This window comes from Microchirus variegatus (assembly GCF_963457635.1).
Source record: "Microchirus variegatus genome assembly, chromosome: 14".
NCBI lineage: Eukaryota > Metazoa > Chordata > Actinopteri > Pleuronectiformes > Soleidae > Microchirus > Microchirus variegatus.
Window position 1 is genome coordinate 19,720,439 of NC_139815.1, and position 144,179 is coordinate 19,864,617.

General features: G+C 41.3%; 2 protein-coding genes across 6 annotated transcripts in view; both read left to right on the forward strand.

Moving 5' to 3' along the window:
- Positions 1–51,889: 51,889 nt before the first annotated feature.
- esrrga (estrogen-related receptor gamma a) lies at positions 51,890–118,412 on the forward strand (the record flags this gene model as incomplete). Of its 5 annotated transcripts, XM_083900431.1 has the most annotated exons (8): positions 51,890–51,945; positions 75,236–75,660; positions 81,657–81,773; positions 90,388–90,498; positions 94,080–94,262; positions 113,565–113,671; positions 113,778–113,940; positions 118,168–118,412. In XM_083900431.1, the coding sequence occupies 8 exons, from the start codon at positions 51,890–51,892 to the stop codon at positions 118,410–118,412; spliced, it is 1,407 nt and encodes a 468-aa protein (XP_083756557.1). The 5 variants fall into 5 exon arrangements, with proteins under 5 accessions (XP_083756557.1, XP_083756556.1, XP_083756558.1 ...); XM_083900430.1 differs by lacking the exon at positions 51,890–51,945 and having other exon boundaries at positions 81,657–81,785; XM_083900432.1 differs by lacking the exon at positions 51,890–51,945 and having other exon boundaries at positions 75,249–75,660; positions 94,101–94,262.
- Positions 118,413–136,730: 18,318 nt separating this feature from the next.
- Positions 136,731–144,179, forward strand: part of ush2a (Usher syndrome 2A (autosomal recessive, mild)) — a gene marked incomplete at both ends in the record, with an annotated part of 202,896 nt that continues 195,447 nt past the window's right edge. The window contains 4 exons of the mRNA XM_083900586.1: positions 136,731–137,132; positions 138,477–138,691; positions 138,798–139,016; positions 143,210–143,378. Of these exons, the coding sequence (XP_083756712.1) occupies positions 136,731–137,132; positions 138,477–138,691; positions 138,798–139,016; positions 143,210–143,378 (1,005 nt within the window). The remainder of the gene's footprint in view (positions 137,133–138,476; positions 138,692–138,797; positions 139,017–143,209; positions 143,379–144,179) is intronic.

Genomic DNA, 144,179 nt, shown 5'->3' on the forward strand with positions numbered 1-144,179 from the left:
CCGTGAATTTCTTATCTTCCGTGTTGTTCCACCACAGAATTCGTACATAGTTCGCCAAAACCTTGCATGAAAAAAATCGTCTCCAGGTCTGGAAAGTAAAGCCAATGTGGAAGTGTGGAGAAGGTGTGTGTCTTGAATGGCCATCGTGAGGCGACAGTTTCTCGGTTATACTGTGACAGATCTTGAATATAATTCCTGCGGATGTAAGTCATGTCCCAAAGAAGATAGAATTTGACTTTTGTGTTCATCCAGTTATAGATCCAGAGCGAGTGTTCAACCTTGCACGATAGGGGTGTGTTACCACAGTGGGAAACTGAGCTGCCTTGGTGCAGGTAGTGCTTTCTCCAGTTGCAGAAAAGAAGTCTCTTCTATGTAAGTCTGTTAGGAAAAATTAGCCTCAGTAAGCACTTCAACATCAGTCAACATTTTTCCTGAGGTTTTAATGGTCTTAATCATTAAGGGCTTCCCAAGAGCAGTTAATAATTGGCCCCATTTAGAGTCAAATTGACAATAAAGCACAGTTGTGCTTTAAGGCGTGGCTGTGGTGTGATTGACAGCACAATGTCATGCATGGTTTTCACACTCTCATAAGGTTCTACCCTTGAGAATGAGATGTCATTGTAAAAAAACTGGAGACTTCAAAAACTAGTGTATTACCTAGTCATCTTAAGGGCCGGTCCACACGGAAAATGGGTTTAGGTGAATACGCATACATTTTTTTTGCTGGTGAGGCGTTCCGTCCACATGGAGACGGTGTTTGAGGAGACCTGAAACTGTATTTTTTGGGAAAATGTCAAAGCGCCAGCCTCGTGTTTCCGTGTAGACTGCGAATGCGCAACTTTAGGAAAAGCGTTTGGAGTCATCCTGAAACGATGCTGTCTTTACGTGGGAACTTTTTGAAAATGGTGAAGAAAAAGATAATTTACGTTTCATGACGTTTTCCTTAGTCATTTACTCTTTAGGGCCAACAGTTTTCAGGGTGGAACTATACAGTGGCTGTTTTATTAAATTGTATTATAGTCATTTAGTATGTTTGACATTATGATATGTTGCTCTTGTGTACATGCTGCGGTCATTTGACAGCAGTGTTCACCACTGGTCTTATACCCTTCAATATTAGTTCTAATTATTCCTCAATACCCGGACACCATTCTACACCAAGCCTCTATAGATGCTGCTTTACCTCAGAAACTGCTTCATGTTCTCCCAAAGAATTTACAAGCATGACTTTCAGCTTTATACTACATTGCAAAATGAGGATTGAATTGTTCGTATATATATATATATATGTACAGAAAAAAGCAAAACTTTATAATAACCTTTGGATACGTTTTTTCTCTCTGTTTTTCCTCGAAGGAAAACTGATTTCTTGGGTTTCCCCCGGAGAGTCGCCCTGTCTGCTGCACATCTTTCCTTCTATTTTCAGACTTATCTGTCTTCATGTTTTTTTTTCTTCTATCACTTGAGAAGATGAAGAATGGTTTTATGTCAAATCATCATGCTGGTTACCCCGCTCGTGATTTGATTAATGCAAAAAAAAATGTCTGTGGTTATGTAATTCGTGGGCAGTCTCCAAAATGTTATTACAACAAAAATTAGAGCCTCACTTTTCTGATTTCTAACTCGAGAACTTTTTCTGAACTGTCCAAGATAATAAGGTTGATATATTAAAATTCAGTTTTATACAAATTAATTTAATGTCAGACTATAGGCACTCTGCATATCCAGCCGCTCGGTTAGATAACAACAAACTTTAAATGAGTTGGAAAGGAGGGCAGCTAGGCTTTTGTGTGTGTGTGTGTGTGTGCGCACACGGTTGTGTGTTTATACACAGTGTATTTGTGTCTTGTGAATGAACGACCACAGCTTTGTGCCGTCTGCATCATTAGTGTGTTGGTTTTTTTATCTACAGAGTGAGAAAGAAGTGTTCCCCTGAGGTTTCTCTCCCTCACTGCCTTGTTCATAAGGGAAGGAACGGTGGAGGAAACATTTGTCTGGTGCAGTTGTTTCGCAGCAGTAACACGAGTCAAGCATGTCACCTGCGTGTAGCGCTTTGCTTCATGCATATTCATAACCCGCTCCCCATCTCACAAACACAGGCAGCATACATACCTAATCTCCAGTCTTCCCGCCTCTCCTGCTCTCCACTCTAAATACTTGGCTTAAGATGTGTGTTTGAACTTTACAGAAAGTAGGAAAGGATGATATTTTTTTTTGCTTCTACAGTGAAGTTTGCTTTTCTTTTGCATGGCCATAATGGTTTGACCTTATTGTTAAAATAATGATCATTGTTGCATATACTTTTTCTCATTAAAACATAGCTGCCTTTCACAATTCTAACATCATTATGTAGCATTATGTCACACTGCACGGTGTAGTGTCTTTGTTGGCTTTCCACATTTGAATTTCTTTCCAGCAAAAGTTGCAGTACAGTGTTGGGTAGCGAATAGAGCTGAAACAATTACTTGAATAATCGATTATGAATCGATTTCTAAATGAATTGTCAACTACTTTGATAATCGATTTATTGGTTTGAGAGGTTTTTCATTATTAAAACAACATTTCTGATAGTTTTAGCTTCTTAAATGTGAATATTTCCTTGTTTCTTTGCTCCATATAACAAATAAATCATTAACACTTAATCATTTAATTTTGTGGACAAAACCAAATCATTCCCAGGTTTGACTAAAGGCCACATTATACTTCTCCGACTGCGTATGCGTTATCCGTCTGCGTCACCACGGAGACGCCTCGAGCATTTATACTTCTGCGTCGTGGTGACGGACACTCGCTGCAATTTCCCGCCCGATCAGTAGGGGTCGCTGCGCAAGGTTGTTGTGCTTCAGGCTACAGTGAGCAATGGCGTCCGAGAAAGAAAGAGAGAGAAAGGCTGTTGTTGTTGAAACAGTGGCCGTTTCTCACTTTTCTGTGTGACGGAACGCAGTTTTAAGTTAATTTGAGGCGAGAAATTGGCCATTTAGGGTCTAAACATATGCTGTGTGTGTATAGATATGACGTATTTATAGTTCGGCAGCGGCGTTATCGGCGGGGATCAGCTCCGCCTCTGTCAGGACGCCCGGAGCGCACTGAGAGCCGGCACAGAGCAGCTTCGCTCAGCCTGTCCTGAGGACCAATCGCAGCTCTTGCCGTCTCCGTTGTCCCTTGACGGAGTGACGGACACTTAAAAAATATTTCGTGCAGACGGAGACGACGCAGAGGCTCTTCGACAGTCTCTGCGTCGACGCAGAGTCTCTACGTAGCCTACGCAGAGCACTTTACGCAGAAGTATAAATTGGGCTTAACGCTGATCAATGTTTCTACGTTTTCTGACATTTTATGGAGCAAACGATTACTCGATGAATCGATTATGATCTGGGATGATACAGATGGAAGACGATGTGGCCACAAACTAATTTATTTGTCTTTGCCATAACATAAAATGAATCTAATTGTGTATATTTGTTCACTGGGTCTATCTTTTCAGTATAAGAAACAGAAAAAAGTGAATAATGTATATAACATCGTTAAGATTCCCACTTTCTACTACGACTACTTCCACTTCCATTCCATATGTTGTGTGGTTATGCAACAACCTTCATATAGTTTACTGTATCACCCCACTTGCCTCTAGTAAGCATGCACTATATTGTGTGTTTTTACGAGAGAGGGAGACAGAAGGAGTATGGTAAGGTCAGGTTTAAGGGTGAGATTTTCTAGCTGTGTGTTTGATTCAGTTCGGCTTACAACAGATGGGCCTACTGTGACCCACAGGCAAATGCATGTAGCACACCTCAACACACACACACACACACACCAACACACAGACAGACTGGTCTTTCTGTTCACAGAATCTTGCTCGGGAACATTGTTGGTAGGATGTACACAGAGATACAGTAGATATACACATTCATTGTATAAGTACCTATAAAACACAAAGTCCAGTCTCTTAATTTACAAGAAATTTAATTATCAACACTAATAGCAGAATCCATTCACTCTGGGTTGCCTTACATTTGTTGTTATTACACCAACCTCACACAAAGTTCTTCAAGGAAGTTGACAGCAGAAAATATATAGGCTCAGGCAGTGAACATGAATCTAATGTGACAGTAATGAGGTGCTTTAAAAGAGCATTTTACTTTCCTAAGTGAAAACCTCCTTACAGGTTTTTTAGCAGCCAATTCCACCAGTTTAACACCATTAGCCCTGGTCTTTACTTCAGAGACAAAGGAGAAGGTTGGAGTGGGTGTCGTGTTGGGGCCAATTTGAGTGGACCACAGACACCAGTGGTCCCACAGGGGGGGAGGGGGGGGGGGGGATATATAGTTTGAACAGTTACCGTGATTATTAACACTAAGGGTCGACAGAGGTCATTTACCAGAGGTGTGGGGGATATTAGGAGTTGAAAACAAAGTGAAGATTAGGAAATAAGTATAGGAAAGACAATCTCACAACAGAAGACAATTAAAGGATAGGGAAACTGAAGAGGGTGGTGGAAGAGAAGAGGGTTAAAAGAGAAGCATATGAGGAAATGAGTGGAAAAGAAAGGGAGATCTGAGCAGAGAGGAACATTTTCCTTTTCATTTTTCTTTTCTCTAATTCGTCGCTGCCTGAAATTAGGTTATGGATCTGAGTTTATGTTGAGGACTCTCCCTCTGGCTTTAGTGACCTGCTTCCGCTCTCGCGTCCTGCAGATTTTAACAGGACAGCAAATGTTCTTGCTGATGCTCCTCAGGAACATGTCATTCAGGACGTAAAAAAAATAAAAATCCCATTTATTCTCTGAATAGAAACTTTGATCCATCAAACTTCCTGTTCAATGAAGAGAAGCAACAGGCTCACCATTTCATAGCAGTTTAATGACACCCAGAGCTGGTGGAGCTTTCTTTCCCTTTTGCTCTCTATTCCTGGTCCTCACAGCAGGAGTCTGCTCTTCTTTCTGTTCTTCTTCTCTACTTCATTTGCTCATTTTTAGGACATTTAACTAAAGTGGTGTGTTTTTGCATGCTGGCTGGAGGTTTGTTATATCGTTACAGGCAGCGTTTGTGGAGGAGTTATACTAACTATAGCTCAAGAGGAGAATCTCTGTATTTGCTTTATTTTACTTCACTTAAACTCAATTAAACACAGATGATAACACAGAGTTGCTTTCAAGATTACAAAGGAATCATCCACTTGGGTCCAAAAATGATTTCATAAAGTTGAAATCCAGTTTTACTTCTACAGCTGCAGTTGTCAAATTTTATTCACGAAAAGGGAACATGGACAGGAAGAATTTGCAATCTTGCTCTGGGACTCACTGTTGTCTTTCTCGCTGTGTTTTCTCTGCGAGTATTTGCCTTCGCTCCTCTTTCATCTGCACCGCCTCGTCTTCCCTCAGCAGCAAAACTGGGCTTATTAGAGAGAGAAACAGAGGCTGATGAAGAGTGAAGGTAAAAAAAAAAAATGGAAAGAGGTTGAACAGAAAGAAATAGAAAGCAAATTTAGCTTGTCAGGATTTCTGAGTGTATGTGTGTCTGTGTGTGTGAGAGAGAGAGAAAGAGAGAGAGAGGAAGAAAGAGATGGAGAGATTTTTGCTTATCGGACAGGAAGTGGATCTCTTACAATAGCAGTCTGACGTTTCCCCTTCTCTAATGTGGAAAACTGTTAAGATTTACACACACACACACACACACACACACACACACGCAGAGAGAGAGTGGTGCAGATAAGATGCAACTGCTGTGATGGAGAGAGAATCACTGACTCAGCCATATGTATTCACAGACTTAAGACAATCACCAATTTACACAAAATCACACACTCACACACACACACACACACGCCGGGATACGCAAACATACACAATGCTGCATGAGGTTTACATAGTACATCGCATATACGTTTATATTCGGTATTCAACTGAGGCTCTGAATGCAGTAAAACAGAAAGACAGAGGGAATAAACAGGCAGGTAAGAAAAGGAGCAAAGACGATTGTGTTACTGACAGATTTGACGTAAAAGATGGCAATAAATGAGTCTCAGCCACTGTGGCTGTCGCGGAGAGGCCAGTCAAAGTAAAGCCAAGATTTAATGTTGAATTTATGAACCAAACACAACACAGTCGTGTTTGAATGAATACGAAACTCACCCAGAAGTAATAATCAATTAACAACTGGCAGCATTTTAGGCTTGTCATTATGTTGATTGCACAGTGTGGTAAACACTATTATACTTATATTAGCGCCCTCAGTGAGTCCTTGGTTTCACTGCCATAGGACAGCTTGACAACTTGATTTTTGTCGCTCTGTCACAAACAGTGAAGAGAGGAGAGTTTGCCTGGTAAATGGTTGATGTTCTCTCCAGAGCTGTGTTTCTCAGGAGCCGATGTTGCGCTGTATGAAGCAGCATATGGAGCAGGTCAGAGTGACAGTGAGTTTTCTTCATGCAAATGTTGTTGTACGATGCTGCATTTAAAATATTCACACATTTCAGTCCCGGTGTATGTGAGAGTTCTTTGCATTTGGGCGCTTATGTTGTTTGGGATCTCATTCGTTTAGACAATCAGTGAAGTTTTTTTTTTTTAGAGCTCAGTGATTTAGTAGAATTAAGACAGCAGGCGCTTTTCTTCAAGTGCACTCTTTAAAATCCCTGCCTCAGCAATTCAGCAGCGTTTACTCAATCCATGGAAGAGTAATACATCACACAGTTAATTGACAAAAAGGACGATTTTGGCAATTCATGCTTCTTTTGAGTTTTTTTCCGAGTGGAGACACTTGGCCGTGGTGTGAATCATCCACGTGATGTAACAGCGGAGAGAGAGAGAGAAGGATGATGTAAGAGTAGATCTGTGACTGGAAGCAGCCTCTCTGCAATGAGGGCCAGACGTTTCTGCACAATTGCAGAAAAGAGCTTAATGTGGGAATGCAGATGTTGTATTTTTGCGAAAATCTCAGTGATATTCACATATTATTTGTTATGTGGAGCAAAGAAACAAAAATATTCACATTTAACAATCTAAAACAATCAGAAATCTTGTTTTAGCGCTTGCCGATATCAAATAATACATTTTAAAGCCAAAATCTGCTGATACCTGATATTGTGCCGATAATATGGTTCATCCCATGATCAATGTATCTATTTTTAGATGGTTTAGGCCTTAAAGTGATTGCCGAAACTGTTAGAGAGTGATTGTTCATTAAAAAATAATAATATTATTGATCAATAATACATTTATAATTGCATTTGTCAACTGGGACAAAGCTCCACAAATATTACTTTGACAACAATACTTTCAATATCTTCATTCAGTGAAAACAGTGCATATAATTTGTGAATCAGTGTGAGGATGAAATCCCAGAGAGGCTTGAATGGAGTGGTTTTCACCTTTACTCACGTAGAGAGAGAGATCAGATTTTTATATGTACCACAGTGGGGTTGGCTATTGTCTGACTGATGAACAAACAGTTGGGCCATCCCCTAATCCCAGGTGGAGTTTACACACACACCCACACACACACACACACACACACACGCGCATGCATACAGACGCACACACACACGCTCAAAAAATCCCACTGTGTGTGTGAACAAACAGAGGATGAAAGGCAAGACAGCGAGGGGAAGAGCACATATAAAGAGCTGCTGTTTTATTAATGAACCTGGAAACAGGCTTGGGATTCTCAGGATCGTGTGTGTGTGTGTGTGTGAGAATGCAGTCCAGGCATCTACCTTCACTGTGTGGCTGGATAGCCCAAACACACACACACACACACACACACACACACACACACACACACACGTTCTCTAATAAATTCACCCTAATTCATTCTCTCTTTTCTCTGGGGAAGAGCCAGCAGTTTGCCTGATCCAAGGAAGCTTCACGTTACCTTCACTAAATAATTGATGCTCTCTCTCTCTCTCTCTGCCTCTCTCTCTGCCTCTCTCTCTCTCTCTCTCTCTCTCTCTCACACACACACTCACTCTCTGCCTCTCTCTCTCTCTCTCTCTCTCTCTCTCTCTCTCTCACACACACACTCACTTGCTCACTCTCGACTCTGTGTTTTTCTGTCAGATTTTCTTTTTCTCTCTGTCAGGTTCATTTTTCCATTTCTCTTTTTTCTGTCTCTATTTCTGCATCCATCCACTCTTCATCTCTGTCACTCTGTTGTAAATGTTTTAACTTTTAATTATTTAAAAAAAAATATATATATAACTTATTATTTTATTATTAATTAATTCATTAGTTTACTTTGTTGTTTTCTTGTGTGTGTGTGTGTGTGTGTGTGTGTGTGCTTGTGTCTGTGTGAGAGAGAGAGAGAGAGAGAGAGAGAGAGAGAGAGAGAAAGAGAAAGAAAGAAAAAGAAAGAGAGAGGACTGATAGGTTTTTAGGGTGAGAAAACTTGTCAGTAAAGGCGTCCCCCCTCAAGAATTCAAACTGTGTCCACATCTCGATGCACTGTGTGTGTGTGTGTGTGTGTGTGTGTGTGTGTGTGTGTGTGTGTGTGTGTGTGTGTGTGTGTGTGTGTGTGTGTGTGTGTGTGTGTGTGTGTGTGTGTGTGAGTGTGTGAGTGTGTGAGTGTGTGTGCACTGGGACCTTCTTCCCCCACTACCACAGGGACCTGCCCCCACTAACCAGGGGTTAAGTGCTCCTTTCCTCTTTCTCCAACATTCATCTTGTCTTCTCTCTCTCTCTTTCTCTCACTCTCCCTCTCCCTCTCACACACACACACACACACACACACACACACACACACACACACACACACACACACACACACACACACATTCTGACATGCTATTCCCAGTCCTATATTTCCTGGCATTGCATTTCTCTTTCTCTCATTTTTTATCTCTGCTGAGAATTTGTCCACTTGAATCTAAATGTGAACCATTTACATTCCGAGTTTCGCTGTCCATGAACTGAACTGCGTCGCCTGAGATGTGACGTCTGTTTGTTAAATGCTGTCATTAGTTTTCTGTTCGGATTACCGTCGAGATAACTGTTATGATGGAATTATATACTTTATACACACACTATGTAATTTCTGCAGCCAGGAGTCTCTCTCTTTCTCCCAAAGTCCCGTCACATTACGTCTTTTTTTCAAAATGCATATGCTGCACAGCAATCAGCTGTTTTTCAAATGTGTGACACAGATACCCTCCTCTCTTTCTTTGGAGCTGTCAATATGAATCTTGGTGAATCTGTAAGTTTTTGTTGCATCAGTGTTTCATCCCCACAGAAACAGTGGGAGCTGTGAAACGCTGCTGTTGAAAACAAAATCCTAGATTGGAAAAATCTGAATAGGCCACCCTTACTTTTTCATGTTAACAACCAATATGCTATTTTACTTTGGGAAAATGATGATGTCATAATCCCACCTCTCTCTTTGTGCTGGCAATTTTTCTGTGCCTTATGTTTGTCGCCGTTTTGTCTTTGGAGATTGTTTGTCTGTTCACTTAACTTTTCACCCTGGCTTTCTTCATTCTGTCTCTGTTTCTGCACACATACCGTATGCACATGCTCAGTGTCTTCTTCGGTACTGGTGTATTTCGGGGTCAAAAACAGGCCTGGCATATGTACTACGGCGTTTTGAGACATTTGGGGGGGAGGTTTTGTAGGGATCAATCAATCAATCACATTTTATTTATATAGCCCACAATTACAAAACACAGTTTGTCTCACGGGGCTTCACAGGATTGGTAACATCCTCTGTCCTTAGACCCTCAACCAGGGTAAGGGCAAAAACTAACAGGGAAAAAACCCTTATAATAGGGAAAGAGGTAGAAACCTTAGGGAGAACCACAGGTGAGGGATCCACTCCCTGGACGGACAGATGTGCAGTAGATGTTACCCAAAACATACAATACACAATTATAAAAAAATACAAATCCAAGGTCTTTAAAGCCAGGATCCATCTGGATTAATGGGATGAAGACATTTCCTGAAGCAATGCTGTGTTTTTACGGAAAATGTTTTCAAAGATAAAAGTCTCACTTCGGCTTTTGACTGCGGCTGAACCGCTGAACATACTTGTAAGTTGCAGCCCTGATGTATACACCTATCTACCTGATCACAGACAAATCATGGATGGATTGAACTGCATGTGCATTGAGTGCCTTGGAAGTTGTGCTGCGTACACAACTTAGATGGTTACAAGGTGTTTCACAATGAAGTCCCAGAACAAGAGGGTTTGAATCCCAGTTTGACCAGGCTCCGTCTGGGTGGAATTCATATGGATTCAGACGGCAGCATGCACGAGGGTGTGTGTGTGTTGAGCTGTGCATCTGTGTGTTTTGGGAGAATTACAGTGTCTGTTCTTTCAGCGCACCAGCGGGGGGCTAATGGAACGGCTTTGTTGGTTTAAAGGAATTACCATCCTTCTTCGCCAAAATCAACTCATAATCTGCTTTACTGGCACAACTAGGCTCTGTGCCACACCACTGACAATACCTACCAGCGCACCACAAACACACACACACACACACACACACACACACCAGCGGTAATCAGCCAAACACCATAACAAGATGCCAACTCTCCTGTGAGAACTCACTGAATAAAGAGCGCAGGAGAGGGAAAAAAGACGGGGAGGAGCGGAATACCAGCAAGCCAATAAGACGGGGAGAGAGGTGTGAGGTGAAGAGATGGAGAGGGAAGAGGCCAACAATGGAGGAGTGGGGGTTGCAACATAGGGAGAGAGACGGAGAGATGAGATGCTTCAGGGTTATCAGTGATTAACAGTTCCACCCTATAGAACATTGGGTCGCACTTCAAAGAAAAAGCTGCTTTTTGTTTAGAGGCCTTGAGTGTAACCCTATTAGGAGTGCAGTCTTTACACACACACACACACACACACACACACACACACACACACACACACACACACACACACACACATTTGCTCAGGCAACATCTATACTACTGTGTTTCCATTTAAAAACAACTCAATTCTGCTCTGGTTGTGCCTGCTGTCCACACCAACACTCTGTTTTTAAGCCCAACAAAAAAACACTGGCTTCGTTTGAGTTTGAAATCTCTCCCACGCTGCTTCTTAGTCTGCACTTTCTGCCTCTTATCAGCCACAACTCTGCTGTCAGCAGCTGCAAATGAAAAGCCACATTAAATATTATATAACGTTAATACTTGCTCCCAGTTCACCTCAGCCACCCACCTTTTAACAGCGTTGTTTCCTGATTTTAATACTTTCTGAAACTCAGCACACAAGGATAGAGAAGAGAAGCAGCTTCTTGTTTACACTTGCACATGAATGCTAGGTCGACCAAAAACATATATACATTTAGAAGGAAAGATTGAAGAGACTGAAACAACGGTGGGTGGTTGAGTTTTTGAGTCTCTGCAACTTAGTTTTCAGGCCTTAAAAGGTTTCCTGTCAACCAGTTTTTTTGTGTTTTCGAGAAAAGTCTTCCAACATATGAAAAACAAGGCAATCAGAGATGTCAGACTTCACCCCATTCACACAACAAGCCTCTGGCGACCTCTGTTGGTCATGTTGGCAAGTGCAAGCATGGAAGCACACAAACAAATAAGCTGTATTTTGGCCTTTATTTTAAACTCATTCTCATGTGTACAGGCCCTCAGTTTCACATTGTCACTGGTTTTACCATTGTAGTTTCTCTGTAGTCAAACTGCATGTCCAGTATACACATAGATGTAGGAAGAAGATGAAGGTAGAAGGATTTAAAGATTGAAAGAGAAAGACTTTACTGAACTGAAATACGGCGGAAGAGGTTGTGATTAAGCTCACGATCGCCAGCTTTCCTCAGTGCTGTTGCTAAATACACCACACTCCTCCGTTAAATATTGTGATTTTAGACATTTCCTTGCTAAATGTTGGAGATTAACGCATGTTTTCAAGATTTTCAAGTCTTTTAAACTGATCTACAGTTCGGCATTGTTCGGTTTGATTCTTGTGTCGGACTTCACGCTCTTGACTCTTCCAGTGTAGACTCTCTGCCAATCAGTGGCCTGCAGTCTGTCTACGTCACATTTTAACGTCTCAGTGCGTAACCTTACAATAGCAGGTACTCAAAAAAAGCAGCAGGTACCAGGTACTATCACTAATGAAATAACAAGAACTCCAAGAAGCAAGTCAAGCTAGACCTGTATAGTGAAAAAAGTGCCATTAGTTATACTGGAATTTTGAGGAATTGGCAGCATTTGACTCATGGCTCTGACATATCTATTTTTTTTTCAGTTTATTTGCACACAAAATGACAGGGAGCCATTTTTTATAGTCACCCTGCAACCATTGTATAAAAAAGAAAATCTTGGGACATTCAACTTTGATAGAATCTTCAACAACTGCAACAAGTGGAGCAATTCTGATTATTGTTTACACATTTAAACTAAACCACAAAGTCTCTCTCTCAAACACACATTGCCTTATATTCGACTTCACACTTTCTCTCTCTCTCCCTCACACACACACACACACACAACAGTAAAATGTTCCATCAAAGTGGAGCGAGAGACAGCGATGGAGAGAGAGAAAGGGAGAGGTGTCAGATCTGAGAGGAGAGGAGAACAATAGCTTTAAGTCTTGACAAACACTTAACTGAGGCCTTTAGACTAACACTTTGGAGCACACACGTCTGCCTGCATACCAATAGCAAACACTGTCATTCCCCATCTAACTCAGAGGCTTTTGATGTTCTATTCACAGAGATAGAAGAGAGAGGGCTGGTGGAGGTTTGTGAGCTCAGCGGAGGCAACAGGGAGAATCACGGAGGAATGGATAGAGGGAAAAAAAAGGAAATGCAGAAGGCAAAAAGGAAGGAATGAAGTTGGATGAATTAGAGAACAAAGTAGGGCCATGTTTCTTTTTCTCAATGCTTTTTTCCCTCTCTCAATTTCTTCACCATCTCTCCACAGTTCCAGCAATGGTCAGATAATGATATGACAATGAATTTCAGAACGATATATTAGGTATTGGTCTCTACGAGGTTTACTGGTCCTGACAAGGTCAGTGTTTGTGTGAGAAAATGCTCGAAAGAGATAACAAATACAAGTAAACACACAGAGCGAGAGAACCTCCTCTGCAAGTCGATAAGTATGTTAGGAGGCAGGGAGAAATTATTAATTATCAGGCTAATGGGCACCAGGCTGCTTCGTTAAGCTGAACTGTTTCCTAACCATATGTGTTTGTGTGTTTGTGCGTCTGAGGGTGGCACAAATATGGTGCTCATATAATAGTTTATACCCAAACACATGGGGACAGGGGACAAAAGTAATGTCATGTTCTTGAGTTGGTGGTAAATTCAGAATACTTTTTTAATACACCAACAAACTGCTGTAAGTACAGTATGTGTGCATGTTAATGTGCGGTTGTGTAGTGCTGTGTTTGCAGACTTGTGTTGACTGGCGATGCCGTTTGCTCCACTCTATCCCTTGCAGGGTTGTGCTGGCTACAGTATGATAAGTAAAACCATCGTTGACGTTAATCTGTCTCACTCCCACTAGGAAAGACAGATAAGGGGGTGGTGGAGGGAGCCAGAGGGAGAGGCAGAGCGAGGGTGAGACAGTGGAAGGAGTCAAACACAAGAAGTTGCCTTCAATTAGATTCAGAAATACACTTCAGTTCAACTTGTACAAGCGTTTTTTTTTTTTTATTGTTTAAATCTGTTTTCTGCATGAGTTAAGTGAGCATATAGGCAACAGACAGGGTGGGTTTCTGTCAATTTATTTAAACTCAAGCTCGTGAAGCACACAATTCATCATGGAAACATAAGAACACAGTGTGAACACGTCAAATGATGTCTCTGTGAGATGTCATACTTACATGAACAGCAGAGGCAGTGTAGATTCTCTGTTAAGACTGATATAAAGTCCTCACATAGAATATGATCCATGGATGTAGTAGAAGAACTGGATCGAGCACCGCCACCCTCTCTACCTTTAAGACATTTTTTCCCAGTGGCCATTCGTGGTACTGCAATAAAAAAAACTCATGTGGCCCAAAAAGCAATTTTGTAAAAAGAGACTTTGAGACTTGGACATCAGCTTCTTTATATTCTATATTTTTAATTAATGGAGTTTTATATATTTTAAAAAAATTCCTAAAGGCCATAAAAAGTTCCCAGTCAGGGAACCGTATGATATGAAGACTTTATGGGAAATGTGAATAAATTAAGATGATGGGGTGCTTTTCTTATTTTTTTTTTTTTAATATATATTACAACAAAGCAGGTTTCAGTCATTTATTCTTTGCCCTTTAGCATTTATTTTCAAAGTTATTATCGATGTATTAACGAGCTGCTGTGTCAGATTCATTGAAGAGAGAGTTCATTAGAGGAGACTGACATTGTGACACTGGGCAGATTAGAATAATATTAATATGCTAATAATAATAATAATAATAATAGTGAGTTTTATTTGTAACATTCACAATTATTATCCCCTGGAATTGTTTTTGTAACTTTTTTTTTTATTTTGCGTTCGGTCCTCGTCTCGCTGTCACAATTGTGTTACTTTGTGTCTTTTGTCTTAATGAATTGAGACGGAGTGGAAAGAGGAGAGTCAAACTCCCTTAATCACTGATATGTATGATTGCATAGCATTTTGTGATTTGTGTGTGTTGACATGTGTGTTTCCTCTATAAATAGCACCGGTGGTAACATAAGCAGGAGCCCCGGTTTCAGTGGTTTTTTCCCCCATTGATTAGCTGGCTGGCTAATGCACAATCATCCCCACCACTTGTGCGCGCACACACACTCACACACACACAGCACGACTGCACAAATGAGAGTTGGTTAAGACCCCCAAGGAGCAACCAACCACTACTTTACCCATGAGAGAAACAAGGGGGTGAGAGAAAGGAGGAGGAGGAGGAGGAGGAGGAGAGGGGGGTGAAACATGAAGAACAGTCCTACAGAGAAGAGAAACGTAGAGTGAATAGAGGTGGGGATAGAAAAGTGGAAGTGCTATTCGACTATAATTTGTGTGTGTGTGTGTGTGTTTAAGATGCCCCTGAGGGGTGTCCTCTTGCCATCGATGTGTGTATCCCCGTGTCTGGGTGTATGTGTGTGCTAGAATTACCCAGAATACTTTAGGGATTGACTGGCTGGCTAATGGTGGTCTCTGTTTTCCTCTGATGGTCATTGACTAGGCCTGCTCATCAATAACTGTTTTTACAGCTATCCCAGATCTCTCTCGCTCCCTCTGTGTGTGTGTGCGTGTGTGCGTGTGTGCGTGTGTGCGTGTGTGTGTGTGCATCCATTTTTTTTTTTTTTTTCAAATTCAGTTGATGTTTTTCTTAACTTTGTTTGTGTAAAAAACAGAAAGCATTCAACAATAAGCTTATCTAATACCTTAAAAAGTACAATTATTGAGTATAACATTGAGTGTATTGTATGCATTTATTCAGTTCTGCTGAGATATACTTGGGCTTTTATTTTTTTTTAAAGAGCATGCTATTGTCATTAAAATATGTGGAAATGTTTACATACAAAATAGACCTTCCTTAAATCATCAAACTGTCAGAGAGACATCCTACAGTCTGTCCTAGAGCAGTGACTTGAGGAGGTTCAAGCCCCTGAACCAGTAAAATAGTGATAATGATAATAGCACATATTGCTTTGATGAACCTGATATCACTGCAGGGGAAATTCCCACACAGACGGATCCTAGTGCAGATTATTGTCGTACTATAATGGATTCAGTCATTATAATAACTAGAAAAATAACTTTTTCCAGTGAAATTCCACAGCTAGTTTTGAAGTTGAATGAATCTGACGTTGACACCTTGATTCCACAGACTACGGTGACGTTGTACCGTGACATTTTTTGTCTTCCATCTTTTATTGTTTCAGATTTGTATCTGCACAGTTTTGTCCAAGTTGCTGATTTGGTCCTTTTTTTTAAAAATCCGCAGCCCAGCTCCATCTCCTCTTTGGATCTCTACGTGCAGCTTCTGACGGAAAAATATACGTCAGCTGTGTATTTTTAGCAGAGCGGAGAGACTCGTGAATAACTCTGCGTCATGCACTACAATGGAAATCACAAACACTTGTCAGTCAGTATCGGTGGTCACCAGTGGAATTCATGGGGCATCTTTTATAAAATATCAATATATTTCAAATGTATTATTTTATTTCAGTTAGATTCAGTTTGAGTGGGTTGTTGGGAAAAGTCTGCTTGAAGTTGAAAACTTCCAGCAACTTCCATAGCAGGGCTTTATACCATTGTTATCCCTCATCCTCCAACCTTCCATCTTTTTTCTCTTGTACCTCTCTTTACACTTCCCCTCTCTTTTCTCTTGTTGCTTCTACCCGTCTTGTTTCTTCTCCTCTTCTCTCTTCTTCATTCCACTACATTTCTCAGTCCCCATCAGTTTGGAAAGGATTTGGTCTCACAGACACTCAGCAAGCCTATCACTGCTCCACCCTGGAGACCACTCTTCTCTCCCTTCCCCTCTTTCCCACCCCCCCTTCTCCCGCTTTATCCATCCATCCATCTATCCATCCATTCATCGATTGCCACTATTCTTGGACTTCTGTTATCCCACTCCTGGTCCGTCTCAGGTTTCCCCTTCCTTTCCCACCACTCAGCTTTGCCTGCGTATTTGCCAACCTTCGTATTTCTTGGTGTCTTTTTGTGTTGCAATGTATTAATGATCATGTATCTACTGCAACATTTAAATCATATAATCCTTGTGTGTCTACGATCATAGCATGTTTACTTTTATTCTCACATATTTTTCCACTAAATGTGACTCAATTCCATGCTCATTAGTAGCAACAGTGTTCTTGCTGCAGAGTCACCTCTAAATGGCCTAAGTGGCCCAGGTATTGATAATCTATAAGAAATGGTAAATTCAATGAGAAAAGCCGAGTTGATCAATAGCCTGATTACTCTGGTAAGAGGGAGCTCTTTGCACGTTCGTTCTCCAACATCATCGTTGGTTTAATTGATACAGATTTTCAAATTGATACTTGTTGAGCATGAGTATTGTTTGTGACTTTTATGCTTTTATTATAGAGATAAAGGCCCGACTTGGTGATTCAGCGGATTATAAATCCACTGAAAATACAGAGAAGTTGAAAGCAACAGCAAGGATTGACGGTATTAAAGCAATGCTGCTGTTATTGGAATAAAATAAACAGATACTTGTAGAGAACCCCATGATATTGAGTCTCATTTGCAGAGACACATTGATCCATGCACGTCTCAGTTGCAGGGGTTTTTGGGACCCTGTAAAAATGAACTTTATAGCAGATTCGGATCAAAAAGTGGTAATACTCAAGACACTCAGTGAAACTTCCATGTTTTGACAGACACCCCGAACAGTAGTTTGTTTGAATTTGAACAATTCAGATTCCTTGTTTTGATTCCGGTTCCTAGCGATTCTCGATTCCTATTCTTTTAAGAGGCAGGGTCAAAATTGGCTAGCTAACCAGAGGTCTTTCTAGATGAAATAGCATGAATTTCTCCATCTTCTTTTTCCGGTTGGCATGAGTCGGTGGACTGGGTATCGAAATTAGGAATCGAAATTTAAAAAATGTGAAAGTTTACAGGAGAATCGGAAAGTTAGTCCCGGTTCCAGTCGATACTTGATCCTACCGAGAATTGAGAATTGGCTTGGTCGGGTTCAGACAGAAAAATGCAGCCCAAACCACACTCTAACCAACACCCATGAAGCTCTGTACCTCTGGACCTATTATCACCCATTATGTCCCCTATGTCACGTGGTTAAAGCAGTTGTTCTCTGTTTTTGCGCTGCTTTGGAGGAATAAAAACATTTTGAGCTGAGATCTGTACTTTAGGATGTGGTGAAGGGAAAGGAGATGGCCTGAGCTCTTCTTTGTGAGCAGACAATCCCTCTCCACAACAGTGCTGTAAACCTGCACCTCAATGTGGAGTCAGATCTAACCGATTGATGCGAACCATGATGCAAACACCCAAACCTCTGCTCTGAACACAAAGACTTGCAACACCTCTCCTCGATGTGTGAAACAGCAAAAAACTGTGCCAGCTTTCATCTCTTCACTGAGTTCAGATAACAGACCTGCTCTCGACTGACTCTCTGCAAACATGAATGACAGGGCTGTTGTCACAATATGCAGTAGGTTTCACATAATTACACTTTCCAAAGACATATCACTTCACGATATTTTACCCATTACATAACTTTTTTTGTGGTTTCCCAAACACATTTTCAATTGGACAATGCTGTGTAGAAACAAAATAAACTTTTCAGGGTAAGGTAATTACTACATTATATACCAAGTGAGTGGTCATTTTCTCATATATCAGCACACAAACTGGCTTTGTGGACATTCAAGAGAATACAGGATGATATTATATGGTTTAAAGCTCCCATAGAGTGGTCCTGTTGCACATATATGCGAGTTATGGAGGTCAACTTCAATACATTAACTTGTTTTTTATGGTCAAAATTCTCCTAGTTGCTGTAAATGAGCCGATAGAAATCTCTCCTCACTGAAGCTCTCGTCAGCCGCACTGTTTCAGACTGAGATCTACCCCCCCCAGGAAGACAGACTATGTTGTGATTAGCCAGCCAACGAGAGCTTTCTTGTGATTGGCCAGGTACCTGGAAGTGACGTAACTCTCAGAAGCGCAGCTCCCCCTCTGGAACGGTGGATGCACTGCTACTCATTATCAAAACCATGTTTAAAAATGGCTTTGTCACGACTCCCCGCCGCAGTCCCTTTTTACGCCTTTGACCCGGAGTCTGACCCAGAGTCGGAAGACACTGTCGCAAGTGAGACCTCCACAACAGCAGGAGGATCTGCTGTTCAGGAGACGGGATCCTTACATCCTGATTCCAGGCTTTTTCAGACTGCTTGTAGAGACCAAGAATACAATCTCAGCAGTGGCTGACCTGTTTGTTTCGAAACTTGAAGGCTTCATAAACGAGGTAATGGCGCAGCGTTAATTGGAACTTTAAAGAAGAGATATTCTATCCCTTTGTTATTCAGTTTTAAATTCAGTTCAGGTCATTTGGAAACTAAATTGACCCCTGCCACATGAGGGCAACATCCAGTGTCTTCCTTGTGCCAAAGGGCATCCAGTGTAAAACATCTCTGCCAAGTCAAATATGCAGATCATCTGCTGTGGCGCCCCCAAGAGAGGGAGAAGCTGAAATGAGGGTACGTTAAGTTTAAATTTTCTCCGTCTTCACTAAAACTTTATTTTTCTTACCGTTCCATTCTGTCCTTCACTCTCACCCTAACCTGAACCTGTTGCAACCCTTTGGAAGAAATGTCCTCCTTTACAAAATAGACAAGGACTGTTTGTCTTAGACACGGCAGTTAATAGACTATTTGCCTTCCTCACTGTACTGAATGTTCCATAACTGCATGCCTGGCTCTTTAATGCAAACAGCGAGTCACCTCAGTGAGGGGAATTTGTTTAAAAAGCCTGGTAATTGATGTGGGGCTGGGAACTAAGAGAGAGGTTGCCGCAGTTGATTAATGCACACCGAGTGTGCGCGGCTTTTTTTTTTTTTTCTTTCCCTGAGACAACTTTAACTGTGCCTCTAAAATGACCAGAGAGAAAGAAACAGAGTTGAGGTGAGATAGAGTGAGGGGGGGAAAAGCAATTCCCCTTTTGCTCTCATTTTATCATGTGCGTATGTATATGTATATGTATATGTATATGTATGTGTGCATTGCTGCCACTCTGCACCTATATTTAGGTGACGGCTGAATGAAACACCCACAATCTAATTGCTTTTGGAATACAAAAAGATATGCAAGTATGCAAAGACACATAGTCGCCCTGTGAAGGTGATGACGGCGTAAAAATAGAATCTGGGTTTGTGTGCACGGTCTGCCCCTCTGCGACTCTGTGGATGTTTCTGGACTTTGGATTTACAGTTCTACACTGACTTCCATTTTAGTATATTTCCTTGTTTCCCTTGTGTGTCGTTTATTTTCAAGTTTTTCCCCCGACTCCGCCCTTGATACCCACACCTGCTCCTAATTATTCCTCACCTGTGTCTCCTTTATTCTCCTCCCCTTAGGTAGTATTTTTGTTCCGCTTTGTACATTCTGTCATTACACTTCTTGGTAAGTGTCCAAACTTTCCTTTTGTGTGTATTACTATCTTGCATTGTGTTCCTTACCCAAATGACCAGTGTTAGACAACATTACATTACAAAATGACTAATAGGGCTGCAATTAACGATTATTGTCGTTGTCTATTAATCTGCTGATTATTTTTTCAATTCATTGATTCGTTTTTGGTCCATAAAATGTGAAAAAATTACGATTGTTTTTTTTCCCCCAAACTTCAAAAAAAGCAAAATAATTCTGTTTTTTAATTATTTCTTTATTATGGAGCAAAGAAACTGGAAAATATTCACACTTAAGAAGCTGTCAAAACACTCAAACCGATTAATCAAAATATTACCTGTAGCCCTAATACAATAAAAAAGTTAGTTGGTAGATTTTTTGCCTTACTAAAAATGGAGTTGCACCTGACACACAGCTTCTATGTACTGCAATTAGATGGGTCAGTTGAATGTGCTTTAGTGGTTGGCTGGCCACATTGAAAGCACTGAAACATACTTTTCTGTTTATTTTCCATGTCTTAGTTTTATCTAGGTGTTCGGCAACGTTCCGTTGTGCAATGGAAGTTGGAGACTCCAAAGTTAACAATGGTTGCATTTCCTCCACCGCAGAATCTGCACCAAACTTGCTAATCTCTCTGTAGAATGGCACCCTTCTGGTTCTTTGTACATACCCTTCCTACATAGAACTGGCTGAACTGCAGCACACACAGTGATCAGTCAGATGTCGGCCTGTCGAGCTGCCAAAAAAAAATATGAGGGAGGCAGACCCAGTGTGGATTCCTGGCACATTTTGTCTTGTGCCAAAAAGGTTTTGGAAAATGTAACAAAAACAGTGCTCCTCACCTGTGTACTAAATCTTCTTTTCTCAGTTTGTAGGCTATTAGAAATGCTCATCTAAACTAGTAAACCATTCAGTGACGATAAAGATTTTGACTAATTAATAATATTGTTTTATAAGGACAATAAATCCTTGGAAATTAGTATGGATTTCAGATATTTTCACAGTGAACAGTGTGTCACCACTCACCAGAGCTTTCTAGAGTATTAAATCAGGAAAAATATTCATAGGAAGTTGTCTGCTGAGGACCTGTTAATAACAATTTATCGCTCGAGATTTGTTTCATCCTTTGTCATCTACGGTGTAGAACTGAAAATCTTCCGCTCTGAAGGTAGGTTTAGCTCAATGTGTCCGTTAAAAGTGCATCGAAAGGCCAAACTACTCTCACAGCACCCTCTGCTTGACCATGTGGTGAATACTTCCAATGGTCTGTTGCACTACTAAAACTAAAATTCAAGGTACAGCTTTCCCCCCTTTCAAACAGATATTCGAACTTGGACAGCCCAACTCCATACTGCCGTTTGCACTTCCTCTCAGAACTCAAATAATCAGCTGAACCAGAAAAAAAAAATATCTGTCTAGTGGACAGGATTACGAGAGTGTGTCGCAGTGTGTCTAGATTGTGCCATGAAAGAGTTTGGTGTTGCAAAACCTTGTGCATGCATATTAGAAGAGTTCCCTGTGGAGAGAAGAAGTGGCAAGACTCATGTATTTGGCTTGTGTATACAGTTTGTTGTACACTTGCTTGGTCCAGTTTCTGAGAAACTGCTAGAGTGACGACCATGTGAGAACACAGCGGGAGAGAAAAGCTCCAGATAATTCACAGCTGGCAAGTGTCCGAGTGTCCGAGCGTCCGAGCGCCTTCTGCGTGTTCACATTTTGATTCTCCTGCTGTTTGTGAATCATCTGTCTCAGGCAATCCCACGCTGTGTTTTCACATGTAGATGATAATCTCAGGAGTTCATGTTTTAGAAATGTTTTCATTTGAATTGAGGCAGCGCATATTTGTGCCGTCCTCTCTCTGCGAAGAGAGCACACTAAGAGTGTGATTTATCCAACATTATTATCGACTAGTCGGGGAATAGAAGTAGGTAGTTCACAAGGAAACGTGGTGTGATTAACGTAGCAAATATTTCATCCCTGGAGGTGGTGAATGTAGGACAAACGCTACATCAAGATGCCACAAAGATGTAAAAACTAACAAACAGTTAATGATTTGAATATTCTGTCATTGAAACAAGTCCTCTGTGGCTGAATTAGAGTCTGTGTCTTTGCTCAAGAAGTAGATTGAATGCACTTCCACATACCTCTATGGAAATGAAGTGACACGCACACACACAATCGGGTCATTCCAAGGTAAAAGGACTTAGTTATCCTGAAATATTCATATATTACTCTCTCTCTGTGTGTGTGCGCATGTTTCTCCATGCATCTATGAGGCAGTATGTGTGTCAAGCTCATGACTAATACCAGCAGCTCGCTTCAATTCAGGTGCTGATGCCTCAAGCAAAATAAAACACAACATGACAATCAACGAAAGCAATAGTTTTGAGCCAGTTTGTGCTCATAAGATGCTGACCACTGCCAGTTCATCCACAACTACAACTAAGGTTAATGGTTTTGACCCTGTTTGTGTGTCTGTTAGCAGCATAACGCAAGTAAAGTATGGATTTTGATGGTCCATGGAAGAAATTATAAGATTTTGGTGTAGATTTGGTTTGAGGAGCCTTAGTGGATGTTTTCCTGTTAATTAAACTGGTATAGTTTCACGATTTGTATAAAACAAAGTGACAGTAAATGTTAAAAAGAAAGACACATTTTTTTTTATTAGAAGGTTACTATGTAAAGTGTCACAGCATAGTGCCAACTTAAAGCTGTACTGTGTAACTTTTATAAACGCATATATAACAAATGTCAGTGGCATTCAAGTGCTTTTTCACAATATAGAGCAGTTTTGTTTTTGTGTCTGTGGTGACACAATGTGATGCGTTTTACATCCCATCTGATGGAGGGAAGGCAGAACTATTATAGCTATGCTAGTATGGATAGATGGCAATGAGGTTTTAAAGATAAGCAATTATCACGTTCCCTGAAACACGAGTGAGGTGAAACGAACTTTAGCACACTGTAGCCAGAATTAGCTGCTGTCGGCAGTGTTAGCATTTGGCTAAATTTTAGCCAACTTTCTGTCCATTTCTGCCGCATACATTTGAATACAGTGGATCCCTTTTTCACACTGTGCAGATCGTAACCCTCTCTGATCTGCTCAGTTATGTTTTTAACACATCTAATAAGCTACATTCTGCTCACGGTTTAAATAAACTATCAGTACATTACTCATCCAAAATGTATCCAACCATGTGTGTTTGTACTTGCTGCCTATTGCACTAAAACCACAGGGCTGGTGGCATTTTATTTATATCAGCATTACAGATATTAGTGTTTTTTTTTTGTTTTTTTTTGAGATACCAAGACATATTTTTGTCCAGACTGCTCAAACTCCCCCTTTCTATTTCATATGCAAACACAGAACTCTTTCTGTGTGCATAAGATATAAGGTTAATGGTCCCTAAAAGCTTCTGTTCTTTTCTTGAGAGATACGAACATTTGCATTTACTAAATGGTTTGCTGTAGATAATAATTGTTGTTCGCACTGTGGCGGAGACTTCGTGATGCAGGACCGAATGCATATCAGGTGATGTTTACTTTTGTCTAAAGTGTATGTAAATGTAGAAAGTAGATACACTGTCGATAGCGTATCTGTAATTTACAGAGTTTGTGGGATACAGCTCTGATGATAGTAACTTGTCCAATCTCTGTGGTACTTATCCAAATCTTTACATTAAAATCTGTATTTTTAAAGGGTACATATGCAAAATCAACTTTTTAAATAATTGTAATACTTATATTTGGGACGCCCTATGAGTCGGCAAAGTGTGAAAAAAGATGGTTTACTCATGTTTTTGTGGTCCGCCTCAGTCCGCCGCTTTGTGCCCAAGGGGGAAAAAAAAATTTGAGCGTGCAGACGAGGGCAATAGTATCCGGAAAAGCGGAGGTCTGCAAAGTGTTCTATTCTTGGCTGCACAGTGCAGCACAGAGTTCTACACAAACTTCCAGCCTCAGAGGATGTATGTGTCCACTGGATACATGTTATATATGATGGCAATGTGCCGGGTAGAGTCGGGAAATTATGTTTTTTTTCCAAATGCTAACTGCTGTTAGCTGCCTGAGCCTCAGTGACGCTGATTTAGTTTCCTGTGTCTCATTTGCATTTAAAGAGACAGGCACTCAAAACGGACCGTTCTGAACAGGGCTGTTTTGGGAGGGTGATTGAACTGCTGTGGTGCTTCATCCTCCAAGGTATTTTGACCAAAGCATGTCACAGACATGTTCACTCAAATATACTAATATTTCCGGCATACGTGTTAAAGGTTGATTAGCTCAGATTAAAATGAAATCAGTTCTATTGTCAGTATGTTTCCATTCGTCTGTCCCATTCTTGGGTCTGGAAAAGCATACAGGAAAAAAAAAAAAACTGTGGAGACATTTGTATCTGGAAGTGCCACAATAATTCGTCAGGCCAATTGAGGGATATTGTAGAGCTCGGTTCTCGGCAAGAGAACGACAGCACCAAGGATGGAGAGAGCAAAGTGTTTCCCTCCCTCCCTACTTCCCACCCTCCTTCTAATCCCCTAAAAGCACTTAAAAGATTGGCGCCACCCGCCCGCCTCTGCCTGCTTGTCTACCCGTTGGTTGCCACAGCTGCTGATTGGAGGAGCGGAGGCTCCTAATTGGATCATGAGGGTGTGATGCAGGTAACGGCGGCCACATTATGGGAAGCTGACTTTGTGCGGCATAACCCTGCCAGGATGACCCTTGACCTCTCTGCGTGTGTGTGCGCGACCTCAATGTGACTAAGAGCCTCTGCTCATCAAGGTGGGGATGGCTGAAGCTGCAGGGAGAGGACAGATTGATGAAGAGGGGATGGCAAAGTAGAGTAGTGAGGAGGTAACTTAGTCAAAGAAGAAAGGAGGAGAGAAGGAGGTATTAGCACAGTATTAAGGGCACTGCGCTTCACTTTTTCCTCTTTTTTTTTTACAAAATTTCCTTCCTTTTCTGACAATTGGGGGTTAGAAAGGATTGATGACATGATGCAGTGAATTAATCCCTGTGAACTTTATGCCAGGCTCTCTGTGTGTGTGCGTGCGTGCTTGTGTGCGTGCTTGTGTGTGTGTGTGTGTGTGTGTTCCACTTTGGTGCAAAGTGACTCTCTCGTCCGTTATGGTGTAAACTGATAGCGTCACTGCTCTTTGCCGCATTACAGCGAGCATGGAGCTGTACATTCAGTTTCCTAACTGCATTCTATATCACACAATCATGCGCACCTGATCCCGCCGACCTGAAAGATACACCACCCCGGTTTATTTCCAAGCATTTAAACTTGAGACCTTGAGACCGGGTAACATGCAAAGACACACACACACACACACACACACACACACAGACACAGGCTTCCTGTATTTTAGGTACTTTTGTTTTATTTTAAAGCATCAAGGTGATTACTCAGTGTGGGAATCGCGGGCAACTCAGGATATTTTAATTATCATATAATGTCTGCCCTGACTGAATAATACTTAATGTTTTAATTATTGAAAAATAATAATAGTCATATCTCATACAGACTTAATACATATATTTTACATTTAGGCAGGTGTTGCGTAATGTCGACACCACATTTGATGCTGAATATTTTGTTATTTTTCAAGTAAAGAAATTGTTTTAAGTGAGGGGAAACCATGCAAGAGATGACAAACAAATATTATTATTTTCATCTGACAAATACCAGACATCATATTTTGCCATCTTGTCTTGTTTCAGTCATCTCTGATAGGTTTTTTTCCCCATTGGCTTTGCTGCAAAGTGTAGCAGTAACCCTGCAGGGTCCAGCCAGATGTTTTTCTGTTTCATTTTTTTCCCCTCTGCAACAGTAGGTTTTAATTTTGCTTTCGCCCATATGGTAACTTAGACTCTGATATCACAGATCGAGCAACAGTGTGTGTGTGTGTGTGTGTGTGTGGTCTTTTATTTGTGGATTTGTGAGGACCATGCTTAGGGAGGACATTTTGGCTGGTCTTCACATCTTTAAAGGGCTTTTTTGGGAGTTAAGACACAATTTAGGGTTAGGGCTAGGGTTAGAATTGGGTTTATATCAGGATTAGTGTAAAGGTTAGGGTTAGGCATTTAGTTGTGATGATTAACCGTTTAACACTTAAGCCTCAAAATGCCCGTCTGGACTTTCTTGCTTATTTTAACCATAAAAGGGCCAGTGCTTTTGCCTAGTTTTACATAATAACTTTCAATATCTGGCAGTTATTTACAGTTAACTGCGTGTTAAAATAGTGTATTATCAGCAAATTAGAATTTTTGTTTTATTGAGAAAAAACACCGTACTAGTACACTAGTAATTTGAAATTTGAACAGTATAAAACATATTCAAAATAACATTTTGTCTCATTGTCCAAAAAGATGCTGATTTGCAGGGCTTCCTCCGACAACACGAGTGAAATGACCATACGTAATAACTTCTTCTCTTTCAGAAACGGTTCCAGAAAATGTTTCTGATAGCACAAACAGTCGTATAATCATGTTAACGCGCTTGCGCAAATGTGGTCGTCTGTGAAACGCTCGGTGTTAGGGTAAGGGGCTAGGGACTGAATTATGTCTATGATTGTGTGTGTGTGTGTGTGGGGTGTGTGTGTGTGTGTGTGTGTGTGTGTGTGTGTGTGTGTGGTCAAGTGAGTGAGGAATTTGTGAGCACTCAGGGCGTGTGCCAGGGAATACTCAAATTATGGCACACGCACACATCGTATGTGTGCTATAATTTGTGTACACGGGCTTTAGGACTGGCCTCTGTGAGTTTGTGTATGTTTGTTTATGTGAGACGTGTGTGCGTGCGTGCGGGCGACTACACAGCCGGGGGCGTCTGATCCTTCCACCTTTTAAGAACATCAGAGGGTGTGAAAAGCACTGATTGCCCAACCCACTCTCATTGGGACTCAAACCCTCGGCTTAGTTGTGCTTGAGTGAGTTTGGCGAGACAAGAGGAGAAGCAAGAGACGTCTGTGCTGCGTGTGTGTGTGTGTGTGAGGGAGGATGAGGGAAAGGGGAACAAGCGAGAAACCGGAGGCAGGAGAGAGAAGGCAGGAGTGAATTAGTTTGGAGGAGTGATGAGGTAATCAGTGTTGGTAAATAACCACATTTGAGTGTGAAATGTGGAGGGGAGCATGTAAATGTAAATAATGAGGCAGTAAGTTTGGAGAGTAAATGACTTGGAATTTTTTGGCAACATGAGACACAAGTCATGAGCTGATTGTACATTACCTCTTCTTTAAACCATGAAATTCCATGCATAAGCTGCTTATTAGGATCAGTAACGTTTAAAACTCCCCTAATGAATCCATCACAGCTGCTGATCTGTCAACACAAACCAAAACCCTCCCCAACAATCCTCTCTTTCCAGGATAAAAAAAAAAAAAGTGTATGGATTACCGAGGGTCAGTGCTTCTGTACAACACCGCCTGTGTAGATTTACCCCCCGAGTCACATCTGAGGGGGGTGACCCTTATAAATGTCACCCACATAACGAAGGTCAAGTCTCAGGTTGGGGAAAAAGCCCGGCGTGTCTTTGGGGAATGCGGTGAATCCCTGCCCGGCTCCATGATTGTTTGTGCTTTAACCTGTGCTCTGATGCTTTAATGAGTGTATGCTCCCATGAAGGCCTCTCCATACTTTCCCTTTCAGCAGAGAGTTGTACGCATCCAAGTCGCACGTAGATGTCTGCGGGGTCCATTCATACTTAAAGTGTGGTTCCACGTCGTCGGTCTGGCATTTCAAATTTCACAGAACTGATTCCACATTCTGTTCTATTATAGAATAGAACTTTTTTTGTATTCGACTCACCAGCAGCAAATGGTGAAAAAGAAACACACAATCATTGAAAACAATAAACAATTAAAAAATATAAGGGAGTACAAATAAGCGACGATTCTAAAAGAAAGATAAAATACCACTAAGATTGAGACTGAAAGGGTTAAATTACATCCAAATCAGCTTCTTACTGCAGTAAATGGCGACGCACTGTTGTGTACATGGGTGAACGATGACATTTCAATTCACAGATTGAAGAGAAAAGGACTTATGGAAACGGAAGCATTATTGTTACATAAAGCTAAGGTCTGTGATCCAGGAAAAGCGAGCAATCAATAGGCAACACTTTGACAAAATGCAACAGATACAGATATTATCCACCCCCCCTCCCATTGGCTGTCTTGTCAATGCTCTACAGCCAAGACACTGGGAGCTGTTGTCTGGTGTGGGACTGTGAATCTTGGCTGCACTTTCTCTGTCATTTTATGTCTAACTTCTGGCTATTATCTCAGCAGAGTATGTTTCTCTGGCTTGTTATGAAGACTTTAGTCAACCAACTTGAGAATATGACATGGCGCACACCACACGTGTAGCAACCATGTTGCCAGCCAGTTATTTAATTGGAATGTGAATTAATGATTGCTTGCATTTCATACATCTAACCATTATCTACCGCTTTATCCTCCACTGGAGGGTGACAATCCCAGCTGACATAGGGCGAAAGGTGGGTCCACCCTTGGACAGATCCACAGTCCATCACAGGGCCACATAGAGACACACAACCATCCACTCTCACGCTCGAACCTACGGCCAATTTAGAGTTTCCTAATCCCCAAATCTGCATTTTGGACTGTGGGAGAAAACCCATGCACACACATGGTCACTAACCTGGGTCTTCTTGCTGCAAAGGCAGAAAGCACAAAAATGTTATTCATGTAAAATTTAAAAAAGACAAATTACTGCAATGAAAATATGACTAATCAATATAAATACTGATTTTTTTTTTTTGGGGGGGGGGGGCACTGTGATTTATATTTGCTATTTGGGATTTTTGTTGCCTCAAAGTGTGCTGCTATACAACTATACGCCCCTATTTGACAGAAATCATAGCTCTACTGTAGATCATTCAGTAGATATGATGTTAAAAGTGACCTCCTCTTATGTAACAGGCTATGTGTATTTGCAGTTCTGGCTCCACATTAGGGGGGAAAAGGGCTCTGAAGTGGAGACTTTGTGTCCATGTGTATTTCACAATGGTACGTACGTGTGAGCGCTCAGATGCTCAATGTCAGTGGGGTTAAACACATTGTTGACTGTGTCGAGCGGAGTGAAGCGCGAGCACCCGTCGACTGATATCCACTGACATTCAACACATTAAGCCCTACACATTATCTACTTGTGCTCTCTGTTCTCCTGCCAACTGCATCAAGATACAAGCAACAAACCTCCATTATACCCTTTTTTTTTTATCTTAAGTGACCTTCACAAGTAAATGTGAATGTGGTGTTTGGCAAATGTAAGAAATGCATTGACCTTATTATGATTTCAATTCAATGAAAACAAACGTTAACAGTATTATTTCATATACTGTTTTTTCAAAATAATAATAATTGCGGGTCTGTTTTTACGTCGGAAAAAAAATTCAGGGTCTGTTTTTATGAGATTTTTCTTTTTTCGGGTCTGTTTTATGAGATTTTTTTTGTTCTTAACACATCCAACAGAAGCTATTTACAATCTGCTTCCGTAAACAAGAAGCTTACGAGCCAACTAGCCAGGTTGTAGCTAGTGGGCTGTCTCACTAGTGCATCATTTTATATCCATGAAGCATGCCGTATTGACTAAAAATTATCTTGAAGAAACATCACTATCTCCAGCAGATCCGAGCGTCCTTTCCGTCTGAACACCCACAAAGTCCCGAGGTGCCTGCGCAAAGTCGACAAACTAATAACCAATTCCATTACTATTACTTAAAGACAGGAGAATCTCCCAATGTTTCAAACCCAAAGCAAAGTACAACTGGATTCAACTGGGAGATCATCCCAGGAATCATCCACTTAAAGATGCGTACATGCAAAGGCAAAAATGTATACAACAAGAAGCACACATGAGAAAACACTTACATCATGGCCCAGTAGATTTATATGGGGCAATGGAGTCTTCGGGTCAGTTATCCAGGGGCAACGTGAGGCCTGACCCCTTGGTTTGTTAGGGAGTTTGAGGGTCACACACATATACTCACACACACACATTGTCTCTGTCTGCAAAGGATGATGTTTTTTTTTGTTGGTTTTTTTTTAAACGTCCTTATACTTAGCCATGAACCTACATGTGATGGGTAAACAATTTTTATGAGGAGAGGTTTTAATAAAAACAACATTAGAAAAAAAAAAAACACTCAGACACTGACACAATGATCAGGGTGGGGGTCAGCTGTGGGGTTAGGCTGTGAGGGTCTCTAATAGGTTCCCCTGACACATGAGGTGTCAACTCTGGGATGTCATCTCACACACACACACACACACACACACACACACACACATGGGTTTGTGCAGCTATTCTTCATAGGACACTGCATTCACTTACACACAATAGAGCATAATCCCAAACTATGACCATAACTAGTTAATGCCTAACCCTAAACTTCAGCTTACCACACGTCTTAGCCTAAACTAAACCCGTTCCTCAGAAATTAGGACCAGGTTTTGGTCTCCATGAGGACACATTTTACACATTTTATCCTACAGGACAACTTTGTTTTTTGTTTTTTTCAAACCAGTATGTTTTCATTATGTAATTGTGACCCAGAGTGTATGGACATGTGCAATATTTGTGTCTGTGCTCATCTGGACTGGTGTGCACGTGTGTGCATGTGTCGTTATGGATTGCCACATTGTGGACCTGACAGGATCATAATTACAAGCAGTGATGAAATCCACAAAGTGTTTTCTCTCTGCATGGCCGCATGTATGTGTGTGTCTGTGTGTGTGTGTGTGTGTGTGTGTGTGTGTGTGTGTGTGTGTGTGTGTGTGTGTGTGTGTGCACTATTTGTCATCCATGGCAGCACGTTCCCTGTTAGCACACAGTAACCATGATCACACCTCCGTCTTCCACTAATAGGACCACGACAGAATGATGAAGAGAGCCGAGAAAGAAAGAAAAAACAGACAGACGGACAGAAAGAAAGAAAGAAAGAATCCCTTTCTGAAAAAGTATTGCAGTGAGTGAGTGAGACGTCTTTAGTTGGTGTCAGACATGCATCCTTTCACCACATAAAGGGTTTCTCTCCTCCCTTCATTGGTTTATGCTCCAACCCTACCTGCCAATGTAGTCAAATCACAGGGAGGGAGGGAGGGAGGGAGGGAGCAGGGTCTGGAGAGGTTAGAAGATGGGCTGGAGGGGGTGAGTGGCAGAGGAGAGACGAAGATGGAAGAAAGATGAGAGGAGTCAACAGAGAGGGGGGGTGAGTGAGCGAAAGGGAGAGAGAGAGACAGGAGGTGCTCAATTTGCCATCACGGGTGCAGCGGGGCAGAAAGTATCCAAGAAAGAGGATGAGTGTGTGTGTGTGTGTGTGTGTGTGTGTGTCTAACAAGGGAGAAAAGACAACTCATTTGAATGTCAGATACAGGGAAGCGTGGCATGCAGGGAGGGAGGGATGAGGCGAGGAAGGATGAGAAGAATGAATATGGATTACTGGGATGAAGATTCTATTATTTTCTGCCCGTTTCTCTGATCTCTTTGTTGCAATGCTATAGCCCTGTGTGTGTGTGTGTGTGTGTGTGTGTGCGTGTATGAGAGAGAGACAGAGAGTGACTGAGAATGTGTTTGAAAGAAGGAATGGTGTGTGAGAGAACAGCTTTATATTATTCAGCTTTTCTAGGTTTGTCAGTTTATAAAGTTTGTTTCCACGTTAACTTTAAGAAACATAATGTACAAACGAGTGTAAACTCTGCAATGATGGACAACATGACAGCATTCAAAAGTGAAGAGAAAAGATTCTGATGGCTGACTGGTTGCAGTGCAGGTCCATCCATCCATTTATATTCTTCTCTTTATCTGAAGTCAGGTTGCAGTATAGGTCAAGCCAGGTGCTCCAAACACGTTCCTCACTCTCCTGAGGTATTCCCCCATGCAGGCCAAATTTGATCATTCCATAATCCCTCCGACAAGTTCACCGTCTCCTATGAGCCCAAAAAACCCTCTCATGGATGAATCCCAGGAGGAATTCTGATCTCATGAACAAACCGTGTAATGAAAAGTAGCCATGGCTCCACTTCAGAGTCATTTCATGTACTTATTATGAGCTAATATGATTGATAACTGAGATTGACTTGCATCTGGTCGGGCAGTTTTTCATCAGTGGGATGTCCATTTCTGATGTCACCACAGCAAGATGGCAGCATTTACTGTATATGTGGGATATAGAGTGGCTTCTTCTTTTCTTTTTTTTTGTGTGTGTGTGCAGTGGGAGGAAGTTAAGACACGTCATTTATCTTTATACACAGTCGTTTGTACAAACCGAAACCCACGTAGTCACTGCAGTCACACACTCTCACACACACTCACATCCTCACATACACGTGGCACTATTGATCATTTATGAGAAATGAGGAAAGGATATTATTGACCTTTTTTTTTTTATCTCTTGGTTTAAAGTAATGTCATTTAATAGAGGCCCTATATAAACGCCAAAAAAACAGACCACATTTTTACCTCTTGTTCAAATGTTGAGGGTTGGTAGTTGAGGTCTTTGTAATGACAGGTTACAACAAGAAGAACTGGAATAATAACCGGTTTTATTCACTGCTTTTCTGGATTAAATATGATGCTTTAGATAAAAGAGTGTGGTCATAGTGCCCAATATCAAACTAATTGTAATAAAGTAGCATGGGTGCACTCAATGTGCTCAATACTTCACCAAGTTTCTCCAATGAAATAAGTCTAATTGTCCTTTTTGTAAGTAGAAAGAAAGATAGAAAGAACAACGAAAGGCTCCCCCCATCTCTTTTGTTTTATCTTAACATTTTTTTCCTTCCCACAAACCTAATTTTTCCTCTGATGCATATTGTTCAACCTCCACCACTCTCTCTCTCCCCCCCGCTCGCCTTTCTTTCTGTCTCCTGCTCTCTCTCTTTTTTCTCTCTCCGGTTGAGTGGTGAGCAGACTGAGGGAGGAGGAGAGAGAGAGAGAGAGAGAGAGATGTGAGTCTCAGCCAATTTGTCCTGACACACAGAGATGCTCAGTTGGGAGAGAGGTGTCAAGCAACTAAAAGAGAGAGCGAGAGATGGGCTTGTTGGGAGGTGGGAGGGAGGCGACGTGTCCAGGAGAGCAGAGAAAGGTGCCAGTAGTGAGAAGGAGTGAAAAGAACATTATACATCTATTACTACATAGGAAAGCTGATGTGTGTGTGTGTGTGTGTGTGTGTGTGTGTGTGTGTGTGTGTGTGTGTGTGTGTGTGTGTGTGTGTGTGTGTGTGTGTGTGTGTGTGTGTGTGTGTGTGTGTGTGTGTGTGTGTGTGTGTGTGTGTGTGTGTGTGTGTGTGTGTGTGTGTGTGTGTGTGTGTGTGTGTGTGTGTGTGTGTGTGTGTGTGTGTGTGTGTGTGTGTGTGTGTGTGTGTGTGTGTGTGTGTGTGTGTGTGCGTGCGCGCGCGTACGTGTGTTTGTTTAATTTTTTGTTTTAAAACTGACTTTTGGGATGCTACCAGGCCCTGTCCGTCCATACAGTGCATCCATCTATCCATGCATGCATCAGTTATCTATACTGCTGGAGCTAATCCCAGCTGATGTGTGGTGAGCGGCAGGTTACAGCATGGACGCGTCACCAGCCTTTCACACTCACATTCCAGGGTGTCCGCGCATCCTTAAAAAGTCTTAAATTCATGTATCTAAAATTAAGGCCTTAAATGACTGTACGTACATGACTCAACGGTCTTAGATTTTTAGGGCAGGACTATTTTATGTTATAATTTTTTTTTCTTGAGAAAGAGATAGAAAGAGACACTTTTAGAAATAAGGGTTCCCAAAGGGTCCTTCTACAAGGGCTGAGGTTCTACCTGGAACCATTTGCTTATGAAAAACCCTTTCCCAAATAAAGGGTTTTTCAAGGGTTCTTGGTAACACTAATGGTTCCAGTAAGAACCATTTTGATCCAGAGAACCCTTTAAAACCATTTCCTGAATAAAGGGTTCTTGGTGGAACCTTTATAAAAAGGTTCTACCTGGACCCAACAAGGGTTCTCCTATGAGGACACACAGAAGAACCTTATATGGTTCTACTTAGCACTTTTATTTCTAAGAGTGTAGAGAGGTGCTGATATAAATTGTTATCTGCATGCCTGCTAGCTAGTCTGCGACTATGGGTAAGTGCAAATATATTGAGAGTTGGCTCTCAATATATTTGAAAGTATGCTCACGCCTGTAATACAGCAGGATCCCCCAACGTTCGCCTATATTTCTAGTGTTTTCTGTCTTAAATTCCATTCAAGGTGGCATTAAAAAGTTCTTCAATTTGACGCTGATACCTGCATTCACACCTATATGAAACATGGTGTGTAGAAACACAGGTATGCACTGGAGAACACGCAAGCTCCAAGATCCCAAGGTCTTCTGTTTATGAGGCACTGGGAACCATCTCAGTGGTTGCAAAAGTCAACCCTAAATATCAATATAGATATAATACGGAGACAAAATGATGCAACAATAGGTCGTTTGTCTTGTACTTCACTTGCTCCATAAATGCATTTTTGTAGCTCCACGTGTTTCTTTTTGTCTTAAGACCCTGACTAAAATAAGACATTTGTCCAAGAAAAGGACTATAATGTTTCCAGTTGTTTACCTGCCATTTAACACATTTGTGACACCACAGTGGCACAAATGCATGTGTGTGCCAATGTCGTGAATCGACTGTAAAAATGAAACGAAATACGAAAGAAAGCCAGAGAGACGTAACGGAGAGAGAAGAGGGATGAGCAGTGGTGGGCAAAGTAAAGGAGAAGAATGAGGCGAAAGTCAGTCATTTTTTATCTGACTGGAGAGAGAGAGAGGAGAGCGAAAGAAAGAAAGAAAGAAAGAGAGGTGGTTCCGAGCCGTCCCCCTGTGATAGTGGCATGCTCCTCTCGTGTCGCTACAAGAGAGAGAGTGAGATAGACAGAGAGAGAGATGTCTAATCTTAGAGGGTAAGGGAGCGTGGACTCCCCAGGGCTCGTTGTGCTCAGCACCTTGTTAACCAGACATTTCTCGTTCCATCTCTATTTCCATCTCTCTCTTTCCACCTTGCTTTGCCTGTCTATCTTTCTATCTATCTGTATATCTGTGTTTTTTTCTATTGAGATGCAGTTACAATTGTTCCATTTGTTCCATTTGTAAGCATTGGTGTGTGTGTGTGTGTGTGTGTGTGTGTGTGTGTGTGTGTGTGTGTGTGTGTGTTCAGTGTTGACAGAGCATTGTCGGGTTAAGGAAACTCCTGTCTCTGGTTAATGGGACATTAGCCAAGGTTAACACAGACTGGCAGCTAAAGTCCAAAATCGCACACACACACACACACACACACGCGTGCACACACACACATATACCCTAGCAGGTTGCTGCAAAAGAGCAGATCGAAATCTCTCCTCACTGAAGCTCTCGTTTCAGACTGAAATCTCACACCCAGAAGACAGAACGGTGTTGTGATTGGCCAGCCAACGAGAGCTTTCCCAATGGTCTTGTGATTGGCCAGGTACCTGGAAGTGATGTAATTAGCACATCAGCTCTCAGAAGCGCAGCTCCCCCCTCTGGAACGGTGGATGCACTGCTACTCATAATCAAAACTTTGTTTTAACAATGTTCAAAAATAGCTTCTTCACGACTCCCTGCCGCAGTTCCTTTTACAACTTTGGAGTTGGAGACAGAAGACACTGTCGCAAGTGAAACACAATGTACGTTCTTCTTCTTCTGCGGTTCAATGTACACAACCGGATGTGCCCCGGAGCAGGAGGATCTGCTGTTCAGGAGACGGGATCCTTACGTACGGATTCCGAGCTTTTGCAGACCGCTTGCAGAGCCCGAGAATACAATAAAACCCAGCGTTCTCAGCAGAGGCTGAACCGATTGTTTTGAAAATTTAGGACTTTATAAATGAGGACATTTCTCAGACACTAACCAAAAAAACAGCTTTATTTGGAACTTGCTGTCTATGGGAGCTTTTACACTCCGTCTAGCCTTGCAACATTTAAGATAGTGGTAGAAGCCAGAAGCCAGTGATTCTTGGTCTGAAAATGTGGCAGCCATGGCCAACTACAAAGGATTGCAGGGTTGCCAGTTCGAGCCCCCACCAGGTCAAAAGGGCTGGGGTACCCCTGATTGTCGTATTGTCTAGGAGCGACAACAACACCCAGTTAACCCAGTTAATATTCGCCCAATCTCTCTTGGAAAAGAGCAGATAAGGGAGTTTTTTTTTTCCTACACACCATTCCTGTCACTTTCTCCACTCATCATCAGGTTGGTGTGGAAACCTTGGTGTGAGTATGTTCAGATTTGACAATGCCACAGGGTGAGGTCAATGCTTTATTTGTGAAAAATGTCACCATGGGTAAGATAATTAACTGAAATAGTGAGGCAAAAACCCAGAACAGGAAATACAGAAGAGAACATGTCCACCAGAGAACGCTTCAGCAGTCCACCTAAAGTCAAGAACCCAAGCAAAATGAAATCTGGTTTCAAGCAAAAATATCCTTTTCCTCATTGATCATGTATGACTAAACAGTATTTGGAGACTAGACATACTAACCGGGGGCTCCAGCTGGTGGAAGTTCCTATTTACCGTGTGACTAAAAGCTACGTACGTCCTAATCAGGTGACGGATAATACAAGTTGACGCGTTTTGACTCCTTCAAATGAAATAATGTGTCCTCAGAGAACCTGACAGACACAGGATTCTGGAAGTTAATTCTTAAATGTCTTGATAAATGACAATCAGTGAGTCTGACTCATTAAAAACTTTGTGACGCCAGAGCTTCAGGCTAAGACGTCTGTGTGTGTGTGTGATTGTGTGTGTGTGTTTGTGGAGGGGGGGTGTGTGTGTGTGCGCGTGTGTGAGTGAGAGAGAGACTACAGGGTATTATGCTGCTTAGTGCTGAGCTTTGAGGTTCGTGGAAGCTGTAAAACAATGTGAGAAGCACTTTCTACTCATTCAGACACTGCTGTAATGAGAAAATACTCTTAATCCAGCGCTCACACACACACACACACACACACACACACTGAGACGTATTTCTGCTGCTGAGTGGTTTCTTGGTGAAAGCATATTGCGAGAGAAGCAGTTTAAGGAGTGGCAATTATAGTTTTGGACAACGTCATTGATTTAAACTCCTGATTAGAGGAAAGGTGACAGAGGTGGTACACACAATGGTGAGTGGAGGGGTGAGGTGAGGATGTCGGATATACACACACACACACACATGCTGTTTGTCATGGGAATGCCTTGGAATGGCAAGAGTCCCTCCATCTCCATGCCTATGTTCATCTCTCGCTTGCTCTCTCGCTCTCTCTCTCGACATACCTGACTGAGATATTGATGTCTTTCAAGCACTGCTATTCAAGCCTAAGTGGCTGTTTTTCTTTCAGAGTGGATGAGTGTTACACACACACACACACACACACACACACACACACACACACACACACACACACACACACACACACACACACACACACACACACACACATTCTTGTACAGCACAATTCATTCCCGAGCCCCTTACCTTAACCCTTCTGTTACCATCCTGTCGTCGTTGATGGGATTTGGCATGCGTACTTCTCATGACCGTAACTCCTTAGACCATTTGTGATATCTGGAAAATTCAAAAACTATGGACTGGCGACGTGTCCGGGGTACGACCCTGTCAGCTGAGATTGGCACCAGCACCCCATCCCACCCCTCTAGCGGAGGATAAAGTGGTAGAAGATGGATGGATGGATACTGGAAAGCATAGAAATAGAGCTCGTTTGTGACGTCTGCTTCTCACAGTAATTCCTAAACGGTTAAATAACTGCCAGGTATTTAAAGTGAAAGTTATCTTTGACGAAGCGGCAGAAGAACATTTTTTGACAATTCTACAGCCATAAAATCTAAATAAATACCTGAATATCATGATGGTCATAAGAGGGTTAACCATCACAGCTAATTGCCTAACTCTTATCATGGAGTCTTACATGGAGTTAGGTCTCAATTGTATATTGTGGACATCACACATGTTTAATACATGTGCGCTACACTGGCGCTCAAAGATGGAGAGATGAGGGTTGTTTGGCGGAGCTTGTCACACAGCTCACTGAGCATCCACTTTTGTTTTTCAGCACACACACAGTTAATGTCTTTGACAGTTTTCCACAAACTGGTGGTACGCAGCATGTCAGCATTTCACACACACGCTCTTAAAATGCAACTTATATAGAGTGGACTCACGTTTTCACCATTGCTGAAAGCATAATGCTTACGTTTCAGGCACAGCTCTCTTATAGAGAGTTGGGGTCTATTTTCTACTTGTTTACACGTTTTAGAGCAAAATACACAGTGAAAATGATCTGAAACCACTATTTCAAAATCTATTTTGCAACAATCCAGGCCAAAAACAAAGTTGTTTGTTAGTGTTCACTGATTTAATGCTGTGAGCCGTCAAATTAAAATGTTTCAAATGATGTTTAAATATGTCTAAAAACACTGGATTGCTGATTACACATAAACAGAACTTTTACTTTTTGAGGTAAATTGGCAAATGGTACATTAAGCTGTCTTTTCATCATGCTGTCGTTTAGCGTCCTGCTATTATTATATGACTAAAAAGCAAAATATCAGAGAATAGTGTTTGTTATATAAGTGATTTCATAAATAGCCCAAACTTCATCACTATCTTACTCGCGCGCCGTCTGGATTGTTTCCACTGGGAGCACCTTTCCAAAAATATTACCTCGCGCGCTCATATGGTACCAGAATGTTAACAGGGTTAGTTGTTTTATTCTTGAATTTTATTTCAGTCCCAGCGGTATTCGTATCTCTGCACAGCAGGGAAACACATGCATGTGTACACACACACACACACAGATCTACTCAGAGATGCTCTTCTCTCCTCTGCTGCGCTGCCTTTTGTGTTACCGTTTAGCATATCCTATTAATATTAGATGAGAATCATTTGTATCTGAGCGCACCATTGACCTTAGTCTGTGGAGGCATGTAGAGTACATGTGTACGTATATGTGTCTACACAATGAAGCCCATGCTCGCTGAACTTTTAATAGTGGATGTTACTGCATCAGTACAAAAGGCCATTTTACTCACCCCCCCAAGATAACGGCAAATGGGACTTGAGAAATTCATCGCAGAAATGTGACAGTCAACTTGAATGCTCTGCAGTGATTATATTTAACAAGGTAGACAGCCATGCTAATGTGTCTCATAAACTCTACAGGACAAACCCCCCACACTTGTTTTCTTTACTTTTTTTTTAATAAATGAAAACTCTATTTATGGGTTGTTATTGTTTTTGATTTGATTATTCCGCCCTCTGTTTGGTCTTTGTGAACAGAAACAATGCAAACTTATTTGTTTGCTGAATCCTTCACCTTGAAGTGGGCTCTGCCAAGCAAAACTATCAGACCTGACACAGGGAGTGTTTGTGTGTATACACCAGCAGCACAGGGGGCAAGGAGCTTGTTTGTGTTTTCAGTCATACTCCTGAAAAAATACATATCTTCATTTGAGCATGGAAATATCACTGGGCGACACAAGATTTAAACACGACAACACTGAAAAATACAGGGAGTCGTGTGGTGCTGATAGTCTTAAACGGTGTTGTGTGAACTCATCTGACAGCAGTTTGAATGAAGCAGACATTTAAAAGTAACACTCGACAGTTTTAAGAGATTAAAGCAGCCACGATGTTCAGACTTTGCTGAGCAATGCACAGTTCACAGCAAAATGGACAGCGAAAATAATCTTTATGTCATGAATGAAACACTTACCCTGGATTTCCACTGGACGTGTTACAGTCCGGCACGTCAGCTCAGCGGTCGCCGTTGCAAATCGCTTCCATTCTAATCAATGAGAGCATTTCCACTGGGCGAGCTGCGGAACGTCTCAGCAGCGTCCCAGAAGCGGCTCGCCGCGCCACAGCGATATCGATAGGTAGATGGAGCAGAACGCACCAGACAGGAAGTGCGACACAGACTCAAAGTAAAACATTTCCGCCCCCCTTTCAAAATAAAACACAATACGCAGGTCATATAGACTGTCACAACTTCACATCAACATTACGTCGTGACCGGTGCTCCCAGGTCAACAGTCAATTAATCAGAGCGTCTCAGAGAGTCATAATGTACGACGAGAGACTGATTGTTGAAGTGGAGAAACATAAAATCATTTATGACACCAGATCAACAGTTCTTCGACGTCGGAGAATGAAAAGAAGCTGTGTTGTTGTTGTTGTTGTTGTTGTTGTTGTTGTTGTTGTTGTTGTTGTTGTTGTTGTTGTTGTTCCTTTATACACACAGTCTATCGCGAACTCGCGTCCGTTCAAGATTATCGCGAGATCTTCCGCGAATACCGCTGGCTCCCAAGGCACCGCGCCGCTGCTGTAACAGGCAGAGGTCGAAGCAGAACCGGCTGTAACGCGTTCCAGTGGAAATCCGGGGTTACTGTGCCCTATATTCAAAGTAAAAACACTCAAGCATTCTGGCTCCCTGATTCAATTCAGTTCCGGTGAAGTGTGATGCTTCACACTGAAGAGTTCTGGCCTTTCTTTGAGTACGGCGGTATTTTTTATACGCATTTTATTTACAGTGATTTCAAAAGTAAACCCCATGTGAACAAAAACAGGGCAGCAAAATCCACAGCTAACAACACTCCCTGTGTGGAAAAACACTGCACTCATGCATCCAGGCTCCACAACAACAGTGATAACAGTAAAGACGCTGTAAAATGAAATGTTCTATTAATGGTGGCAAGTAATAAATGTATACTTGATATTATAGATATAATATTGCTCAATGAAATTATTTTTTAATCAGCCCGGGTCCTCAGAAATGTACGGTTACACACTTTCGTTTATACCACTTTAATTTGGAGCCTGATGAAGTTTGTGATATCTGCAGTGTTAAGAGATTTATTTCAGCCCAGTTAACTGCTGTGTGTGTGTTTGTGTGTGTGTGTGTTTCCAGGCAAAGCTGGTGTCTACAGGCTGAAGTCAGAATGTAATTGAGTAACTCTAGTTCCAATGCATCTCCATTAACTCTCTCGATCAGTGTGAGCTCACTCTGAGCCTCTAATCCATGGCGCGTTGCTAACTCACAAGAGCTGCTGCTCTCTGGCAGGGAGACTCTCACATTCAGTGTTCAGCTGTGAGATTTTTTTTAAATATGTTTGTTTATTTTAATCAGCAATATAACATCAATACGAAGCTCATTAACTGTTCATTTTATTACCACTGCGTTGTTACAAGATGGTAAACAGCAGGGATAATACCAGCTAATTGAATTAACCAGCACGCCGGTCACTGAGGGACAGCAGTAAGGAAAATGTGCATATATTTTTGTGCTCGAGTATCGAAATCGCAACACAGTGCAATTTTTGTTAAAGCCAAAATGTGTGTCAAAATATCATTCTTGATTCATTATTGTCTTGATGTATACACATCTTATTCTACAGACTGAAGACAACGTCTTTGTCTCTCACGGATCTGCACAAATATCACACAGTAATCATCATGTTTTTTTGAATGAAAATGAGAATAATGATGTAAAAATGGCCATTCCCTCTGATATAGGGAATCATATATATTGCAATTTCTGTCCAAATAATCCCAAATTAGATTTATTCAAAATACTTCAGCCCTATTTAATGTCACATAGCCAGAGTTTTTGACTTGTTGAAACTGAAATACTTTTGGTCCTGTCATCATGTGCCAATTCAGCATTTTAGTAATATGTTGAAGATCCATCCGTTCATATAAAAGCTCTGTCTGGCTTTTTTTTGTTTGTTTTGTTTAAAAGAATATACAAAATACTCATTTTAAATCAATATAAGGATGAAGAACAGCAGTATAATCCATGATGGTAATGCCAATGGTCATGTTTAAAGCCAGATGTATCACTGTGTTGTACTGAGAACATTAAGAACATTGTATAAAATACTATAAATATGTAATATTTGGTGATAGGATATAGTCCAACAATAGAGTTGTGTGTGATAGGAAATAGGGTACGTACGCGCATACAAGTTCTACTGTATATAAATTGAATTCTCAAAAGTTCTGTATTTTTCTACAAATTGACTGGATTGCATTTGAAATACTTTAGACTGACAGATTTACTTGAGGACTTTGTGTTAGGTGGAGCTCCATATGGGATAAGGGCAGGCCTCTTTCTGTAGCTCACGTTCATACAGGACTTTGCCGTGTGTCTGTGTGTGTGCGCCTTCAGCGTGTCCTCTATGCCCCTGCATTGTTCCCCATATTGTCTTTCTTCACAAAAAGTCATAGGCTGACAAGGTGCTGTGCGCTGTAAAAATTATGCCTTGTTTATACATATTTATTTCCCCTTGACAGTTTAATTATTTCTGGCCCCATTGGAGGAAACAACATAAAAAACTCCCCATGTTCATACAGATTATAATTAGGAATGCTGGGAAATTAAAACAGAGTTGTTTCGAAATGCTGTCATTTTTCCAGTGCCTCGTCTTGGAATTATGTCTCAATCAGCACAAGCAGAAATAATTACTTGTATACCTTCTAACTGCCAAACATTTACCAAATGGCAAAGCAATTTACAGCCATCATGGCCCGAGAAGCAATCATTGGGCCAACTATAAATTCACACGCCGACGCTTTGGAGAGCAACATCGGAAGGAAGGGTTATTGTGGGGAATTAGAGAGAAAAGGTGGAGGTCTGTCTTTCTACTTCCTGTCAGTTGCTTTGTGTCCCTTGTTGTCTCTTCCCACTTTCTCGTTCCTCCCATTTGAACCCTTCTGTCCTCACTCTCTCTCACCATTTTAACACACTAATGTCTCCATCGTTCAGGTTATTTTACAATGAAACCATAGTACCAAGAAACACAGAGTTGGATAGACACACACACACACACACACACTTCTGAAATGGAAGCAGCATGGCGATTAAGTGATTATTTCCACACACACCATTAAACACACTCATTGCAGGGCACAGACATAGACAAAAGCACAGATAAAAACATCAACACAGACACTTTAACATCGGCACACACAGGCTGCGAAGTAATTACTCACACACGTCATTAGACACAGACACCGCTGAAGTAGAGTGTGTTTATGTTCTGTGTATCTTGCAGCGGGGACTAATGTGGCCCTCTTTGCTCCGTGGAAGCAATAATATCACCCATCTTGTAAAACAAATGAACTCATGTTCGCCGTCTCGCAGCATATGGAGGGGAATAAGGAGCGCCAGGCAAACGGCTAAGTTACACATTTGCTTTAAGTTTGATTGGAGCTGTTCACACAGACGTAGACACAGACAATGTCTTCTAATTTAGAGAAATGTGGTCATATATTATAAGGAATATTTATTGTCTGAGATCAAGCATCTACACCTCTTTGTTAACTGATATCTTTGGATTATAAGACATCTCAAGCTCCATTTTCACTGCTATCCACTTCATGTATGGCCCTTTTCCATTGTACAGTTCTAGCACTACTTGGCTCTCGTCCACTCAGCTCTTCTCGCTTTGGTATCAGTTTTCCATTACTATAGTGCCTCCTCAATGTGGGGCGGGGTCGTCATAGCATGGCTGCACGATACTGCTGTACTTTTACTTTATACGCGACACAAACACACTAACTAGTGACTTGTAAAGCAGTTGTTTTCGACGTACTGAATCATTAGAATCAATTAATTACAACGATTCGTTCAATACTTCCTGCATTACCGGAGCACAGACTCCATCATTGAGCTGAAACACGGTTAAACAGGTTACGATTCAGCTCACGATTGCTGGCTTTTGGTAGCGCGGTTGCTAAAACACCAGACTCCTCTCTTAAATATTGAGAATTTAGACATTTCCTTGCTAAATGTTGGAGATAAACGCATGTTTTCCGGATTTTTAAGTCTTTTTTTAACAGATCGCATTGTTCGGTTTGATTCCTGTTGTCGGATGTGGTGCTCGCGACTCTTCCAGTAGCTCAGCTCACTTGGAACCTCGCCAGAGCAGGTACCAAATTAAGAACCAGGTATCGGGTAGTATCCCAGAGTAGAGTCGAGCCGAACTGAGCCGAGTCGTGCTCGAACTGTATAGTGGAAAAGTGCCAATGGATTTCATCGGATATCAACAGTGATTGAAACATGATACTCACAAGCCCCGTTTTCTTCCTAATTTTGGCAGCCTCCATGCAGACACTGCACCTCTTCACTATCATGGCATTGCACGGTTCCTGCAGTGATGTAAAGCTGCTGAGTTTTAAAGAGGTCATTGTGATGCTTTCTTTCTCTTGTGTTGGTTCTCACTTGTAGGACTGCAACTTTGAATTAATTAATAATTGATCACTTAATTAATTGCCAACTATTTTTGATTTGGTTTGAGACAGATGTTGAGGCCATATTTCATATTTGGTTGTTCTTAAATCAATGTTTGCCTTTCCTTCCTGTGTTCCCCCTGCACATCTCCTCTCTCTTACCGTCTTCATGAGCAGTGAAATTATTTACGTGGCTTACACCTTTTGTCTGAATAAATTAAGTATTGAACATTTGGGGGGGGGGGGTTTGGGAGGGATTCATTTGTTAGTAAGTATGCCTGTGTTCTGTGTGTTTCATTAACAGAGAGGGAGCAATGAGAAACGAAAAATCCCAGAAGAATAGTCAACTCGTGTTCTATTTGAGAGCAGCGTAATTAAAAGAGCCCACCTCTCCGAAGTCGCCTATTTCAATACAAAACACTGCTTTATGTAAATATGCCGTGACCCCCCCCCCACACTCTGTATATAATTACACCCCAGTTCTAATTTACCCCCGCGAATATTCTCAGGTTTTATATATATATATATTTATATAAATATATATATATATAAACCTGAGAATGAGATGGAGGGAGAGTGAGAGAACAGTGAGGTTTACAAAGATCACAAGGTTAAGAAAACTGCAGTTGATTGTTGAGTTTCAGCTCCTGGTTGTTGTATCCTATCATTATGGGATGGAGGCTCTCTGTCCTGAGCCCGTGTGTGATGACCTGAGACAATCTCTCCATCTCTGAAAGATTCCACCCATATTGACACAAGTTTTATTGCATTTATTGTCTTATTGTTGTTTTAAAGTGGGCAGTTGAGGAGGAATTAATTAGTCTATCTGTCTTTCGGTCCATCCGTTCATTTGTCTTTATCACCACAGCCCCGTTTCCATGTGTTCATTGTTCTCAAACGTTCTCCGTCTTTTTCTTTCTAACAACCGAACCTTGAGATTAAGATGTTTTCGCTCATACACACTCACACGTTCCTGTATTCTCACACAGAGAGGGGGATGTGTGAATGAAAGTTGTGTACTGTACACACACATGCGCCCACCCCCCAGATACCACCCCAGTTTCAACATTGACATCTATCATGTCTACCCTGCCCATCCACGTTTGATGAGGTTACACCTCAGTCCAGACCAAAGGCCTGCCCCCTTTTGCCTGTCCCTGCTTGATGAGGTCACACCTGCCGAGTTGTGGTCCAGCCAACCTTCACTCTGACCACTGACAGGATGACAACCACCAGGTGAACAAGTGTGTGTGAGAGCGCGTGTCTTCTGTATTCAAAACCTTTTATCTAATTTGGTATTCAACTCGGACAGTGGCACAGAGGTTAGAAACTGGCACCTCACAGGAAGAGGGCTCTTCAAATCCATAGTTTCTTTATTAATATATTTTATTCTAAAGTTTTCTTGTCATATGTAAGCTTATTTTTATTGTTTCATTTGTTTAGGGGATCCACATGTCTCTGACTAGTGTTCTTTGTTGGTTTTATACACTTTCTGTCCTGGCTCATGTGTAAACCTGTGTGGGGGTTTTCCAGCTTCCTCCCATTGTCTAAAGACATGCAGATTGGGCTCAGTTTGATTGGCGATTCCAAATGAACCATAGTGTGAACGTGAGATTGTGTGAGGCTTGTGTCCAGACATTTTGTGACAAGTTTGCCCTCGCATGTGAGGAATGCAGCAGGAGATTTATTTTAATGTGTTCACGACAGCAGGCACACGCAGGAGATAGAGGGGTACTGACTGCCGTGGACAATTTTTCCATTCACTCCCTGTGAATTATGTGGAACTTCACCTGCTGTGTTCTCACATAATCTCACTAGGACTTGTGGACATTTTGCGTTGTCACGTTGAGCCCCCTCTGAACAATGTCAGGCAAATGGCTTGATTTCTTTGCTCAGGTCTGAAAGCAGCTTATTGGCATTGTTATAGGACGGTGAAATGTCAAGGATCTCTTGCCCGGTGTCAACTGGGATTGGCCCTCAGAGTATAAGGGGTATAGATGATGGATGCATATAGAGATTTGACCACCGCTAATTGTCACACTTGGGCACACATGTCGGACCAAAACATAAGCAATCTTGACAGAAATTTCCACTTTTAACCCTGATCACATCTCTATACAGTATTTATCGTGTACAGGGCCCTGTAGCGTGTTTCCGACGGTTTGGTGTGGTTCGATTTTTGCGTCTCCTTTAGGAATAGTACCAAAATAACCAACTCCAACCCATCCGTTTTTTGGTATCGTTACCTTTGGGTACCAGAGTAATGGTATGGTATGGGTGGAGCTAGACCCAAGACAGTCATATATGTGCCTCCCACATGTAAATACCCTCAAATTAAAGCCGAAAGTGTGCAGTTAAAGGACATCTTGTTCTTTTCATTTAAAATTGTAGTGGTGTATATAGCCAAAAAGAAGAGATTTGTGTCAATTTCCCAATATTTATGGACCTGACTATATATGGCATGCACTGTACGCATATGGTGCTTGTGTCTAAATGAAGTCTAAATGAATTCCTAATGAACAATGAAATTGTACGATTTCTAATAGGAGGCTAATGATTTATTTGTATTAATGCTAAGGTCACCTTCTCCATAAACCTCTTTCTCACTCTCTTTTTGTCAATGAATTATTTCAAGCTGTGAATTCCTGTCTGACCTTTGTATGGAATAACAGGGCCGTCACATGTCACTCTGGTCTAAAGAAAACACATCATACATCCGCCAAGATTAAAGGATCTGACTGTGTGTGTGCGCGCGTGTCGTGTCTGACGTCTGTCTAGTTAACTGATATTTAAATGTAATATTTACTTTACCCTATAATATGTTAACTCTGGTCAACCTGGACACATGTCTTCACAGAAATCTGTTACACAGTGGTAGAAAGTTTGTGTGTGTGTGTGTGTGTGTGTGTGTGTGTGTGTGTGTGTGTGTGTGTGTGTGTGTGTGTGTGTGTGTGTGTGTGTGTGTGTGTGTGTGTGTGTGTGTGTGTGTGTGTGTGTGTGTGTGTGTGTGTGTGTGTGTGTGTGTGTGTGTGTGTGTGTGTACCCCCTACTTTAAAGGTTACCCAGACACACTTTTGGTGACAGGCTCCAGAAAGCCCCCTAAACCCAGCAGCTTTTAACAGCAGCTGGTGCTCTTTCCTTGGCCTTGATCACCATCACAACCCCGTTGCCTCCCTGGAGGTTCTTGCCTGGACGGAGCCACATATTATACAAAAACACATTTAAGTGTAATAAAAACATCTGAAAAAATACCAATATTTGATTTTACCAGTGTTTTTTAACTTGTATATACAAGTTTAATAGAAATATGTTTGTTTTTATTACTTTCCATCGTACAACAGTGTGGTAAATTACTTGATTTCTGGCATGAGTTCGCAACGACTAAACATTCTTGCAGTAAATGTTAAGTAGGGAAACATGTTTAAAGTATTTGGAGTACTTTCTGAACTAAGAAGTTAAAGTTCAGTGTAGGTTTAGGCAGTATCCACATTTTTGGATTACCCACCCTTATTCCATATCATCAATTAAACGTGTGGGTTCTGGTGTGTGTGTGTGTGTGTGTGTGTGTGTGTGTGTGTCTGTCTTAAATAGGCTGTGAGGACCAATTTTCATTAAAACCCATCTTTGTGAGGACATTTTGACTGGTAAAGGGTTTTTTAAGACTTGATTTTAGAGTTAGGGTTAGGCATTTAGGGTCTACTGAATACATACCTCAGAAAGAATACTGCACAAACGGCTGTACTTATTTGTTTTTCTGGCATAAACTAGAATCAGTAGATCAAAACCTGGTCCTACTGATGCAAAACCTAATTTCTGAGGAACTGGATAAGTTTAGGGTTTAGGGTTAGGGTTTAAATTAAGGTTTTTACCCACCCTAGTTTAACGCATTACCTGGTTATGGTTAAGGTAAGGAATTAAGCTTCATTTAGGCAGTCCAACTGAATGGAAGACCATACAGTGTCCTAAGAAGAATAGCTGTTCATACCTGTCTGTGTGTGTGTGTGTGTGCATGTGTGTGTAAACATATAAAGCAGCAGGCAAGATTAAATCATCATAAATTCGAAAATCATTCCAACAATATAAAATTCATGCATGACATCCAATTACATTAAAGAAGCTAAAATCCTTACACACACACACACACAGCAGTGACTGTGGGCTGCAGTTGTTCTATGAAGTGACCAGAGTCCAGAGCTCCCTCTGTTGGTCTGTAGTGAACTACAGTTTCTCCGTCTGCCCTCTGTGCTGGCAGATTCTCTCTTCCTTTACAAAAAGCCAAGGTCACTGTATTCAATCATTTTTGTTCATGTTTCTCTTCACGTCTTTTTTAATGTCTGAGAAACCTTTAAGATCAGTGTACAACTCAACAGCAACTACAGTACAAAATGTGATGAGTTTAATTAGGTTCCTATTGTGACCTTACAAAACTAAATGGAAAATATGTATTTTATTCAAGTAGCAGTTGTTTTTTTTTTACAATCAGTTAATAATTTCATGTAAAGAAATTGTAATGAAAAATCAACATAAAGTGACACAAAAGTCCTATTAATCAGTCGAGGCCTCATTTGTCACTTAGAGGTCTGAAGTCAGCTCTTAAGTGACCACCCCTTGAATTTGTAAAGGACTTATTTCGACCAGTATGGACATACAGTACTGTACACACACCTGACATACAGTAACTCCACACACACACACACACACACACACACACACACACACACACACACACACACACACTGTCCTGCATGAACCTGCTGTGGCCTATTGAGTGATGTGACTGATCAGTGAGAGTTGCAAAGGGAAAATCCTTGTCCAGATGTCAACAGGCTGCTGCCTCCACCACCACCACCACCAGGGTCCAAACACTCACACCAACGTACGCAGGATACACGTGACAGTGACGTGACCACACAGAGAGACACAGTTCACAAATGATTCTTACATAATGTGTATTTTACACCTTATACCTTGTAGGGAAATCCCTCGGCTTTTGCATTCAGGAAGTGCGCATGAAGTTGGTCTGAAGGGGTCAGTGTTAACCTACACACTCTGACGGGAGAGCCAATCAATGGCCAAGGTGGGACTGACCGGGGCATGTGGGGTCAGTCACTCAGGGGGGAAAGAGGAGGGAGGTGAGACGAGGGAGAGGGAGGTACGGTTTGATTTGAGTGAGGTGGAAGTGAAATGACTCATTTGAAAGTTCAAAAGCATGTGACGTGTGCTCAGTGTACAGGAGGGATCTGACAGACCTATCAGATTGTAATGCCTTCTTTATCAAACACTACTCCTATGAAAAATGACCTTAAATCACTGCTTAGCGCAGCCATTATAAATGCATAGATTCACATTCAAATTATTGTCTCTATAAAAGCTTTTTAAATGAGATTACAGTTTTGTTACACTGTAGTTCAAGTGATTTTCCTTTTTATTTTTCTTCTTAAAATAATACCTTATATTTTTCAGTTAACACCAATACAATATCATTGAATAACCCAGAATAACTTTGTTTGAGCGAATAGATTCTGAAAGGCGCGGATAAGAACCGCTGTAGAAGGTAAAAAGGTGTATAAAAATGTGTAAGAGGAATCTTCCGCCAACAGATTTCAATACTTATTACACTGAATTACAGGGTTTCCTGTATCTTAAGGTGTCACAGAGACAGAAATAGGCATATTTGTGTGTACGTGTGTGTGTGTTTGTTAGAGACGCAGGTTTTGGTAAAGGATTTGTTTGCCCAGTAGTGACGGCAGCATTGATTCACACTCATCTTTGTCGATGCTTATAAGCCCCGGGATACATCATAACTGTGTGTGTGTGTGTGTGTGTGTGCAGGAACGTGGTAGCATACATGTATACATGTGTTTGGCTGCTGATCTATGTGTGTGTGTGTGTGTTTTTAAATTTGCTGTATTTTGGTAAAAACATGGTTAGCATAATTTGGAAGTTCAAATTGTTCAATGGTTGTATTGTTTTTTTTATTCATTTCAGTAGTGCAGATTCTGCTGGTCAAGCCAATGTGCACATCCTCTAGTGCTATACATTTTATTTATATACATGTTTGTTGTTTCAACAGAGTTGAAATTGAGTTTATGGATGTGGGAAAGTGTAAGAGAGGAGAAACTGGTTGTAGTTACTGTTCAAAACACACACACACACACACATCAAAGCAGAGATTGGTTTCAAGAAATGTTTTATTATCTGTTCGCTCCCAAAGCTGCTAATCATAACTACTCTCTTTCATCTTTCCCCCCCTTTCTACCCTTCTGATTTCCTCTCTCTCGCTCTCTCTATCTTTACTTCTTATCCCTCCATCCTGCGTGCAGGGCTGTCGCACATGTTGAAAGAAAGAGGGGGAAAAAAATAAAAATAAAAGTGCATTGTGGTGGTGCAAATCTGAGTCTCCTCCTAGGTTTCTCCCCATTTTCTTCTTCAGACCCTTCCCTCTCTCCTCTTGTCTCCTCCTCCTCCTCCTCCTCTCCGAGGAGCACTGAGCTGACTCCAGCTGGAGAAAATCCACACATTGCACATCCGGAGGCGTCCGAAATCTCGGAAAACACCGGGAATACGCACAGCGTGCTACTGTCGACAGAAAAAAAAAAAAAAAAACGTTGTCCCAATCATTCCCAAATCGTTCCACAACAAAGGACAAGGGCTGTGGAATTGCCATAATCCTGTGTTGTACTGCTGAGCTGGGATGGGCTGTGTGTGTGTGTGCGTGTGTGTGTGTGTGTGTGTTTGCAGTGTGACACATTATTTAGGCTTAAGGTTTAAGGTCAAGCTCACGCGTCTTCCTTTGATCCTGTAATTCTCTGGATTTGATCAGGTCAATTGTTTGCAGCTGCAGGCTGAGCTCATACATGTTTTTAGACAAAATATTTGTCCCTTAAAACTTCTAAAAGAAATAGTTTAAAAGAAAATGTAATTTCTAGTACAGGTGAGAGCGATGACATGTTATAGGAAAGAGAGAAAGAAAGAGGAATGAGGCTTTGCCTTTGCTTTGAATCTTTTCTCTCACCTGTCTCCTTCCCCTCTCTCTTCCCCTTCCATCGCTCTTTGTCTGAGCGCCTCCCTCTCCACCTGCTCCTCCTTCTCTCTCCCGCTGGCCCCTCCTCTTTCCCCGCCCCCCTCGCGCAGCCATTGGCCCGCCGTCCACCAATCGCCGGCGGAGCAGGGGCCTGCGGGACTGCATATGCAAAGTGACGCTTAATATTCATGAGCTTCTATCGGGGCTTTAAGTCGTTGATTAGGACAGCGGCGCAGCTTTCCATCCCAACTGCCTGCCTGCCTGACGGTGCGCGCGCTCATAGCCCCCTCTGCCCGGCTCTCACTCACTCACTCACTCACACACTCACACACTTTCACACAACACGCAGAGCCGAACAGTGCAGACACACACAGCCCGGTAACTGTGTTGCTCCCTCCAAGCGAAAGGACCGAGAGCGAGAGAGAGGAAGAGGAAAAGAAGAGAAGAAAGAGATTAAACTTTTGTATATATATTTTTTAAAAGAAAAGAAAAACATTTCTTTATTTTTTGTTTCTTTCTGGAGGAGGTTGACCTGACAATGACCCGGTATCGTCGATGGATTTGGTAGGACATCCGCTATCCGAGTGTTTTTTAATGCACTCTGAACAAGAGTAGGTAATTTTTTTGTTTACCTTTTTTTTTCCCGCTTATCTTTGTGTTCGTCACTCAACTTGTCTGTGTAGTTGTTCGTGTGTGTGTCGGTGTCAGTGTGTGTGTGTGTGTGTGTGTGCTGGTATGCAGCGGAGGTGTCCGGCACCATGTCAAGGTTGTTTCTGCTGTCAGGTAGCACGCGCTCCGCTCAGTGTGTGTGTGTGTGTGTACGTGCGTGCGTGTGCGCGCTGTGAACGGACAGACGCTCTCAGACTCAGTTAGTGCAGCGCAGGAGTGGAATTTCCTCCACCTGCGGGAACAAGGCATACACACACAACACACACCTGCGCTCGCGCACACACATAACACAACACATTAATAACGCACGTGCACATGCAGGTTATCCTTCACTTTTTTTTTCTTTTTTTTTTTTTAATAACGCAGTGTTTCACTTTGAGTCAAACTGTTGTTATGACTAACCACTCTCTCTAAGGCAGTGTGTGTGTGTGTGTGTGTGTGTGTGTGAATACTTTCTTCAGGACCTGTCTGGCTTGACCTTGTCTGGACTAGAAGTCCTCATGGTCCAATAAGACCAAAACCTGGTCCTAACAAGGCAAAATCTTATTTCTGAGGAGTTTTTTTTTTAAAGTTAAAGGCTCATTTAAATTGTGATCAGGTTAAGGTAAAGGGTTAAGTGCTTATGGTTAGGGGCTTTTTTGTTTAGGCTGTCCAAACTGAATGGAAGTCAACACATTGTCCGAAGAAGACTCACAGACCTGTGTGTGTGTGTGTGTGTGTGTGTGTGTGTGTGTGTGTGTGTGTTTTAAGTGTGTGTCCAGTGGAGCAGAGAATCAGTGAGGTAACAGGGCGTTCATGGAGAGAAAAGGCCCATCAGAGAGCAGAGGGGAGGAAAAGGGGGGGACAGCCGTGCTCTTAAATGCCAGAGGAGGTAGAATTTCAGACGGACAGCTCAGCGTGTGGCCCCGCACAGGAATTAGAGACAGTTACACACACAAACACACACACAAACACACACACACACAAGTGTGTGATTGCCGCTGAGCTGCTCCTTTTGCCAACGCTTTGCTCTTTTAAGTGTAGGAGTTTCAAACTGATTTTGACAGCATTGTTTGTGCATGTGTGAGTGATTTGATGAAAATACAACATCACAGAAAGCCAAGTCTTATTTTAAAGAATGGACATATTTACTCTTAAATTAATGCATAAAACGGCTGAGTGGAATTCAGTGGGTGGAATCCACTGATTGCACTGACATTGCTGAATGTGTTTTTTTTTTTTATTCTGTTTATTAGTTTAACAGCAAATATGCAACAGAAGTAAAAAATAAATCTGTTTTTTTTCAGTGGCTTAATTAAAAAAAAATTGAAATACAAATAAAAATTGGAATTCTCGACACTGAATGACAGAACAGAGAGGATGAAGTCAAACCAGAAGCGAGCTCAGGATGATAAACTGATGTGTTTCCTGAACAGGACATCAGGGGAAAATGTTGTGTCCTTTGACGCTGTCTCACCTTTGTCTCTGGTGTCTTTTGCATGCAGAGACAGTCTCACCTACACACACACACACACACACACACACAGCGGAAAGGGACAGTGTTTTCAGAAGAAGCCACAGAAGTAATAGAGCATTAATATGTGTACGTGTGTTAATATGTTAAGTCAAGTTTAAGGTTTTTGAGCCAAAGAACACATTTTTCCTCAGTACGACCTTCGTTATTTAGTCTGATGTTTTCTCAAATCCTGTGACTGGCTGTCCAGAGCAAAGTCTCATAACCCTGGTATTTTAAGATGCGGCAGCACCTCCAATTTGAAATGTTTAACTGTGGTTTTCATTTGTGAATTAAAAGAAAAGGACGGTGACAAGTTAGGACCAGGGTTTGGATAAAACACTCTCACCTGACTGTTTTTTTTAACCTCACTTATATTTGAATTCTCTGTCCGTTCACACCTTCATCATCAGTGAATTCACTCACCCTCCGATCCAGCGTTCTCCTTTTTTTCCGCTTGCTCGGCTCCCCCCCGTCCTGTGCTCTCTCAGACACTGCTCCTCTGCGCTAATTAAAATATTAGGGATAATGATCATACCAATAATAATAATAACAACAAGTGCCACTTAAGCTGTTTACATAATTGCATTCCCCCCTCATGCCACCATATACATAACATTTGCATATAATTAAGATGTATTTTCGACGGAGACCTCTCTGATTTTTAGTGGTGGTGGTGGTGGTGGGGGTGTTTGTCAGTGGGTATGAAGAAGGGAAGCAGGCGGCGTGAGCCGCACAGTGAGCATCATCCACATCAGGGCTAAGGTTTGAGTTCAGAAAGACCAAGAGAAGCGAGGCAGTGGACGAGAATTATTGTCCAAAAATAATAATTTTATATTTATCTTATTTTTTTTTTATGTCACTGACATAGACGTGTAAATAGTGGCGGTTTTGAAAGAAAAAAATTGGTTACGTTTCTGATCCGTCACACTAAATACAAAAAACACATTTAAACAAATGTGTTTTTTGTCAGTTGAATTAAGATGATGATGATCATAATGTTTCACTTGGTTCTGCAGCCTGACCTCAACCTCACAATGATCATTTTTCTCTCTGTGATAAAATCAACTGAGCTGATGGAAAAAAAACTTGTACAGGCCGACCTTTTCTGCTCAAGCTCCAGCTATAAATAAGTCTTTCTTTTGCACCTTTTTTTTAAAAATTATAATAATACCCAAGCTCCTCTAAATGGCAGTGATAATGTCTCTGTGGATTTAATTTTCCAATGAAAAGGAAACAATCGCTCACTTCTTAAAATGAACACAACAAATTTTTAACATTTTATTTTTTCGGCCTTTTACATTTTTGTCTCAGTCTCAGGCCACGAGCGAGGGAGATCATCAGCAGAGAGAGAGAGAGAGAGAGAGAGAGAGAGAGAGAGAGAGGGGTAAAGTGAACTGAAGGGAGGGAGGGAGGGGCAGGTGCAGGTTGAGGGGGGAGGCAAAGAGAGATTGCGTAAATTAAAATCCTTTTAATCTCCTTATAAAATCATTTACTTAATTCATCTGTCAAAGCATGTCAATATGTGCCACACTGATTTGTTGGCCGTGTGTGTGTGTGTGTGTCAATTTGCATCTGTTTGTTGTCACGCATTGGTTCGTGCCTGCCCATATATTGTGTGTGTGTGTGCGTGCGTGCACGTGTGTGCAGAGAGAGAGACGCACACGTTGGTGTCCGGCCTACGAGAGGATGTGCTGTTTTTTTGTGTGTGTGTGTGTGTGTGTGTTTGCTTCTCTGTCCCCGTGGCATTTGTTGTATGTGGGTTTATTGCAAGTCCACGCACTAAGACGCGCAGAAACGCACACATTCCTGCATACAGCGACCTCTCTCTCTCTCTTTCTCTCTATCTCTGAGAGAGAGAGAGAGAGAGAGAGAGGGAGAGAAGGGTCCGGGCGTTCCACTGGTAATTCAGTCCCGTAAAGAGTGAGGGATGCAATGAGAGGGACCGACAGAGCAAGATGTAGGAAGCAGGGGAGGGGAGGGGGGTTTTGCTTTTGTCTGACACCAGCACTTAGGGGTCCACTGGACACATATGTACGCATGAACGCACACACACACACACACACACAGCTATCAACTCAAACACTTTTTTAAAAGCATTTCCTTCCCAAAAAAACAAAACAGTGGCCACATTATGTCAAATATTCATTTGTGCATGAACGCGCACAAACACACTTGTATGCAAAGCTGCAGACATGAGTGTGTTGAGTCTTGATGATGCAAATTTCTCCGATTTCTAATCAGTCCCATCAGTGCCGTGTGTGTCTGTGTGTTGTGTGTGACATGGGCAGTTAAAGAGTTGTGTGTGTGTGTGTGTGTCTCTTTCTCTCTGTGTGTGTGTGATTAAATGCCAACACACCGACTGAAAGAAGAGAGAGTGATATTCAGTGAGAGGCAGCGCCGCTCGTGTCTTCTCATCCCTCATCCCACCTTTTCTTGCGTCCACGCTCTCGTCCATACATCACAACACACCCTCCGTTTGTTATTACCACAGTAGGTGTTGTTGTGCGCCCTATCAAATCATTAATGGTTTTGTGTGCACAATTACTGATGTGCTGCATAAGTCACACATCATATATCTTTCTTTATTCTCTCCGTTTAGAGCTGTGGAATTAAAATATTTTAATTTTAACAGGTGGTTAAACGGGTCTGATTTTAGAGAATATACCAATTTTTGTGTCTCACACAACTGTGGCTTTTTTTTTTTTGTAATTTAAGTGTGTATTCATTTGGATAAACTATTGCGCCGTATGTGAGATTAGGGGAGACTGGTTTACGCATCTCACTCTCTGTTCGTGTGTGTGTGTGTGTGTGTGTGTGTGTGTGTGTGTGTGTGTGTGTGTGTGTGTGTGTGTGTGTGTGTGTGTGTGTGTGTGTGTGTGTGTGTGTGTGTGTGTGTGTGTGTGTGTGTGTGTGTGTGTGTGTGTGTGTGTGTGTGTGTGTGTGTGTGTGTGTGTGTGTGTGTGTGTGTGTGTGTGTGTGTGTGTGTGTGTGTGTGTGTGTGTGTGTGTGTGTGTGTGTCATGTCGTGCTCAAGGCGTCTAATGCTACCTCTCACTCCTAATAGGAGGAGACAGCAGAGACTGGGCCACAATAGAACAGATTTAGATGGAGAGGTGCTCTGTCTGTGTGTGCGCGCGCGTGTGTGTGTGTGTGCGTGTGTGCATGCGTGTGTGTGTGGGGGGGCATGAGTTAAACTGGATGGAGAGAATAATGTGCAGGTTCAAATATGAGAGGTTTTCCGTCCTTTGCAGTGTGTGTGTGTGTGTGTGTGTGTGTGTGAAGGGAAAAGGGGATAAGGAGGGGAGGGGGGGAGAAAAAGAAATGTATCAGACAAAAACGGAAAGGTACAACAGAAGGAAAAGCGTTGGAGACAAAGACGGAAAAGAAATGAATGACCGCGCCGCTTTGCAACTGACAGTGAAATATTCCACCTCTCATTCTCCCATCATGCTTCATGTGTGTGCCTGATGAGGAGAGGATGACAGCCCCACGGCCCTGCCCACCTCTCTCTCTCTCTCTCTCTCTCTCGCTCTATACGTTATTCTTTTCTTCGTCGCTGTTTTCTCCAACTTTGTCATCTGTACTTCACAAATACAGTCACACAAATCCTAAATTAGTTATTTGCCTGAAAATTAATGCAATGATGATGAAAGCCCTGCATAGTTACACCATGTGTACATGTCATATTATATATCTGTATATTTGCTTTATAACTACCCAACTTTAATACATTTTTATAGGATCAAAATTACACATCAGATACCTTAAATATAGTTTATTAAAGCAGATTAGCAACATTATAGCAGTTTTCTTATATATCATGAAGTAGTTTACTATTTCCTGTGAGGCCCTTGTTTCTGTGTTAACGATGATGCAGCACTGGTGTACACTCACATTGTTAAAAACAAGACGTAGATGTAAATTGATTAAAACATATTTGAAGACACGGTGCACAAATTAGCTCTTAAACACGTGAAATACAATAAAATGTTTTTTTTTCACGTGTGCCGACAAATGTGAACTTATGTTGCACGCAATAAACGCTTTAATTTTTATAACACTTATTAATAACAACGGGCGTCTTCTTGTACACAGTATAAGAATTTGTTTCCTCCTCTTTTCCTACACCACTTTTTTTTCCTTTTTTTTTTACCTTCATCCCACACACCGCACATGCCCCTCCCTCTCGGAGCTGTCACCTTTCTGCATCCGCTCAGTCCCTATTAAGGCCGACAGCCCATCTGCCGCTTGCCCCGCTAACAGCTCCCGTCGCTAACACTAATGCTAACATGTGCACGCACGCGCACGTACCCGTCCACATTCTCTCGGACACTCACAAGCCCACACACACACATGAGGTTGTGTCGCAGTCGCACCTGCCCTGATGTGCATCCTGCAGACGGAGAAAAAAAATGTAGTCCCACATTTACATTTTAAGCAACGATCTTTAATGTCTAATCATGCAGGCCGTCTGTAAAGTAATCGTTCATGATATCATGAGGAAAAAATGTTTTTTAAGGGGTAGAATTGAAAGATTTTCTCTTAGTTTGTGTTACTCTTTAGCAGAAACTAAGTGCTTAAGCTCTACTATTGCCATTATCCTGTATAATTTCAGCTCTTCTTTTATATTTCACATAATTTATGAAACTATACATATTTATCAACCCTTATTTATGATTTTTAATGATGTATTCGAGTGGAAGTTGTCACCCTGCCTTGATCAGGGAGGTAATTAAGAAGGGAAGCTGCATCCCTGTGTGTGTGTGTGTGTGTGTGTGTGTTGTGGCATTTGCTCTTTTTAGGGATAGGTGCATTTTTATTAGCAAGAATGGCAACTGTCTCATCAATCACTGCATCACCATGTCACACACACACACACACACACACACACACACACTTGCATGTGAATAGGTGCACACACACACACACATACGCGCGCACACACACACACACACACACACACACACACACACACGTACTGCGTCATGGTCCTTCTGTTCACAGATGGACCAGCAACACATGAGCGAGTCACTGAGCATCAGAGAGACACTCACCATCTCCCTACCTTTACACACACACACACACACACACACATTCACACCAGTGTGTGCGTGCGTGTTGTCACTTACAGGTCCTGACAGCAGCGTGAAATAGGAAGAATCACATAGTTGAACACTCCTCTTCTTTATTCTCTCCATTTATTTTGTAAGCATACATAAATAGTTATGACCGGAGCTGTTTATTTTTATGCGCTCACCCCTCTGATGCTGTAGAAGATTCCTTAAAATATAGATATTGTTTAATATAAACATAAATATAGGCATTTATGTAGTATGCGTTCTCTGTGCTGCAATGTTGATGCCTTTTATTTGAACACATTTATTTAAAAAATAATCTTATGAAAATAATAATATTGATAATAAAATAAAGAAATATCCGATGACCTTGCCATAAGGTATAAAGGAATAAAACTTAAATCTCTCTGTAATCCCCGACAGTGTGAGAAATTGGGTTAATGCACAGTACAGACTGAAGGGGGTGATAGCAGGAAAAATCAAAGGCTTTTATTGTGAAGTATTTTATGTCCAAACTTGTCAGAAAAAAGCAACCTTTCAGCGTGTTAATCGAGAGAAATAGACCTCAGCGACTCGTCCAGACTCCGTTTACATACATTAACCTGTTCACGTAAAGGAATCCGGTTCCCCGTGACGGGAGAGTTTGACCAGAGCAGTTCAGAGACAGGGCAGCTGCTGATTGGTCCACGTGCCTTCAGCAGAAAAGGTTACAAGATTACAGAAAGAAGAAGCCAGAAACTCAAACGTAATGAAAACACGTGTCGATGCGATAAATCTGGAATCAGGAATTGGATGAACCTCCGTTCAGTGTAATACCAGGACACTCCCCAATAAAAAAAAAAGCAGTATTAAGTGTTGCCTGTCTATATAGAACTGTGTCACTGCAACCAAAGCCAATAAGTGTCTGAAGCAGCAGCGGCAGCAGCAGCAGCGTGATATCGATTCCTCCTATTCATCAGAGTGGAACTAAAACCTACATGGCACACAGGCTGGCCCCTCCACCCTCCAACCTTCCACCCTTCACCTCTCACTGCTGGAGCAACTCTGAGGACAAAGAGACGGCCGACAGGGCTGTGATTGGTCCGTCTACCTGTCTGTGTCCACCTGACCGTCTCCTTAACGCTCACAGTGAGCTGTGGGGATGTTTGTTGTGTAACACGTCACAAGTCACATGATGGAATGAAGTAAACACGGGGGAAAACCCAAATTGTAATAGAAAAATACCATGATTTAATTTAAAATATCACTACTATTTTTAACCCTTTAACACCGAGCTTAACGCCGACGGCACGTCGGCACAAGCGCAACTCCGTGTCACCGTTGCAGTTGCACGACGGTTTGTGCTATCGTAAAAATTCCAACGGTTTGTGAAAGCGGAGAAGTTGCACATCAACGCCAACGAGTGGTCGTTTCAGGAAGACAGAGAATCAGCGTCTCTGTTGCTGACTGCTCCAATTTCAAATTTACTACGCAAAATCTGTTGTTCACTGAAATGTTTTCCTAAATAAACCTTTTGGTTTTTCTTCATTTTAAGTTGTAATATTGGAAGTTATTCTGAGTTAAAAAAAAAAACATTTTACAAGTCCTTTTATGGTTAAAAAGGGTTTATTCATTTAATTTTACAGGAAGCAGGAATAATAATTATTGTCCAATGCAAAGACATAAAAAAACAAATATGAATATATTCAAAATGCAAAGAGCATGGATGATTCAGGCATCTTTTGTGCATTTAAATGATTTTTAGCAGGATCACTTTTGTACTCGATTCATTGGGTAAAACGTCTTGTTTTGTTTAAATGTAGGACAGCCACTTTTATTACAAACGCTGCCTTCTCTTCTCTTTTACATCAACTATACGGCCAATGTCCCTTTCTTCTCGCTCTCTGACTTTCCTGTAGTTAAATTTTCCTCTCTTTTGTTTTGAAGTGGACAGTTTTTGATTCCGTGGCCCTGCGGTGACCTTATCACTTCAGGAACAGCTCTTCCCTCCCCTGACGACGGTGCTTGGTTTGATTGACTGATAACAGGTCCCTCCTCCGCTGGTGCTTTTACTTTTATATTCTCGCCGACTTTTTTTTTTTTTTTTTTTACCCTGAGACTAAATCTGGTGAAAGTGCTCTGACATTAAACTTAGCATAAATGACACTCCTGAGGAAAAGTCTGAAACTTTTTTAATGGACTGCGGGACAAATTTAGTTTGAATGAGTGTGTGAGTGTGTGGTCATCTTTAATTTTTCATCCAGTTTATTTTTGCACCACTACATTTATTGTAAATTGTGCTTCTTTACTATTGTTTTTAATGAATTTAATGTGTAGATAATGAATCTTTACTAGCCTTTACTTTGTCTTCATATGAACACATGATTATCTTATTTTAAACAGTTTTACTTCACAGTATTCGTCAAACTCTCCTGAGCATCTTTCAAAAAAGCTGCTAAATTAGTTTCTACTAAATGTTTCGTTCCACTTGCTGTATTTTCACTGCCGTCCCTCTCTTTCTCTCTCCTCCCTCCCTCCCTCCCTCTGTCCACAGAATGAACTTATCGAAGGGCCCATTGGTGAACAGCAGCAGCGAAGACAACTCCAAGTCGACTTTTGGTAAATGTGGCGCCGGCGCCTGGAGGATGCACCAGAACTACGATCCAGTGGAGGTCAACCACATGAGAGACGCACATGCCCTCTACAACCCCAGGTAAGACTCCAAATTTTGACGACCGCGAGGGCTTGTAGAGGAAAAAGAGGCGCAGAGCGAGAGATTGTGAAAGGAGGAAAAGAATAAATGATTCTGCTTTTACACAAAAGCCTCATTTGACCTCTATAAAGCTCACATGAAAAGGGGAAAGAAGAGGGAAGAACTGTGAGACTCCAGAAGCCGGTGTTTAATGTGGTCAGTGTGTTGGAGACAGAAGGAACCTGCCTGCTATTGTGAGGGGATCTTCTTTTGTCTGTGTGTTTAAAATAAGCTGCTCTATTAGTGTCACCGTGTGCAAAAGGCACATGTTACAACTCAAAACTGCACTATTTAGATGTTTTATTATCAGGATTATTTTTGTTATGTGCTTCTAATCATGGCACAATTTCAAAAGTTAACGTCACACTTGTATCAAATAACCAAAATTATTGCTATGACTAAAAAAATATGTATATTAAAACCCATGTTTTGAGATTCTTAAACCGGTGCAGCCTTGCAGACGCGATACATATTTTAAAATGATAATTTAATAAGATCATAGATGATAAATGAAGGAGGAAAGATGCGTCTCCCCATACATGTTAAAAAATGCATCACAAACACTGTGTGTTGGCAGGATTTTTCCACGTGAAATATGGATGTTTTTAATCCCTCTAAGCGATAATATTGTTTATTGTGCCATCACTTTTTGTTTACCTGTAGCTGCTTTGAATTTCTTTTATATTCTTACAGTGTCAGCAGAATATTATAGAAAAGAGGGAACTCTTACTCAGCTGAAGGACACTTAAGGAAATGTAAATGCTTTTCCGTACGGAGGCTTTTAAATCGTAGATTTTGGTTGAAGTCTCTTTTACTATTAAATGTAGTTTCCCCTGAGTCGTCTAAACTAAAGCTCTGCAGACATTTGTCGAACGTGATCTGATATAAATATTGAGCTTGTTTCATGTTCAAACGGCAGGAAAAACAGTTTCTCTCTCACTGATCTTTGAGGGTTGTTTTTTTTGTTAAAGAAACCGTTTGGATTATTGAACTTTACAGTGTGGTTCCTGACGTAAAAATCAATTTCCTTTCAGAAGAGATTTTGATTATTAGCCATAATATTTGAATCATTCAAGACCACAATCCTCAGGTACTGTAGCAGTGACATGTTTTGTTGGAATTACGAGAAGAAAGAATTGGGGAAAAAGACATGCACTGATTTCCAAACTATAATTGCAAGTGTTTTGTATTTAGCATGATATGTAGCCTTATTTCACCAAAATGAACAAGTGACGGCTCAGTGTTTGTATTAAATCTGTCGTATCGTCATCTCAGGGCTTTGGGACGAGGAACTTTTACAACTGATATTAGATTAACTCATCTTTACTTTTCAGCGATGGTCTTTTCATTCTCCGTTGCGCGTGTTGTACTGAATGCTGAACGACCTCTGCAGCTTACATGATTATCTTAATGAGGATAACTATCCTTTATTATATTACTGTCTGGCCTATTAGAACACTCTATTGATCGGTGCATTGTTAGGATTTTTTTTTTTTTTTTTTTTGCAAAGTTCTTACATTTTGGTTGTGTGTGTGTGTGTTTGGGTGCGAGAGTGTGTGTATTATGTGTGCAGACTGAAAAATCTTAGCCCAATAGGATTTCAGGGTTAGTCTGGGTCAAGCCAATTAGTGGTCTGGCAAACCATTCTCACACAGACTTTGAGCCAATCACCACAACAGCATCGCTAGTACTGTGTGTGTGTGTGTGTGTGTGTGTGTGTGTGTGTGTGTGTGTGTGTGTGTGTGTGTGTGTGTGTGTGTGTGTGTGTGTGTGTGTGTGTGTGTGTGTGTGTGTGTGTGTGTGTGTGTGTCTGTGTAGCCAGAGGAGGTCCAGTCACGACGGCGTCACGCCATGTCTTGAAGTCACAAATTTCCACTTGTATCCCCCACTGCCTCAATTAAAGTTTTTGTTTCCCCCAAGTGAGAGACAACTACACTTGATAGTGTAATAGTTAATCCAAGTGTCTTAACAGACCACAGTATTTCCTCCTTTGGCAGATAATAACCATCTCTACTGAAGTTTGCCGGCTCAGAATTCTGTCTGAGCTGCAGCGATACAGAAATTACAGTAAAAAAACATGAATTGTTTACAATTGAGAAGCATTCATGAATAATATGCAGTCATAGGCCATTTACACAGCTTAGTAAGAGAAATGTTGCCAACAACAGGAACTCTGTTCACTTCAAGCGTCCCAGTCAAAGTTAATGAATTTGTCTTTTCATTTCTGTTTGTTTATCGTGTTTAGTTTGTCCATCTGTGTGCTTATATTTATGCATTTCTCTGGGGAAAAGGCACATATGGAGTATTTAGCGGGTGTAATTTGGATAATGATCTGGATTCTAGCATAAGGCCGAACTAAATCTGAAGTTGCATTTGTAAATGGAGCCTAAATTCATCCATTCACACACTTTTTTTTCATGCACCCTCACAAATAATAGCAATAATATTTATTTATTTTTTTGATTGCAGCTCAAAGTACTTCACAATAAAAGAAGAAAAAAAATTAAAAAGAAAAGAGATGCAAAAAACTTGTATAATTAAAAAACAAATTCTTAATAGTTTCATATGAAAACATGAAAAACCCAGAGCCTTTTTCCCCCTCACATGCAAACTTGTGCGCTTGGGTTTTGAATAAATTCCTGGTTTATGTTTGGATCTGCAGCTTTCATTGGACAGCAACAATATTATTCCTTCTTTTTTATTTAGGCCATCAAACCATGGGAATGTGATTAATGTCAGGCAGCCAGGGTGGTGTTTGAACACACACACACACACACAGAGCTGTTGGGAGGCCCATCTGTGTGTTAAGGCAATCTGCTTTATCATTATGATTACATTGGGTTCAGTTTACAACAAAGTGTGTGCTAGGTGTGTGTGTGCGGTGTGTGCATGCATATGTGTGTCCGTGTGTGTGTGTGTGGACAACGCTGATTGGATTGCAGATTTATAGAAGAGGATTACTGTGGGAGTAGAGAGAGAGAGAGAGAGAGAAAGAGGGTTTCAGACACTCACCTCTCATTAACTTCCACCCCCTTTCACCTCAACTCAACTTACTCTCACTCATGGAAAAAAACACATACAAATACTGCACACACACACACACACACACACACATAAACATCCACAGTTTTGTCGATTCCTACAGTCTCACGTTGAAGCTTATTGATTAATTTACCATACAACTTTGTCATTTGGGTGTTAAAGCAGATGCAGAATTTAAACCATCGGTGTCAAACGTACGGCCCGCGGGCCAGAACTGGACCACCAGTAGGTCCAATCTGTCCCACTGGTAATAGGTTTAAGGGTTTTCTCATTATTAAGATGAGATTTCTGATTTTTTCAGATTCTTAAATGTGAATATTTTCTGGTTTCTTTTCTCCATAAAATAAAGAAATCATTCAAACTGAATCATTTTTGGCTTGTGGACAAAAACAAGACATTTGAGAACATCATCATTTTCAGGTGATCAACATTTTCTGCTATGGACCAAACTATTACTCGATAAATACTGGACAGATTAATCGATTATGAAAATAATCCTTAGTTCCAGCCTTAGATCATAGTGTAGATGGTGAACTAATGTATACTTTTGTTAAAATTGCACTTATTATTCCTCAAAAATGTTCATAATTTAAAAAAATAAATAAAAATGCTTCATTAAATGCACTCAAATTACGCAGCTTGAAAAGATTGACTCTTAAAGTTAAATAAATCAGGAAAAACATGAGTAAAGAACTGTATTATGTTTAATAAAATATGATTACACACATAAGACAAGTCATGGAAATGAGGGTGAAAAGAGCAAACAAAACTAGATTAATTCATTCTCTCTGTATGAAAATGCATGGGAGGGAATAGAGACGCGGACATATGTGTAATATTTACTGCCAGATAACATCCTGTTAAAATCACCCACATGATATAGACTCATATTATTCTGAATAGGTTTTTTTTTTTAAAAAAGATAAAAGGATTGAATATGAAATCCAAAAGCAGCTCAAAAAGAGACGGAGATGGACGGCGAGAGAGATGGAGACAGAGAAAGTGGGCACTCCAGCAAAACCTGATTATGACTGGATGTGAATTAGATTCCCCAACAGATGGTCCAGGAGCACGGCTGTAAGGTGCATCAGCCAGCAGTGAGGGGAGGGGAGGGGAGGGGGGGGGATCAGTGGAGGAGGCAGAGGGGACACAGTGTCAACAGCAGCTGAAGTGACAACACACACACACACACACACACACACACACAGAGATTCAGCTTAAAAACTTGCTGTAGTAAAAATGTCTACAGCGCTTGTTTGTTTTTTTGTGTGTGTGTGATATATTCAGGGAAGAATAAGACATAAGCTATAAATTGAATTTGTTCTGCAACACAAGTGTAAGCAAGGTGTAATAAATGCCGATCGTTACTTTTCAGCCGACGTAAAAATGTCCCCTCTCCCTATTTCCGTGCGTTTCTATTCGCGGAATATTGACGGCTTAAGTGAAATGAGCGGGAGTGAAGTGAACCTCAATATCTACACGTGCTTATTGTACATACTCTGCCTGTGTGCCCCCCCCCCCTCCCCCACTCCTTGTGACAGATAAGTGTAAATCATCACAATCCTGTAGTGACAGCCCAATTTCCCCCCAAATCTGATCTGCTTAAAGAATGCAGCTTTTGACGCTCAACTCACTCGAGTCTCCTCTCTTCTTCCTCCCCTCGCGTTACCTTCCTTCCGTCTGTGTCACATCTGAAAGCCCTGTCATATTTTTCTGGAGTGGAAATCCTCTTTCAGCATCTGCTTATAATAAAATGCGTTTCTAATCCGATTTTTAAAACACTTTTATTTTATTATTATTATTATTATTATGTCCGTGCAATTTCATTTGATATAGCACGTTATCCAGGTCTATATGTCTGTGTGTGTGTATGTGCCGGTAATAGTTGCCTCTTTTAGGACCTTAAACACTGATCTTGTCAGGACCAGTAGTCCTCGTTGAGACCAAAACCTAGTCCTGATGAGGCAGAATCTCTTTTCTGAGGAACTGAAGTTAAGGGCTCAGATTTGAATTGTGGTGAGGTTAAGGTTTTGGTTTAGACTGTCAGAGAGGAATTGCTGCACTAAGGTGTGTGTGTGTGTGTGTGTGTGTGTGTGTGTGTGTGTGTGTGTGTGTGTGTGTGTGTGTGTGTGTGTGTGTGTGTGTGTGTGTGTGTGTGTGTGTGTGTGTGTGTGTGTGTGTGTGTGTGTGTGTGTGTGGGTGTAAGTGTTTGGAAGTAAGTGTTTGGAAGACCCCTAATGCTTTGCGATAACACTTCTTATTCACACACGCACACACACACACTCACCTTGATCAATGACCTTTCTTTTATAAAGGAGCCACCCCACAATTTATATCCCTTATTCCACTGCCACTTCCCACCTATTCCATGAATGAAACGTGCGATCACTCACATGACATCAGACTTATTATTTAAACAAATACATACAATGCTTTCCCCGAATATATTCTCACATTTGCCACCACATGCAGGATCTCCCCATGTAAGGTTTTACCTAAACAAGAGGATGCATTGAGTAATTTCATTGATTTCCACTCCTCAGCCTTTCCAGTAAAAGGCTGGAGGTCACCACAAGTACATGCTATGCAGTTTAGTTGCTGCCAAAGCCTCAAAATAGAACTGGAATATATGTACATCCAATTTGCAGACATATGCTATTTGTTTATTCATCGAACAAATCTGATTAATAAACCAACGGGACGTAATTATACGAGTATTTATGTTAACCCGTGATCCCGATGATGATGCACGACGACACACACACACACACACACACACACACACACACGTGTGCACAGATTTGAGCCATTTTAAAGGTTTGAAGCACTATTCTTACAATAGACAACCACCCTTACAAATACAATGACACACAGCAGATAAGGGGAGACAGAAAGAGAGAGAGAGACAAAGAGAGAGGTACAGAGAGAGAGAGACATGGTGACAAAGATAGTGGCTGGCAGCAACACACTTATCAGCCACTGCTCTGCGAGAAAATGACCTAAATCATCAAGATTCCCATCTGACACACACACACACACACGTGTGCACACGCAGGGTGAGCAGTGCACTGCCTTACTTTTTTTTTTTTTTTTTTGCTCTCCCTGAACAAGCTCAACCTCTTCATATCTTTTCCACCTAAACACTGCACTTACTTTACCGAGCCATGCGGACCACGTACAGGATTTGAGAGGGGGAAAAAAATGAACTCTTCGTCAAATGTCAGGACTAGAAACTTCTCCCAGACCTCATACAGTACACATAAATAATATGGATCCTTATTCCTGTCATGTGTTAGCTCTTCAGGGATATTTCCTAATTCTCCCAGTGGTGATGCATTGACCCTTTAATTGACAGTTTCGGAAAAGCTGAGAAGTTGCACGTCAATTCCAGCATGTGGTTATTACGGTAATTTCACTCGCGTTGTTGGAGGAAGACGGTGAATCGGCGTCTTTGTCACCCGAAAGGGAGAAAGTGGAGAAAACATCTGTACGTAGTGTCAATATTGTGGCCTGTTTTTGGACATATTTTTGATACTTAGATGTTAAAGGGTTAATGCAAATAAACTGCATACCTCCCATAGTTTACATCTAGTCAATTCAAATAGTGGCCCGTGGTCCACATGCGGCCCATAACAAACTTCTTAGTGGCCCAGCCTGTAGTTCCACCTGAAATAATGAGAGAAAAACATTTCACTGTCCCTCAAAGATTCCTACAGTAGTCTGACAGATTTGATTGAATCAGTGTTAGTTATTTTGTATTGTGTTAAAGGCACTTTGAGATGCACTTTCAAAGAGGAACAACTTTAGAGCTAATAAGGTGCACCTTTTTTGATTTTATGCACGTGCAAAGGACAGGTATGACCGAAATCATTGTATTACTAGTTCATTTATTATGTTTTTATGTTCACATTTTGATGTCTGGTCTGTCTAAATTTCTTGTTATTGAATAGTCTTGGTTTACATCTGTGTGTGTGTGGTGCTCGGCAAAGATTTGAAATGTGTTACTCCCTCACATTAACATTCATACTTAGCAGAAGATATTGTGGTAATACAGTCACACATAAACACACACACACACACACAGGTCTCCTGTTTCCTCTCCTCTGCTGGTCTTTACAGCCTAACAGCCCATTGGGCAGAATGTGTTTTAGACATTATCACATTGATTGTATGTAATCAGGGGTTTATTCTGCAGCCAATGAAGTGAATTACAGGTTTCCTGCCCGACTAACACTGTAACAATTGATCTGCTCCCTGGTGTGTGTGCATGTGTGTCTCTGTGTGTGTGTGTGTGTGTGGAGAAGCAGTGACAGAATGTGTGTGAGAGTGAGAAGTAGAAATGAAAGAGGGAGAAGGAGCGATTTAGACCCGAAGAGAGCGAGGAGGAGGACGAGGTCTCCGTAGGAGGCAAAGTGGTTTAGATTGACTGTCGCTGCGTGAGTTTTTATCTTGTACTTAAGTTATTTTTGTGCCTGGAAACAACTGTAATCATCTGCAAACTGCAGGTGTATGGAGCCAAACACAACACAGCAACACATATTATTGTTTTTTTTTTTTTTATCAATCCTGTGCTGTTTTTTTTTCCGACTGTAGCCTATAAATACTTTATTCACTGCACATAAAATCAAGTGGCGATCTATTCGAACGTCACTCAGTTGTGAAGCCTCGTGTTTAGTATGTAGCAGCTTGCAGCTTTGTTTTTGAAACCAGAAAGGACTGACTGAGAGGATTTGTCCACTTATTGTCCAACTACACCTGCAACCATGCACCTATATCACAGTATCCATGACTATATTTGACTTCTCTTATGCTTAGTTATTCTAATTTAGTTTGTGTAATTGAATGGCACTGAAGTACTAGGTGCGAGAGGAATTCCTCTGTTTGTCTTGTGCATGTAGTGAATTGACAATAAAACCCTCGGACTCCAAATGGACGTCAATGCTGAAACTAGTGATGAAGACCATGAAAGCAAAGCGTTTACGTACATTTTAAATCAAGTGAGAAGTAGAACTCACTCTCTCACAGACTTAAAATGACAGATTTGATTAAATTAGCCTCAAAATGACACACAGAATATCCCATAAAAAGTAGAAAACACGTGGGGTTAAGTAGATCTTTAACAACTATGTCGTGCATAGTCTAGTGCATATATAGTATGACATGCAGTTCAACAACCTTCCACAAATTGAATTGAGAGTAAAATTGACAAGAAAAAAAAAAGGCAATTCACTCTCCTCTATTTATAAAATAATTTAATTTAAGGATGGAAATGTAAAGAAATATTTTTTTCTTCCTTCACCTCTAATCCCCATTTACCCCACTCTTTCATTCATTGTATTTTCCTTCCTTCCCTCCTTCAATTCCCTCTCATCCCAGAGCATTGCTGTATCATCTAGATAGAATTGTGTAAGGTTTTCTCTCTTTCTTTTCTTTTTTTTTCTTTTTGCTTATTGGACTGTGTGTTCTTATCAGCATCCAGAGTACAATGCTGGGTGTGATGGAAAGGTATTAGCCAACCCGCAGTAGCTACACTGTCAGCACTTCTCCCTTCTCTGTCTCCACAGCTTTCCTCTCGCTTATTTCGTCTCTTACTCTTATTGTTCACTTCACTTCTCTTCTTCTTTTTTTTTTTTTTTTCCGAGGAGGAATTTGGTTATAAAACAATGTCAGGACAGTGTTACGTTTCTAATTCCTCCACACCAAGAAGTGTAAAATGCGTTTTCTGTGTGCTCTTAAGAGAAGTAACAAAGTGGAAATAAGATAAATGAAAGCAGTTGATCTTTCAAAATTCACATCCTGTATATTCATTCCGACACAGACATAGATCCTGCATTGCCTGCAGATGGAAGGACACATTTGGAGGATCTAAGTTGCAGTGTAACAGAACCTTAAAAAGCTTGAATTGATTGTAAACTTCTACACGAGTAGCCTCTCCTCGTCGTCTTCTTCTTCTTTAACCCACAGGCAGTGGGGAGTCGTTCGAGGATCATGTTGTGTTTATGGCTCCGACTCGCGAGGCAATCGCACAAAGATTGTATGTAATAAAAGAGTACGAGCGCGCAGAGAAACACGGGAGTGAAGGAGTGCAAACGGCACAGAGAGAAGAAGCACAGAGTAGTCGCTCTAATACGATGATTGTATGTTTGTCCCTGACAGTTGTCAGAGCAGTGCATCAGCCCACCGCTCTAATCACAGCTTGTCACACACCAGAGGCCCACCTTTCTGCAAAATACACAGAAGAAGAAGAAGAAGGAAAAAACACTTCCTTGTTTTTCTTTCTTTATGTCTGTGTTGCTATTGCACTCTCTCTCTCCTCCATACGTTTATCTCCCTTTCATGAGTCACTGTGTTTACCTTCAAAAAAATAGGAGAAAGAATGAAAATGGTACAAAGAGAGAGAGAGGGAAAAAAAAGAAAATGACAGGGATTGAGTGGGAAATGGAAACAAGGGAAGCTGGTAATCTTTTGTATGTGTGTGTGTTTGTGGTAAAGAGGCCTTCTGAATATTTGATGCCTGCAGGAGGAACAAACCGGCACTTTTGTCCCCTTTGCTTTGGAAGTTGGTGAAACATGCACAACATCTACAATAACGGTTTAAAAAAAAAAACACCCAATAGCTGGAAAAGTATAACAGTAAATACTTTGGATTATTCTTAAATACGCATTTTATTCAATGTGTTTAATGTTCTACATTTTCCAGGGTTTATTTCACTATAATGAATGACAGTGGATATTATCCTGCTTTATTATGAGGCTACTTACGAAACAACTAAGTGCAATTTAAAAATGAGTCTAATGATTTAGAAGTGACTCTGTGCTGCGTCTACATAAACCTTCCTCCCTGTCCTTGCTTCTCTTCTGTCTTCTTGGCTTCTTTTTTTTTTTTTTTCTTGATGGAGGCCATTATTCACTATTCCAAGGGTTAATTTTCTCCTAATTTTCTCCAAATTTTCTGCCACAAGATGTCCATTAGTGGGCTGAAATGGACGGGATCACTGGACGTTTTCAGCAGATTACCTGGTCCGCCATATCAAAGTCTGATAACAGTTCACTATACACCCCAAAAAATACAAATAGATGAGGATTCCCCTAAACTGTGTAATAATCTGACACATAGAAGTTAGTCGAAGTCAGATTATTTATTTATTCTAACAGAAAACAAGTCTTATTTGTGCTTTTGAGAGTGCTTGTCTTATGCTAAAGTGTATCAATTGCAGCAAGAAGAAGAATTTAAATACCAATTTAAATACCAGTTACCAATTTATTTAAACCAGCTAATCCTTAAAATGTGATTACTGCTCTTCTTAGTGTGCCACTTACACTGTGTAACACTCTGCTCACATCTCTGGAAAATCCAGAAAAAAAAAGGAATACATTCAAGCCTTCTTTTCCCCTCTTTATATAAATCTCTTTAAACACCTAAAAACTTAAAGAATTTATAAAAAAAAAAAAAAAAAAGATCCACCCCCCATCACTGTCTCTCGTCACTCATCTGAAGAGCAGACAGGCACAATAAGACTGCTCTTTCAGCACTGAGCTGACGCTACGTAGCGCCATAATTATACTGATAACATACATACATAAATGCATTCAACCTCTCACTCGGCACAGCGCACTGGCTGTGATTTCTTAATCTTCTTTCCTCCCCTCTCCTCTGCACACATGTCTTCTTTTTTTTATTCCTTTTATTCCTCCCCATTCGACTGCCATTATTTTTCATTTATAAGCACAGTGAGAGAGGGAGAGAATGAGGGAGAGAGAGAGCCGAGAGAGAAAAAGATGATGACGGAGGAAAAGAAAGGGAGAGATCGAGCAAAATAGGAGGAACAGAAAGGGGAAAAAGAGAAGAGGAATAGATGAGTATTTGAGAAAGAGAGAGAGCGAGAGGAGAAGAATAAAAGTACCTGAGATCTTTTGGCACTCAAAATCTTTCACTTAATGGTACTCGGAGGGATTGTGGTCAGGGGGAGGGGACACGAAAGAGCATAAAGAGTGAAAAAGGAGATATTAAATCATCACCATCACATCATCTACTTAAATGGGTCTGCTCTCTTTTTCTGGCACCACCATATTTTTGTCTCCTTCTATACTAGAACAACGCAAACCCGGCACAATCTCTCACTGTGCCCATTATTTCTTTTTCCGCCCCACATTTACATTTTGCATATTCTCAGCATCTTTCATGTTGTCCTGTGTCCACGTCTGACTGCCGCAGTGTCACAGCTTTCCCTTCCCACCTTATTCTCCTCTTGATTTGTGTCCAAACCTTCCCCACTGTCCCCTGTCATTCCAGAATATCAAAGCATCCGATAAATGGATTTATAGACACTGGTGGTGAATACCAGATAGTCTGGATTAATAAGAGTACGGGACGACGGGATATAAGATATGAAGAAAAGGGGAAAGGCCAAAGTAATGTACATTATAAATGTCATGTCACTTTATGAAAGTATAAATTTATGAAAAAAGGAAAGGACAGGAAAGTAACTTTGCTGCCTCACCTCCTCGTCTCGAAAATTCATAATATTCAGTAGCTCCTACATATGTAGAGTGATCAGGTAAATGTCATTAAAACCTTAAAAGATGAGAAAAGAAGAAGTAAACTTTTTCTTACACCCCCCAAAAAAAATTCCGCCTTCAACTCTGGCCTTGTCTCTGTTAAATCGGCTTTCAACAATATGGTTTGGATATATGCAGCATGGTTTAATACTTAAATTGAACAGATCTTTTAGACTTTAATGTTCAAATAAACAAAACCAAATCCCTCACACATCTATTTCAAAGGACAGGTGTGTAAGACACACTGTGGGCTTGAAACTGCAAAAGAAGGTCCCACACACTGTCGACCGTCACACTGTGAGACACACAAGGATCTCTTTTCCACATGCTGTATCCACAGATAGATGCATACTCTCTCCCCACCCTCACAGGGATCTCCATGGACCTTAACCCTTTAACACCTAAGCCTCAAAATGTCCACCTGACATGTTTTTTTGATTATTTTAATCATAAAAGGACTAGAAAATGCATATTTTTCCAGAATAAATTTCAATATCTGGCAGTTATTTACAATTGACTGCATATACTGCATGTTTTAGTGAGGAAAACATTGTAGTTGTAAACGAACACCAGATTGTGTGTGTTAAATATGTAATTTGAACAGAACATATTTAAAATAACTTTGTCGAGTCTTTGAGTTAATGAGCAAATACTAAAACCAAAAAATCCAACTCTCTCCTTTCTGGCGGCAAAGACGCCGATTCACCGGCTTCCTGCAACATCGCGAGTGAAATTACCGTAATAACCACACGTCAGCTTTGACGTGCAACTTCTCACCTTTTTAGAAACCGTTGCAATCTTTACAATAGCACAAACCGTTGCATAATTACGCTAATGCAAAGTGTGCTTGCGCAAACTCCTGCAATACGCTCGGTGTTAAAGAGTTAATGCTCATGGGTCGATGATGACGTGGACTTTGGCAGATTTCAGTGAACTGGTAGCTGCCATGTGTTGAATTTGACTGCACATTAAAATACTTTAAACTTGTGTTGCACATTAAAAACTGTACACCTAAATCTAAAATCTAAAACTGCTGTCTGTAATTTCACTACCCTCCATCACTGACTGCCTCCAGCCCTGGCTGTCTCGTCTGCCTACCTGTTTTCCCTTTCTGTATCCATTCCACATACCCCCGCCCTCCCTCTGCCCGACAGGATCTCCATTCTCTGTCAAGGCGCTGTCTGTGTTTTATGGGTCCCTGTAGAACAGGGATCTTTTACAGGCCGACTGGACTTTAGAAGCCCATCGTTTAGCAGCATCCTGCCTTAATTAAAAACCCCTTTTGTGCTCTCTGCTTTTAACAATGAAAAGATGGAGAAGGAAGGGGGGGGAGGGTTAGAGGGGGAGAGAGAGGGAGAGAGTGGTAAATGCAAAAAAAGGAAGAGAAAGAGAAATGGCAGTGAATGGGAGGTGAATAGAAAGACAGGCAGACAGATAGTAAGGTAGACAAAAGAAGGGATGGAGAGATATGGACACAGAGAAGATAGCTGTTAATTACAACTGCCATTAACAAGACACAGTCGGCCTCCTGAGGGAGAAGAAGAGGAGGGAGAGAGAGAAAGTTAGAGTGGCTGGATAAAGGGAAGAGGATTCAGCAAGAGAACGAGACATGAGGAGGAGAAATATAGCACTGGTTTATATGAATTTAGCTTGTATTTAAAAAAAAAAAAAAAATTGGTAAAAGGGGAAAGGCCAAACATTCTAAATGTCATGTCACTTTATGAAAGTATATATTTATGAAAAAGAAGGGACAGAAACTGTGCTCTCTCACCTCAAGTCTTATTATTCGGCAGCCATCTTGGCAGCTCCTTTTAAAAGAGGCCGTGACCTAATTTACATACATGCGTTTAGATCAGATAAATGTCATTAAAACCCTAAAAGATCAAGGTTTTTGCGACACCAACCCTAAAGATCCTAAACCTGAACCACGCTCTTTAAATACTGTACGAGTGTGTGTGTGTTTCTGTTTGTGTGAGGCTGTCTTTGGGATGATTGAGCAGCAGAGAGTCTGCTTACTGATTACCTTCATGTAGAACAAACTGCTATTGACTGAGAATTGACTGATGACCATCGGCCTGTGTGAGCATGTGTTTTCCTGGCTCCTGGTGGCTTCAGTAAACGCCTCGCTGCCATTCTGCCTTACACCAGGTTTCCCTGATCAACCTAAATCTTCAAAAAAAAAATAAAATCCAAATTTTGCATCATCATAAGTCTCTTGGGGTCTTTCATTCCCCTCACTTTTCTTATTTAAATGTTGTAATATGACTTAATTGTAACATTTTGTAACATTCTCACCTTTCTCCTCTATTTGTCCCTGTCTCACTCCCTCAGGCTTCTCTGCAGAATGTCCAGTAAGGAGCGCCACCTTGAGTCCAACTGTCCGTCCTCTTATATAAAGACTGAGCCCTCTAGTCCTGCCTCCTTGACTGACAGTCTAAACCATCACTCCCCTGGTGGCTCCAGCGACGCCTCAGGCTCATATTCATCAACGATGAACGGCCACCCCAACGGATTAGACTCCCCGAGTCTTTACGGCTCCAACGCGGGGCCGCTGGGTCCCGCTGGCGGCCCTGGATCGAAGCGTTATGAGGACTGTTCGTCAACTATCGGGGAAGACTCGCAGATCAAGTGCGAGTACATGCTGAATTCAATGCCCAAGAGGCTGTGTCTGGTGTGCGGGGACATCGCGTCAGGGTACCACTATGGTGTGGCTTCCTGTGAGGCCTGCAAAGCCTTCTTTAAACGCACCATTCAAGGTTGGCTTCCATTTTAACTTTGTGTCTCTTTGTCTGTCTTATTTTCTGTCTTGTGTCCAGCTGTAGCAACTTTGGTTTGATCACTTTGGTCTCTTTGGTTTGGTTTTTGAATGGTTAGCAGTATTTTTTTTTTTTTTTTTTTATATCTAGCTGCACCCACATCTTTTAATGAGACACCTTAATAGGCACAATTGTAAGGGTTGCCTTTTTTTCCAATTCCTACATACATTCATACTTGTCTAAATAATAGTAATCAAGAATAAGGTCTAGGTAATAGACCTTTGGTAAAGATTATAATGTGGTCTACTATACTGCTGCACATGCACAGGGAGCAGTGTACCAGAATATGTGGACAACAGCCAATCAGATGCGAAGGCCTGCCCCTTCTTTGTCCTCGATGATGAAAACCCAAGTTGCCATATAGCCATACAAAATCTTCGGTGCACCATGTGAATGTCCAATCTATTTGGTATTCATTTGTTAGTGTTGATGTTTTACTTTGATTTATTATAATTTGATTACAATCTTGCATCATGAAGCTTTGAACATACATGACAGGTCATAAATGGCTCACAGTCGAAGGTCAGAGATTAAAGGTGAAGATAGTGCATTGACTGGCTTCTTTAAAAGCACAAATGTTCAGAGAATTGTTGCACCTAAATATAACTTATTTGATGAAATGCACACACACTAAGCGAACGCTCCCTTCCGTCACATGCACATACACTCGAGTAACCATGCAAGATCCAGGACATATGATAAAAGCCTCGGGCCAAATTTGAACCCAGATTTTTATGTGGCACATCTCGTCCTCTGTCTGCTAAGTGAGCCACCAGGACATTCACCAAAGTTTTCTTTACTATTCTATGTTTTCACATGGGCATACACACACACACTCAAATAGACTATATGCATCCAATCGGGTTTCACGGCTACACATAAACTCCCAGACACGCCCCTATTTCACCCTCAACCTTGACCTCCTCTTCATCAATGGTAAAAGAGTAATTCCCAGGTAGTGTTTGCATTCCCAGATCTAACTGATTATGCTTCACAGGACGAGCGTGCGCTATAAGCCTGTTGTCTAGAAGATAACATGGCATCAGGTGAAGGTCAGATGTCATGTCTAGGTGTCAGGAGTTCAGGTCAGACGCTAAAGCAAAGAAGGTAAAGAGCAGTAATCCACAGGATGAGAAGAGTAGCAGGAATTGGGCTCGGTAATCCTTTGCTTCTGTCTCGTTGTCGGGGTAGAAGTCGTCTGGAAAATGCATAGGTATTTGGACGACACTCCTGAGATTTTGTGTAGGTGAGTCTTTCAGACCAGCAATCAGCCATAATATAAATCATGTAGTCACACATTGTCCTTTAATCCATCCAACACACCAACTGTTGTACTAGTTTCAACAGACTTGACTCACTAACATTTAAGATGTATGTCATTTTAATAGATTTAAAATGACTGAACAGACGCTAATTGGCGCTAAGGACATTTGAGTTTGACACCCATGATTATTATAGCCAAATAAATATAAATATTCTCCCACTGCTTTGCTAGAAATGACTCCGTTGCATTGTCCATGCTGATCATAATAAGAAAAATAACATTAACATTGCGGTTGTCAAAATAGTTTCTGGACAAAAATGATGGTCTATGGCACATATACCTGCCATAGACCATCATATATCAAGCTATATCTTGTTCTGGTCATGCTATTTGTAGATTATTTTAAGGATATAACATGATGCGTTTGTAGGTTTGAGAAAGTAGTGGAATTGGATTTTCATTTTTGATTCTAATTCTATTTTATATATATATAATTAAGTGGGTCCATCACCCAACAGGACAGCCCCCTTGTCAGTCATTCTGCAACTGCAATAATCAAGCTACCAGTCTACAGTCAGTGGTGATCGATCCATTCAGTCAGTCATATCAGACAGGATTTATCTATCTGCCTTTCCATCCGTCCACCTATCGGTTGCTGCTTTCTTTTGCCTCCGATAAGCAGCTTTCCCAGTAAAGCCCCAGAGAGAAGGCGAGAAATGTATGTGGGGAGGGGGGCGGGGTCGAGGGGATGAGGGGGTTCTTACATCCACTAGATGGTCACCACTACGTAGAGATGACCTGTATGTGTTTATTATGGGATGAGATCAGGACACGGTGAAATCCCAACAAAGAGATTGGAAGCGCGCACACACACAGAGATAAAGGTGGGGGCGCGCTCACACGCGCAAACGCTCTCTCCCGTAGACAACAGCGCACGTGAACACAGTCACACACACACACACACACACGTCCCTGTAATCATCCCGTGTAAAGGTTTAACCCCTAAATCATGTGTCAATGCTGCAGAGTCTAATAGTTGACCAATTCCAGATGTCTCATTTCATTTAGCGGGCTTGTTAAAGGTTACACAGGTGAGGACATGGTCAGAGATTAAATACAATAGCTCGCCAAACATATACTGTTTAATACATCTTCACAGTTTGACCTTGAATTGGTTTGAAGCAATGTTCGCTCCTCTTTTCTCCGACTCCTTTATTTTCACTCGGTTTGTAATCCTGTAGTGGACATGTTGCACATCAGGAAGGCTAGAGTTAAAGGTTATGGGTCACACGACTACTACAGCTGCGAGTGGAAAATGTTGCAATGGAATGCTGCACAGTTTGTTGAGGCAAAACATAAAAAGCATCAACCTGGCATCAACCTGATATGCTGAAAAAGTTGAATACCACACAGATTAAATGTCTTAGTTGGCTGGGTTAGATACTCGGGAGCTGGAAAATAATAATAAATGCTCATTTAGCTTGGAAACAAATTAGATGTTATATGTTAAGATGTAGTCATGAGGATCTCAGTGAGAACTTTCTCTGGAAAATCGATGTCACCAAAGAGTTGAAGAGTTTTTTTCTATTGTTGCGTCTTTCATCCGTTGACGCACTGGGTCTTGGTTGTTTCGTGCCATCGTCCTGCTCACAATGGCGTGTTTAACTCTAGCGATCAGTATAGTATCATATTGCTTCTTTTATCAGTGTTTGTGCTTCTGTACAACTGTTTGTTTGGATGCAGAATGAACAATCTTAGAACCTGTGGAACAAATGGCCCATGACATTATCTTTGGCTAGCACACAAGCCAAACTCATCCACAGACGAGCATGGCCACGTGTTTGCCCGTGTGTCTGTGTGCGGGGCTCGTGCTCATCCAAATGAAAACGAGCGCGCGTTGTGTGTGCATCTTTGCACATGTGCCTGTGTTTATGCGTGGTTGTTAGTAAAAGTGTGTGCGTCTTGGCTGGAAAGCAGGGCCCAAGCCTCAGATGGGCAGCAGCAGACATATTGGTATGTTTCAACCCATTAGCCAATAAAACCGCAGGTAATCACGAAAAAACACCTCCAGCTGGACAGGGAGAGGAGCAGGGGGGAGGAGAGGAGAGGAGCATGGGGGGGGAAGGAGAGGAGTACACCTGTTTGGATATGGAATGAAAGAAAGTAGGAAGAAGAGGGAGGCTGGACTGGTCATGTGGATGTAGGACGGAATTAGTGGCGCATGTGTGTGTGTGTCACAGCATGGAGGAAGTGGCCGTGGCAGCTGCTGTTTCTGTGGCGTCAGTCCAGCGACACCTGACAACCTGCATCTATCACTCCCTTATTGAGAGAGAGAGGGATAAAGGGGAGAGAGGAGGAGTGCAAAGTGTGGGTGAGGGAGAGAAAAGGCAATGAAATGGGAAGAGAGAGAGAGAGGAGCAGCGAGAGCGAAGAAGAGGGCTGATGTCAGTGATTTAGAGCAAAGGAGTGACTTGAGGGTGCAGTGAAAATGGTGGATGGGATGGTCAACCGAGGGTGGCCATGTGACCGCTCTGTTTCTCTGCACATTTCAGAAAATAAATGAATCCTATCATTTTTTTCTAGACTGAATGGGAAGTTGTGTCCTAACGTTGGGTCAGGTTTGGACAAAAATGTCTTTTATTGTGGCTATGTCCCCGTCAGTGACAGGGCATGTTATTTACATAACACCTCCTCAATGCATCAGTTAAGCCATCTATCAGATTCCATCAGAGTTACCCTTGACTCAAGGTTAGACTTGTGCTAGGTTCAGGTCGGGCTTGGTCAGTTTTGGACAGAATAATGTGACCCCAGCCTCAATATGTCACCCTCCTTCACCCCGGCTGTCTGTCCCCCCCCTTCAAACTATCTGAAGGAAACACAAAACAAAGCATATGGGGGTGAGAGGCTGAGTTAATGTCAAGACAAAACAGAAAGTTAGTGTTGTAAGGTTGTGTGAGATTGAACACAAAAAGGGCAGCCGTCCAGAGCACACACACAAACCTCTACAGTGGCCGTCAATTGTCATGCAGCAGGTAGACACATACATCTCAAAAGAGATTGCAGGGGGATTTGAGGTTCTTGTATATCCCTTTTTCACTGACACTGGCGCACACACACACACACACACACACTTGCCTACAAACTCACACGTTATACATTGGCCAAACCTCTCTGCATTAAGCCCACGTCAATGCACAGTAAGACATAAAAAGGGCAGAAATAAAGACACGTGGTGTCAGAGGGACAATGGAGGCAATGGCAATCTGATATAAACCCTTTTTGTTTCAATCCCGCACTTCCATTTTTCCATACAGAGTAGGGAACCATGGGTTACATTTTAACTATGCTATGGTTCTGTAACAGTTATCATTTTTAATCAACAAATAATATCAGTACTTTTCTTATAATATATACTTATAATATACTGTTCTTTTTGTCTCTCTCTTCACTGAAAGTTGAACACATTTAGCTTCAATCCTAGCAGCCGTATAGAGTAAGTGGCTCTTTACAGAAGGTATCCATTACCAGCAGTGGGTTGTTAAGCCCCGCACTAATAAGGCATTTGATTACCCATTAACCAGCACAGTCTTGTGCCGTGGCATTAGTGCATCTTGGTGCTAGTTAAGTGTCTGTCTTAACGACTGAATTAATCCCCTCCTCCTCTATCATCCGCGTGCAAAGGTTGGGCGTAAGCTAACTAGTCCCATTAGTAGCGTCCATTAGACTGCGAGCGTCCCCGCGGCGTTTAGCGCGTTTAGATTTTTTACTTTAACTAATAGGGTCGATTAATGAGCATCTTGTTAGCCATTAGGAAGTGTTTATGCGTTTAGCCTTTTTCCCAAGCTAACTAGCCTTCTTAATCAGTCCAGTAATGAGAAACATCGTCTCCACAGCAGCAGTCGATAGCTATTGCTGTTGACTCGTTTCAGCGGCAGATCCATCAGCTTACAGGCGACTGCAGGTGTCACAGCAGCAGCTCCACATAGCTCTGTCTGCAAAGACTGTGTGTTCGGCCTGAAGTGCAACTATCAAACCGTAGCTGTGCTTAAAACTACAGAAGGCGCTATCGCGAGAAACATTTCATTGTTCAGGCAGGAGCAGGAACAGACACACCCTTTTTGACATAAGTCCTGTTGTCCATACATATTTTAAATGCTTTATTTTCCACCTCTGTTTTTATAGGTTGCTTGGCAGTGTAGGTAGTTGTAAAATTTCCCGTTTTATTGTATACATCCAGGTAAAACTTTTTTTTTGACAATATCATTGAATATATATGGATTTAGTGACTACTATGATTTTATCTTCCTGTGTTCTTTCTTTGTTATTCTTTCATCGTCTGTTGTGTTGTTTGTTTTTCAGGTCTTTTAGGTTGTATTTTTCTATATTTTACTTATGTTAGTTATCTCTGATGTGCAGCTGTTGTTGTTTTAAAGTGCTTTATGACTCTGGTAAGGTTCAACACTGACTGTGACCTTTTTTTTATCCTTATACCATATTTAAATTGAACATGTACCGCTGTTCCATCGTAATTAACAATCCCTCTTCCTTTATAAGTCGCTTTCGATAAAAGCGTCTGCTAAATGCTTTCATGGAAATGTAAAAATTTGGATCGGATATTCTGTCTCGAAATGAAACATCTTGTTCCGTCTTCCCCCAACATGTCTCCATACAGGCAACATCGAATACAGCTGTCCAGCCACCAACGAGTGCGAGATCACCAAGAGGAGACGCAAGTCGTGTCAGGCCTGCCGCTTCATGAAGTGTCTTACTGTGGGCATGCTGAGGGAGGGTAAGGGAAAAGGTCTCTTACTTATATTTCTCTGTTAACTGTGCTACATGAAGCATTGTAAAAATGTTTTTTGTTAATTGAGACCTAAAGATTCCTAAAGAAGTCTGAATATAGTCTCACTCTAGTATTCATAGCCACTGCATTGAATGTGTGCAAGTGATCACCTTCTTGAGCACAAGAAGTAACTCAGGAGCTGGAAAAATGATAATATCATCAAAGTATCACAGTGATTTGTTGAATAATGCTGCATGTAGCACTTGCAAATTGTTTCTCATAGTTATACAGTATATTGCAAACTTTCCTCTTCTGTCTTCTTGTCTTCTTCCGTGCTTACGCCCATCCTCTTTGTCCGTCCTCCTACGTCAACATTTACCATTCATTCACATCCTTTTGGACTTGTTCTGTCACATACTTCCAGATACGGGTATACACATATAAAGAAAATTACAGATGATTGTAACACTAGTCTTTTTTTTGTAAAAACTGAAGGTAAAAACTAGGTAAAAAGGTAAAAACTAAAAATCTGCCCCAAAGACGCTTTGATTAAATACACTCACTCTCTCATTTTTACACTCCCCTGTTACCTCTGCTGCTTTCTCTCTCTTTCCTCTGCCCACCTCTGACCTTTCTACTCCCACTGCACTTCCAACGATGAAAGGAGGGAGAGGAGGAGTGAGGGAAGGCGATGAGGGCCAATAGCGAGGCGAAGAGAGGCGTATCTGAAGGGGAAAGCTAAGGGGAGGGAGAGAGAGAGAGAGAGAGGAGAGATTGATTTATAGGAGCAGAGGAGAGGGACCAGGGGAGGATGGGAGGCAGGGGGAAGGTGGTTGAATGAAGCAGAAAGTGTGTGTGAGAGGGAGAAAGGAGGAGAGAGAGGGAGGGTCAAGGTTGTAATTGATGGGAGACCTGGCCTACGCCCCCTACCTCACACTGGTCAGGGAGTGTGGCTCTGCCGGCGCCTGCCAGCCGCTGCGTCCATTCATTCCTGTCTACATCTCTGCGTCCAGTTCTCCCACTCAGTTTATGGTACTGTTTGTGTTGCCCTCCATCACTCCATTCTCCTCTTCACCTCGCTGTTCTCTGTGTTTGCAACACGAGACCCTGGACAATATAGAGGATAGCAGGGATTGTTTAGTTCATAATATAATGCTTCAAACACTGGTTTGAATAGAAAATAATTTATGTGTCAGTTCAACCACCTAAGATAAATCTATGTTTGTACCAACCAGAAAACAAAATTGGTTGCCTTTTCACTTTACCTCTGCAAAGACTGAGAAAAGGAATAATGACATCACAGTTACCTCTATCGGGGCATGACATTTTCAGATTTATATTTCATTTCTACAAGCGGCGGAATGCTGTAAAACTATGTCTTCATCACTGTGAACAATCAACATTTCAGTTCACCGCAAAACCATGGCCATCTCTGTCTCTCCTCTCTCTCTCACACACACACACACACGCACACACAGCAAACACACACTTGTAACAAGCTGCTGTCGTAGCATTTGTTCTCCCAGTCGATCTGACATAGGCAGAACCCATGTCTCATCCCCTGTTTTGTATCATGTACAAGTGTGTGGCCACAACACACACACACACACACACACACACACACACACACACACACACACACACACACACACACACACACACACACACACACACACACACACACACACATGCTTGTAAGGGCTTGTAATATCAGCAGTCTGGTCGTCGGAGCTTAGACTGAAACCTTCTTGAAAGGGAAACCAAATCACTGTCGTTGCTCAACTCAAACTGAAGCTGATACTTTAAGTGATTTGTTTTAATTGATTGTTTCCCTAATATATATATATATATAAATATATATTAAAAAGAAGAGAAGTTATTATTGATCAGTAAGTGATGGGGGAAGCTTGCGAGACGAGGCATCCGATGTCAGGTTGTGGTGATGATGTGGCGATCAGCGATGTAACAGCTGTGTTGCATTAACCCTGACCTTGTTTGACCACTTTTACTTTTAGATGTTCTACTTTACTTGTTTGGAAAGTGCATGCTTTTATTTTTTTGGTGTATTTGTGTGTGTGTGTGTAGGTGTGGGTGTGTGTGTGTGTGGGCAGGTAAAAACAAATAGCTGCCTTTTGTTGTTTCTGATTCACACACACACACACACACACACACATACTAGACCTACATATATATAGATCAACATGACAGAACACAGCCACCCCATTTGTTGTGCTGGCTGTGAATTTAATATGGGGGGGGGGGGGGTCACACTCTACATATGAATAAGGGTCATTTGTAAAATTGATACATCCATTTTCTTATATTGCCTCATTTTCACTCTTTTAAACCCACGGGAAATTTGGAAAAGATCAACATTCCTATAAAAGAGCTAAATATATTTCCTCACCTTTTCCTCTTTTCTTTTTGTTCCTCTGGAGGTGTATAAACGTTGGTATGTATGGAATGAGTAACCGCGCCGTTTTTACACAGCTAATTCAAGCCGAGCTGATCGGAAATACTTGGCATTTCTCGCCTAATTTTTATAGACATTTTTATTCCTGATTAATAAAATATGTAACGCTTGCTGCACAACGTGTCTTAACAATGTGATTATCGTCAAATGTTGTCACTGTGAAACAACAGTCTTTCATACACACATTAGCTGCTGTGCCTCGCGCCACCCATCGTTACGGCAAAACTAATGGTAAGTGGCTTGATCAGTTTGCGTGTGAGCTAACTGTGGGTGTCGGGGACTAGCAGGTGGTAGAAAGGTAAAGTGGGAAGTGTGTGTGTGTGTGTGTGTGTGTGTGTGCGTGTGCATGTGTGGATGCTGTATTTTACCCCTCAGGGCAAGATCTGCCTCGAATTAGCTTTGTCGCCCTGGGAGACAGAGAGGTTGAGATGAAGAGCAAGTGAGGCAGCTATAGGCACATGTGTGTGTATGTGTGTGTGTGTTTGCACACACATTTATGTGAGGGTTGAAGAGAAGGCCAGAGGGCAGTAAACTGAGCCATTTCGCTGTGTGTTCTCTTAAACATGCCCCAGATCATACACACACACACACACACACACACTTGATGGCTGAATTTTATTATTGTTTTCCCACCCTCTACTGAGAGGAGAGGCATAAACGAGCAGGAGGTAAACTGAAGGAATGAACACATGAATATGGATCACCCAGCCACCAATATGTAGCAACTCATTTCTGGACCAAGGCAATTAAAAAGCCTGACTGCATTATGAGGACTTCCCCTCTGGCAATGGCTGTCTGTCCATTTTTAATGAGGTCATAATGATGCGTCAGCTGAAGACCGAAAGGTCACAGGGGTGGTGCTTCAATCTGCCTTGAGATGGGGTGGTGGTGGTGGTGGGGGGGGGGGGGGGGGTGTTTAGAGACGAGTATAATTGCAGGTAAAAGATGTAATGAAAAATTAGGAAACAGGAAAAGGTGAATTTTAACAGCTTCTCGCGCCATAAAAGACATTTTAATTGTATTTATTTGCGAGCGACAGCAGTTTGAGGCCAAACAATGGGACGTTTTTATGTTGAAACATGGTGGTGTTTTGATGGATTTGGTGTGCTGTGAGAATTTTGGAAAGCAGCTACAGATTGTTTTTTTATGGAGAGTAGGTTGATGCTACAAGACAAAAAAAAAAAACAACCCCTAACTCTTTTTCTAGCCCTAACCTGGGCTAACTTAACCACAGGTTATTCACTGTTCTTATAATTAAGCAGATTAATCGATAGTCGTCGTCACCCTCATTTGTGCCAAAAGCATCATCTATAGACAGGACAGTGAGTAATGTTTTTGTTCAGAAATGTGAGCACAGGCATTAGTTATTTATTTCACACAAACGGATGAGTAAGACAGATATTCAGTGCCGATTTGTGCGAATATCATGTTCATAATACAAAACACGGATCACACATTTGAACATGAAAGGTGTTGGCATGGCCACGCCGTCCAGGAGCCAGCCATATACATTCAGTATTCATGTACATTCTACATATTGACAGATTTGCTCCCTTTACAACAGAGCGTCTTTGATGATGGCACGTCTGATGAATAATGGTTTGAACAGACAGAACGTGTTGAATCCAAAAAACCCGAAGCCTTCCACATTGCTGTAATGCTGTAAATGGCCAGCTGGACTCAGATGGTAGACGAGTCGAGAGAAAAAAAGTCCACAGACTGCAAATATAAACCTTGGCTCAATGCCCCACATGTGCGCACACACACACACAGACACACTTACAGCTCGTGCCAACTTTGGCCGTGCTCCCCATGGCCTCTAAGACCTAATGAGTGAGATCGGGTGGAAGGCCCCAGTCTATGTGAACGTTGCAGGTGTGTGTGTGTTTGTGTGTATACAGCTGGTGGTGTGCGTCATAACTCTCCTTATAGCTCAACGATCATGACTTCTGGTATCCAATCTCATCACTGCACACACACACCATTAAAACAACGGGCAGCACAGGTTTACTCACAATATACAAACGCTTGTATGTTAGGAAATCATGCGATACGCGATAACGTTTCTAAATGTTGTGATCACTCGCGATAGATTAAGAGATACAAATAAACGTGTTTGTGTGTATGATTTGCTATACTGGAAACAATAAGATGAATATGAATTATTTAACGTCACATTCACAACAATTGAACGAGAGGAGCTGGTTATCGAACCACCAACTTCCTGATTGAAATATGAAAATACAATTACAAGAATAAGAAAGTGGTTTAGGTGATGAGAAGAAGAAGAAAATAATGAAAGTAGAGGATGAGTGACTGGGTGGGGGAAGAAGACAAGAAAAGAGGTCGGGGAAACGGGCGAGTGCCAGACAACTGGTGGCGTCTGGTGTTTCCCCCATGGGAAACTTGTAGCTAAATCTGGCAATGTTGTGTCTGTCCTGAGTGTGTGTGTGTGTGTGTGTGGCATCTGGTTGCATCTCAGTCAGAATAGAGCAATAATGGGATTGAGGAGAGGAGACGAGAGGATAGAGATCGTAGCTGTGTTCTCATATCAAACTGTTGCCTTTACTAACCTTCTGTGTAGGTAAAGGCGACACACTAAGGGTCTCACGTGGAACAAACTCCAACCCTCTCTCTTATTTCCCAACCTTTTCATCGGACGTTGGGTTTTTTCTTTTCATGTTCCCTTTTCTCTTTTACATATCTTCCCTCTCCTCCTCTTCCTCTCATCCAGTCGAGTCCAGGTTGATTCCCCGTTTGTCTGGAACAAGAGCCAAGATGGCCTCCAGTGCTTGATTTAGAGCTAAAATGCACATTATTTTACATGTAAGACACATGAATGGATGTGAACACACACCCATGCTTCCACATACATGTCTTTGTAAACCCACAAGCAAACAAACGAAAACAGACTCAATGACTTTTTCCATCTGTCCTCATCCTCAACTTTCTAGTCTAAATGCAGTCAGGGATGGAGTCCAGGTCCCCGTCATCAGTGCTCAAGTCCAACGACTCCAAGTATTACATCACTGTGCAGCCACACAGTGTGTTTTTCATGAACACGACCTCAAAGGCCAACTCTTTTTAAAGGCTGTTGTCATAAACGCACACACACACACACATTCTCACACCAGTGACAGCCACCTGTCTCCTGCCTCAGGCAGCGCTGCTCTGATTTGGTCCAAACAAACGTCACCACATGATCCTACACACTTTTTTTCCCCACATGATTATGAATTTGGTTCACTATGGGAAACTTCTCCCATTCTTATACTTCTCTCCTCACCCATCAGTTGTTAAATCCACAGAAGAAACCACTTGGTGGTAATATGTTAACACACACACACACACATGAACCTATGAGCTGGGATGAAAAAAGACTTCAACCCTGTTACATCTTCAATTATCATAAAAACTACTCCCCTCTTTCTCTCACACTTCCTCACCCCTCATTGCCTCTTAAAATGCCCCCCACCTCCCCCGCCTGCTTTCTTTTCCACCCTCGCTCTCTTTCTTTTGCTCTGATCAAATTTTATTTGTCTTCCCACCTCCTCCTCCTCCTCCTCCTCCTCCTCTCTCACTTCTTCCTCACCTCTCTTTCCCCCCCCGTCTTCCTCTTATCATATCATTGACCATCTGAAATCAATCCAATCCTCTTTTTCTCTCTCTTTCCACGCTTGCAGGTTCTCTCTTCAAAACCACTTAGGTGTCAAAGGCATTTCACTCGCAATCCCTCAACTGTTCAAGAACACACACACACACACAGACACACACACGCACACACACAGACACACATACACAGAGCGACATCAGCGCAGTGTAAAAATCTTTACTGATGTGATCAGTGCAGATGGTGTTACTGACAGACAGCAACAAAGGATTCACCTTCATCACTGTCAAGAGTGTTGTGTGTGTGTGTGTTTGTGCATGTGCACATACAGTACATGAGTACTTCATTAACCCTTAAGGCCCTTTTAAAACGGCTCTACTGTAACAATATAAGTTAACAAGTTCAATTGCTTGATAAATATTCAGTAATTTTCAGTATTGTGTTACTTAGAAGTAGAAGTCGACTGAGTAGAGGTGGACTGTTAGTCGACTTAATCATAAAACATATAGTGAAGGTCTGTAACCTCTTTAAGTTTCTTTTATTCTCACATCTTCTTTTCTTTCATTTCACTTCTGTCGTTCTTTTTTCTTTTGTTTAAAATCACATCCATTACTTCCCCTCGTACTTTCTAACCGATATGCTCTTCTCCTTCCTCCTCTGTCCTCCGTTCAATTAATGCCTTTTATCGTTTCTATCCAAATGTTATTTCTTTTTCTTCTCATTTTTTTATTCCACCCCCTACTTATTCTCCGTATTATGTTATTTTCTCGCCCCCTATTCTTTTTCACCTTTACATTTTCTTTATCCTTCCATTTCCTCTCCTCTCTCCATCTTCTCTCCTTGCCCATTCTTTATGATTTGAAGGCTCATTTGTTAAATGAAGGTAGAGCACCCTCACGCTCCCTCTTTGCCTCTTCCTGTCTCTTTTTTTTTGGGGGGGGGGGGCTTTAGAAATATAATTTTCAATTTTTAATTTGATTCATTTAGATTTGATCATTAATCAGTGCTGGGCCAGAGTTAATTTGCTGGAAAATAGATGAGGTAGTTAGAGAGAGCTCTTTATGAAGTGAGCTCAGTGCAGCAGTCGCTCCTTTAGGCAAAAGAAAAAGGAGTTGAATGTAAAAGAGAGACAGGAGGGGAGGGGGTTATACTGTAAGTGGTAGAGGGAGAATGTGTTTATTTTAATGAATAAGCAGTGTGTAAAGCTGTAGCGGTTCCCACATTTACCTTGTTTTACCTTGTCTGTCTTTTATTCTTTTTTTTTTCATCCTTTCCTAACTCTGTCCTGCTCTCCTTCTCTGACCAGTCACTGACACAGGGAGTGAGTGAACACAACACAAGTGTGTGTGGGTTAGAGGAACACAAACACAGATAGACGTGTAAATGTGTGTGTGAGTGTGTTTGTACCCCCCGGGGTTGGGAGTTACTTGACCGTTTGCTGACACTGCCCCCCCCCCCACTGTACCTGGACTGTCAGGCCTTCTGTCTAACTATCATCTCACACACACACTTGTGTCATGTGCTGATCACAAAGCAGAATCTTTTCTAGGTTAGTTAGAGGTTTGTAAATGTTCTCACAAACATGCCTGGAAGAGTGAACTAGTTTTTGTTATATATAGATTAATTTTTGCATCATCACCCTCATCATGTGATGCTTTTACTTTGAAAATTTGAAATTGCAATACCATAATGGATTATCAAGATATAATTTCAATGTCAAGAGTAAATTTTTCCCCGACTGTTTTTCCACTTTACCGGCGCTGGCCCCCTCCTGGCTGGACTAGAAGTTAACTGGCCCCAGGTCATTTTGAGTTTGAGGCCCCTGTTTTAAACACTGACAAACATCTCCTTCAAAGCAGCATTCAAACAACATGACCTTGCGTTCCATTCCAGTTGCTATAGATGGTGTTTGTGTATTGTCAAATGAGTAACTTTTGAAGAAATGACATCACATGAAAACACAATCATTAGTACTTGAAAACATCTATATGACGTGAAAGGAGTGACACAGATACGTCACATCAACAAATTATTTATTTCACTTCTGTTGTTAGTGAAGAGTTGATTTCACAAAACATTTCATAACTCCTTATGATCCCCCCCATTCTCCTCCTCCTCCTCCTCCCGAGTACATGACACCTCTGTCGTCTTTATCCATCTTTAAGTGGTAACCACGGTAACATCCAATCCCTGAAGAGATAGGCCCTAATTAAATTAAGAGTCCTTTGTGTCAATTAATTAACAAGACGCAGAGAGACAGAGATTGGGCAAGAGACGGAGGAAAAGAGTCAGAAACCCAGAGACAGAGGAATGAGAGAAATGAGGAAGATGCTTAGATTGCGTCCATGTGAATTTGTTTGTAGAGTAAAAGAGGCTGGTGAGGGAGCAACATAGCACTTAATACTCATTTCATGTGTAACCTTCATTTAATCCCAGACTTTTTCCATGCCTCCCTTTTGTTTCTGTGCTCTCTCTCTTTCCATACAAGCGACGACTGTACTGACATATGCTTTGTCTCGATGTCCCTTTCCTTACAGGTGTTCGTCTGGACAGGGTTCGCGGTGGGAGACAGAAGTACAAGCGCCGGATAGACGCAGACAACAGTCCGTACCTGAATCCGCAGCTGGCTCTGCCCCCCAAGAAGCCATGTAAGAACACAAACACGCAACATAACAAAAAGAAAAAGTGTGACTGATAAACTCAGTGTGCATGAATCCTTTTTTTTCTGTTTGAGGTTGAGCAGTGATTCTCAAGGACAGGAAGCTGCAGGATGTCCTCGGGACACTGTAACTCATATGTGGTAACAGTAGCCAGCACTGTACGCAGAGGTTCAATAAAGACCATTGACAGTAGGTGTGGGAATCGCAGCTTCACTTAAGACAACACAATATACAATACATGGTCTGTAATAGCAGTATAGTCATGATACAGCAATTTTGTGATCATTTACGTATTAGAAGACGGTCTTGTAGTATCATTACAGCTAATCAGGGTTGCAAAGGGATGGAAAATTCAAATTTCCCACGGAAACGTTGGTTTAGGAATTTTGGAAATATTGCTAATTGGAAAGTGAATTAACAAATTGGCATGTGAATTAACAGGAATTTATGAGAATAAACTGGACATTTTCAAAGTTGAAGGTTGGGAGCATAAATATAGTAGGTAAATCTAGGCATAATCTTTGTTTTGCCTAGATTATGCTACACTATATTTTTATCAACTTTACACATTTCCAGTTTATTCCCTTTCATTTCCAGAATTTTGCAACCCTACATCTAATTGAAGAAAACACAAAAACAATGCCTTGGAAAAAGGTAACGTGCTGTTGCTCTTTAACGTGCTGCTCTTCACTGCTGTCCACCGTTATGTTGCCATCCCCTTATTCTTTGGCCAGTTAACTTTCCTTCACGTTACACTAATTCCTGCGATAAGCTCTGCCACAAGGAGTCATAAAGCAGTGGAGACGTCTGTTTAGACTGACTGACAATTTCAATAAAAACATCAGGGTATTTATATCTTATAATAATATATTTCCACATTGGGTGGACATCCTTTCATACTTATCCAATCCCAGTTTGCAGGGTACAACCTGGACAGGTCACCAGCCAAATTATGGTCAATTTCTCTAAATAATCTAGTTTGCACATCCTTGGACTAAGGGAGGAATCCAGAGGAAAATCTGGTCATGTTAAAATAATGGAAACCAGGAACCACCAGAACTAACCGTCACATTACTCTGCTGTGTACAATCAGCAGTGTCCAAGTAACGTCCTCTAGAAATGCACATATATATATATATATATATATATATATATATATATATATATATATATATATATATATATATATATATATATATATATATATATATATATATATATATATATATATAATCCCAGTTCAAGCCCATGATATCACTGGGACTGGGTAGAGGCTGTGTTCATCTAACAGGAAGGAGTTATTGTTCAGGGAACAGAGGTACAAAGGGCTACTTCTCCATTAGTCTCTACCCTAATGGAAACAGTTGGACAGTAAAACCATTAAAACACACACTCAGGGACACACAAACACACACATATAAATAGACACAGGGTAGTGAGAAGCCCATCTGTTTGGGACCAAGTTTATTTCCCCATCTCCACTGCTACCAGTTTGGGGTCATAACATTTTATCTGTGTAATATTTCACGATAAAGGTATTCATTTAGTGCTGGCCAGGATTGGCTGCGTTTTTTAAAGAATAAATCCATCGCCAAAGACTGATGATTGAAAAATTAACAAGGGAAGGGAGTGAATTAGACTGAGAGGGAGACGGCAGACGGGAGGGGGGAGGGAAAGAGGGACGGGGGGGGGGGGGGGGGGGGACTAGCCAAAACTCTAATCCGGATTAAACCCAATCTGGCAACCACATTAAACTACAGTTAGCTCTCCAGCTAACTGTCTGCTCACACACACACACACACAGAGAGAGAGAAATTCTGCGGTGTGTGCAGTGTTTAGCAGCTTGGTCCCTAAAGCCCATTTTGCTTAAAGCCGGAGCATATTCTGCTTTTAACTAATATGCTGAATGGCTGCACAGCAGTTTACCAGGCCTTCTGCATTACTAATCATTGAAATTATGGGATAAACATTTAGAATGTGTGTATTTACATGTATTGCAAGATTTACTCAGTGTTTTCTACAAATAGTGATATTTCCTCGCGTCTGTGAGCACCACCACTCTCACAAAAACAATGTTGTGTTGACATGGACTTCCTCTATTTCTGTCTCTCTCTCTCACACACACACACAGTCGATGTCTCTCTCTCTGTGAGCCTATCTATCTGTAGCCCAGTCCCAAGCCTCTGTGTCCCCATTGATTGTCTGAGAACAGAACAATAGCCCAGGGTTTGGAAATGGGCTTCCATTGATTCTAATTAGGAAAACATTAAATAAGATTTACCCACAGATAACTGCAGTGTGACCAGGATTGGTTGGTCTTAAACGACCCTGGAGCTGGAGCTATAGAGAGAACAGAATAAATATATATATATATATATATATATATATGTATATATACATATATACATATACATATACTTATAGTGTATGTATACATGTATAGTTTGGATTAGTGAGTGTGTGTATGTGTTGCAGAATTAGAGATGGGGAGTGTCCGATCGATATAGAATCATCCTCCTAACTCTGTTTAACACTTTCTTGCTGTTTATCTCTCTTCAGCTGTCATTCTCTTGTCTCTTTCTGTCCGTCTTTCACACTCCGTCTCTTTTTTCTACCTCTCTGTGTTTACTGCTTATCCCTCCTTCTCTATCTCCTTTCCTTTCCTTTCCTTTCCTCTGTCACTTGCTCCCATCTTGCCCTTCTATCCCCCCGTTATAATTCCCATGCTTGATTAGTCAGTGGATTAATTTGGAAACAGGGTATCAGTCTGTTACTAATGGGCCATAGAGATCTCATCACCACATGTCACTATTACCAGCTGAGCTGTTTGGCTTTCAGCATTGTATTTTCTTGCGTGTGTGTGTGTGTGTGTGTATCACAAACCTTTTTTTTTTTTTTTTTAAAGATGTGATACAAAATAAAACACTATGCCACCAATAAGCAACCTGATTACCAGCAGTAATCTGCTTTAATCACACCTTGGAGCGTCTGGAACCGTTTCAGTCATTTTTTTGTTTATTTTTATCTTTTGTGGAGTGCATTGTCATGTTAAGTCCTGACAAATTACTGGATTTAATTTACCCAGGCACCTTTTGATTGTTGATAATGCAAGCGTTTCTCATTAGATCGCACAGATGTAGACTCTTTTTTTTTTAATAGAAAAAATTATGGTGTGAGCTACAAATCCTCATATAAATGTATTTTTTTTAAACAAATGCATGACATTTTTGAAGGATTAATTATGATTTACTGTATACAAGGATGATGTTTTTTGAGAGTCTAACAACTCTTATATACCAGGGGTTGTATAAAATGCAGTATACTGAAAATGTATTGTGTTTTGATTTTATGCAATATGTGCATTTATTCTGTCCAATGTCAATGTCAGCAGTTTTCTTGTAGACCAACATGTTTACGTATCTGCTATCTTATCAGGGACTTTGCATATGACCTTTCACATTTTTTTTTAAGCACCGCATTGGTGTGGAACAGCTTGCAGCCCGACGCAGCGGAAAAATTCACCATCTCTCTGTCTCTGTGTCTTTCTCCTTGTCTGGTGGTCATGTCAGTTGCCTTTGGCTGCCTTGCAGATAACAAAATCGTCTCTCACCTGCTGGTGGCCGAGCCAGAGAAGATTTACGCTATGCCCGACCCGACCGTACCCGACAGTGACATCAAGGCCCTGACTACGCTCTGTGACCTCGCGGACAGAGAGCTGGTGGTCAACATCGGCTGGGCCAAACATATCCCAGGTAGGTAAATCCTGACTTTCACACTGACCCGCACGTATGACGACTCCTGTCAGAGTGAATATATATATATACATACCCAGTCCCGTCATGCTGTGTGAAGTGGCAGAGAGTACATGGTTTGGATTAACTGCTCCAGATGCAGTTGCATAACACACACGTACACCTGGCACTAAGGTGTGACCTTTCACCCTAATCCTTGCAGACAGACATTTTGAACTACTGACCTCTCCAACTGACCACGCCCTCTCCTACACACACACATATGAATACACATACAGTACATGTGGGGGAGAGGTGAGAATTGTTGACCTTTTCACCTGATCTCTCCTTAGCTTTCCAAAATCTCCTTAGCTTTAGCACGCGAACATTGTTTTTATGAGTAAATCTTCACCTCCTGTCATTTTACTTTTCTACCCACCAGGTGAACTACAGTAATGAATAGTGAACTACATTGTAGCCCAGCTACCGTTTTAAGCTGTTATAACCTTTAAATTTAAAAACTTTATTTAAAAAAGGGTGATACTTAGCTCGTAGAAAGAATACAATCTGTCATTTACATCCTCTAATGTCCCTTGGGCTGAAAGGTTTACTTTTATATATATAATTTTTTACTTTTGTCTTATTTTGTCAATTCGGCTGTAATTCAGCAATAATAATAATAAATAAAATAAGAAAATGTATGTAGGCCTATTCATAGACACTTAAACACAGAGGAAGATGGTGAAAGATGAAACAAAAGAGAGGAAAGTTATAATCTGGGTTTGGCCTCAGCGAGGAATCCTGCTGTCACAGCAGAGAGGCAGAAAGAGCAGTGTCTCAGATTTGCACAGATTAGGAGAGAGGTTAGTCCCATTATAGTATAGAATAGAACAGAATCATCCCTGATGCCACTGCTCAGTGGGTTGTAAAAGTATAGGGAGAAATAACAGAGACATAAATATCACTCAGACATGCTGTGTAAATCTATATCAGTAAAGTCGATGGCGGTGGATAACAGGGTCTCCAAATGATAGTTTATGTATTTTTCTATGTATCTTTATGTATATGGAGAAAAAGTAAGATGAGAAGATGCACTGCTTCTTGTTAGTGGATTGATCTCTGTGCTGCCGTCTGGGCGATAAGCAGAAGAATATATGAATCCATATAGTTTTTATTTTTATTTTTCTCATCTCCATGTGATGCCTCTTATTTGCTGCCCTTATAATCAATGTTACCTTTCCTTCTATTTACACACTATACAGTACATAATGTATACACACATAATGATATACTACAAAAAGATACACATTATGTCAGTCGTGTGTGTTTGCGTGTACCTGCGCGTGTGTAGTGCTCTGTGTGGAGAGAAACTGAAACACAGCGATTGTTTGGCGGAGGAGAGAAGATGGTGTGATTAGACGAGCGAAAAAAGGCAATCCACCGCTCGCGGAGAGAGATGGAACTCTTCATCTTCCAAGTGTGTGGGTGTGAGAGGGAGAGAGACAGATTTGAACACCTTATGAAATACTCACGTTTACAACTCTGAACGCTGATCTAATGCTCGCGCACACACACAAAAAAGTCACCCACTGTTCACTCATGGTGTCGAAAAGAAGTACGACACACACACACACACACATGCACAAAAGGCAAACAATGATGAGTCTACGATGACTTAAGTCTTGAATAGAATTGAACAGAATCGACCTGTTAACCCTTTTTGCAGCTGTTTTGTTTTACATCTCGTACATTTCTCTCTCTCTCCCCCATTCTCTGTGTGTGTGTGTGTGTGTGTGCGTGCACGTGTGAATGCATACAGACACACATCTTCGCTCGCCATGGTACAGTAACTTTTTTAATCAAATTGATGGAGAGAGACAAAGAGGAAAAAAAAAGAGGCAAAGAGAGGAGAGGTGAAGCCAATTTATGCTTCATGATATGGCTGTGCGGCACACACACACACACACAGTCACAGAGAAAAGACCGAGCACAGCACACACACACACACGCACACACAGGCTGCTAACAGTGGTAACAACGTGTCAAGGCGAGCGCCAGGCAGCTAATTTGAAGTCATTAGATGTCTGCCGTACTGGCAACAATTTGTTACGCTCACACACACACACACAAACACACAGCGCATACACACACTGAGTTAAGAGCCGTCTGCAGATAGCGAGGAGGCTAAATTGTAAACTAATTTAAACATCACTCAGCGTTAGAGAGGCTGCCTGCGAGACAGGCCCCCGGATAACAAGGCAAGGGAATGTGTGCGTGCGTGTGTGTGTGTGCTCGGGTGCATGTGTGTGTGTGTTGCTAGTCATGTTTGACACACAGTCACCCAACCTTAGAGACTTGTGACAACACGCACACACACATATATGCACATATCTCTTTGATTGGTTCTTTTATTCTAAATCCGTGTGTGTGTGTGTGTGTGTGTGTGTGTGTGTGTGCTCATTTCCTTCATGATACTGCCTATATGCAAACATTTGATATGTTATTAGGAGAGGAAAATGAGGTTTCAGACACAGTGTGTGTCTCATATTATCACAGGACGAACGGAGACGCTGTCACACACACACACACACGCACCCTCACACACGCACATCTACCGTTTGGAAAAAAAAAGATGAAGCACATAGTAAATGCATGCCAGCATATAAACCTGTGACAATGAGGGGTGTTTCTGCTGAGTCACTCGTGCGTCCGTACATGTGTAAGCGCTGATATCTGGCAATGTCTGCGTTAGGGCTGTCACTTTTTCCTAAAATCATGCTCAGTAGAACATAAAATCAATAGTGGAGGCAAACAGTCCAACTTAATTTCTGATAATATTTGCCGGAAACTCAGGATCTGTCATTCTGATCAGGATCATGTAGAGCTGGATGAGAACACACACTCAGTGCTGGAAGACACAGGTATTTATGAGCCAGCTTATATAGTTGTGGAGTATGTGATGCACACTGTGTCTCTCCACTAAACCAGCAGCTTGCGCTCTGCAGAGACAGGATTCTCCCTTATTTACTGTATGTTTGCATCTCCAAGATGCTGTTGCTGCTGCAGCTGACACTGTCATACGTCATTATGTCAAGTCAACTTTATTTCTAGAGCACATTTAAACACAACCAAGGTCGACCAAAGTGCTCTAAAGAGTTAAAGGCACAGCAACATAAAAGGTGTAAAACTGAAAAATAGTAACATAATAAAATAGTTAAAAAAAAAAAAAGGTAAAATCTTGATAGAAGTGTCTGGGCCAAAGAGAAGAGGTAGGTCTTTAAAAGTGATTTAAAAGGTCCGATGGTGGGGGCAGATTTCATTTCTATGGGTAACTTCCAGAGTTTAGGGGCAGCTACAGAAAAGGACCGATTGCCCTAAGTTTTTAGTCTAACACATCTAAAAGAAGACTGTTATTAGATATGATATGATAGGGAACCTTACAGTGAGAACTTTACATCCCACATTCAAAAATAAAATAAAAATAGAAGCTGAATGTCGAGGACCCAGACAGCTTGGTATCCCGGGGAAAACAAACGTAGCTTTTCTGAAAACCATTTTACATGTGTCCATTCCGTACAGAAATAAAACAGTTGTTTCATTTATATCTACATTTAAAATGTGGAGTTACCAATCATTAGAGGCAGAGATCTCACCAGGAGGAGTAGGGGTTGGTGGTTTTGTGTAATACGTCAAGATGTTTTGTTTTTTTTCGTGCCTAAACCCTAACCACAATCACAGCCAGGAAATTGTCATCACCGTCCTTATTTTGAGTGCCACCAGCAGTTCAAATATGATCCTGTAATGAAGTAATGTCAATTTGGCTCAAGAAGATGAGCTCACACTGTGCCACGTGTGATCCTGGCAACTGGTCTGGTACCAGGTCCAAAGTCCTCGTGGAGATCAAAGCTTGGTTTTAATGAGGCACAGAGCTGTATTTCTGTGGCCGTGGTTAAGGTTATGTGCTCGATGCTTGAACTTCGGTTAGGGTCCGGCACAGACTGGTTATGATTAAGGTACGGTATAAAGTTTTGGTTAGTCGAACCAAATGAATGGTTGCAGAAGAGTGTGTGTGTGTGTGTGTATAGTCGAGAAGAGGAGCAAATATTTAAACAGGAGGGAATCAGAGAGTGAATTAAAGGAAAGAAAGGCCATTCAAAGTGAGCCATTTATCTGTCTGTAGAATTACCCCCTTCTCTCTCTCGCTCTCACTCTCTCTCCCTCTCTGTCTAATAACTAAATGTCTACTGGGCACTCGTGCTAGCGGCTCTTATCTAGACTCATGGACACAAAGGGAGACAGGGAGACAGACAGACGAACACTTGACTTGACCAAAGAGCCGAGAACAAACGAATGAATGAATCAACGAATAAGAGCCAGAACCAATAACGAACCAGGGGCCTTGCCATTAGTGCTTTTCTTTTTTCTTTTTTTTTTGTTACAATCCCCTCCCCCATTTGTTCTTTATTCAAGAAAGAAATTGCTCTTCCCCCCCTTCCCTTCCCTTCCCTTCCCCTGCACTATTCTCTCGCTTCCCTATCTCTTTTTACTTGCGCTTTCTTTCCTCGCAGTCATTTTACCTCACTTTCTTTCTCTCATTTCCCCTTTCAATTTTGACACTCAGGATAAGCGGTCTAGGTGTCGACAGTAACGTGGTATGATTGAGCTGTGAAAATGGGGAGGTGGAGGTGTGTGTGTGTGGGGGGGGGGCTGTGATGAGAGACCAGGTGAAGAGGAGGGGATGCAGCAATTAGTACTCGATTAGTATTCAACCAGTAATTGAGCACTGGTGACATTACATTTGTGTTTCTTTGCTGAGCGTGCAATTTTTATATTAAAGCGAAATCATATACACGCTAAACGTGTGCTTGCATGTTTACATAATCCATATTAATATGCAATATTTACCTCTCTTGTGCAGTTTTATTAATATTAAGACTCACAATACCTTGGCAGTCAACAATTTCATTGTACTAAAGCAGCAGCAATCGAGGTGTCGTCACACTGCATTCGGTTTCCCCGAGTGTAATGAGCGAATTAGTGTAAACGAATTTCTGGAGTATCATATCATACTGTATATCATAGTCAATTGGAACCAATAGCTTGAATTGATAATCCAACATTTTGCCAAGCCATCCCATTCATCCCATTCATCCCATTCCCAACAATCACTTTCTCTTCCATTGGGAAGAATTGAATTTCAAAACCTTTTGCCTCTTCAGATAATGCATTACGCACATTTTTCACCTAAGTTAAGTGAAGCAACTCAAGCACATTTTGTGGTTTCCTGCATGACCTGGCAGGGTTGATGTTAAACCCACATTTATACAGAGAACTATAGGATCAGATTACATCTCTGATTCTGCAGGTAATGAAATAAAAACCAAGGGAAATGAGTTGAAGCAAGATAGTGATCTACAAGATGAGGTTTAAATCAAAACATTCCGGATGAGGATGAAGGGAGAGAACCCTCAACATAACCCAGACACTCCCCAAGAGCCTTTGATACAATACTATTCTGAGCGGCTCGCTAAATATCCAACACCTCTTCAACCTCTCCTCTGACCTCTCCCTTTCTCTCTCTCTGCCTCCTTCTCTTCCCCCTGTTTGCCCTCCCCGTGACCTTATCTCCAACCCTCGCTCTCTGTGGTATCCTTAACCTCTTCATTATCAAGTCAACCTCATTTCTCAACTCCATCGCCTCCCTCCCTCCATCCCCCAATCCCCTTCTCCTCCCCTCCGTCATCCCAGCATTGTCAGTCTGTTTCCTCTCTGGTTCTGTTTTTTTGAGTCAGTATAAGTCAGACGGGTCCAAAATGTACCTTTTAATCAACAATGGTTCTACAGAGAATGTTCACGTGGAGTGAAGTCTGCTGCGGCAGTTAATCGTTTAGTCAATATAGTAAATGACTGTTAAATTAATCACCAACAATTTTCCTTTGCTTCTCTATGACTCGAGACTGAATATCAGTCGAATCAATAATACAAATAAATCTTAGCTGCCGCGCTCTTTCTTTATGAATAGAAACGTTCCTCTTGTTTGCGCTGATTTATTTAACCGGTTTAGCAGTTAGCCGCTCGGAGTGCCAGTTAGCCAATCAGTCAGTCAAGTAACTAGACAGCCAGTCAGTCAATCGGCCAGAAAGACAGTCATTCACTCAGCAAATATTGATTAATAGGGGTGTCTTGCTCCTTTTAGCAAATCAATTGTTGAGTCAAAGCAGCCAAGGGGAACCTCTGCACACACACACACACACACACACACACACAGTACATACAAGCAGATATTCACCCTAAACGTGCAGCTCACTAAATTAACACTGACACACATTGTAACACTTAACAATGAGCTTCACCAAATGCAGAACAGAACCATATATGTGTGTATGCGTGTGTGTGTGTGTGTGTGTGTAAAAGCCCAGACTGGCAATGATGTCACTCCAGCAGCCCCTCCTCATTAAGTCTGGTGATGTCATCAATCAGCAAAGAGGTTGTTGGGCTTTGGCTCAGACAGTGGTAAATCAGAGAGGAAACGTGTTCCGGCCAGCACTTACACAAACAGACACAAGTGCGAGCTCGTGCACAAACGTACAGTTTTACATTTGTTAAATTAGCGAGCTCTATCGGTATTAAACTGAGGAAAGAATCATAAGCGTCCTCGTGTCCTATATCCTCCTGCAATAAAATGTCTGGTCTGGTTCCACGTTTTCGCAAAAAAAACTCTTGGAAATACACACACGTACGTGCACACACAGAAATACACACACACACAGCTTTGTCCTGATTCTGTCGGCTGAGGCTCGTTCACCTTGACAGTTGCAGCATGCTGGGCGCCTCCTTAACACACAAACATGCAGTCAGTTTACAGTGTCGTTGCAGCGTGTTGACAGTTGCATCAAACCTTTCAAACCAACCTGAGATTGCTTATTTACTAATGACGACGTAATCCATTTCTTTCTAAAATGCAAAGATAATAAGTCTGTTGAAGTTAAGGTAACTTCTGAACATGATGAGAGTTTATACGGCTTGTCTAAAGCATGATTTGGTACATTTTATTCCTTTCTTTGACGTTCTTTGAGACTATTTTCTTTCTTTTTTAGGACCCCTTTAATGTTAAACTTCCCTTGCAAAGCCTACTAGAATAACGCTCTTGTCACAGATGGGATGTATACATGTAGCTACTCAGTAAACAGCCCAATGATATTGGTCAAGATGTTCTGCCAGGGGCCAGATTTTCCTAAAACAGTAAGCAGAGCTTAAAGAAGGCAGATACAGTAAGTCTAGCTTTCTCTCAGATCACTTGATTTGCATTGTGCTGAATGGTTATTCTGGAATTATTGATCAAAATATGTTATTTTTGCCTTAAAGGAAAAATACTGAAATATTCACATCAATTGTAAAATAATATTTGATGCAAATGTCTACATTTAAATCGCTATATATAGGTATGTAAGCATGAAATTCTAATATTCCGAAGCAATCATGTGACATTTTAATCGTATACAGCCACATGGCTTTGGATCTGATTACGTTTAGTAAAATTGAGTCTCCTCGTGCTTTTCTCCGAGCACCGTTGACCGCGTTAGATTTCCAATTCTTCTCGTCCCCGAGCGTCGTAACACATTTAGAGGTTCGATATCTTTGTTTTAAGTACGTGTGTTTGTTTGCTTCGTTTTTTCCACATCAGTGCATTAGAAATATCTTATTTTCCAGTGCTCCACCGTCACCGCCACGGTTTCCCGCCCATACAAACAAACACGTCCCTGTTTGCAGATGAAAACAAATATTGATGAAATCAAATTAGACAAGAATATTTGATATCCGAGCTTAATGTTTGGATTAAGTTGGGCTTTCTTATTGGATTAAGCCTGTGAGTATTGGAAGCATTTCATCAATATGAGAAAACAGAGGAGGAAAGAAGATTTCCTTTTCCTTTGTAGCACGGATATCGTCTGCTATGGTCACGACATGCTAATTCCCATTGTTTCAGATTTCTCTGCTCTGTGATGTATATACCCACATATTCAGTCTCTGAGGGCACGTTTTGTCCATGTTGACTTTTCTGTCTTGTCTGATGCCCCCGTGTTTGTTGTGTCATCACAGTGTTTCCATGACGACATACCTGTGATGGCACTCAAACACGTCGGTGTCCGCTTTGTACCTTTTGTTTCGCACACAAACTCAACACAAGCATCTCAGACGCTCTTACCTCGCTCGGGTCACACCTGGGTGGTGACACACGCCTTAAGTGTCATACATGGTAACAGGTGCCACTGTGGCTGTTTCCACACGTGTCACAGCTGAGTTATAATGAGGTGGAAAACACAGAGATAACTGACGTAACTTATCAAGTCAATACAAAGACACCAACTTGTTTCTCCCGCTTGAACTGAAATATTCACGATCAAGAATGGTGCGAAGAAAAAGTCCCTCTTCTTCTGTCACTCTTATTTTGCACTAGTCAGTCATCCGTCCATCTTCTTCTATCCTCCACATGAGGGTCGCAGGGGGAGCTGTGCCAATCTCAGCTGACATAGGGCGGTAGGCGGGGGTCACACCCTGGACAGTTTGCCAGTCCATCACAGGGCCACATAGACACAAACAACTATCACTCACACCTATGGTCAATTTAGAGTGTCCTAAATTTGCTTAATCCCCAAATCTGCATGTCTTTGGACTGTGCGAGGGAACCAGAAAACCCTGGTTCTAATCAGACAATACACAAATTATCCTGAATTCAAATTTGCGCAAGTAACTTAATGAGAAAATTTCCTTTGCGTTTGATTTAATGCACTTTAACAGTAAAATAGCAGAAAACAACTATTCTATTCAACTCCTTTCATCAGTAATGATGGGAGCAGGACACACAGGTGCTGTAAGGGAAAAGACAGTGTGGCTTTAGATTGCGACTATTTCTTATGGCTCAGGACTACAGGTACAGGCTTGGCTGTGTGTAGAGATTCACGTGCCAGTATTTCATCATTTTGACTCTTGAGATGTTATTACCAATACGCCGATGCCAAATACCAATATATGACTTAAAGAAACATGCCACTCGAGACAAATATCCACGGAAAGTCCTTGTGGTGGCTGTAATAGAATAAGAGTATAATGTGAACTGGCCAAAGAAGAAGTTAATATCAGGATCATGGCAAACATTGTTATATGATTTATTTAACATCAAATCACTGTATTGTAATATTAACATCATAATTGGCTTTGTACCTTAACATCTCATCTTATCACGAGTTATAATATGACATTTAAATAGGAGTGGTGTCCTGTAAAAGTGAAGTGGTTTGCATAAAAACAAAATGTCACACCTAACCAAATCAAGTTCACTTCTCCAAACAAGTGAATTACATGTTTTTTATTTTTGATTACACTGATGAAAATCCGCACAGTTGCTGATAAATAACGAGTCATAATGTCATTGGGAGGATTAATATTTCATTTCAAGTAAAAGTTGTGGTGGGGGGGAGAAGAAAAAAAATCACTGAACTTGTAAGATTTACACTCGCTCGGTAGCTATTGCTGTTTTTCTTATTAGTGTGATTACATTAGCAAATCAAATTTGTCTATCAGCCTTTGAGACACAGCCTGCAATCTGAGTACACTGTCTAATCTGCATCAAATAACGTCTGTCACTGATCGCACACACACACACACAAAACGAACACAAGAGGAGACGCAGGCATGGGCGTGTCCAAACAGCACACACACACGCACGCACGTGCATATACTTCAGAAACACATCACACCCACTATGGAGAAAAGTGTTCACGCGGACAGATGTGCACAGTTTTAGAATATGTGACATCAAATGAGCAGTAACGGATAAATCAGAACACCATCTGTGTGTGTGTGTGTGCGCGTGTGCGTGCGTGCGTGTGTGTGCACGTGGAGACATAGAGATGATGTGATGTGATGTGATGCTGGTGGGGCATAAAGATAGATGATCATAATTATGCATAGGCCAAACTCCCATTTCAGATCATCATCCTCCTGTATCTGTTGGAGTGCACGTGTATATAAACACTCACACACACACACACACCTATGCGTGCAGCAAATCTAGCTTAAGGAGGAACAGGCTTGTCGTCATTTCTGTCGGTTCATACAAAGTTCACAGACAGGCATGAAATGGTTATTCTCTCGCTCTCTCTCTCTACACACACATGCTCTTTTTCTGTATACATCTACATGTTTCCCTCTCCTTCCTTCTCCACTGCTCTTTTTCCTCACTTTCTTCCTTTCGTTTTTTTCTTCACATTTTCCTGCACTTTCTCACCTCTCCCTCCTTCCTTCCCGATGCTCTCTCTGCCCTCGTCTCCCCGTCCTTCCCTCCCACTCCCCCACCCGCTTCTCGTATCTCCCCCGCTGCCTCCCTACTATCCTTCATCCATCGTTCCTAAATAACAGTCTGGAGGATTCATCCTTTCCATCAGGGAATAAGCAGGTGGGAAAATAGGATTGGAGCGTGCCTGTCACCATCTGGGGACGACTTATGGCCTATACACACACACACACACACACACACACATAGATACACACATACAGTTTGTATACATACATGTATGTGTGTGTGTGTGTGTGTATTTTCAGGGATGTAATGGTGCAGGTTTGGTGCAGGATATTTTGTCTGGTTTGTGTTGTGTTCCAAAGCATTTCTCATTATGATTTATGATCAGCTGACATTTATAAAATTTGTGTTATTTGGGTGAATAGCACACACATAAACCTGCTCTGTCTGATAGTATTGTTTGACAGAGGTATATGTTTTTAACTCTCTGGCAAATGCCTGATTCTGAATTCATCAACAATCAAATACTTTTTCTTTCTGTTTGGGATGTTTTCATACGTACAGTTCCTTCCAGACAGTTTCAGGAAAAGAACAGTGCTTTATTGCAGGTCTGAAGTGGTTTCTTAAAGGGCAACTTTAGAAAGAAACTAGTTGTTTTTCTTTACTAATATCCAGAGATAAGTGTAGTTTGATGATCATACAGTGGATCTGAGACACAGGTCTCGTGGCAACAGAGGAAGTTGGGATTGGATTCCTCGCACACAGCAGCACTTATACATCTTTATATGTGTGTGTCAGTTGCCACCTGCTTCTTCCCGAACAACAAAAACACACACACACACACACAGCAGTAATATGGTGTGTGTGTGTGTCTATTTAATCTTGATATGTTTCATCTGCACACTGCTACCACAGCTGGCTGCCTTATTGTGTGTGTTACAAGGCGCACATGTGCATACTTTAGTGCATCAGTTTTAAATACTGTATCATATCGCTATACAGCAGCATTACCAAATGGCACGGGTGTGTGTGTGTATTTTGTGTGTGTGTGTGTGCTGTCAATCATGCCACACACACAGATGAACCAAGCCATTGGCTGGCTTGCTGATGATGACATATGAGTTCCTGGCCTTGGTAATGGCTGTTAAATCTCATAATTACACGCTTCTTTATTGCAATGCATAATGACCCTGCAGCACTATTGGACAATTAATTAAGATTTTCAGCCCAGGCTTTTCCGAGCCCAGATGAGGAGGTAGAATGAGATCTAATGTTCTTGTCTTCGAGCTAGGACATTAAGGCTTGATGGTATAGGAGAGCGAGGGCTGCGTCCATTCGTTTTGATCTCTGTCTTTCTTTTTCTTTTTTCCTCTATGTATCTCTCGCTGTCTATTGCTTCGATAGTCGAGCCTTTCCTCTCAATGCTTGTCCTGGATGATGATATTGGACACCATATCTCTAATCTGTGAATGGTAAATTAATCCCTGTGGAGTTTCTGCAGTTCTCTCTCCATTGGAAAGCTACGGAGGATTAGGAAGATAAAATCAACACAGCCTAGTAATCTCATATTCAGACACCAGACCTGGACACGGACCAGTGGGCTTTATTTTAAAGCCACAATCAGCAAGTTTCTATTCACACATCAATAGTGGGGGCTTTTTTCATTACATTATTTACTTTCTGTATAGTTTGGCGTGTCGTTAACGTCAGTGTCCTCTGTGCGACTGTGGAATATATGTGGTCACAAAGAAGAAAAATAAGTCAAAGTGTTTTATGCACAGTGGTCGAGATGAGTTCATGCTTTCATGATGGATTTGGACTTTTCAGGTGAATTTTTTTCTTTCTCTTTTTCTGAAAAAGGTAATCCACCAAGAGATCAATAATCTGTCACAATGCAGTTAATTGAACAACCTGGGAAAATGAATTAATCGCAGACTAGATAGATAGACGGATAGACAGATGGATCAATAACTGAACTACTGACTGGGCACTTTTGTTTTTTCCTGAAAGAGCTCAGATCGCTCATTTTCCACTTCTTCCATTTAAGAAAACTGTATAAAGTCTTTAAAACTGACAAAGCCAAAACGGCGGTCACAGACACGTGGATGGATTTAGAGTTATTGTCCAAACTTGTTTCCCCATTTAGTAAAACATTGTCCGATAACCTTTTAGCTTGAAAACTGTGAAATATGTGATTTTAACTTGATGATGTACAGTCAAACTGGAAAGAAAGATAAAAATAATGCATAAAAATTGACACCCAGTAGATATTATGAATCATAGCAGAGATTATTGTAAACGAGCAGTACTCATGCCTCTATGGTAGATGGTACATGCCCACACACACACACACACACACACACACACACTGCCACCCCCATGCTCCTTGACATGGCCCTGGTGGAGCTAGAAGTGGGTAATTAAAATGTAAATATTGATATTTTATTATTTGAAATAGCTCCACTGCAATGCTCTTAATGTCACTCCATCTGTCGCCTCCACGGGGACATGGGGTTGCCCTCGGTGACTGGCTAACCCCCTCCCCTCCACCCCCCCTCCCCACCTTTGTAACCCAGAGATGGCACCAGCCATAACACACACGACTCTTAGATGGCCATCTCTGTGTTGCTCCATCTCCATTTTGGGTCTAATTAAGTCTTAAAATATTAGTATCTTGCATCCACACACACACACCCACACACACACACACCCACACAGGGTGACTACAGCACACAACTCTTCATTCCTGACTCTCTGTTACTTAACACACACACACACACACACACACACAGAGCACTCATCTCCACTACAGCTATGGGAAGAATGTAAGTGTTAATCTTGCAGTGCTGATGATAGTGTCTAATGTATGCAATTAACAGTCAGCCAGGGCTGAGGGTTTGGTAATTAGCTAGCTGTTCACACTGATTAGAGGCTACTGCAACCCTATGACTGCTCCACTCTCCCCGAGGCCTTGCAGGGGAAAAAGGGGAGGATGTGGGGGGGAGGGTACAAGGAAGAAGAAATAGAGGGGGGAAAAAAGATATTCTTTAGCCAACAATATGGGAGGGGATGATGATGTGTGAGTGTACGTTTTTGTTTAACAGAGAGTGAGGGTGTGTACGGTGGCTCTTATGCGTAGTCTAAGTAAGTCGTTTACCATGTCGTCAGATGATGATCCAAACGTAAACCATCACTGAATGTTGGCTCTCATGTGTCGTCTAAGTCCCTTTACATTTTTTGGCCTGCAAGTTTAATTTGACTCAAGGATGAACTGATTAGAGTTTGTTGCTCAAAGGTCAAGATCACTGTGACCCCACAGTAAAAATACATGTCATAGCTGTTTGTTTCTTTGTGTTTGTTGGTGTTTTTATCTTTTTACTCAATGATTTACTAGTTTTGGTGAAGTGGTGACAGATATTGGTGGACTGAGAGTTGCCTGGCTGGCAGCATCATGATTGGAGTTTAGAGTAGTGTGTGTGTGTGTGTGTGTCTTTTAAGCCCTGCTAAATTAGCTGCTTCTCTGTGTAGACTTGTTTCCATCTCGTTGCGCATCTCTGTGTAATTGGGTCAGCTGGTGTGTTTGTGTGTGTGTGTGTGTTTTCCTGTGTGTGTGTGTTGTTCCAGCCTGGCCAAAGCCATCACAGGGGGTCTGTGTTCATTTGGGCAGGCGTCGGGCCTTATGGTACGAAAACAGTTTGAGATACGAAGACACACGCACACGCAAATGTATACTCGGGATGCATCACAAGAGAGTTCACTACCTTTACAGTGTGCAACAATTTAACACAAACACAGAGAGTCTTGAGCCACACAGCACACACGCAGGGCAGTGACGTTCCTGTAGCTGCTGGAATCTTCACATGTTCTAATGCAATCTATATCTCAGTGGGCCAGTAGATTTAAATGTGTCCCCTGCAGTACACACATATAGAGGAAAAAAAACTGTTCTCCGAGCACATTTTCAATCATAAAACTGTATATATCACTCTCATTAAAGGTGTTCCAGTTGTAGAGGTTTGGTGCACTATGTCGGAACATATTATTTCCTCACATATCACTTGTGTTATTACACATTTAATTTACTGCTGAAGTGCTTCCAGGGCACCACCATGACACCACGTCACTCACCAGTTGAAATTTTGAACTCCAGTTCAGGATTCCTCTCGTCTACGACTTTGATAGTACAGCTCCTAGCCGTGCGTGGTGTGAATTCAGTTAAGCTGCACTGTGTTATATTTCTATGACAACGTGTGAAGCTTTTATTTGTGCCTTGGAGACTGATGCCTCTTGATAAGTAGGTGAATCTCTGCACGTTGCATTGTCGAGGCTGACGGAGCAGCCTTTTTTTTATGATTTCGTTTTGTAAGCCATGACAAAAAAAAAATATCAGTGTGGACTCAATGATCCATAGAAGAAGTTCAAGATTATAGTTGTTAAGATGTTTCATTGTTCAGATTTCAGTGAATGGGAAACCAAATAGGTCTGGGAATCACTGCACATCTGTATTATTGTATTATACAGGCATTATTGACGATCAGCTACGTTTCGATTAATATATTACATATACATAATAATAATATAATACAATATTAGGTAACACTTTAGATTAGGGAACACATATTTGCATAGGTGCTTACTAACATAAATAAGTAGCATACTAGCCCTTTATTAATAAGCACATATTCTACCTCTATTACTACATGAATTAAGTTTTTTCCTACATAAAGTGTTAATATGTGCTTAATATTTACTGATAAAGGGCTAGTGTGCGACTTGTATGCATGTTAGTAAGCACCTAGTTAATGGTGAATATGTGTTCCCTAATCTAAAGTGTTATTACATCACTTTAAATGTGCTCTAAAATAGCACACAAATATACAGTATTTTTTTTTTACTATGGCAAGAGATACAGGGATGTCATGTGCAACCAGTTTTCTCACCTACTTACATAGGTATGTGTACAATGTTGTTGTTTTGTCGGTATACAGCAGGTAGCACCAACACACACACACAAGTGCGCTGGTACTCATAAGCATCACACTCAGTACCCACTGGTTCCCATTTGCCCTGTAACCACAACCAAATAAATATAGGCCTCCTGTACATGTGTGTCTGTGTGGGTCCATGTATCAACTGGGGCGTGAGAGAGAGCGCTGTCCTGTGTGTGTGTGTGTATATATATCTGTGCTAGACTGTTGTGCGGTCTTGGGTGTAAATGTGCAGTCAGGACTCATTTGGCAGACAAACTGGCCGCAGGGTGGCTTGGGAATCGACGTCTGTTTGTGTGCGAGTTTGTCTTTATATGTGTATCAGACAGAGCAAAGGGGAGGGAGGAAAAAAAAAAAGTGAAAAGACACAGAGGGAGAGAGAGAGAAAACAGCAGAGGTTAAGTCTGCATGAATGCACTGTAGCCTCTTTCTGTCAGAACAATGTATGGCACATGCAAACACACACACACACACATACTGAGATTCTCCACACGCTGTTTATAGATACGCACAAAGGCGACTTTTGACTGTAAACATTTTCCTGGGGTGTTTATGGTCCCAGTCGCTGGTTTCATGTCTTCTCTATACGAGGTCATTGTCATGCAGGAAATGTGCAGATACATTTTCACTGGCAACAGATTCACTGCAGCGTTGTATTCTTAACTCTCAGCCCAACAGCACATCGAGAGGAAAGTTTTGCACTATCACATAACACTTAATGCAATAGAGCTGGTCATCACTTTGCATTACCGTAATAATGTAAAAACACTTAAGATTAGGGAACAAATAGTCACCTTTAACTAGGTGCTTACAAGCATGCATATAAGTAGCATAATAGCCCTTTTGTCTTTGACAACAGAGAGGAGAGAGTTGGAAAAACACCTCTACATAGTTTTTGTCTTAATATTTTTGTAATTTGATACAAATGTTATTTTAAATAACAGGTTTTTTTGTTTTTTTCAAATACAACTTTTTTGTTTTTCTTCATTTTAAATTATTTATACACTATTTTAACCTGCAGTAAATTGTAAATAACTTTTAAATATTGAACATTATTCTGGAAAAAGTTCTGGCCCTTTTATTGACATTTTGAGCCTTAGGTGTTATTAGTGTGAGTTTATTCATTTATTTATTTACTGTCGATTACCTGCTGTTTAGTTAACATCTACAAAAAGTAATGGAAAGACTTGCAAAATCAGGCAATAATTGTCTAGAGGTTGTAAAAATTGGTCTTCAAAGTAATGTCCCATATATCTGGACTTTCAGTTCTGTTATGTGTCGTAACCTTGCGTTCGTGTACATTCAGCTGAGCGAACCTTCAAACCGTACACAAACATGCGTCGTACGAGATGCCTTATCAACAATGGGCAGAAAGGAAATGTAATTAGAGCCAAATAAGGAACCTTCCTTTGTCAAGCAAAATCACAGGTATGAAAGAAAGGTCCCCACCCCATCCCTCCTTCTCACAACTCTCCTCCTTTTACTTTCTTCTCTTCCTCTCTGTCTCTCTCCCTCTCTCTCTCCCCATCAATACCTCTCTCTCTCCATCATCAGCACTAAATTCCCATTGATGTTTCTTTTCTTCTGCTGTATTGATCGCTTCATGAGAAGGAGGGGAGGAATGGAGGAAGGGAAGAAGGGAGAGATGGCGTTATCTGTTAATTAATTTGTCCTGAAGCCGGCTGCCTATTAATCAGACAGATAAGAGGCATTGGATGGCTGAACGGCGCAGACAGGCGGAGGGGGTCGAGGAGGCGCACACACACACACGCGCTCACACACAGGGAAATATACATAGAACCGCACAGACTCACAGAAACGTGTATGTGTGGGAATGTGAGAGAACACACGCACACACAAACTGATAAAAATCATTGATGTATCTCAATAAGAAAAGGTGCACTTTCAGCTCAATAAATTAATCACAAGGATTTTAATTATTGGTGTTTCCGTGTGTGTGTGTGTGTGTGTGTGTGTGTGCATTTTTAGTGTAATTACAAGGGAGAATGTTTGTTGATGCTGGCATTATTAAAAAAACAGCTATAGTCTTGTGTACTCATGTGTGCCTTCACTGGCATCAGATCTCATTTTATTAAAGGAGAACTGACTGAATCCTTCTCCCAATGCCAGCACACACACACACACACAGACACACACACCAGTTAAGTGATATTAACCTTCACTCATTTTTACTCTTCTCTTCACTTGACCCCTGGGTTTGAATAGATTGTGCGTGTGCTAATTTTAGCAATGCCAGTGCTTATTTCCCAGCCCATGTTGACATTAGTCTGTGTGAATGAGGCGTGTGTGTGTGTGTGTGTGTGTGTGTGTGTGTGCACACGTGTGAACGAAAAAACCCCAAAAGAAATTCACCTCTAATCCCTTCTGATGATTTCATTAAGTAGAAGACACTGGCAGTTGGCAACGATACTGCTCCCTTCACTCCGTTTGTGTGCGTTTCAAATCATACACCTGTGGTTTCATTTCCGCGTGTGTTTTTGTGACATTGTGTGAGAGTGTGTGTGTCAAAATGTGTGCAGGGGTTGTTCACAGTTGAAGATGCAATGAATTAGTGCACATTATAAACAACAATAGCCCTTCAACCTTGACATAATGAGACGCCTACCGTCAACACGCTCGCGAGATAAGAGCCCCAATTCACAAGCACACACACACACATGCGCCAACACACACACTGCAGCAGATGTTGTTGAAGGAATATCTGCCCCCTCTCATCTGCCTACGTCTCCTGGCAGCGTGCTGCACACTGCAGCAAGGTCTGACAGGTGTGCTTACATGGGCCACTGTCTTTGCTTTTCCTATGAAGCCACTTTCCTTGACACACGCGTGCGCGCGCACACACACACATATAGGCAGACTGGCAAGTGTGAATGGACAGGTGTGTGAGGAGAGGACAGCTGTGAGGAAAGGTGTGTGTGGGCAGGTGTTCCATTAAAGAGACAGACAAGGAAAGTAGGAGACGTAGTTCACTTAGGTACGGCCGTGATCGAAAGATTGAGGTGAAGATGTGAAAACTGTTTTAAAGAGAAGTAGAAACAAAGAGCTGTGCAGTTGACGTACGAGGAGAAACAATACACAGTACAAGACCAAAAGATTGAAAAGCACAGAGAAAAGACAGGAAGAGGACCTGTAAAACGAATGTATCTACATAGTAAACAAGAGTCAGACACACAGATGGCGAGTCAGTGTGTGTGTGTAAACACATACACACACACAGCCAGATAAAACAGGCATGGATTGAGACTGGAGAGACAGACAGATATAGACATAGGCAAATAGAAAGTCATGGATTGACACTGGAGAAAGAAGTCGTTTTTGAGGCGGTAGCAGCAATTAGTGTGTGTGTGTGCGAGAGAGAGAGAGAGAGAGAGAGCTGCGATTGTGAGCATTGATCATGGAGGTTGTGTCAGGGGGAGATAAGGCCTACCTATCCCCAGAGAACAGCCCTGAGCACAGGTGAGAGAGAGGAGGAGGATGTCTGTGGTCCACTGGATGGATGGATGCATGGATGGATGGAGGGTGTTCAGGAAGGAGTGATAATCTTGACTTTTTTTTAAAGTCTCTTTACTTCTTGTTACGTTCCCTTTCAAAAGCTCTTTCATTTAGAGCATGAACAGTATATTCAGGCTTATTTATAGTAATATTATCTGTGCATCTGCTTCAGACTTCTGACCACATGGACTGTATGCGTCAACTGCATATAAAAAATGAAGCTATAAACTATATGGGATATCAGCAATATCAAGACTGACACTGATTTTATTTTCATATTCATTTCACTATGAATAGGAACAAAAGTCCTGCAGCCTTAACCAGGCTAATATTACCAGAATTAGAACAGGTATCACAGTCAATGTCACCAAACCTGACCTGAAACTGAATATAATCAAACATTTTGTCCTAAATCAGCCCAAACAGTCAACAATAAAAAAAAAAATCAAGTGTAAGAAAGTGAAAATGAGTCCGTTTATCTTCTAAGTTAAAAACCTGTCTTGCTTCTTTGTTTGAACCCAGGTTTCTCCACGCTGTCTTTGGCAGACCAGATGAGTCTACTGCAGAGTGCATGGATGGAGATCTTGATCCTGCGCGTGGTGTACCGCTCTCTGTCCTTTGAAGACAAGGTTAGTGTCTTCGACATCATGTTTGCCTCTTGTGTTTATAAAACGATGTACTTTTGGAACCACTTCACCTTCCTGTGTGTGTGTGTGTGTTTGTTTTTGTCTGCAGCTGGTGTACGCTGAGGACTACATCATGGACGAGGATCAGTCGAAGCTCGCTGGACTTCTGGACCTGAACAACGCCATTCTCCAGCTGGTCAAGAAATACAAATCCATGAAACTAGAGAAGGAGGAATTTGTCACGCTCAAGGCGATCGCCTTGGCTAACTCAGGTTTGAAACTCTCATGTTGTTGTTGTGGTTGTTGTGCGTTATCTTTGTCTGCATGTGTTTGAGTCTGTGAGTACATGAGTGAGACTGGTGGGGAAAGAGTTAATCCTTGGGATCTACAGTCCCGCGGGACTCGTTTAAACTGAATCATTAAGGGACTCATTTCAATATTTCACACACACACACACACCCCACTGACACAACACACACTTTCACCCACATATTTTCTGATAAACCTCCTAATTAACACACAGTTGTATCAACACACATTCCCATAATAGTCACATATACCTGCAATCATTTAGCACATGCAAACACACACACACAGAGACACACACACACACACCTTACATACTCTTAAACAAAGTGACGATCCCTTTTACAATTAGCATAGTCGTCTCTTCAGATGCCTGTTAAATAAGGTGAAATCGTTACAGCACAAAGTCCGTCAATAAAGCCCCCTCTCTGATGTATCCAGCCACATCGACAGCTGACTGGCGCTCGCGCGCACATACGCGCACACACAAACACTCGCGTGCACCTCCTCTTCCTCCCATGACCCGTCTTTTGAACTTTGTCTTGGAAGCCGGCCAGCTCTTCAGTACTCTTTAATTACAAGGGGGGAGCTGTCAATACAATGTGTTTAAATGGGAAAGCTTTGAATAAGGAGGGAGGGGCCTTTTGTTCAGGTCTGCCACCATCGACACACACACACACACACACACACACAAACATCCCAACACCTTTGCTCGAAACACATCCTTTCTCCCAAATCCACCAGTTTCTTCTCTCTTAACACGTGTGAACCATTGTGAAATATTTGCCCACACACAAACACAGTCATGCAGATCCAGAACTAATGGCATTGTTTCCCCATGAACTGTGTGTGACAATCATTTCTCCTGGCTCTGAACAAGTGTGTGTGTGTGTGTGTCTGTGTTTGTGTTGTTAGATGAATGATGCTACTCCCACTTGAGTTCAGCTGTCTAGAGCTGACCGTGCTGCATTCCAAACCAGAGAATGTGTCGTTTTTTTGAGGGTTTTTTAAATTCTCAATCTTATGTAGATTCAGTGATGATTAAATGATGTACAACACTAGACACTAGGCTGAACAAATCGCAGTAGGCGTAATTTTTCTTAAAGCCAAAATGTGTGAGGAAATTATCATTTTTGATAAAATGTTGTCCTGACCTATACACATTATATTCTATAGAGTGAAGAAAACATCGTTGTTTCTCGCAGATCTGCACAAATCTCACACAGTAATCATGTTAAATATGTTATTTAAATAACAATGAGAATAATTATGTAAAAAAAAAAATCATATCACCATCGTAGTTTCAGTCAAAATAATCGCAGCTCTACTAAAAAGTGTCTATTTTGATGCTGGATGCAACTCCTTATATGGACATCCTGGGGTGTGTGCTTACAGGTCAAATCTTCAGGCTTAAATGCTTGTCAGTTATGATTAATTTAAACTCTTTAGAAGTCACAAAATAGACATTTTTTATTTTATTCTTGTTCATAAAAACAAGCCAAGTGAACTTTGACGTATTTCCAAATTTCACAAATTTAATCCTATTTAAAGAAGAACAAAAGAGTACTTTTTGCACAGGTTTGCTTGCCACAATAATATTTTAAGTGAGATGCTGAGGGCATATGGAAAACCACAATCTGGTCTATATTTGTTTTTGTTCTGAAAGTGAAAAAGAAGATTTTCCCTATAATCGCAGCCAATACATTAAGTCTTAAACCAGATTAATATGAATGATTTCCCCTTTAAAGTTCACCTCAACGTTAACTCACATTTCAAATGGTCTTATTTTTCTTTTTAAAAAAGGATTTCACTGGAAACAGCCGACACCCAAACAGGAACTTCATCATTTGCCAGACTCTGTGTAACTGCTCTTCAAGACAACAGAATGCTAGCATTAGCATTTTGAAGGGCACTGACACTAATTAATTCACAGGATGCTAATCATCTGCATTAATGAAGCCAGGCCTTAAGAAATGTTAGCAAACGTGCCTCACATGTAAAGACCGCTAAACTAGCCGTGTGTGTGTGTGTGTGTGTGTGTGCGTGTGACGTGTGTGTGCTAACGTGTGTGTTTTTAACAGCCTTATGTGCTCGTGCTCATTAACGCCTGCTGTTTTACTCGAGAGTGTAGTGCAGGGTCATGGCACAGGCGGGCGGCCATGTTTAAATACCAAACACACACTATATTAAATCAAAAACTCTTTCAAACTCATTAAACTGCAGTTTAACATATGCTAATGAGAAGCTTCAGGAAAACCACCTGAATGAAGAGGGGAATGAATGTGATGATGTCACACTCATGCTCATGTTGATGCAGAAATAAGCAATGTAGTTTGTTTTGTCAAATATATTTGACCTGTACTTGTGAATTATGCTCACAGAAACTGATTTAATACAAATGTGTACATATATATATATATATATATATATCCTCCATTATTAGTCATCTAAAGTCAAATATCATTCCCAGACAAGTGGAACACACACTGTTATGCAAACTGGGGAAAAAAGTAGAAAATGTGAAGACTGATTGAATTTTCTATTGATCTCTATAGAAACCAAACCACTATCTGCTCCTGAATACTGATACATGCATTACACTGTATAGATCCAACTATACGTGTGTGTGTGTGTGTGTTTGTGTGTGTTTGTTGTAAGCTGTTGTGTTCACATCTTTCATTTATTTTTTTGCCCACGCTGTATATCAATTTCAAGTTTCCCCTTTCATTTGAACGTATGTTTTATATATGCATCCAACTCTTTTGTCGTCGGTGTATATTTGTGCGTCATATTTGTCTGAGAGCAACACTGTGACGAGTGTGTGCATGGATCATGAGTCAATACAGAGCTGCAGGAGCAACAACAAACATAAACACATAAAACACATCAAATACAATCAATTCACCTGTTCCAGTCAATAAACACATGCAGGCACATATTACCACTTTATATCTATATTGTATGACATCACACTAAACAAACAATGACTCATAGATGTGCTGCTAATTACAGGTCAGAGCTGTTCATTCATAGATTGTGTTTTTATTTCTGTGTGGGATTGATACACACACATATGAAGAAAATTAAAGTATGAGTGAGGGTGGGGTAGAGACCTGTAAGAACTTAGTTAAAAATAAAACCTAGAAGAATATAGGGTATAGGTCAAATACATCCATCAATAGTACATATATATATAGAGAGAGATTTTTCAAGTTAAAAAAGAAGAATTACACAACAGAAGCTGGAATATTATATCAAACCATCAGACAGTGACAGAGAAGAATATAATAAAATGCTAAAAATTAAAAACTAAATCTGACTCGATAGATAGATAGATAGATAGATAGATAGATAGATAGATAGATAGATAGATAGATAGATAGATAGATAGATAGATAGATAGATAGATAGATAGATAGATAGATAGATAATTGTGTTTATAAATTAGAGTATATACGGTATAAAGTAAATTAATTAATTTACTTCTAAAGAATCTTTGTAATTTTTAATGAGTACTATGAGAGCGTGGTGAGTGTGTAGAGTACGTACGTATGTGTGTGTGTGTGGGGGGGGGGGCCTATCAATAGTTGCCTTGTGATTATTATTTAACATGCATGTCGTCATTGATCGGACACATTGATCGGAGGTTGGGAGCTAAAGGCCAGCTCACATTAAGACTTTGCCTCCCTCAGGGGTGATATGGAGCATTATTATTGAGGGACATCCTCAGCTTTTACAGACACAAACGCTGAAGCGCTCCTTCCTCCTGCGACACCTCAAAGAGAGATTACGGGTACACACACGCACACAGCTGCTGTGCGTCAACAAACATATAAGCTTGTTACTGGAGTGGAACTGCTTTTAGTTTTTTCGTTTTATTAGAGCACTTTCCATTGATTTCAAGGTGCGTTGTTAAAAAATCATACACCTCTTGCGTTTATTCCATAGCCAAAATATTAACTTTTTATTAACATTAAAGGACGGGGCAGTACTACTCTTCCCAAAACTTTCGAAACGTGAAATATCAAGATCTAATCTCCAAATCTGCATGTTTTTGCACTGTGGGAGGAAACCAGAGGAGGATATGGATGCAAAGGCAAGAGCGCTAACCATCACACCAACCTGTTATTGGCCTGTTATTATCACATGTATTTATATTTTCTGCTCTTATTTTTTTTTTCCCCCTTTTCCAGACTCCATGCACATCGAAGATGTGGACGCAGTACAGAAGCTCCAGGACGTGCTCCATGAGGCCCTGCAGGACTACGAGGCCTCCCAGCACCAGGAGGATCCCCGCCGGACGGGCAAGATGCTCATGACCCTCCCCCTGCTCCGCCAGACCTCCACCAAGGCCGTGCAGCACTTCTACAGCATCAAGCAGGACGGCAAAGTCCCCATGCATAAACTCTTCCTGGAGCTGCTGGAAGCCAAGGTGTGAGGACGGGGGGGACGTGGACGGAGGACAGCCAGACACCAGTCTGAACCACCCAAGCTTCACCTCAAAATTCTGAACAGCAACGTTGAATGACCTCTTTCTCTTTGACACGCACACATTCTTACACCTCACACACACACACACACACACAGAAATATGTCCTGGAATGACGTCTTCTGATGATGAGTCCCCCCCCACCCCCCTTCCTTTGAATAAACAAGTACATTTTACCTTTGACCTGAACTCCTAAAACTCCACCGACTTGAGAAACGTGTTTGAATCTGTGCTCTGGGGACGACACCGACGGACTGACGTGAACTCGCCGTTTCCACGGTGACGATCCAAACAGTCACTTATGCAGTTAATAACGCGCAGGAAGTTATTAATGACGGAAGCGAAAAATGATTTGAAAGACACTTAAAAACTCTAACTATCATTTGAGTTTGGAGAGACTGCACTCATGTCTCCCCCGCCCCCCCCCCCCCCTCCCATTCTCTTCCCCCCACAACAGTTTTTTTTAGGTGTTCAACAAAAAACACGTGGGGGAGAAGGACAAAAAAAAAGAACACTAAAGAAGTATTAACGATGTTTGTTGTCACATTTCATGTACAGTGAACATTTTTTGATGGATGGACAGAAAGAGGAGGAGGATTTTTTTTGCCCTGCCAAAGAATGGAGCTCATCCATTCAGAGGATGCCAGCAAACGTAAAAAAAAAAAAACTGTCACAGCCCTAAACTGTTTCCACTCTGACCCCCCACTCCTGGCCTTCAAGAGGAACCTGCTGGTTTTTTCTGCTGCAACATTTTTATTTGTCAATCTGTTGTAGTTCAGATTTAAACCAGCAGGACTAGGATTATAAACCACAGCTGTAAACTCTCTCTCTCTCTGGCTCTCCCCCCACCACGCTCCATTGTCACCTCTTGGTTTTCCCATGACTTCAATTACAACTTCATTATTAGTTGGATTTGTTGTTGACCTGTGACCCCGCCCCTCTCAAACCTGTCACTATTACAACAGTCACACGAGGAGGCTGAAGATGTTTTCAAATATTCAAACCGCTCGATCTACACTTTTAAGAGTCTCAGTGCAGGGTTTGTCTCCTTTGGGGGAACCATTGGATCCCTCATTGCTTTGGGTCCCTGAATTGAGACACTACACACCTGTGAAACATTTTCAGCTGCTCTGTGGCTCAGGTTTTTGCCTCTCTTCCCCTCCCGTACCTGCCAAGATTTCAGTCTGCTGCCGATGAGAATTATGAATAGTCCAGAGCCGGGTCATTACCCTAACGCCAAAAAAACTACTGAGAAGCCCCATCTCTTTGGCACATCTCCCTCTCCTTGCTCCTTTTGAATTCATTGCTTCCACTTCCTCTCTTGCGTCAGGAGAGAGATATTTTTCTGTGGTTCATTCATTCAGTGAGTGATGAGGAGGAAGCTTCAGTTGCTCATTGCGATACAAAAGCAGAAGGGAAAGAGTGTGGCGGTCAAAACTGACTTAAAAAAAACAAACAAAAAAAAATTGTTGCATTCAAACTTCTTATTTATTATTTTCTTCTTGATTTCTTAAGAATAATCTTAGCGATGATAGTGTTATTAGGGTTGTAAATAATTGTCATCCTGTATATGACATATACCATGGCTTTTCTTTCTTTTTTTGAGGGTATTGATATTGTCTTCTTAAAAACTGACTCGAGTCAATATGTCTTTCCTGTTTTCAGCTTGACCACTTTCAGCGATTATCATATATATCTATAAATATAACAAGTGATAATGTATTAACAAATCAGCGTTTATCTTAGAAACTCTGGGCAATAGTGGTTTTAACGGAGGGGTTTGTGCATCATGGACTAAGTCTGCAGTATTGACGTAACGTGCCAGTCTTACATTTGGGAAAGAGAAGCTGAGGAGTTTGGAGGAGTTTGTAGCTTCTCTTCGTCTCTGTGTAACTTGCCATAAAGCTATTAGATAACAGTCGTTAGCCCATTTCCTTTGTTAGTAAACAGTTAGACAAGAATAAATACGGAGCAGGAATGTCAGGATGAGATTTTAATGCTGCTATTTAATGGTTGGTACAAGGGTTAAAGAGGCAATGTAAACAGCCAATAATTAGGAAACTATACAAGCCTTAGTTGGCAAATTGATACACGGTTTTTAATGTCGGCACCTTTTAGTTTGACTACTTTATTTAATCTGGTTAGAGAGAGAGAGAGAGAGAGAGAGAGAGACCACGACTTCAGATCTGTCCCTGTTCTGTGTAGGGGTTGCTAAGTTTTTTTTAGCCGTACGACAGAACGTGCGGACAGAGATTAAATCTGGACTTTGTACCGGAGGAAATGCAGACGTCATCCACGCGTGATAGATAGAAAATACACCGACAGTTTCATTTTAGCGCACGAGTCCACTTCCTGTTGTTTGACCGTAAAGTTTAAACATCATTAGTCCGACATACCAATAAACTGAATGGTTATAGATGTATAGAATTATATCTTTGTTTAATTTGGATTTAAGGCTGGATTAGGCGACGTGTTTTCATCATTATTGATAAATAATTCTGATACTGTGCACATAATAGTTTAAGTAAAGTATGAATAACTTGGGGCCCTAATACTGAACCTTGTGGCACTCCACAGGTTACTCTTCTCCAACGTGATTTAATATCATTAATTTGGACATTTAAATAACTTTTTTAACTTATACCATAGTGTTTTCAATTCCAGCATCATTCTAAGTATGTCATCTATATACCGTCTTTGACACAGGACGTCAAAAGTGTTGTTTTTCCAATTCAAACTGTCCAGAAACAGGACGTGGAGGCTAAGAGGAAACTGTCACACATCGTCACGTAAAGTCATCGTTAGAGCAGGAACGCACAGGGCGGAAAGGATCACAGGGGACGAGATTCACTACTTTATGATATTATTTGTGTGATAATCTAGATTATGGCGTCATCTAACGGACATTTTTGTAACATCCGACGAGCGCCGCAGCTGTAGTCGACCTCTAACATCACCCGTCACTATTATTAGAGCGGGGGGGGGGGGCGGGGCTTCAGCCTTCTTGAGCATTGTATATTGTAATAAATGATACAGATTATAATTCTAACATAAGACATTTTATTGGAAACACACTGGAGAAAAATATACAAAAAAAAATGTAGATCAGCCTTGATGTGTTTTTACTGTTTTTTTTTGTTTTTTTAATCTTATTTATTTATTACATTTGATTAATTTTGATCCCTTTTCCTTTCTGTTAAAGCCTCTGTTTCCTCCTCTGTTCAGTCCTCTAAGGCGACACTGTGTGCTTTTCCCTCGTAGTGATTCCTGTAATCTCGTGACGTGTGCTTCTTCTTCTTCTTCTTCTTCTTCTTTAGACGTCACACAGTAGACTAGCGGCCATGTTGTCTGTCAGTCGGATCAGTCTGCTGGAGGGTCTGGGTGCCGGATTCTCTCTAAAATGAACCGAACCAAATATAAGGCTCTTCTTTTTTTCTTCTTCTTCTTCTTCTTCTAGAAACTTAAACTCGTCTGACCACCAGACGCTGAAGGACACTATTCATCTTCACTAAACGTTACATACGGAAAATTATTAAATATTTAGTATCTAAATGAAGAAACACCTTTACGATTATTTAAAAAAAGGGATCATTTGTGTAACGTCCCTGTAGAGTAAAACCATATATTCTATATCTTTAGGTTTAAATAAAGGCAAATTGAAAAGGACATTTTTGAGTAATACAGAACTGTAGGTGACTCTTTTTTGATAAACTCGCTGTACATAAGTGGCTTCCATACGACTCGGCTCGATCATTATCAGAGCACTGTTTCCACAGGCAAACGATTAAGAAGGATTTTTTTTTTTTTTCCATCGTATCTTTTTTTTTCAGCTTTACAAAGTAAATCTGAGCAGTGACGAGCAGAAGTCGCTGCTGTGTTTTGCTTAAATGTTGAGGACAAAGAGCAACATGTTGAATTTGGGCTCGTGGTTTCACTTCACTACAGTAGGACGACTCTTTTCCTCTTTTTTTTTTTTTTTTTGTTTGCTGTACCTTATGATTTATATATATATCCGGACAAAGAGATGGCATGAATTCAAAGATATTAAGGTTCTTCAGAAATATATTGGTGCATTCACACCAAATGCCCCCCCCCCCCAAAATAAAGTTTATGTTGCATATCTGATTTAAATATTTCTGTCCTAATGAAATCCTGCTTGTGTTCCCGGAGGTTCAAATATTTCAGATTCAGTCACATCGAATGATGAAAAAACAAATTGAGATGTGTTAGTGACACAAAATTTGGTTCTTTGCATTGCCTTTTTTATATTTATTATCTTGTCTTTGCATTTGGTGTGAATTTATCATGAAAAGACAAACCTAATGTTTTCGAGGAAATATGCAGGAAATATTTCTCATCTGCATTTTGTACATAGAGTTCTTTTCCTTGTTTTGTTTTTTTTTATTATTATTTTAAACACTCGTCAGAAAGACTCTACATGACTCTATGTGCAGTTCATCAAAGAAAGGTTTTATTTTATTCTATTTATTTATTTATTTATGAATTATTTAATTTGTTTCGTTTGTCACACTGACCCTGTGCCCTCCAGAAAAAACTTGATGCAACAATGAAAGAAGGAAACACATGACTCCATACTCCCCTCAGGTGATTTAGGCTGGAAGAATCTACATTTCTGATAGTGGGGAAATGCTCAATGTATAAAATTTTATGACGGTTATTTTAAAGGTGCATTATGTAATAAATCTAAAGCAACTGGCCGTAAAATCCTCCTAATATGTCACAGAGACTCAGGAATAATGTTCATATAACAAACTGAACTCACCAACAACAACAGTACAGACAAAATATTTGCATAAAAAAAAACATTTTGCAGACTGCAAATCATGTTTTGGCATGTGGCGCCACCTACCGCCGTCTACCAATCATTGCAGTCAGTAGAGTCTCAGCTGCCGAGCAACCACGGGTTGCCAGTTACGTCAGAAAACGAAACCTAAAAGACCTCGGTATTTTGAATTTGAATGCAGTAACCGTGTTTGGCCACATTCTTACATATGGCACCTTTAAGTTGTCGTTTCCTGCTAAAACGCTGCCATGTTCCACAGCTAAATATCAGCAGTTATTGCAAATCAGAAGTGAAACCTACCAGCTTAAATCAGGAGGGGGCGATCGTGTGTTTCTTTCAAAAGTGTTGCTATGACTTCGAACAAAGATATCATTCACACGCGCAGGGCCAGAGATTATTTATTTCATTTCTATTTTGTGAAAAAGCAATATCTTGGTGACTGTACAATGACGAGGCAAGAATTGCACTTTTTTTTGTGTTCGTTTTTTTTCGATCCAAATGCTTTAGTATCTATTGGAATTATACTGCTGTTAGTGTTAAAACCGTAAAAAGGAAAAAAAAAGAAGAAATAACCAAACCAAACAAAAGCGACTGGTGTTTTCAAACGAGGAGCAGTGGAAGAAGGACTGTCTGGGCTTTTCACAGAAAGAGTTTGACCTGGTTTGCTCTTTGGCGGCGCCGTGTTACCGCTCTCACCTAAGATTGTTTAGCTGCAAGTGCTCCATGTAACAATAGCTTAGCTGGAACCCGAGGGAGTTATTTAGCTGTAGTGACAAAGAGGGATTGTACATTTGTCAGTGGCTGCCCCCTGAACCTGCTACGGCCAAACTGTGTCTATCTATCTCTACAGAGTTAAGTCATTAAGTTGTATTTATTCCCCAAATGTAACTGCCACTCGTGCTGCAGCTTAAAAAAAAAAACCTGCAGTCTGAATTTGCAATATGAAGAAAATACTTCAAGGAAGAGAAGGAGAGAAAAGTTGACACACGACTGGGTTTAAGGGATATTTTCACGTCCCCCCCAAAAAAATCCCCCTTGCATAGAGGGAAAGACTTGTGTTTGGGAGAAGAACCCTGTAGTGTTTATTAAAAACATGTCCGTAGATTTTAGATGTGCTTCACATCAGTAAACTTAAAAAAGAAAAAAAAACAAAAAACAATTACCTGTATATTTTTGTGACGTGTATCATACAAGTGTGCTCCAACAATAATGTCCATTTGTGTAAATGTATTTATTTCACATTGTATATATTGTTCAATGCAAAAAGAGAGACCTATGATTCTGTAACTTAAACTACGATGAGTTCAAACATTACGTGTTACTCCAGACTATGCCTTTCAGGATTATTACAGTAGAGCAATATCAATTAAAACCAGGCTTCCAATTTTGAAATCTGTCTTGTGTCTCGAATTCTTTACGCACTTTTGGTCGTTTTTTGATTACGTCGCCAAAGACGTGTGTGCCTTCTGTCGGAAGTGGGTGTGACATCACCTCTGGGTTGACCACGGTCCAGCTGAGAGGTTGTTTGGGTTAGATATTGTTAGTAAAACCACTCAAAAACAACACTGTACGTGGTATTTTGCACACACAAAGTGTGTTGCCACATCTTTTTGTTTGGCTGGTACCGTACTGGATTTTTCCAATTAAAAGTTTTCTTATTTGAAAGGATTGAGCTAGCAGCAACTCACTAAAATACAACTTAACTCTGAACTCTTGAATTTTCAAATCGCACTTTTGGATCACTTTAGTGCACTTTTGAGTCACCAATCAAGCGAATTCCAGAAGTCAGTTTATTTTTTGGTTATTTTTCTTTGCATTTCTTGGTTGTAAAACCTCACGCGACGGATGGCGGTTTCTTCTCTGCAGACGTTTCTGCAAGAGATTGAGAAGAGATAGAGAAATGTTCAACTCGCTTGTCTGGGAAAATCACGCGACACTGCCTAGCCGAAGCAAAATATGCCTCTACTCACATCTGCACATTGACTTGTATGTAAACCTGCATCAGGGAACTACGGTGGCCTTCACACACCAGAAAGGATGTCATTCTTCTTCCTTTGCGTAATCTGCTTCGACTTCAAATCACAAACCACGAGATGGACAAATGCTCACAGTCAAACTCTCCAAATATAATCTCAGCTTCCAGGCTTATAAAGGTAGGGTCATAAAAATAATTAACGTTTTACCAAATATAGTCAACAAATACATTGCCAGACTTAATCCCACTGCTCTGTTTCAGCTACCGTTACCTTTATCTCAAATAAAATAAGAAAGACAGCGATTAAGAATGAAAGGATATAGGGTGAGAGGAAGAAGACAAAAGATGGGATGAGGCGAGAGGAAGTGGTAACAGCTTGCTCTGGTGGGTGGTTAACTACTGTCCCTTCTAGATGTCCACATCTCCTGCTTTTGCCAAGGGCACAAACACACACACACACACAAACACACACACACACACTGTAAGACTGTCGTGTACAACAGTAAAAAGAAGAGTACATAAGAAAACCAATGACTCTTTTCAGACATCTTGTCGTTTTTCATTGATTCTTTTCCCGCTTTTATTGTTTGTTTGTACATGATTTAATTCTCTTCTCTACTTTCTCACATGCAGCCCGTTCACACCTCTCTCTCTCTCTCTTATTCTCTCTCTCTTATTCTCTCTCTCCCTCCCTCCATAGCCAGCAGCAGTAAATGGGACGCACAGGCCAGACATTTAATGTAGCAGAGAGCTGTGAAGCATTTTAAGAAGCCTTCTCTAACAGGGGGAGTCCTGACCCACAGGCAAATATTTTTCAACCAGATGACATAAAACGATATAAGCAACAGAGACCGAGACTCTTGTTCCATTTCTTTTTCCTTTTTTTTTTTTCTGTATTATTTCTCCAATCTTTTTTTTCTATCTGGGGTTGTTGCCTGCTCTTCCACCCCCCGCCACACTGCACATATGTTTTATTTCACTCGCTCGCCTCTTGGACTTCATTTATTTTATTTTATCTTTGATTCATTATTATGATACGATAAAAGCTACTTGAGCATTTCAGCTGCTAGAGAGGCTCTTATCGTTAACCTTGTGGAACGCATGTATGAGTGGGCTCCACATGCCGCATCGCTAATGGCCAACTTAACTCCTCTCTTCTCCTCCTCCACCTTCTGGCTGAATCTACATCCATCCCTCCATCTCAGGGTCTCTCGCTCCAAATATCCTTCATCCGTTTATCCGGCACATCTTCTCTCGTAGGATCCTCCTCCTGCATTTATCTGCACGTTTACTCATATTCTTCTTGTGATATTAATGTTTTACACTAAGTAGTTGAGCGCTACAGATGAAACGGATGACACGGGTTTTTCTGACCGTTTATAAGCAGTGAAAAGTGCTCGATCTGTCACTGCTGATTACACTGATGAGCCGGCTTTTTCTGATAAAGCTCTTGAAATCACCACTAACTAAGTCGTCCATAGCAGACATTATTTTTGGGGTCCCACAGGGTTAATTTTTCGGCCCCATTTCCTTTTCCATTTACATGCATTAAGTTTAACCGTTTTATCATTGCCTCAGAGTTATGGCCGCCCATAACACCTAACGACACCGTTCGTCTAGACACAGTCATAGAAGCTGCCTCGCAGATATGAAAGTGTTATATGTTATATTTTAAACAACTTAATGAAAGTTAAATAAAAAAAAAAAAAAAAAGATAAAGGCCCAGTTCAAACAAAACCCATTGTGTTAAGTTATTGAGATTCACTTTTAAAGAAACTTTATCAGCAGTAGAGCAAAGTAAAAAAAATTATAAAATAAATATCTGTTATATATAACAGACAAACATATTATATATAATATGTTTGTCAGATTATAAACATTAGATACTTGGAATTATATGGTTGCATGTTGAAGGCGAACGAACGAGTTCCAGACGGACAGCGACTTCCTGCTCCATTCACCTGTCACATCTACCAAAACATCCAGCCAATCAGCAGGCAGCTTCCTAAGGCCCGCCCACAAACAAACAAAAAAAAACAGCGCAAAGAACAAATCACAGAGCACAAGGAACATTTTCAAACAACAAAATACAATATTTTTCTATGATTAAATCAACTTTTTTTTTTTGCTTCTTAAAAAGTGTTGACAAAAATCTGGTTTCTTCTACTTTCAAAAAAAAAAACTCAAGAAGGTGCTGGTTAAAGGTGCATTATGTAATAAATCTAAACACAGAGACTGAGGAATAATGTTCATATAACAAACTGAACAACAACAACAGTACAGACAAAATATTTGCATAATAAACAATCTTTTGCAGACTGCAAATCGTGTTTATGTTTTGAATTCATGTTTTGGCGTCATGTGGCGCCACATACCGCCGTCTACCAATCATTGCAGTCAGTAGAGTCTCAGCTGCCAAGCAACCACGGGTTGCCAGTTACGTCAGAAAACGAACATAAAAGACCTCGATATTTTGAATTTGAATGTAGTAACTGTTTTTGGCCACATTCTTACATATGGCACCTTTAAAGTACACACACAGAACCAAACATTTGCCATGAGGAGCAGACTGTAATGTTCTATGAATTAATTCAAACAGGAAACATAAACGTTTGAGGTTTGATTGATGCTTGTTTAATCTGTGTCGTCTCCTTGTGCCCCCTTTTTCTCCTGCAGTAATTTAATGGCACTGACTTCTGCTTGGGCATCACGAGCTATATATCTCCATGCTCCCGCCCCTCCCTATAGGTTCATGATGGTCTTGGATCGCGATGCATTAATATTAGTCTTAGGATAAAATCTGGCTTCTGCTTTGGGTGGAACTCAGACTTATTCTATCACGTTAGATTTGTTCCAGCAGAGTTCACGCTGTCGTCTGATCATTTCCGAGCGCTTCTTATTGGCTTTGAGAGAAAGTTTGGAAGTGTTTTTTTTTTTTTTTTGCCTCTAACACAGCGTCAGTCTCTGAGGATGACCATATCTGTTTTAGAGGCCGTGACCTGTGAAGTGCTAATGTGTGGCAGCTTCACACTGATGGTGTGTCAGAGAGAGAGAGAGAGAGGTTTGGCGATATTAAACCTGCTTTTCCTGTGTGTTTATATACATATATTTATATAATGTATGTTGTGTGTGCATGTGGTGTGTGAGGTTGGGTTATTGTGTGATCCTTGCTGTGTGTAAGCACTATTTATATGTGGTTTGCATCCCCTCTCTCTCTCTCTCTCTCTCTCTCTGTGTGTGTGTGTGTGTGTGTGTTATCCTCATGTCCCCTTGTATCAGTGGTGGAGTTCCCTTGGGTTTCACAGGCATCGTGACATGGACTCACGGTGGTAATGGCCTTTCACGGCATCCAGCTCTCCTGACACACACACACACACACACGTGCAGCAGCACAGATAAGGAGTGCAGCGACACACAAAGCATTCGTTCCAGTTTCTGTCTCGAAAAAAAAACCCACTGAAAATTCAGATTCCGCTCCATCAATTTAGTGCGTTTTGTGAACGCTGTCTGTCTTTTTTTTATCAAATTTCCTCCATCATCTCCTCCACAACACTTGTTTTTCTTCCTCTCTCAGCTGTTTTTATCTTTTTGGCTATAACTGTAAATCACCTTTGTTCGCTCGCCTCGCGTTTATCCCTCGTTCTAACATTCTAACCTCATTGCGTCATCCTTTCTCCTTTCTCTCCCGCAGCCTTTTATCTGGCCCGGGTGTAAAGTGGCTTTAGGTGACTGTGTGTGTGCATTGCACTGTATGTGCGAGCTGTAAGAGGGTCAGCTGTCTATTTGCACTTTAAACGCCTTAACTCCATACGATGGGCCATTTATTCTCACACTCCCCCTCTCTTTTCTCCTCCCTCTCCACCCTCTCTGTTTCTATTGCTCTCCATCTCTCTCTTAGGACAGTAAATGTTTTAACTCTCCATTCTATGGGCCATTCATTAAGTTAGTGTACTTTAATAAATAGTCTGACGTGTCACTGGCCAGTGAATTAGTGCCACTTTAAATCCCCCTCTAGTGGCCAATAGACAGCCTGAAGGTTTGATATGCAGTGGCCACTTTTTCCTCGAAAGCCAATTAGGACGAATGCCTTAATAACACGTGGTACTTAAAATTTAAAGCGCAAACAGTTTCACCAACTCGTTTTTCCATTTACATTTCAGTCCTTCAAATGAAATGATAAAAGTCTTTCTTGTCCTCAAGAACCACATTTAAACATATTTCAGGATGTGGCAGCTCCTTTAGAATATACTGTGTCTGTGCCAGCAGATCACTGTCTTCAATGTACGTATTAAAACAAAGTGTTTCATTATATATTCATTTATTTGACACACAATTGTTGACTCTCATATCCTGGTTGTTAGAACGAACATTCGGAGCCTTTACATCACATGTGTCAAACTCAAGGCCCGAGGTCCAGATGTGGCCCACCACGTCATTTTATGTGGCCCGCGAGTGATTGATTGGTCTTAAAAATCTGTGTTAAAATAAGTCTATGCTGCTCTAAGGCGTGCGTTGACGATAAACTACATTTCCCACAATGCATGGCAATTGTGTTACCCACAAAGTGACGGTACTGCCACTAGATCACAGTGTATCATTGTATATGCATCATACGACGAGTGAAACTGAATAAGTAATAAATACAGAAAGTTATTTAGCAATATGTTACACAGTAGTTACCTTTATTTTACGTTATATTTGGTTACATTTATTCTGTATGACAGTTACATCTGGCCCTTTGAGGGTAAATTGAGGATTATGCTGATGTGACCTCAGTGAAAATGAGTTTGACACCCCTGCTTTACATGCATGTTAAAAGTCAGATTATAGTCTAATTAGGACAATAATTTGGTTTTTCTTAGTCCAACTTAAATCGATCTAGTCTTAGTACAACTGTATTCATGTAAAGTGTCGACACCACACATGGGCAACATAAGGCCCTGGGGCCGGATGTGGCCCACAAACCAGCTCTTTATCTAAAGTTACTGACAAATACAGACCACAAATCTGTTTCACACATTCACAATTCACCCAGACTTTTATTTTGAAATAGTCACAGGAAAGGACACAGGTTAAATGTCACATTTTATATGCATTTTTTACTTTTAAAATGTAAATGTTATTCATGTTGAATTTGAATATTGGTTTAATGATTATTGTTTCTTTAAAACCTTGTTTTAAAGTGACAGTCACAAGCATACAACTTTTTTTTTGCATTTAAAGTACCGTTGTGCCGCTCAGCACGCGACTTATCGTCTCTTACTCTTAAAGCAAAGAAAGAAAGAATGCTGTGTGTTTAGTCGGTTGATCCCCATGTGTGAATGTAAGTGATGATAGTTGCCCCGAGCTAATAATTTAGCCTTGACAGGAGAAAGGTGATTGGCAGAGACAAAGTGTGTGTGTGTGTGAGAGACTGGATGATTATGTGTATGTGCATTGTCAAGAGATGCAGGAGGTTAATTCAATCCTATAGAAACGCAGCATGGAGGGGATTGGACAGCACAGCCCTGAGGGTGTCACTGGCCTCTGCCTCGATAGGGGGCACACACACACACACACACACACACACACACACACACACACACACACACACATATGGACACCGTGACTTGAGGGTATGAAAACTGAAAGCTTGGGAAAAGCCAAATAGTTTTTATATCTACTTTCTGGTGCATTTCACTTAGAGGCTAAAGGGGGGGGATGAATGATGAACATGGATTAAATATATATATCTATTTATAGAAAATGCTGCATAAAACAAGGACAAGAAAGACAGGGGGGTGATGGAGGACGGTGAGAGGGACTGAGGGCACTGGGGCGGGGGGGGGGGGGGGGGGGGGGAATAGGATGGAGCGAACTATAGGGAAAGGGGGAGCAGGGCCTGTGGAGAGTGGAGGACAGAAGTGACTGAAATGAGGAGTACATGTTTGTCATCTTTTATCTCTGTTCCACTGCTCAAGAAAGTCACTAACACCCGCTAACATGTGGCTTGTGCAGTGTGAGTGGATACTCGTGGGTTAAATACACTTTTCTGCATCATTTGGTGATTTTTACCCAGAAGAACTTGGTCATTCTTACTTTTTCAATTCTATGTTGGCACGAGAGACGTACGACATGTAGAGTTTACTTATAGGTCCCCATGGCATTGTGTCCAGGCCACTTTTCCCATCGTGTTGACATTAAAGGCAAACTCCTCTACTGGTAGATTGAGTTGTATTTTTAGCAGCACATATTTAAATAAAACCCTCACTTTGCCTCTCTCAGTAGAAGAAACAGGGACCTCACGGGGCAGAGAGTCAGGAGAACCTTAATGAGAGACAGAGGGATGGAGAAGAAAGTTCACTTTCAGAGTAGCTACAAGTGAAAGATTCTTGTTTTTCACTTAGATTTGTTAAACAACACCTGATATAGAGAAAGTCAGAGGAGTGTGTAGGTGTTGAGCTGATGGTTTGACGAGCTGGGCTTTTAATGTAGAAGTTTTTTTTTAACTTTTTTTATTGAAGCACATACACTGTTGTGATGCTGCTGTTACCACACACCCCATCCGGAAAAGAAGAAGAAGAAGAAGATGATGATACTGTTCCTCCCTGAGAGAATAAACCAATCCCAGTCTTTTCACACAGTATGTGCACACATGCTAAAATCTGTGGCAGATATATGATTATTCAGGGTTTAAAATGTGGTTTTTAACATGCAAGTATGTGCGTGTGTGTGTGTGTGTGTGTGTGTGTGTGTGTGTGCGCGCGCGTGACAAAAAACAACATACACAGACGAACCGTGAATGTATTCTCCTTTTCCCTAATCAGCAGTGAGGCCGAGGATGTCTCTATACATATTCATGCTGCCGCGCAGACTTGCAGGGATACGTTTTTCGCGGCCTACATTTACCATATTACCCTTGATGTTATTAGACGAGCAAATACGATTTAGCCAAATATAAGTCATACATAAGTCATTTAGAAAATGAGGGAATATTAATTGCATGATCGTCATCCCGGGTTTTAATCCTGTTTGTGTGATAGCACTTCAGTCTCCGGAATTGAATGTGTCTGTGCTGAATAAATTAGTACAATCAGTGCATGTCGGGGTTCTCTGTTGTGCGGACACACGCACACACACACACACATACACACACTGTCTCTGCAAATCTATGCAAATGTCTTTTGAGAAGAGGATAAGAAGAAACTCTTCTCGGCGAACAGAGCTCTTGATCGTCGCCTCTGCGACACAGTGGTTGCATGTCATTTTCAGCCTCTCACAGAGGAAGAAAACGGGGAAGAAACAGAGAAGAAACAGAGAAGGTCTCAATTGTTTTGTATAGAGATGAGTAAACTAAACACCTTTGTGTTCTCTTAGGTCATTTTCACACCTAATCGTCTTCCGCTAGACTCCGTATACGATTGGGGGACTCAACTGGGTGTTGCAACATTCAGCCGCTCCGAGTTTGCAATAAACAAACCAAACTGAACCTATTTGAATGACGTATTCCTCCTCCTCGCCTGAGGCGGCGCTGCATCAAGAGTTAGAAGACGAGACAAACGATGAAGAAGAAAAAACTCGCTCATCTGTTGTTTAATGCGGGACAACTTGTGTTTCTGCCACATAAGAGCAAAACATGGAGCTGCATCAAATCCGATGATTTTATGTGAACATATGCTGTTTTGGTTGTGTTTACCCACAATGCCCTGCGTTGTAGTCCGCTTCCTGCATTTGGTTCACTTGAAGCGAAACCGAGACCTACGTTTTTAAGCGGTTGCACCTCCCGAAACGAACTGGACTTTCCGAGAAAACGGACTAGGATTCGTTTTAAGAGGACTGGAGTGAACGCACCCTCAGTGTGCTTAAGTTGTTCTTATGCTCATTCCTTTTATGTATACATTCACTTTTATGAACACAAATGCATATTTATATTGATTATGACTTTAGAAACCACCTATTTTTTTCCCATGCTCCCTCCATCCCTCTAATTCTCCTTCCTTCCTTCCTTTGCTCTCTCATTTCTTTTATTTCCCTCCTCTTACACCTCTGCTCCTTGCATCTATCCTAGCCCCCTAGCCACCTCCCCTCTCTTCCTCTTCCCTCCCTTCGCTCCTCTCTGCCTGGTATTGATTAGAAGGCAAACCTCTAATCTCCTTAAGGTCATTAGGAACACTTAATTAAAACCTAGTTAGAACGCCTTTGTTCAACCAAAGCAAATTGCAGCTGTTCAAACGTGATTAGTACGATAACGCCGAAAAAACTTGTCGGCGGGGAAAAATATGAGAGAAGCTTCTTTTTTTATCCAGAGAAATGTTGACACACTTTAAATGCAGAGTGCTTGAGCACACAGTGGAAATGGTGTTTACTTGAACTTGTGCGTCTGCTTTGGCTGTGTGTGTGTGTGTGTGTGTGTGTGTGTGTGTGTGTGTGTGTGTGTGTGTGTGTGTGTGTGTGTGTGTGTGTGTGTGTGTGTTAAGGGTATTGTTATTGTTTTGTTAGCACATGTTTTTAACTCCATTAAAATAGAGGGTATACTCTGTGTAATGTGTAAAGTGGCTTATGTTTATGATTTAGGCTAAAGTTCGGGATTACGTTTCTTTAATCTACAGATTTTCACACACACAGGCACATAAACATGCACGTATAAACACATCTATTAATGTATGAGGCTCTAATCACAGATACATAGTGCGGTTAATGTTGAAGTGATACCAAAAGTGTGCAAATGCATTCATTCATTCATCTTCTTTTGCTTTATCCTCCACATGATGGTCATGGGGGCCACTGCAGCTAATCCCAGCAGACTACATCCTGGACAGGTCATCAGTCCAGTACAGGGACACATATAGAGACACACAAGCATCCACTCTCACACTCACACCTACGGCCAATTTAGAGTGGCCGATGAACCTCTGCATGTTTTTGGACTGTGGGAGGAAGCCAGAGAAAACCTGTGAACACACGAGGAGAACATGCAAACTCCATGCAGAAAGATCCTTGTTCAAACCACTGGTGAATCTTGTCTGTGATTGGACGTTTTTTCCATGGAAGTCCTGAGGGCTACCCTATACTATATGGATGCAAAGCTCTGTTTCTCTGCTTTCCGGTAGATTTTTTCTAGATATAGCAAATGGTCTTTATGAGTTACAGTAATGAGAAGTCCATCCATCCATCGATCATCTACCACTTTATCCTCCACCGGAGGGTCGCGGAGGATGCTGTGTGATAGTTTGGGTACACTCTGGACAGTTCACCAGTCCATCACAGGGACACATATAGAGACAAACAACCATTCACTCACACTGACGGTCAATTTAGAGTGACCAACTCACCTAATCCCCAAATCTGTATGTTTTTGGACTGTGGGGAAAAAACCCACGCTCACACAGGCAGAACATGCACAGGCCCTTGTTCCAACCAGGGCTCAAACCCAGGGAACCCGGGTCTTCTAGCAAGAAGAAGAGCGAGAAGCGATAACCACTACGCCAACTGTGGGCCTGGTAATGAGAAGTATGGATGCAAAATCCTGTCAGCAATATATAAGGATATAAACTATAATTGATGCAGTTTAAAGTGTTACCTTTGTATCAATTATAGTCAAACACACTATTTTTTTCTACATTACAAGAGTTGGTGTAAGGGGCCCCCCCAAATCAAATTTAGCTGCAGGCCCCATAAAGGTTTGGGCCGGCCCTGCCTTTTATAATCCTTTGTTGATGAGCCTACAGTAAATTTCCATCCTGGTGGATAATAAAGTTTTATTCTATTCTATTCTATTCTATGTGATTCATGTGACATTCACAGGTTCACTCTGGTTTCTTTGGCTTTGACTTTTTTTGTGCCATCTTAGATTGTGATCCTCACATTAAATAGACTACATCAATAATTACCTCTGCTGCCCACACGGTCTCTGAGTGGACGGTGCAGATCTCCGTTGCCTAGCGACGATGGAAGCTTTGCTCTGTTTCCTCTCTTAAGAGCCTCTTGTCTGAAATCCAGACGCATATACGGGGGTAAAGAGGGGTGAGGAGGAGTGAGGAGGAGTGGGGGGGAGTGTGTGAAAGAATTACAAACAGACAGGCGGAGGTCATTATTGAAGCCACCTCACTGTCATGGACACTGTTTGTTTTCCTGTACATGTTGCTGTGTTTTGTTTGTTCTCTCTCAGGTTGATCTGAAGTTTCACTGAACTTGCTCTTCACCTGCGTAACTCGGCGCAATCTGCGTCTGCGCGCGCGCGCGTGCGTGTGTGTGTGTGTGTGTGTGTGTGTGTGTGTGTGTGTGTGTGTGTGTGTGTGTGTGTGTGTGTGTGTGTGTGTGTGTGTGTGTGTGTGTGTGTGTGTGTGTGTGTGTGTGTGTGTCCCTGCTGCTGCTGCTGCCGCTCGCGCTGCTGGCGGCCAGATGGCGGCTCGCGCTAATCTCTTTAGCAGCGCGGCGCGCGCGCAGCACGTTGTGAATGAGTGAGCTTCAGGCACAGAGAGAGAGAGAGAGAGAGAGAAGAAGAAGAAGAAGAGAGGAGAGAACGAGGGGAGCTTTGTCAAGTTGAGTTGTGTGTGGTTTGTGAACATCTACAACAACTCAACAAACATGTTTGGAGAGGATTATTGTTTGTGCTGGAGCTGCGTCTGCAATGGCTGCTGCTGACCCACAGGTGTGTGTGTGTGTGTGTGTGTTTGTTATGCCACAGCAACAAGTTGTGTGTTTGTGATGTGGATAGAGAGCAACAGGTAAACCAATGATGTATGTAATATCTGCATAGATTTACAAATGTGTACCTGTTGTTGTTGTTGTTGTTATGAAGGACACTGTAGCTGAGCAGGTGTGTGTGTGTGTGTGTGTGTGTGTGTGTGTGTGTGTGTGTGTGTGTGTGTCATTCAACTCAGTGAACTGCTCTCTCCTGTGCCTCTAAATGTGAAATTGATGCTGATAAGTATTGTAATGAACAGAGCTTTGGCCTAAGCCTCAATTTCCAACCAACTGGTGTGAAAAAAAAAAAAAAGCTGGATGTAAACCTGAAAGCCGGATACCAGAGAGGAAGAAAAGAGGGGACATGTTTAATTCAATAGAAAATGAAGAAAAGAGGAAAGCAATGTAACCGTATCAATTGAAGTGTCCCTCCATCAGGATGTACATGATAGTGTAGGCTTTGCTTTGGGAATAGCCTGCATGGCATTTCACTCTCCTCAGATTTGTCATGTGTTGCATTTTGGTCTGACCACGTCTCGCTCTTTCTCTCCTTTCCTTTCTAGATTGTGAAATCCTACCTATCATGTGAAGGCTTTGGTTGTGTGTGTGTGTATGTGTGTGTGTGTGTGTGGTACAGTGTAACGGGGAGCTAAACTTTGCAGCCTCAACCCAGGGATAACTGTCCCTGTAACCCTGGAACCATGACAGTCATCACTTATTCAAGCACTCCTGGAGGATTTTCAAAAGAAATCTAGGTTCTTGAAAATCCCTTTGCCCCAGGAATGTTCCAGAGTAACTATCCACGATTCAAGACCCTTTGACCATGCTGGAAACCGCAGAGAATCTGCTTTTAGAGTCTCGTCTGATCAAAGAGCAGGGATGGATGAAGGAAAAGGCAGAGCAGGAAACCAGCGGAGAAGAGGAGAAGAGGCAAACATGGGGCAGAGGAGCCGGGAGAGGGAAGAGGAAGAGCGGGGTTATTAGAAAACGTTCGACAGAAAGAAGAGGCAAAACTGGGATGAAAGAAAAGGTCAAGCCAGACGCGCGTGATTTCAAACTTCTGAGGAACAGGAAAAGCTGGCCTGTCCTTCCGTGGATGTTCCTCCTGAGAAGGTTTAGAGAAGAAGAGCAGGTGAAGAGAGAGAGACGCGTCACCAGGATGAGGTGGTTCCTCTGGTCGCTGCTCCTCTTCCTCTGCCTGTGTCTAACACCTGCTTCATCACAGGTAAGAAACAAACTCACTGACCATGTGGTTAAATATTGATCACCCTGAATAGACTTTTCCAAAGAAGACATTTTAACTGACAGAGAACCTCAGTAGTGTATGTGCAACTTTGTGAAGACACGCAATGCAGAAATTATGGAAATGTTCATTTTGTATTTGACGTTCTGAGGATGTTTGGTCTTTAATTGGCTCATTTAGACTATTATGGTCTCTTCTTCTACAATAAGCCAGCCCGATGATTTCCAGTAAGCTGTCAGCAAATGATGCATAGATGTTCTTCACAGAGGGACACAGCAGTGTGCTGTTGTTGTCCCCTCACAATGCTTACATTTACACAACTTTTTAATTTTAGGCCATGAATCCCCCAGGGCTAACTACATTTTAAGGTTTTTAAATGCTAAAAATGAAAGCTACTGGACTTCTGTTAGGTTCTTGAAGCTTCTTCAGCTCTCAGTCCCCAGGTTTATAAACCCTTGGTGGTCATTAACACAACAATCATGTGAGTTATGTTGTTAAGAACCTAACAGAAGTCCGGTTGCCTTGTTTCCAGCACCGTGACCTGGACGACTGAGAACCTTCACAGACAACTACTTAAAGACAACGTTTTTGGTCAATGTTTGAATCAAGACTATACCTTAATAGGTCCAAGTTTTCCATTAACTACAATGGACTGAACTTAACGGAAATCACTTATATTTTAGCAGAAGTTGTAAGTGATGCAATGAATTCTGGGATAGTTTGGGCTTGGAAGCCAACACCCATTGCAACCTTTGTTGCTTGGATGGAAGGATGCGTTTATATGCTGCATTTGTCAGAGGCTGAAAAATGGAAGAGCCTTTGTTACATAAAGTCTTCAAATGAGAATTGAGAGCTAGCTAATTTTACCTGACTTTACCGAATCGGCCATATGCCGCCACAAATAGTTAAAGGTGCATTATGTAATAAGTCTAAAGCAACTCGCCATAAAATCCTCCTAATTTGTCGCAGAGACTCATGAATAATGTTCATATAACAAACTGAATTCACCAACAACAACAGTGCAGCCAAAAAAATAATTGCATTAAAAAAAATATTTTGCAGACTGCAAATCATGTTTATGTTTTGAAATCATGTTTTGGGATGTGGCGCCACCTACCGCCATCTACCAATCATTGCAGTCAGTAGAGTCTCAGCTGCCGAGCAACTATGGGTTGCCAGTTACGTCAGAAAACGAAACCTAAAAGACCTCTGTATTTTGAATTTGAATGTAGTAACTGTTTTTGGCCACATTCTTACATATGGTGCCTTTATAAACCCTCTTAAAAGCAAGTCAGCCCTTACTCGATCAACTGCCTTTTTTTACAGGGACATTTCCCACAGATGGAGAACATCGCTGCTTTCAAACCCGTGTTCACGTCTCCACCTCGGTCCACCTGTGGCGTTCCAGAGCGGAGCAGTTACTGCCAGTCACCTTCCTCCCACACGGAGCTCCTGACGTGTTATCAGGCCTTCTGTGTCCAGGAGTGTCCTCACAGGTCCTCCACACCTCCGTACGCCTCACTGCTGCTGCCCTCACACAGGTGGAAAGATCAAACTAGTTCTAATCATACAGCCCGCAGCAGTCTATATGGAATTATTTGTGTCTTTAACATGAAATATGAACATATTTCATCTTCATTCCATCAGGGGTCCGTGTGTAATTGACGACAGTAACGACTCTCCTCCTGGGACGCCAACAGAGCCTGGACCTGCTATCGATTCAGAGCCGGTTCCTGGTAGATCCAGCAGCGTTCTGTTTCAGCCGGCCATAAACGGATGTCTGGTCTCTCCCCCTTCACAAAAGCTGGGAGCGTTGGGTTCGCTCACCCTAGTGTTGTGGATTAAACCGAGCTTTCCAGGAGAGATGTAAGTCATGTTTTTTTGTAGTTTCCAAACAATTAGAACATCTTGTCATTTTTATTTTATTAAGAACCCTTTAAGTCCCGCAAGGGGAAATTCAATTCTGCAGTGAGTTAGTGAACACACACAGCACACAGTGAGGTGGAGAACATGCTAACCCAGCGCAGTGAGCAGCCATGCCAGTGAGCGGCGCTCGGGGAGCAGTGAGGGGGTTAGGTGCCTTGCTCAACAGCACTTCAGCTGCGGATTGGTCGGGGATTGAACCGGCTACCTTCCGGTCTCGAGCTCGAAGCCCTGTGGCCTAGTGGTTTGTCTTGGGTCAAATTCTATAATTTACTGTAAAGTGTTTTTTTTATTATTTAAATGGAATTAAGTTTAGATATAAAATGTAACTGTGAACAATAGACAGATCATATCTTCCACACTGATCACAGGCTGCTTCATCAACAGTCTCATGGCAGATGTTGTGATATTGTTGCCAAATATGCTACTGTTCTCCAAAGAAATGACTTCACAGTGCTCTTCATGCACACTTTTTCAATAATGTGTGGGTGTGAGAGTGGTCTGGTGTTAGAACAGGGTCAGAAATGGTTAATGTTTTGTATTTTTACACCACGCTTTCGTAGTTTTGATGACCGCACAAACCTGCTTCTACACCACAATCCTGCTATTTAGCCATTCACGCACACATGCATTCAAGCTTTTTTGACGTCACACATCTTCCATAGTCATGCAGTGGCGGTTGCTGGTTTTTGAAACAGGGGAAGCTCATTTCAGGCCCAGTTATTTATGCATAAATCCTTACATAAATTCAGCAAACGTGACATGAATGAATTAAATACTATACTAGTGCTTTTATTTAAAGTGTATATGTACAAAGAAAATTGGGATATATGGCTGAGCAAATAGCACAAATCCACACAGGACTGAGGCAGAAAAGTCCCCATATGCCCCTATTCACTTTTGTGGAAGCTGAGCTTCTCTGGAAGTGGCGATTTTGCTGCATCACCGTCGAATTCACCTCAGTGTAACACGAGACTGTTCTCCCACAGAGAGCAGTTGAAGCTCAGAAGGTTTTAAGGTTTTGAGGCTGGTACGCGAATACGGGTGACTATTTAGCACATAAAACACAGTAAATATTTGACGACATGAGGTTGAGGAATTGAACCCTCAGCCTTCCAGTTGCCCCACCACTACGCCACTCATTTCCCAATATAATTGAGAGCTGAAATGCAGTGCTACACATACGAATGTGCTCACTTGAAATAGTTGTGGTGACGGGTGTAAAGTGGAAGTGAGGACACATGAACCGGCTTCCTGCTGGCTCATGTGTTTAGTCAGATATCCTCTCTCATAGGATATTGAATATGATCTTCAAGAAAGTGATATTGATCTAACGACATGAAGCAGGTTCACGTCCGGTCAGGTCAGCGTCACAATCGGGGAACGTTAGCCAGCGACGGGCTGTCCTGTCATGTCCCACTTAGACATGTTGTCGTGTGTACATGAGGGGATGAGAGTGGACTGATGCGCTCCATAGGACTGAGGGGGTGCAGAGTTTCACACACTCGGATCAGCTTGCAGTCGCACACACACACACACACAAGATTTTGCCTTAGAAAGCTCTTTGTGTAACAACCCTTAGTAGCATATCCATTTATTCTCAATGTTTTTTTTTTGTGATTTTTAGCTTTTAACTTCTGACTAGTTCTGGTTGCCCTTTTCCACTATTGTCCCAGCTCACCTCGACTCACGGTTTCGGTTGGTTTTCCACTACAAAAATAGTCCCTACTCAACGTGGGCAGAGTCATCACTGCATGGCTGCATCAAACTGCAGTGACTTTGTTTTTAAACGTGACACACATGCACAGACGAGTGACTTTTGTAAAGCAGTTGTTTTCAGTGTAACTGAATCATTAGAATCAGTTAATTAAAACTATTTGTTCAGTACTTCCTCCATGACTGGAGCACACACTCCGTCTGACACAGTCACTGAACTAAAATACAGCGGTTTGTGTTGTGATGAGACGCCATGTTTCTACCGGAGCCTGTAAGGACAAACGCGAGAGAACAAATCAACCGTCTCTTTACTTGTAGCGGAAGTCCCGCCTCCTCTTTCTCCGCTTCGTCTGCTACGGCCGCGGTAGCTCGCCCTCTCCCTCACCTCACGAACCTCATCTGCTGACACGGAGAAAGACGACGAGGACGACATTTGACCAGCGGTGGATACCGTAGCGCTCAGGGAAGGGAGGGGGTGAGCAGAGCAGCAGGTCTTTGTTGTAAATTTCAGCCTCTCCTCTAGATGTCACTATAAACTACTTACTTCCCCTTTAAAAGGCACACAAAAATAAATAACAAAAGCACTTGTGTAAAATATAACATCAAGTAAGGTGTAAATTATATATATATATAAAGTACTATGTCACTCATAGTTTCACCTCAGCTCGCTTGGAACCTCTCCAGAACAGGTACTAAAAAAACTATCTTAAAAACTAACTTAACCGTGCCGTGCCGAGGCGAGGCGGTGAAAACATGCCATTTGTTTTGTGGCCAAAACAAAATTGAAATTATTTCAATCTTGTAGTTCTCGGCTCTAAACTCAGGCTCACAGCACACTTTCAAAACCTGAACAGTCCCTTTAGTACCACAAGGCTTTATGTTCTCCATTATGTACAAATAATAAATATCAACATAACAACCATTATGACAGGTGAGAAAAGACCGAATACTTACTTGTATTCTTGATGTTCGTTTTAATTATAACTGACACGTTTAACCCTGCGAAGCTGAATCTCGTATTTTCTGATCAAATCAGATCAGATTTTTGTTTGTGAAGTTGTGTGAGCCTGGGGATTCAGATGACTGACGCGTCGCCTTGTCTTGCTCCTGCCGAACACGACACCTGTATGTCTGAATGCATGTGAATGGAAGTAATATCTCTCTCCCTTGCTCTCCATCTGTGGCTGTCACTGGCCATCAGTCTTTTGTTGTCGAGGCGATCGTGGCTGCCATCAAAAGACGCCAGATGAAAGGAGGCCTCTGTCCTCACCTCTGTCCATCTTTCCTCACCCCTCTCCCTTTGTCTCTTCCTCTCTCCCTCACAGACAACGAACAGCTTCGGCCACCTGTTCCTACGCACCGTAGTTTTTACGATATAGAAGCAGCATTTCTACAAACTATCTATGCAGTTGTTTATTTTATTCGAGGATTACCATGGTTTTTCTTCGGTGTAATGAACTTTTCTGATAAGTACATGTCCATATCATAATCACCAGAGGCACTGGGAATACCTTTTAGAATTTTCTCAACTGACATTAAAGTCCATCTGTGAGCTGAGATGTGATCATAAAATGTTAGATTTAGGGGCAAAACTATACTGGAAACCTGAAAATAAGGCAAAAATACTGTATAGATAATGAATAATCTCCCATAAACCACTGCAAATATTAGCATTTCCAGTGATTTCAGAACATGTGCTTGAATATAACCTTGTTAACACAGTGTTGCAGTATATTGTAATCTGTGTCTTTGATTTATATACCAATTATGGTATACATTATATTAGTTTTTTGTTGTTCATAATGTTGTTCATGTCCACAAGATCATAGTGTAGTTGTGTAAACATACTGGTCTTTTAAAGGGTTAAAAATGATATATTATATGTGTATTTCAGGCTGAAAAGACTGTGGAAAAAGTGGAAAAAATATTAATATATAATAATAACAGCAGTTTTTGGGAAGGTGGCATTTTCTGCCACTAGGAACAAATTAAATTGTGTTTACTTGCTGCTTTTTTGTCTAAGAGTGTATCTCTATGTTTCTCCTCACAGACACACACTTACACACTCGCGTGCATGTGCAGACGTACAGCACATACATTACCATGCATACATCTACCTGTGATTTATGAGGTATAATGCTCCGGGTTCATAAAAGCCATGATTTCCCATAAAATGTCAGTGACGGTGGTTAATATGACACGTGGAGGGTGTGTGCGAGTCTGTCCACACCGAGTGCAGCAGCAAAAACCGAGCAGTCGTGTAAAATATTAATATTCTGCGTGTAAATGTCAGACTGTGTGTCGCGGCACGCCAGGTGTTTGGCGTCCTATCTACATTCTGTCTTTTTTTTTTTTGAGTTATGTTACAGCAGCTCCTTACTGTCACATCTTATGTAAGTGTGTTTAATTGTTTCCCTCAGGATGCTGCTGGAGAAGAGCGCAGGAGAGCAGCTCGTCTTTTCTGTGACGGTGTCCGAGCGGGCCGTCACTCTACGACACGGTGAGCCCAGAAGTGGGACAGTTCAGACCATCAGCTTCAGGACGGAGGGCAGACTTGCACCGCAGAGATGGACGCACCTTGTTTTACAGGTAAGACATCTTAAGGATGTGAAGATCTCTGTTTGTTGGAGAACACTCGAGTGTACAAGGTGTTTTTAACCTGGGTCAATGAGCCACAATCTGCTGTTTGGGGGAAAAACAACAAAAAAATAGTGCCATTAAAATGTTCCATGGTACCATTTAATGGCATTTGTAAAACAAAACCTCCATTTTATTGAATAAAACACTGCTTGTGTGTCAAAGAGAAAAAGGTTTCGAAAAATTTGTTATCTTAATATTGCATTCATAGTAGAATCACTATCAGGTTTTCAAAGTCTTTTTCTGTCTGTAGCTCTCTCTTATCGCCTGTCCAGTGGTAATTATACTGACAAACATCTGTATTTGCAGTTCCTACATACATTAGACATACTTCCAACACAATATTTAAAATGCATATTAAAAAGTAACTGGAAAATAATGGATGCAGCTCATTAGTTTATGATGGGCTGCATAAAATACAAAATATGCTATATTCCCCTAGGGAAACTTGGGGCAGAAGTTTGTATGATTGTCTTGCAGTATGTATTGATCATCACAGAATGGTTGTATTGTGATGTATCGTGGACCATGCGTGGCACGTCGTATCGTGAGGAACCCTGTGATTCCCTCTCATGTCACACTTATATTATGTTGGGTTAATTTCATTGCAGTTGATTATTATTGTCAAATTATTTTTTGGACAAATCAGTAATGTCAAATTTAGTCGGTGATACTTTCACTTTCAGTGTGAGAAAGTGAGGATTGTCCACTTGTTTTATTTTACAGCATCTGCATCTGTTCATGTTCTTATGA